Source organism: Hyperolius riggenbachi, chromosome 11 (assembly GCF_040937935.1).
Source record: "Hyperolius riggenbachi isolate aHypRig1 chromosome 11, aHypRig1.pri, whole genome shotgun sequence".
NCBI lineage: Eukaryota > Metazoa > Chordata > Amphibia > Anura > Hyperoliidae > Hyperolius > Hyperolius riggenbachi.
Window position 1 is genome coordinate 129,920,447 of NC_090656.1, and position 121,896 is coordinate 130,042,342.

Genomic DNA, 121,896 nt, shown 5'->3' on the forward strand with positions numbered 1-121,896 from the left:
TAAAACCCTGGCTTTTAACTTAGCTGTAGGGATAACAGTTGTGCCTGGATGAGTGAATCTGTGAATGCATTTGTTTGAACATTTGCATGCGAGAGTGCGAAGGGTTAATAAAATTTTAACTAAGTAAGGCACACTACACTGCAAGGAGCGAGCATAGCGTGCATAGCGGCAGCTAATTTTTTTTTTTAATGAGCACTGCTGCAGCGCTCATTAAAGAGAACCCGAGGTGGGTTTGAAGAATGTTATCTGCATACAGAGGCTGGATCTGCCTATACAGCCCAGCCTCTGTTGATATCCCAAACCCCCCTAAGGTCCCCCTGCACTCTGCAATCCCTCATGAGTCCCAGCCACGCTGCTGACACACAGCTTGTCAGAGTGGGCTGTGTTTATCTCTATAGTGTCAGTCTGCTGCTCTCCCCACCTCCTGCAGAACTCCGGTCCCCGCCTGCATCCCTTTCCTCCCCACTGATTGGAGGGAAGGGACAGGGGCTGGGACCGGAGCTCTGCAGGAGGCGGGGGAGCAGCTGAGACTGACACTACAGATGTAAACACAGTCTGCACAGCATGGCTGTGATTTATGTCTGATTGCAGAGTGCAGGGGGACCTTAGGGGGGTTTGGGACAGCAACAGAGGCTGGGCTGTATAGGCAGATCCAGCCTCTGTATGCAGATAACATTCTTCAAACACACCTCGGGTTCTCTTTAATAACACTGATGAATCAACCCCCAAAAGGGGTGAATTAACCCCCAACCAACCAAAAGGGAAATAAGAGCCTGTAAAATATGCACCACTCGCTGAATTAAATACAAAAAGTATTCAATCTTTATTGATACCTGTATTTTAATGTCCATTAAAAATCCTCTAAAAACAAGATGTAGTATATATATATATATATATATATATATATATATATATATATATATATATATATATATATATATAAAACAGCAGTAAACTGTAATAAATACATTTGTTATTAATAAACGTTTGCACGCATTAACTTTTCTGTTTATGTGCTAACATATGGGTTAGCGCGTGAACGGGGAAAGTTGATGCGTGCAAACCTTTACTATTACGCTCGCTAACCCGCACGCTAAGCTTATCACGGCCAGGATAGCATTTATCAGGGCCGGGATTGCATTTAACAGGGCTTTGTGAATCACGGCCCATGTGTGTCTGTATGTGTGAAAACATGCACGTTTTTCACAGAAGCTAATGTTATTGATAGAGAAAATGCCTGTAGTGCTTCACTGCTGTCTGTTTTTTATCTGCATGGGGAAAACACATTAAAGTGTGCACTAGCCAATTCAATAACATTGGTTCTCAGTTTACCTGTGCAGAAAGCAAGGGGGGGCCATCCAAAGTTTTGCAGGGGGGCCAGTGATTTCTAGTTCTGCCCCTGCCTGATTTTTTTATTATTATTACCGGTATTATTATTATTATAAATACTAAATAATAATAAAGAAAACAGGAAAGGAAACAGACTGTATGAAGAAACCACGTTGATGCATGGATGGATAAGGCTCCGTTCACACTTGCGTTTTGCCATGCAAACGGACCGGATCCTGATCGGATCCTGATTGGATCAGGACCTGATCTGGATCGGAACCGTACGGTTCCAATCCGGATCCAGTCCGTTTGCATCAGGCATGCATCAGGCTGCCATCCGGATCCGTGGCAAAAAATAGCGAAATTTAAATTAAAAAATGTTGGGGTCAGCAGAAGGTGCACCTGGTGCACCTGTAGAATCAGGTTCCTCCGCTGTAGGCCTCACCTCCACCTCCGACATTCTGCCAAACAGCTCCAGCATGTCTGTCACTGCTGCTCCACTCCAGACATGCTTGGCCCATGTGTCCCCATCCGAAATGGCCGCTTGGATACGCATAGGAAGTGGGGTAGAACGTCCGGTGTTTGTAGGCAGTGTGTTCTGTGCCTTCCGTTTCCCATTGGTTTCTGTGTTCCGGATGGTGCTGTCAGGCTCAGGTCCGGCTCCGGTCCGGGTGTGTGGGCCGGAGATCCGGACCCAAAAAATAGCGCATGTTGGAAAAGTGTCCGGAGTCTGGATCCGGTTTGGCTCCGTACTGTACGGAACGTACGTATGTGAACGTCCGCATAGCCTTTGCATTGCTATGCGGAACGTACGTTCCGTTTGTACAGTATACGGTCCGGATCCGATCAGGCAGATCCGGACAGGGAACGCTAATGTGAACTGGGCCTAAGAAAGGGGTGTGAAGATAGAAGTAGGAAGTGGAGAAGTGCTAGTACAGCGCTGTGTGGAACGGGGGCCAAGTCTGAGAGCCCAATGAGACAGGGTAAGGTGTGAAAAAAAGCTACCACGTTCGTTCCTTTACAATTACCACCTTGCCATTCTTAGCCATAGACTTGCATTGCTGCATAATCTGTGCTTATCATGAAGCAAGGTGGAACATTTGCATCAGGCACAGTGATTACAGGGGTGCAGGGCCGGGCCGAGGCATAGGCTGGAGAGGCTCCAGCCTCAGGGCGCAGTGTAGGAGGGGGCGCGGAATTCATTCAGCTGTCATTCCTAATTGTGTTTGAAGCAGAAAGAAATAATACAAGGGGATACATGGCAGTGACTGCAAGCCAGATAACTAGATATTAAGGTGTTGGGGAGGTTGTGGGCCCTGTGGCGCCTCTTAGTCAATAGCAATCAGTGTGTGATGGCTGGGGAGGCAGGGATGGAGGGGCGCACTTTGGTGTCTCAGCCTTGGGTGCTGGAGGACCTTGTCCCGGCTCTGCAGGGGTGGCATGTTTGTACCGTGTTTACACTAACAACATGCAGTCAGAGTAGGAGGAAAAGCGAGAGGAAAGGAAGATGAAGAGGTCATCAGTGGGGAAAGCAGTTTGTAGTGCTGTGTGAGGAGTCTGACAGTGAGGGGGGAGGCAGGAGAGCAGCGTTTCATTTGACTTGCACAGCAAAAGGGAGGAGGTGGCACTGCTGTCCTGACTGAGGAGGAATGGAGTGGCAGAGGGTGAGCAGTTTGTTTGCCACAGACTCACAGGCAGCCAGTGTGCTATTGTGTTGCGCTGCAGCATGTCATGCAAGAACATTAAAGGGGCACTACAGCGAAAAACTGTAAAATTTAAAGTATGTGCAAACATATATAAATAAGAAGTACATTTTTTCCAGAATAAAATGAGTAATAAATTACTTTTCTCCTATGTTGCTGTCACTTACAGTAGGTAGTAGAAATCTGACAGAAGTGACAGGTTTTGGACTAGTCCATCTCTTTATAGGGGATTCTCAGGGATATATTTATTTTCAAAAGCACTTAGTGAATGGCAGTTGCTCTGTCCAACTGCCAAAAAACTGTGTAGCGAGCAGGGAAGATGGCCAGCATCATTGTTTAAATCCTTTTTAGGGAATATCTTTATAAAGAATAAAAGCCTTGCTAAGAATCCCCTATGAAGAGATGGACTAGTCCAAAACCTGTCACTTCTGTCAGATTGCTACTACCTACTGTAAGTGACAGCAACATAGGAGAAAAGTAATTTACGGCTCATTTTACTCTGGAAAAAATGTACTTATTTATATATGTTTGCACATATTTTACAGTTTTTCGCTGTAGTGCCCCTTTAAATGAAGCAGAGTAAATTGTCGGGTGCTGTGCAATCATTTGATATCAGGAAGGAGGGGGGTATTCTCATAAGTTTGCCTCAGGCAGCAAAAAGTCTAGAACCGGCCCGGCATGGAACCAATGGAGTTTCACCAGTAACCAACATAAAGCCAGAGGAAAAAATCAATGGAGATGAGCATACAGCCAGTAGAGTCACACTTGAAACAATAATGCATCTGGTAGACTTAGGGCCCATTCACACTTGCGTTTGCAAAACAACGCCGGCGATTACTGCCGGCATTTTGCAGGAGTGATTTTTCTGTGGAAAAATCACTGAACACTGCGGCGATTTTTCCGCGATCGCGTTTAGCGCTTCTATAGCACTGAAACCAGTGCTATAGCACTGATCGCCGGGAAATTGCCTGAAAATGGTGCAGACGACGCATTTGCGTTTCACGTTTTTCCAAGTAAGAACAGGCCCATAGGGTTATATTACATTGCCACTTTTAAAAAGGGCTAGCGTTTGAGTGTTTTGCAGAAATTGTGGCAAAACACTCTAGTGTGACTGGGCCCTAACACTCAGAACATGTATGTGCAGCCAGTGGAGTCAGTCCTGGAATCACATGTGAAAGAACATGTAGCCAGTAAAGCATAGCTCCCAGCTTTCCCTCTTTTGGAGGGACAGTCCCTCTTTGGGAGCCCTGTCCCGCTGTCCCTCTTTCCTCCTCATTTGTCCCTCTTTCCATGTAAATATATATATTTCTCTACTAAAATGTGTTTGACTCTACTTTATTCACATCCTTTAAATTGATATATTACTAATTTTAAAATCTTAATATGAAGGAAAATGAACCAGGATAGAAAGGACCAGTGTGGTTTAAATTATAAAACAATACATTTTTCTTATGAAATCTTTATGGTACTTGTCACTAGGGTTGTGATGGGGCGTGGTTAGGGGTGTGACAGGGGCGTGGCTTAAATGTCCCTCTTTCTCATCTCAAAAAGTTGGGAGGTATGAGTAAAGGCAAATTAGGAACAAGCATGCAGCCACCAAGGTTATGTGAGGAACAAGCATGCAGCTACTGAGGTTATGTGAGGAACATGCACGCAGCCACTGAGGTTATGTGAGGAACATGCACGCAGCCACTGAGGTTATGTGAGGAACATGCACGCAGCCACTGAGGTTATGTGAGGAACATGCATGTAGCTACTGAGGTTATGTGAGGAACAAGCATGTAGCTACTGAGGTTATGTGAGGAACAAGCATGCAGCTACTGAGGTTAAGTGAGGAACAAGCATGCAGCTACTGAGGTTAAGTGAGGAACAAGCATGCAGCCACTGAGGTTATGTGAGGAACAAGCACGCAGCCACTGAGGTTATGTGAGGAACAAGCATGCAGCTACTGAGGTTATGCGAGGAACAAGCATGCAGCTACTGAGGTTATGTGAGGAACAAGCATGCAGCTACTGAGGTTAAGTGAGGAACAAGCATGCAGCTACTGAGGTTAAGTGAGGAACAAGCATGCAGCCCCTGAGGTTATGTGAGGAACATGCACACAGCCACTGAGGTTATGTGAGGAACAAGCACGCAGCCACTGAGGTTATGTGAGGAACAAGCATGCAGCTACTGATGTTATGCGAGGAACAAGCATACAGTTACTGAGGTTAAGTGAGGAACAAGCATGCAGCTACTGAGGTTAAGTGAGGAACAAGCATGCAGCTACTGAGGTTATGTGAGGAACATGCACGCAGCCACTGACATACCTCCCAACTTTTTGAGATGAGAAAGAGGGACACTTAAGCCACACCCCTGCCACACCCCTTATCACGCCCCCGTCACAGCCCTAGTCACTCATACCATAAAGATTTCATAATAAATATATGTTTTATAATTCAAACCACACTGGTCCTTTCTATCCTGATTAATTTTCCTTCACATTAACATTTTAAAATGAGTACTATATCAATTTAAAGGATGTGAATAAAGTTTAGAGTCAATCAAACTCATTTTTTAGTAGAGAAATATATATATTTGCATAGAAAGAGGGACAAAGTCCTGACTGAGGGACAAATGAGGTGGAAAGAGGGACAGACGGACAGGGCTCCCAAAGAGGGACAGTTGGGAGCTATGCACTTAGGTTATGTGAGGAACAAGCACACAGCTACCAAGGTTATGTGAGGAACAAGCACGCAGCCACCGAGGTTATGTGAGGAACAAGCACGCAGCCACTGAGGTTATGTGAGGAACAAGCACGCAGCTACTGAGGTTATGTGAGAAACAAGCACGCAGCCACTGAGGTTATGTGAGGAACAAGCACGCAGCCACTGAGGTTATGTGAGGAACAAGCACACAGCTACCAAGGTTATGTGAGGAACAAGCACGCAGCCACTGAGGTTATGTGAGGAACAAGCATGCAGCTACTGAGGTTATTATTATTATTTAGTATTTATATAGCGCCGACATATTACGCAGCGCTGTACAGTGTATATATATATATATATATATATATATATATATATATATATATATATATATATATATATATATATATATATATTGTCTTGTCACTAACTGTCCCTCAAAGGAGCTCACAATCTAATCCCTACCCTTGCCATATGTCTATATTTTGTAGTGTAAGTACTATAGTCTAGGGCCAATTTTAGAGGGAGCCAATTAACTTATCCGTATGTTTTTGGAATGTGGGAGGAAACCGGAGAGCCCGGGGGAAACCCACGCAGACACGGAGAGAACATACAAACTCTTTGCAGATAGTGCCCTGGCTGGGATTCGAACCAGGGACCCAGCGCTGCAAGGCGAGAGAGCTAACCACTACGCCACCGTGCTGCCCCTGTGAGGAACCAGCACGCATCTGCTAAGGTCGTGTGAGGAACAAGCATGCAGCCACCAGGTTGTGTCAAGAACAAGCATGCAGCTACTAAGGTTATGTCAGGAACAAGCACACAGCCACCAGGTTATGTCAGCCAGTGAGATCATACCTGCAACAAGAATGGAGCTAGTGATGTCAACCCAGGAAAAAGGATACATTCAGTGGAGTCACACTCGGAACATGCGTGAAGCTGTTGGAATCACAACTCTAATATGAATGTAGCTGGTAAGCCCATACCTATAACAAGTACACAACCAGTGTGATCAGTTGTGATCATATCTGCCACAAGCACCCAACCAGTGGAGTCACACCTGGCACAAGCACCCAACCAGTGGAGTCACACCTGGCACAAACACACAGCCAGTGGAGTCACACCTGGCACAAGCACACAGCCAGTGGAGTCACACCTGGCACAAGCACACAGCCAGTGGGATTACACCTGGCACAAGCACACAGCCAGTGGGATCACACCTGGCACAAGCACACAGCCAGTGGAGTCACACCTGGCACAAGCACACAGCCAGTGGAGTCACACCTGACACAAGCACACAGCCAGTGGGATTACACCTGGCACAAGCACACAGCCAGTGGGATCACACCTGGCACAAGCACACAGCCAGTGGGATCACACCTGGCACAAGCACACAGCCAGTGGAATCAGACTTGGCACAAGCACACAGCCAGTGGGATTACACCTGGCACAAGCACACAGCCAGTGGGATCACACCTGGCACAAGCACACAGCCAGTGGAATCACACCTGGCACAAGCACACAGCCAGTGGGATCACACCTGGCACAAGCACACAGCCAGTGGAATCAGACTTGGCACAAGCACACAGCCAGTGGAGTCACACCTGGCACAAGCACACAGCCAGTGGGATTACACCTGGCACAAGCACACAGCCAGTGGGATCACACCTGGCACAAGCACACAGCCAGTGGGATCACACCTGGCACAAGCACACAGCCAGTGGAATCAGACTTGGCACAAGCACACAGCCAGTGGGATCACACCTGGCACAAGCACACAGCCAGTGGAGTCACACCTGGCACAAGCACACAGCCAGTGGGATTACACCTAGCACAAGCAAACAGCCAGTGAAGTCACACCTGGCACAAGCACACAGCCAGTGGAATCAGACTTGGCACAAGCACACAGCCAGTGGAGTCACACCTGGCACAAGCACACAGCCAGTGGGATTACACCTGGCACAAGCACACAGCCAGTGGGATCACACCTGGCACAAGCACACAGCCAGTGGGATCACACCTGGCACAAGCACACAGCCAGTGGAATCAGACTTGGCACAAGCACACAGCCAGTGGGATCACACCTGGCACAAGCACACAGCCAGTGGAGTCACACCTGGCACAAGCACACAGCCAGTGGGATTACACCTGGCACAAGCAAACAGCCAGTGAAGTCACACCTGGCACAAGCACACAGCCAGTGGAACCTCACCTGGCACAAGCACACAGCCAGTGGGATTACACCTGGCACAAGAACACAGCCAGTGGAATCACACCTGGCACAAGCACACAGCCAGTGGGATCACACCTGGCACAAGCACACAGCCAGTGGAATCACACCTGGCACAAGCACACATCCAGTGGGATCACACCTGGCACAAGCACACAGCCAGTGGAATCACACTTGGCACAAGCACACAGCCAGTGGAGTCAAACCTGGCATAAGCACACAGCCAGTGGAATAACACCTGGCACAAGCACACAGCCAGTGGAACCACACCTGGCACAAGCACACAGCCAGTGGAACCACATCTGGCACAAGCACAAGGCCATTGGAACCACACCTTGCACAATCACAAGACCATTGACCACACCTGGCACCTGCCATTGGAACCACAACTGACACACACACAGCCAGTGGAACCACACCTGGCACAAGCACAAGGCCATTGGAACCACACCTGGCACAAGCACAAGGCCATTGACCACACCTGGCACCTGCCATTGGAACCACAACTGACACACACACAGCCAGTGGACTCACCTGACACAAGCACACAGTTAGTGGAACCACACCTGGCACAAGCACACAGCGAGTGGAGTCACATCTCGAAAAACCAAGCAGCTGGGGATGTGACACCTAGAACAAGTATGCAGCCAGTGGAATCACGCTAGGAACTAACAAACAGCCACTGGGATCAAAACTGGGTCAGCCATGGAGGTCACACCTGGTTCAAGTATGAAGCCAGTGGAGTCACATCTGGAACAAGCATGCAGCCATTGGGTTTCACCAAGGAAAACCATGCAGTTAACAAGGTCACCTTAGGAATACGTATGAAGTCAGTGGAATCATGCCAGGAACAAGCGTAGGATGGATACAGAGGCGCCAAAAGGATAAAAGTATCTAAAAAGTTTAAAACATGAGGAGGCAGTGGTGGACTTACCTCCTCCAAACAGACACAAAAATTACCAATGTGTTTGTCAAATACAACAAGTTTATTTACATACTACATATAAAATATACTACCATATACAATGCAACACATTTCGCAGGTTTGATCCCACTTTATCAGGCAATAACAACGGAGCAATAGCATATGTGGTCAGTAGAAGAGCCAGGCACCAGCGGTCCTCATATTTTAAACTTTTTAGATACTTTTATCCTCTGTATCCATATTACGCTATATCAAGTCCACCCCTGGTGGAGGGGTGTTACCCACTTTTTTCCTCATCTACGGAGAGCGACTTCTTAATCCTGAGTGTGGTCAGGTCTAATCTCCCCACCTGCCTATACAGTGGTTGCCTTGGAGGTAACCCTGCTTTGTGAGTATACCTTATTACTCAATCATACTTCATTTCAACTACCAGTACATACTACACTTTATTTGGCTCTTGGTGTCCCTACTCTGTGTTCATGCCAAGAACAAGCATGCAGCCATTGGGTCACTCCTGGAACAATTATGCAGGCAGTTGAGGGTCACGCTTGGATAAAACATGCAGCCAGTGGAATCACACATGGAACAAGCATGCAGCAACATGAAGTCAGTACAACAATCTTTCTGTACAAGCATTTTTATCAAATTGCTGTAAAATTGGATAATTAGATAATTTGATTGTATCGTGTGTGGTCATCTTTAGTCTTTTTGATTCGTTTAAAACATGTTTTTACTTTTTCTGGAATTTTAATACCTGCTTCTTCCAAGCACATATACATTGGTAGTTACCAGTTAGCACAGAAACCAGAATATGTCTACATTACAAATGCATTTTTTATGCAATCTCTTATGATATTTACTAGTATGGATACTGATATCTGTTCACACAAAAGAATTACATACTATATATGCATTGTTTCAGACAGAGCTAACCATTATGAAACTCTGTACTCCATACAGTGCTGCAGAAGATGCCAGTGCCACTGGCTTCTGCAATAGCAGACTGCCCTGCATTATTGATTAAATACTCTGATCAGGGTAAATAATCAATAGTCCAGGGCGCTCTGGTATTACAACAGCCAGTGCACATGGCTACTAATGACAGGCAAATTCTGAACCACTAAACACCTCCTGCCACCTCTCACTGCTAATGTCCCAGCTGCAGCACAGCAATCATTCTCTCTATTCACCCTGCTGCTCTGCGCATTCACTCAGTGCAGGCTGTGTTTAGAGAGTGAGGAGACACATTGCCCACAGGACAGGAAGGGGGAGGGGCCACATCTAGTGCAGGAAGTAATACAGTCCCCTGCAGTGCCTGCTGCTATTTCCCTGAATGTAGCCCAAACTATAAAAAAAAGTCCCAGGTGGAAGAATACAGTGACTGAGCACCACAGAGGCACACCTAGCCATGGCTACACCCGTTGCTGTGGGCACCTGCAGCCTTATGGTAGGTACGCCACTGTTACTATCTAGGTATTATGATAGCTTTATCCTATGCAATGACAACAACAACAACAAAAAACAAGAGCACCACACTACATCTAATGTCCATAGCCATGTATGAAACACTACATCATAAACAGAGAAAAGACATCCATGGCACAAAAATCAAAAAAGGCTGAATATCCATCAATAAGGAATAACAACAAATCTTTATTTAGGAATCAAAAATATAAAACCAATTGAAAACAGCGGTAGTCTATTTTTGTTATTCCTTATTGATGGATATTCAGCCTTTTTTGATTTTTGTGCCATGGATGTCTGTTTATGATCTTTATCCTACGCAACAACTTATGTACAGAGCTCTGAGTATCTTTATACTGATGATTTCTAGGAATGATTTTTACCTGAGGAAGTGGGCAAAGGCCGCGAAACACGATGCTAGTGTTACATTTTTTTCCTTTAACATAGTGTCATCTTTTAGGCTAATTTCACACCAGGACGTTGCGTTAGAGGGGGCGTTAATGTCGCATAACGTCCCCCTAACGGAACGCCTGGTGGTGCTGGATCTGGACGTCAGAGTGAGCCGCGTTGTGCAGCTCACTCTGGCGTCAGTGATGCCGTGATGCGCACTCTTGTGCGCATGCGGCATCACGTGGTCCCGCCGGCCAATCGCCGCACAGAGCGGCTGCTCCAGGAAGTAAACACTGCACGTCATAACGTGCAGTGCATATTAACCACTTGAGGACCACAGTCTTTCTACCCCTTAAGGACCGGCCACTTTTTTTCCATTCAGACCACTGCAGCTTTCACGGTTTATTGCTCGCTCATACAACCTACCACCTAAATGAATTTTGGCTCCTTTTCTTGTCACTAATAAAGCTTTCTTTTGGTGCTATTTGATTGCTCCTGCGATTTTTACTTTTTATTATATTCATCAAAAAAGACATGAATTTTGGCAAAAAAATGATTTTTTTAACTTTCTGTGCTGACAATTTTCAAATAAAGTAAAATTTCTGTATACATGCAGCGCGAAAAATGTGGACAAACATGTTTTTGATAAAAAAAAACCATTCAGTGTATATTTATTGGTTTGGGTAAAAGTTATAGCGTTTACAAACTATGGTGCAAAAAGTGAATTTTGCCATTTTCAAGCATCTATGACTTTTCTGACCCCCTGTCATGTTTCATGAGGGGCTAGAATTCCAGGATAGTATAAATACCCCCCAAATGACCCCATTTTGGAAAGAAGACATCCCAAAGTATTCACTGAGAGGCATAGTGAGTTCATAGAAGATATTATTTTTTGTCACAAGTAAGCGGAAAATGACACTTTGTGACAAAAAAAAAGAATCCATTTCTTCTAACTTGCGACAAAAAAAAATGAAATCTGCCACGGACTCACCATGCCCCTCTCTGAATACCTTGAAGTGTCTACTTTCCAAAATGGGGTCATTTGTGGGGTGTGTTTACTGTCCTCGCATTTTGGGGGGTGCTAATTTGTAAGCACCCCTATAAAGCCTAAAGGTGCTCATTGGACTTTGGGCCCCTTAGCGCAGTTAGGCTGCAAAAAAGTGCCACACATGTGGTATTGCCGTACTCAAGAGAAGTAGTAGAATGTGTTTTGGGGTGTATTTTTACACATACCCATGCTGGGTGGGAGAAATATCTCTGTAAATGACAATTTTTTCATTTTTTTTACACACAATTGTCCATTTACAGAGTTATTTCTCCCACCCAGCATGGGTATGTGTAAAAATACACCCCAAAACACATTGTACTACTTCTCCCGAGTACGGCGATACCACATGTGTGGCACTTTTTTGCACCCTAACTGCGCTAAAGGGCCCAAAGTCCAATGAGTACCTTTAGGATTTCACAAGTCATTTTGCGGAATTTGATTTCCAGACTACTCCTCACGGTTTAGGGCCCCTAAAATGCCAGGGCAGTATAGGAACCCCACAAATGACCCCATTTTAGAAAGAAGACACCCCAAGGTATTCCGTTAGGAGTATGGTGAGTTCATAGAAGATTTTATTTTTTGTCAAAAGTTAGCGGAAAATTGATTTTTATTGTTTTTTTCACAAAGTGTCATTTTCCACTAACTTGTGACAAAAAATAAAATCTTCTATAAACTCACCATACTACTAATGGAATACCTTGGGGTGTCTTCTTTCTAAAATGGGGTCATTTGTGGGGTTCCTATACTGCCCTGGCATTTTAGGGGCCCTAAACCGTGAGGAGTAGTCTGGAAATCAAATTCCGCAAAATGACCTGTGAAATCCTAAAGGTACTCATTGGACTTTGGGCCCTTTAGCGCAGTTAGGGTGCAAAAAAGTGCCACACATGTGGTATCGCCGTACTCGGGAGAAGTAGTACAATGTGTTTTGGGGTGTATTTTTACACATACCCATGCTGGGTGGGAGAAATAACTCGGTAAATGGACAATTGTGTGTAAAAAAATCAAAAGATTGTCATTTACAGAGGTATTTCTCCCACCCAGCATGGGTATGTGTAAAAATACACCCCAAAACACATTGTACTACTTCTCCCGAGTATGGCAATACCACATGTGTGGCACTTTTTTGCACCCTAACTGCGCTAAAGGGCCCAAAGTCCAATGAGTACCTTTAGGATTTCACAGGTCATTTTGCGGAATTTGATTTCCAGACTACTCCTCACGGTTTAGGGCCCCTAAAATGCCAGTTCAGTATAGGAACCCCACAAATGACCCCATTTTAGAAAGAAGACACCCCAAGGTATTCCGTTAGGAGTATGGTGAGTTCATAGAAGATTTTATTTTTTGTCAAAAGTTAGTGGAAAATGACACTTTGTGAAAAAAACAATAAAAATCAATTTTCCGCTAACTTTTGACAAAAAATAAAATCTTCTATGAACTCACCATACTCCTAACGGAATACCTTTGGGTGTCTTCTTTCTAGAATGGGGTCATTTGTGGGGTTACTATACTGCCCTGGCATTTTAGGGGCCCTAAACCGTGAGGAGTAGTCTTGAAACCAAATGTCGCAAAATGACCTGTGAAATCCTAAAGGTACTCATTGGACTTTGGGCCCCTTAGCGTACTTAGGGTGTAAAAAAGTGCCACACATGTGGTACCGCCGTACTCAGGAGAAGTAGTATAATGTGTTTTGGGGTGTATTTTTACACATACCCATGCTAAGTGGGAGAAATATCTCTGTAAATGACAATTGTTTGATTTGTTTTACACACAATTGACCATTTACATAGAAATTTCTCCCACCCAGCATGGGTATGTGTAAAAATACACCCCAAAACACATTATACTACTTTTCCTGAGTACGGCGGTACCACATGTGTGACACTTTTTTGCAGCCTAGGTGCGCTAAGGGGCCCAACGTCCTATTCACGGGTCATTTTGAGGCATTTGTTTTCTAGACTACTCCTCGCGGTTTAGGGCCCCTAAAATGCCAGGGCAGTATAGGAACCCCACAAGTGACCCCATTTTAGAAAGAAGACACCCCAAGGTATTCCGTTAGGTGTATGGCGAGTTCATAGAAGATTTTATTTTTTGTCACAAGTTAGTGAAAAATGACACTTTGTGAAAAAAACCCAATAAAAATCAATTTCCGCTAACTTTTGACAAAAAATAAAATCTTCTATGAACTCGTCATACACCTAACAGAATACCTTGGGGTGTCTTTTTTTCTAAAATGGTGTCACTTGTGGGGTTCCTATACCGCCCTGGCATTTTACGGGCCCAAAACCGTGAGTAGTCTGGAAACCAAATGTCTCAAAATGACTGTTCAGGGGTATAAGCATCTGCAAATTTTGATGACAGGTGGTCTATGAGGGGGCGAATTTTGTGGAACCGGTCATAAGCAGGGTGGCCTTTTAGATGACAGGTTGTATTGGGCCTGATCTGATGGATAGGAGTGCTAGGGGGTGACAGGAGGTGATTGATGGGTGTCTCAGGGGGTGGTTAGAGGGGAAAATAGATGCAATCAATGCACTGGGGAGGTGATCGGAAGGGGGTCTGAGGGGGATCTGAGGGTTTGGCCGAGTGATCAGGAGCCCACACGGGGCAAATTAGGGCCTGATCTGATGGGTAGGTGTGCTAGGGGGTGACAGGAGGTGATTGATGGGTGTCTCAAGGTGTGATTAGAGGGGGGAATAGATGCAAGCAATGCACTGGCGAGGTGATCAGGGCTGGGGTCTGAGGGCATTCTGAGGGTGTGGGCGGGTGATTGAGTGCCCTAGGGGCAGATAGGGGTCTAATCTGATAGGTAGCAGTGACAGGGGGTGATTGATAGGTAATTAGTGGGTGTTTAGGGTAGAGAACAGATGTGAACACTGCACTTGGGAGGTGATCGGACGTCGGATCTGCGGGCGATCTATTGGTGTGGGTGGGTGATCAGATTGCCCGCAAGGGGCAGGTTAGGGGCTGATTGATGGGTGGCAGTGACAGCGGGTGATTGATGGGTGGCAGTGACAGGGGGTGATTGATGGGTGATTGACAGGTGATTGACAGGTGATCAGTGGGTTATTACAGGGAAGGACAGATGTAAATAATGCCCTGGCGAATTGATAAGGGGGGGTCTGAGGGCAATCTGAGCGTGTAGGCGGGTGATTGGGTGCCCGCAAGGGGCAGATTAGGGTCTGATCTGATGGGTAACAGTGACAGGTGGTGATAGGGGGTGATTGATGGGTAATTAGTGGGTGTTTAGAGGAGAGAATAGATGGAAACACTGCGCTTGGGTGGTGATCTGATGTCGGATCTGCGGGCGATCTATTGGTGTGGGTGGGTGATCCGTTTGCCTGCAAGGGCGGGTTAGGGGCTGATTGTTGGGTGGTAGTGACAGGGGGTGATTGATGGGTGATAGGTGATTGGCAGGTGATTGACAGGTGATCAGTGGGTTATTACAGGGAAGGACAGATGTAATTAATGCACTGGTGAATTGATAAGGTGGGGGGGGGGTCTGAGGGCAATCTGAGCGTGTGGGCGGGTGATTGGGTGCCCGCAAGGGGCAGCTTAGGGTCTGATCTGATAGGTAACAGTGACAGGTGGTGATAGGGGGTGATTGATGGGTGATTGATGGGTAATTAGTGGGTGTTTAGAGAAGATAACAGATGTAAACAATACATTTGGGAGGTAATCTGACGGCGGGTTTGCGGGCGATCTAATGGTGTGGGTGGGTGATCAGATTGCCCGCAAGGGGCAGGTTAGGGGCTGATTGATGGGTGGCAGTGACAGGGGGTGACAGGGGGTGATTGATGGGTGATAGGTGATTGGCAGGTGATTGACAGGTGATCAGTGGGTTATTACAGGGAAGAACAGATGTAATTAATGCACTGGCGAATTGATAAGGGGGGGTCAGAGGGCAATCTGAGCGTGTTGGCGGGTGATTGGGTGCCCGCAAGGGGCAGATTAGGGTCTGATCTGATAGGTAAAAGTGACAGGTGGTGATAGGGGGTGATTGATGGGTGATTGATGGGTAATTAGTGGGTGTTTAGAGGAGAGAATAGATGTAAACAATGGATTTGGGAGGTGATCTGATGTCGGATCTGCGGGCGATCTATTGGTGTGGGTGGGTGATCAGATTGCCCGCAAGGGGCAGGTTAGGGGCTGATTGTTGGGTGGCAGTGACAGGGGGTGATTGATGGGTGATTGATGGGTGATTGACGGGTGATTGACGGGTGATTGACAGGTTATCAGGGAAGATAGATGCATACAGTACACAGGGGGGGGGTCTGGGGGGGGGTCTGGGGAGAATCTGAGGGGTGGGGGGGTGATCAGGAGGGGGCAGGGGGCAGGGGGGGGGATAAAAAAAAAATAGCGTTGACAGATAGTGACAGGGAGTGATTGATGGGTTATTAGGGGGGTGATTGGGTGCAAACAGGGGTCTGGGGGGTGGGCAGGGGGGGTCTGAGGGGTGCTGTGGGCGATCAGTGGGCGGGGGGGGGCAGATCAGTGTGTTTGGGTGCAGACTAGGGTGGCTGCAGCCTGCCCTGGTGGTCCCTCGGACACTGGGATCACCAGGGCAGGAGGCAGCCTGTATAATACACTTTGTATACATTACAAAGTGTATTATACACTTTGTAGCGGCGATCGCGGGGTTAACATCCCGCCGGCGCTTCCGTATGGCCGGCGGGATGTTACGGCAGGTGGGCGGAGCCAGTTGCCGGGGGAAGCGCGCGTCATCAATGAAGCGATCGCTCCCCCGGCATGCCTAAAGGACGCGCCGCCTGAAGGCGTATTGCGGTCCTTTAGGCGTCCACTTTGCCGCCGCCCATGGGCTGTGGGCGGTCGGCAAGTGGTTAATTAGCCATGTGCCTGGCCGCTCTCCGCTCCTCCCCAACCTGACTGAGCATGTGCAAGCAGTCTAACGCGGCTCAGCCGCGTCCAAAGTACTGCATGCAGTACGTTGTCTTGTGACGCAGCGTTACAATGTAACGCAACGTGGGCACTGTGAACAGCCCCATTGATTTTTCATTACTGTGCGGTGGGCTGCGTTACAGGCTGCTCTAACGTGCGCCTGTAACGTCCCACTGTGAAACCAGCCTTAAAGGGAAGGTCCAAGCAAAAAAAAATAATGAGTTTCACTTACCTGGGGCTTCTACCAGCCCCATGTAGCCATCCTGTGCCCTCGTAGTCACTCACTGCTGCTCCAGTCCCCCGCTGGCAGCTTTCTGACCTCGGAGGTCAGGGCCGAATTGCATACATTTTTACGCATTCCAGCTAGTGCAGGAACAAAAATGTATGCGTTGCACCACTAACGCGTAAAAATGTATATGTTAATGTTCCTGCACTAGCGGGAATGCGTAAAAATGTACGCAATGCGGCCCTGACCTCCGAGGTCAGAAAGCTGCCAGCGGGGGACTGGAGCAGCAGTGAGTGACTATGAGGGCACAGGATGGCTACATGGGGCTGGTAGAAGCCCCAGGTAAGTTAAACTCATTTTTTTTTTTTTGCTTGGACCTTCCCTTTAAGGTAAGCCAGTAAGCCATCTCCTGCTTTTACATTTTATTTCTTCTTAACAAAGTTTTATCTATTTTGGGTGCCTCTTATCTCCTTAGTGCTTCTTACCCTCCCATTCAAGGGCCCTGGTCACCAGTTGCACAGCTGGCGTGACATATACAGGATATGGTAACCATCTTAGCTTAGCTAGTAGAACCATCTTAGCTAGTAGAGCTAGAAAGACTGATGTTAAAGGGACCCTAAACTGAGAGGGATATGGATGTTTACTTTTAAACATACCAGTTGCCTGGTAATCTTGCTGATCTCTTTGACTGCAGTAGTGGCTGAATCACACACCTGAAACAACTGACTCTGACTTCAGTCAGAGCACCTGATCTGCATGCTTTTTCAGGGGCTGTGGCTAAAAGTATTAGAGACACAAGATCAGCAGGAGAATCAGGCAACTGGTATTATTTTAAAAGGAAAAATCCATATCCTTCTCAGTTTAGGTTCCCTTTAATGGTATCTTCAATGGACCTGTTTGCCCTGTATGCAAATTTGAGTGGATCCAGGCTCCAGACGGATGAGAGGCGGATGTGTTCTGTTTGTTTTGCCATAAACCAATTAAAGAAGCCCATTTAGGTAACTCACTATAATAGCCCAATTATGTGGGTCAATCAATAGCTAAATGCAAAAACATCAATCTGACTAATATGTATCCAGAAATAACATTAATTTATTGAGGGACGTATCCCATAAAAACAATTAAAAACAATGCAATTAAAATCCCCCAATAGGCTGCAGGCTAGCAGCACCCCTCATAGCAAGTCGACAATACTGTTATATATAAAGATAATAGTAAGGCAATATGATGGGGAGTTACAAAAGTGCTGAATCCTAAAAATATGTGCAATATGCAAATACGAAACTTGTAACATAAACCAATAAAAAAATGTATGAAAAAACCTTTGCAAAAACACTCACAAGAAAAGCTTGAATACCAACACTTTATGTATCTGTATTGTTGTGCACAAAACGTGACCAGTGCAAAATGTATTGAAGCAAATGCACAGTGATGTATGAGAAAAAGATTGACGATGGCCAAAGTGAGATTAAACCAATAAGGTGCTTAGTGCAAGCTGAGAATAGTGATGAGGAACTCACCCAATGGGCCCATTAAAAACTATCCGTCACCTGACGGGCAGCGGGTCACGTGAGTATCACATCACGGCGGTAATGGAAACAGACAATGTGGATGCGGTGGCTAGCCTAGTGAGAACGGACAGTGTCAGTTCTCATAGGCCTCCATTGGACACATTTTCCCATCCTGTGCGGTAAAATGTGCCAAGTTGGGATTCTTTTAACATAGGATCCGCTTAAGCGTGGGCCGGCCCTTATCCAAGCAGAAAAGCGTCAGTTTTCTGCCATGTGTGTCTCTCTGTGGTTTCCTGCATTTTTTTTCCGATGCGTTTTTTTTCCGGTGCTTTTTTTTGTGCATTTCTGTTATGCGTTTTTAATGACAATTCATATTTGGCAAGTGAAAAAAATCATTTTCTATTCCCTATTTTTCAAAAAATGCTTCAAAAACACATGTAAAATTCATGCGCGTTTGAATTCTCATAGGGAAGCATTGTATGAAAATGGCATGCTATTCTCATAACGCATGCAGAAAGAATTAACTTGCTGAGCATTATCATTGCATATCATTGCATTTTATGTTCAGCCCACAGAGTAACATTATGTGTGTTTTCCATTCTGAATGCAATTAAAATAAGCGTGACCCCTGCCTAATTCTGAACATTGTGGGCATTTTCTCTATCAATCACATTACATATGAAAGAGGAGGCTGAAAATGTGGAACAACACAATTAATATAAGAGAGTGGCTACAGTACATGGAATGGGAGGGGTGCTGCTGTACATGAAAGCAGAGCCGCAGCATACTTGGCCTAGGGGCACAAAAAGTATAAATCCGGCCTTGAGCACAGCTAATTTTGTTGTGTAGCGGTCCAGTGTGTACTTGTTTAGATCATGGCCCATCTAACCATTTCATACATGTTGTACCTTACTAGATATTTACATTTCCTATATTTAGTTATTCTTTTTTGACAGCTCTTGGAAATGAAAATAAAGTCTACATCATTTATCATGGGCAATATTGATGATGGAGGTCAGGTAGTTTACCTACAGATTAAGGAATAAAAATGGCTCGGTCGTCCGGATTAGGGATGGTTTACCGTGTGTGTTTTTAGAAGGGAAACACTTGCCGAAGTAATTAGTTGTAGAATTAGACAGGAGACATATGAACATTTCCTGGATGCTGAAGATATATAATGTTGCTGTAGTTGTGGTGGAAGAGGACAAAGCATTGGACATCACAGGCCACCTCTCATTTAAACAGGTTAGTGTTTTTTATGTTATTTCTACTTTGCATAGTCTTGTATTATTAGCAAACACTAACTACAGTAGATATCTAAGGAACATTTCTGGTTGAACTCGAGGGATGTATATTTTTTAAAAACCCAAATAACTATGTAACCGTGAAAAAGTGATCTTTATATGCAAAATATGGTTGCGCTTTATATAGATTCTGTGTTACTTTTTCCCATTTTCTGTCTGAATGCTTTCCTGAACCAACATGTGTTGAGTTAGGCATAGTGGCATAGCAATAATAGATGGAGTGGTAGCGACTGCATCAGGTCTTCTGGACTAGAAAGGCTAATCAGGGGGCCCTCCTATAACTGCTGTATTAGCTTTACTGTATATTGGTGCCTTGCTGGTAATGATCATCTCTATAAAGGCCCATACACACGGGGTACGGCCGTCGCCGCAACCACGTGGCACGTGCGTGTTGCGGCGACAGGTCGCCCGTGTGTAAGACGCGCGCACCCCGAACCATCGCCCGTCGGAGCTGTCGCCAGGCGATTGACATGTTCAATCGCCGGCTACAGCTGTCGCCGCGACTTCGCCAGAACTGTCGCTAGTCCTGCGTGAGTACGCGGGCTAGCGACAGGAGACCTACGCGAGTGAATGGAGCATCCGGCCGGGGGATGCTCCACTCACAAACAGCTTCCGCCGCGTCTCTGCCTTTCTGGCGAGACGTGTGGACAGCTGTCGCCGGCAGGGAGCTGTCGCTTGTGTCCCCCGTGAGTATGTAGCTTAAGTGCTTTGAATAGTCATTAACAAGCTGTTCCCCTCCCCTTCTTACCTCTCTGACACTTGGGCCCATATGCAATTCATTTTTTTTCGCCTCAGTTTTCTCCTAGGAGATAATGTTTCATCTTCTATTTCAAATAACTTTTTAGCACTCTGCAATTGAAAAAGGACCAAAAAGTTGGTGAAAAAGTACTGACAAAATATTCAGAGTATTTTCTTCCTTGCTGGTGGTTTAAAAGGCATTTATTTACAAGTTGTGAAATATCACCTGGGAGAAAACTCAAGAGAAAGTGGGCCCAATAAAATGCCTTCTAAGCCAACAGAAAGTAAGATAATTTTGATAGTACTTTTTAAACTACGTTTCGGTAATGTTTTTAGTTGAAAAGTGCTGGAAAGTTATTTTAAATAGAAGATGAAAACTCAGGAGAAAAAGTTAATTGCATATGGGCCTTGGTGTGTTTCCTATTCTCCATATCATCTACTTGGGCCCAAAGTACAATTCACACTGGGGCCCTAGCTCCTTAGCCAAGCCATTGGCTAGACAAACTTAGGTCAATTATGGCCCAATATACCAGAATGATCGATTCTGCTCCTATCAAAAATGAATTGGGTTGATCAGTTCCTGGTTATCTAGGACTTAAAGGAGAACTGTAGTGAGAGGGATATGGAGGCTGCCATATTTATTTCCTTTTAAGCAATACCAGTTGCCTGGCAGCCCTGATGGTCTATTTGCCTAAAGAAGTGTCTGAATCACACCAGAAACAAGCATGCAGCTAATCTGGTCATATCTGTCTAAATTTGTCAGAAACACCTGATCTGCTGCATGCTTGTTCGGGGCCTATGGCTGAAAGTATTAGAGGCAGAGGATTAGCTGAATAGCCAGGCAACTGGTATTGCTTAAAAGGAAATAAATATGGCAGCCTCCATATACCTCTCACTACAGTTCTCCTTTAACCTCCAATATAGCTTCTCTGGTGGTCTAGAGTGGGCCAAACATAATGTTACGTGGGGAAACCACCTGAGGGACAAATCTGATGGCTCAGAGGGCCAGATTTGGCCCATGGGCTGGAGTTTGACATGTATGGTCTACATCAGGCATGGGCAAACTTGGCCCTCCAGCTGTTGAGGAACTACAAATCCCACAATGCATTGCAGGAGTCTGACAGCCACAGTCATGACTCATAAAGGCAAATGCACAAGTTTGCCCATGCCTGGTCTAGTTAGATGTCAGCTGAAATCTATTGAGTATTGGTCAAACTACCAGCGTTATACCAACTGAGGTAGTGCAATGTTATTCAGCCATCGATCCCCTGCTGGCACTCCTCTGCCCAATTGCACAGAAATTTTCCAGCATATCAACCACCCTTCTGATCATGGATAAACTGCCCAGATCACATATGTTGTGGCAATAGACGGCCGGCAGATTCAATCAAAGTAATCTAATTGGCAGGGGGAAAAGTGTTTTCTTTTATGATTGTAAGATTGGTATTTGCATGGCTGATAGCCATCTACTGTATGTATCGTAATGACCGTTCAAACTTTGAAGCAGAGTGTCAAAGGGGCAGGGCTGAGTGGGGAGATCAATGTCCTCTGTCAGCGCTTAGCCAGATCAGTCCACCAGGCTGGCCACTGGCTGAGGCGGTGGCCTCTCAGGCTGCTGTACACATGCTGGATTCTCGGCAGAGGCTGTCGTTATTGGCTGCCTCTACCAAGTTTTATCTGTCATGTGTATAAGGCTTTCCACTTCGCATTGTTTTCAGTGCCAGCCACAGAGCTTTCTTATCATGCTGAACATTTGCTTTCTTGGTACATACATTGACAGCACAATACAAAGTCGCTGCTTGTTTTTCAGGGTGTAACATCATGACTGCCAGCTTTATCTGCCTGATGCTGGTAGGAATCCTCTTCCAGCTTTCTACTCCTCTTCCAGATGCAGCAAGGTGAGAGCTTTTCATTTATAATCAACATTCAAAAAAATGCCTCGGAGTTCATGGAACAACAATAACAACTTTAAATGAAAATGACGAAAATAATTGTAGATAAAAGTAAAAATACTGAGTGTTAGGCTTGGTTCACAGTGGGACGTTGTGTTGTGATGCAACGTTAAATTCGCAACGCAGCATTACAACGCAACGCTAAAATTAATGATGTGTGACCGTCGCATACAGTACGTACAGTAAAGCATACAGGCAATGAGAAAGTATGCTTTCCTGTACCTACCGTAGTAACATGTGCGTTTACAGGTAACGCACTGCAGCAGTAACTGACTAACTTCGCACTGTGAACATCGCATAGGCTTATCATTGCAGTGCAGTAAGCTGCGTTATAAGACTTTATAACGCAGTTCCACAATGTCCCACTGTGAACGTAGCCTGAAATGGCCATACATCAGGCGACTTGGCAGCCAATCGTCCATTATATTAAATTATTATAATCCGATGAAAATCTGTGCTGCCAAGAGCATGCCCGATCGATGATGCAACCACTGAAAATGAAACTTAGCGGCAGGGGGGGACCGGAGCATTTTTACAGGACGGCGAGGGTACAGGATGCTCCAAGGGGCTCATGGAAGCCCCAGGTAAGTGAGCTTTACATAGTGATCTTTATATAGGGGTGGAAGGTGCACATTACACAGCATTAGGAGACAAAAGGGAGTAAGAGCCCTGGCCAATTGGCCTTTGGCTGTAGACACACTGTGAGATCTTTCTGAGTGCTTTTCTAACCATCAGCACTGTCTGAACGTTTTTTGTTTTTTTTAAACTCTTTCTTTGACTTACATTAAAATAGTGGTAAAATTGCTGTGATCGCGATTTTCTGAATAATTGTGATTTTACCATGATTTTAATGCAAGTCAATGGGAGCGTTTTTTAAAAAAAAAAATGCTCAGAAAGCACTCATTGGGCCTGATTCACAAAGCAGTGCAAACTGTTTTGCACGGGTGTGCTAAACAGTTAGCACGTGAAGTGCTGTTCGCGGACTTTTGCGCACGCAATTTGCCGCGAATCGCGGACTTTTGCGCGCGCAATTTGCCGCGAATCGCGGCAAATTGCGAGTGCAAAAGTCCACGAACAGCACTTCACGTGCTAACTGTTTAGCACACCCGTGCTAAACAGTTTGCACCGCTTTGTGAATCAGGCCCATAGTGTGTCTACAGACTCACAATCCAAAGGGATAGGACAATAGGTGAAGGGAAACTGTGAATGAGATGGTAAGATGGTGGTCAGTTGCCCGGTTGTCCTAAGAGATTGAGCATGCTCGCCTGAAGAGGTACGTTTTTAGGATGGGTCTAAAAAGGATAAGTATGGGTAAGTGGTGGATGTGTTGAGGGTGGGAATTCCAGAGGAGGGAAAAGAATAGCGTTAAATCTTGTATGCGGGAGTAAGAAGAGAAGACAGGAGAATATTGTTAGTAGAGCGGAGATTACATGTAGCTTGGTATCTGGAGATAGTTTTATTTAAGTTTATTCACTTAAAGTGTACCTGAACTTGAAGCAAAGTTAGATACTAACCTCAGTAGAGGAGAGCCTCTGGTTAATTCACAGGCTTCCCCCATTCTCCTCAACCCCACCGATCCAGCCCTGTGACCCTCTGAATAAATTCGTATAACTTATTAGCACAATATGTAGGTATCTGTGTGGATTTCAATACTCTTTTTCTCTGTCCGGTGTAAAATTACTTTTTTTTAGTGTTACTGTCTCTTTTGAGGCTTGTTGTCTACCTTGCCCCCTCCGGCTACCTTGCTCCCTCCGCGTAGTTCTGCAGACTATTATACAAGTTTTGGACTTACAGATTCCTGCGGGTTGGCCCAGTGTCCTGCTGAGCTCTGGCTGGCAGCTCCCACTGCAACCCAGAAGTGGCTCTAATAAGCTAAACACTACAGAGCGAAAAGGTCAGTGGTTGGGGGAAGCAGCTGAGCAGCTGGCCGATGCTCAGCAGGACATCGGGCCACCACCCCCAGTGACACACAAAAAAAGGAATTTTACACTGGACAGAGACAAAGGGCCTGATTCACAAAGTGGTGATAACTCAGTTATCACGCCTAAAAGACTTTAGGCGTGATAAGCTTTGCACCGCTGAGTTAGCACCGATTTGTGCTCTTTATCGCGCGCAAAGTCCCGCGTGCAAAGTTTTACGCGCGCAATCGCGTAATTCCGCGCGCATCGCCCATAGGGTTTAATGGGCGCATCGCGCGCACTGCACCGTGCGCGGGAATTTTGCGCGAGTTTCATTTTATCACGCCTAAACTGAGTTTAGGCGTGATAAAGGGCTTTTCACAGGCGTGCAAACACTTTGCACCGCTTTGTGAATCAGGCCCAAAGTGTATTGACATCCCCTGAGATACCTACGTATTGTGCTAGGAAGTTATACATTAACCCAAAACCGTATGTAATGCTGGGAATACACGGTTCGTTTCTGCTGTGCGTTTCTGCTCTCGATCGTTTTTGCCGCTCGATTTCAGCTTTCGATTCTTATCTTCCTCTTGTTTTTCGTATCTTTTTCCATTCACTTCTATCAGAAATCGAGCGGCATCACGGCGGCCGGCGTGAAAGTACTGCGCATGTACGATTAAAGCGCGCATGCGCCGTACTGCCATGCCGGCCGCCGTGATGACGTGAGGCAGCCGGCGTGGTGACGTCAGCCGCGTCATACGCGGAAGAAGGAGCCCGACACTCGACCCGGTGTCGCAGGGCTGCCGCCGGGCAGCCATTCCAGAACGGGGCCTAGGAGAGGAGCCAGGACGCCGTCGTGGGACCTCCCGACCAGCACTGGGCTGCAGAAAGCCCCGGGTGAGTACTATTTTCCTTTTTAACTTGAGCTCGGAGTCCCTTTAATTGAATATAATATTTTACACCAATTTTTATTATTATTTAGTATTTATATAGTGCCTACATCTTTTGCAGCGCTGTACAGAGTACTGTATGTTGTCTTGTCTTAAAAGGTTATCCAGTGCTACTCTGTTATTAATATCTATTTTCTGTAACAATAATTTACAGGCTAAACAGCGTGTTTTTCAGTAAGAAATCTGGTTTCATAGTTGAATGTGCTATAAAAAACAACAAACTGGAGGGCGCTGCCCAAAATCTGTCGGGTAGATACTGTTATTATAAACCCTTCACAGTATGTACTTCCTCCTGCCGCAAGCACCCAAGGTGGGGTTTTCCCCTATCCCCACCCAAAGAAGAGCAAATTTTAATATAGTTTGGGGTGCGCTGGATATTAATTATTACACAAATACTGTTCTTAATATGAACATTTTATTATAAATGTATCTTAGAACCATATAAAGCATATGTACACTCACAAGCATTCATACACACTCACAAAGAGCAAGCTGGTTCCCCTTTAAAAATAGGTAAAAAACGGCAATTGTGGATAACAAGTGAAAGATTGTTTTCTTTTCCCACAATTGTCAGAAAAAAAGGGAGAAAACAAGGGAATAAAATATTAAAATATATAAATTACAAAATTGTATGAATGTCTAAGATTAGACTGCTACACCAGGCCAATACACTTCTGAACTAATAGACAGTTCCTATACCATTGGTGGTCCCTGGATAATGATTTAATACTCCTATTTTGTGCAGGATTCAACTTCTTAAATTACAGGAAAAAGCCGCTCAACATGGAGTTTCTTAATAGTTCTCACCACTCCTTAAGTTATCCGTCTTACGTGCACCAGATAGTTCTCTGTTGAAATGGTCCAAGAGCCTCCAGAGAATCCTCCTAAGCACGGAAAGCCGCTCTGATCATTCGGCGAGCAGCGTCACTGCAGTGGTAAGCCGCTGACAGAAGGAGTTGTGCCAGGTCGATTCACACATGCGACTTCCGGTCTTCTAATACACCAACCTTAAGGGAGAGACGTCACTTCCCAGTGCGTCTCAACCTGATAGCTGTGGCCGCTTCCTTGCGTTCCAACCTCCAAAGTTGCTTTGTATATCCAGTTGTTTACAATGTTGCAATATTGATGGAGGGGACGTGGAGGTAGACCAATCTGTAGTATAGCGGGGCGCCCCTGTAACAGTCCGCCCCCGTCCGCAGCTACTTGATTAACATGTTTCATCGGCACACATTGTAAACAACTGGATATACGGAGCAACTTTGGAGGTTGGAACGCAAGGAAGTCTCTTGGACCATTTCAACAGAGAACTATCTGGTGCACGTAAGACGGATAACTTAAGGAGTGGTGAGAACTATTAAGAAACTCCATGTTGAGCAGCTTTTTCTTGTAATTTAAGAAGTTGAATCCTGCACAAAATAGGAGTATTAAATCATTATCATTATTAGTTCAGAAGTGTATTGGTCTGGTGTAGCAGTCTAATCTTAGACATTCATACAATTTTGTAATTTATATATTTTAATATTTTATTCCCTTGTTTTCTCCCTTTTTTTCTGACAATTGTGGGAAAAGAAAACAATCTTTCACTTGTTATCCACAATTGCCGTTTTTTACCTATTTTTAAAGGGGAACCAGCTTGCTCTTTGTGTGTGTGTATGAATGCATGTGAGTGTACATATGCTTTATATGGCTCTAAGATACATTTATAATAAAATGTTCATATTAAAAAGGGAAGGTTCAAGCAAAATAAAAAAATGAGTTTGACTTACCTGGGGCTTCTACCAGCCTCATGCAGCCATCCTGTGCCCTCGTAGTCACTCACTGCTGCTCCAGTCCCCTGCTGGCAGCATGCCGACCTGGGAGGTCGGCGGGTCGCATTGCGTACATTTTTACGCATTCCCACTAATGCAGGAACATTAACACATACATTTTTACGCATTACTGGTTCAATGCGTAAGAACCAGTAATGCGTAAAAATGTATGTGTTAATGTTCCTGCACTAGCGGGAATGCGTAAAAATGTACGCAATGCGACCCGCCGACCTCCCAGGTCGGCATGCTGCCAGCAGGGGACTGGAGCAGCAGTGAGTGACTACGAGGGCACAGGATGGCTGCATGAGGCTGGTAGAAGCCCCAGGTAAGTGAAACTCATTTTTTTATTTTGCTTGGACCTTCCCTTTAAGAACAGTATTTGTGTAATAATTCATATCCAGCGCACCCCAAACTATATTATAATAGTTGAATGTGCTGCCTGAAAGGCTGGGTTCATATGGAGCTCAGATGTCGGTGTAGTTGGTTAAGGACCCAATGCTGTCAATACTCCTGAATAGTCATACTTTCATCACCCTCTTTCACTAGTTACAGTTTAATAGAGTATTTGTTGAGCAAAAACTTCCTTTCCTTTCTCGTACAGCAGATTCAGGAGACACGCTGATGGACTTTTCACCAGTGAACTTAGCAAGATAAAGAATGACGTTGCCATGAGAAGTTTTCTCAGATCTTTGCTCACTTCCAAGCGCAGGTACGCATGATCTGTCCTAGACCTCATCCAGTTTTATTATCGCCTTGTGAATGAGTAATAAAGTTCATAATGGAATACAACGGGGTATCTTCTGTACTTAGATGCAAATCTGTTTTTTATCATCTATTATCAGGATGAAAGTTCTGATTCTTTAGCTGAATTCAAGAAGGCGGAAATGCATAGTATCGGTTTTCATAAATTGTGTTGTTTATTTCTGAAATATACGCAACAGCCAGACAGAAAGCTAAAATAATCACTGGGTTCCACAGCAAGTATTCACGTATCACAATTATTTCAGATGTGAAAAAGAAATGAATACCAAATAATACTTCCTGATTTAGTCATCTATTACTGATTTAGTAATCAATGCCTGATTTTCCAGTTGTATTGATTTCCCAAGGGCAGATCACATCAGTTGTCCTGGAAACCTAGCTTGGATTTAATCAACGTTACCTGCTATTAGGTGGCAAAATTATTTAACTCTTACCTATTAGTCATATCAGACGTTTGTGAGGGTTCCTGAAAGGTTAACATAGGTGACAGATATGCAAAAGTAAAATAGTGCTTCTTTGCAATGGAAATCTCCTTTACTCATCAAGCATGAAGCAGCTGCTCTGAGTGTTGGAATGAACCATCTTTTACAGCAAACAAAAGGATGTCCTGTTGAAACTGCATTATTTTTATTTGGACATATGATGACCTGAACAAATGAGAATCTTCACAGAAAAAAAAATAGTAATGTAGGTGTCATTTGATTGAGTGCTTTTTCAACTTTACCCAACCCTCTCTACGATCTGATATGGCTAAGATGACCCAGGTCCCAGAGGGCATATCTTCTGCAAAGGCCTTAGGATAGTCGTGGTATGGGGTGAATTTCTGATGCAGGTTTGACTTTAAGCGATCATACTCCCAAAACTGAAAACATTTCTAAGTATTCCCTGTGCGTAAAATCATTTATTTTGCTTGCTTATCTTTCATTATTAGCAAAGGCTTCTCCCTGTGCCATTGTCTGCACTGTGCCACCCCCCCCCTCCTTTTCAGCTGAAGTGACTCAGCTGCTGTCAGGCTGATGTGTTTATTTAGCAGAGGGAGGGGGCAGAATGAAGATACAGGCACAGCAGGATTCTTGCCTTTGCCAATGACCAGAGATAAGCAAGCTTCTACTGCTTTCTGCAGTGAAAATACATGATTTTACATACAGGCAATACTTGGGAATGCTTTCAAATGTTCTTTTATGTAACTTAGAGTAGTTACTGAAATTTTAGTTCTGGTAGTATAATCCCACTTTATCTTTTACAACTGGCGTACATTCTCAGTTAATATACTGTATTGCACTGATGAGGGTGAGGTACACTTAGGGATGGGGTAGGAGGATAGCCTTTTCAGCACGTACTGGAAGGTTAGAGTTAGACATCAATAAGGTTGATCATGGTGACTATGGTTAGGCATAAATAACAAGATATAGAGAAAGAGTCAAAAAGGAACCCAAAGCCTGTGCCAAAAATGTATGTGTGGTTCAGGTGAGCTGGGCTAGGGAGGGAGCATTTTTACTATCAATGATCGCCTCACTGCAGTTCTCCTCTCCTCAACCCATTCCCAAGCACCTGCCACTTCCCATCCTGCTGCACTGCACCTTCACACCCACTACCTGCCTCAAACGTGGAGAGTTAACTGATCCATCATCTTTAGGTTCTGTGTCTTGGGTGCTCGATTACTTTTTCTCTGCTGGTCCATTTCTCCATGTTAAAATTCCCCAGGGCACTCCCAAAGGGACATTCAGAAACGTAACTGCCATACCGGGTACCAGATGTCATTGCTCTCTCATCCAAGTTTGTGTGGAATTGTGTCATTTATCAATATAATATACGCAGGGCCGGATTTACCATAAGGCACTGTAGGCATGTGCCTACAGACGCCTGATGATGGAAAGGCAGCCCACTCCCATCCTTGAGCACCTCTCTTCATCCTTCCATATGCGGAGTCCCAAGTGGATTGTTAATGAGAGATTACTCGCCCAGCTCTCGGTATTCCAATGGCCAGATCTCCCTACAGTTGGGGGCACCTCTAGCTACTTACTACTGAGGATAGCTATGGCTACCTAATACTTAAGGGCACCTGTAGTTACCTGAACCTGGCAAGGGAAGTAAGGAAAAATTGACAACTGGTTATAAACTGTAATATTGGTTATGCGACACTGATGGAGATCAGCTGATCACAGATAAGTGTGCTTTCTGGTTGCTAATGAGACTCAATGTTAAAAATAGGCCTAGCTAATAATATACTATATCCCACTCTATATACATACCACAAACTCTGTATTAAATGTTAAAATACAGTAAATGAAAGTATTTTAACCTTGGGGGAGCCATGAAACCCAGTCTTTAAGCACAGCAGAGCCCACAAACAACCTGAGAATTTGGCCCCTAGCACCGTGAGTACTGCCGGTGATCTGAGAGGGCTGGTTGAGACTTCTGGTTAGTTGAGTTTCGGACGACTGAGACTGAGTGATTCTAGTGTATTTGTATGGAGTTTGGGGGGTTTAACAATAAGAATACGAATAAGCATGCCATTATTCAGCTGTAGGTGAAATACAAATGTTAGCAAATTACAGAATAGTGGTGTGACTGTTGAAAGTGCTTAAATGTATCTTGTTCTCTAGTGTTTCAGAGCTGAATTTTCCAAGTAATTCAGAAGAAAATGAGGCAAAATCCGAAGAGCAGGCCTGCTTTAACTGGCTGTATCAAAGCTTTCTAAGTGAGAGGTAGGAGACATTTACCACAAACTCAATAATAGAGTCCTGATTCTCTACTTACACATTTCACATTCCTTGTGTTGTTTACAGCGCCAGCTCTAGGCACGATGTGGCCCTAGGTAAAAACTAGATGGGGCCCTAGATGGGACCCTCAACACCAACCCACCCATACCCCCTTCCTGTGAGTGGCATTAGGTGCCCCTTTTGTTCCTGACCCCGTCATTAGCCCCCACTCCCTTCCCCCCATGTGCAACTGCCTACTGGTGCTCTCTGTTCCCTGGGGCCTTATAAATGGCTGGCAGCCCCCCGCCCCCCTCACCTAGGTCTTCCTGCAAGTGAATAATGGTTTCTGGGGGCCCCTGCAGAGTAATTGCAGTGGGGAGAACTCACCTCTCCAGCTGGTGCACTCCTCCATCAGTCTGCGTGCTTCTGTCTTTATCTCCATTGGTGCCGCTTCTCCGTGTCCCGGCAGCATGTATCACATTTTTGTCACAAGATATGTGACAGGGTTCTGTGCGTGGCAGCAGAGGGGGTGAGGAGGACACAGGAAGCCTCTGGACTATCCAGAAGCCTCCCTTTACCTAGGTAAGTATCTTTTTTTTTTTTCAGCTTTCATCTCGGGTATACTTTAAGAAAAAAATACACTTTAGGCTTCAATTAAACAGCAATATAATTACAGCCTTGCTTCCTGCTTAAACTGATAGCTATATATCAGTTATACACTGACCTAAAGAATTATTAGGAACACCATACTAATACGGTGTTTGGCCCCCTTTCGCCTTCAGAACTGCCTTAACTCTATGTGGCATTGATTCAACAAGGTGCTGAAAGCATTCTTTATAAATGTTGGCCCATATTGATAGGATAGCATCTTGCAGTTGATGGAGATTTGTGGGATGCACATCCAGGGCACGTAGCTCCCGTACCATCACATCCCAAAGATGCTCTATTGGGTTGAAATCTGGTGACTGTGGGGGCCATTTTAGTACAGTGAACTCATTGTCATGTTCAAGAAAACAATTTGAAATGATTCGAGCTTTGTGACATGGTGCATTATCCTGCTGGAAATAGCCATCAGAGGATGGGTACATGGTGGTCATGAAGGGATGTACATGGTCAGAAATAATGCTCAGATAGCCCGTGGCATTTAAACGATGTTCAATTGGCACTAAGGGGCCTAAGGTGTGCCAAGAAAACATCCGCCACACCATTATACCACCACCACCAGCCTGCACAGTGGTAACAAGGAATGATGGATCCATGTTCTCATTCTGTTTATGCCAAATTCTGAATCTATCGAGACTCATCAGACCAGGCAACATTTTTCCAGTCTTCAACTGTCCAATTTTAGTGAGCTTGTGCAAATTGTAGCCTCTTTTTCCTATTTGTAGTGGAGATGAGTGGTACCCGGTGGGGTCTTCTGCTGTTGTAGCCCACCCACCTGGAGGTTGTGCATGTTGTGGCTTCACATATGCTTTGCTGCATACCTTGGTTGTAACGAGTGGTTATTTCAGTCAACGGTGGTCTTCTATCAGCTTGAATCAGTTGGCCCATTCTCCTCTGACCTCTAGCATCAACAAGGCATTTTCGCCCACAGGACTGCCGCACACTGGATGTTTTTCCCTTTTCACACCATTCTTTGTAAACTCTAGAAATGGTTGTGCGTGAAAATCCCAGTAACTGAGCAGATTGTGAAATACTCAGACCGCCCATCTGGCACCAAAAACCATGCCACGCTCAAATTTGATTAAATCAACTTTCTTTCCCATTCTGACATTCCGTTTGGAGTGCAGGAGATTGTCTTGACCAGGACCACACCCCTAAGTGCATTAAAGCAACTGCCATGTGATTGGTTGATTAGATAATTGCATTAATGAGAAATTGAACAGGTGTTCCTAATAATCCTTTAGGTGAGTGTATATATATATATATATATATATATATATATATATATATATATACATATATATATATATATATATATATATATATATATATATATATATATATATATATATATATATATATATGATTAGAAGACATTCAAAATTATAAGAACATGTCTATGTGCTTTCCTTTTGCAGTTTACCAAGTGGGGACGCTTTGAAGGCCACTCAGGAGAGCTACAAGCTGGTTTGTCAACCACTGGGCCATTTCATAGTCAGCCTGAAAGAGCACGCTGCATTGGCCAAACTACTGGAGATAAAAGAATAACGTCATTTGTTTCTGTCTTTAGTTGCTGATCATAATCAGTTATACAAATGCCCATCTTTTTTACTGGATATACACAATGTCTTAAGGTAGCCATACATTTATAGATGGCCACCCGATGTGGTAAACAGAGAGATCTGTAGATTCTCTGATCAGAATCTGACCACAGAGGGGTCTATTCCTTCTGCTCAATGCACATAGATTTTCACTCTCTGCCAATCTACCACCACTCCTGCCCCACCCCCGATTGAGAGAGATTTTCCATCTGCTACAATCGAGAATGTTGATCAATTTTCAGCGACAGAAGATCAAAATTACAATGAATCAGTCATGTTGGGGCAGAGATTTCTGGCAGATTCTATCAAAGTGATTGAATTTGTGTGGAATCGACAGGAAATATCTATAAATGTATGGCTACTTTTAGTGCTCTTTAGGATTAGTTGGTGATAAATGGAAAAAAAAGCCAAATGTTTTAATAGTACCAATTTCTTTATATGATTGTGATGTTTCCATTAAAAGAACTACAATTTCAAAAAGTGTTGTCTTAAATGCGTTAAAAAGACGACTGCTGCTGTGTTTGTGGAGTACAGAATGTGATAGTCTTTGTATTTGCAGTAACACAAATTATATTAGGGTCCTATAAGAAATAAAGACCAATAGATTCAGTTCTCTGCCTTTTTTGGTGTTGGAAAGTGTTATGCATTGCCATATGGCATATGTGGTCCAAAAGTGGCTGGATAGTGTACTGGTTAAGGGCTCTGCCTTTGACATGGGGGACCAGGGTTCGAATCCTGGCTAGGTCAAGTATTACCTATTCAGTAAGGAGTTCAAGGCAAGACTCCCTAACACTGCAGGGTGGCCTCTTGAGCGCGTCCCAGTGGCTGCAGCTCTTGAGCGCTTTGAGTCCGACAGGAGAAAAGCGCTATACAAATGTTTGGATTATCGGATTATAAAAAATTCAAGACTGGCAAATCTGGTCAGAAGTTCAGGAGTGGCAAATCTGGTGACTGGAGGGATGAAGCTTAAATTTCAGGTGGTTCAGTATGTGGATTCTACTGAGGAAAATTGCTAATGATGAATGGTATTGTCTGTATGCCAGCAGTGTGCAGGGCAAATATTTATAAGTACATAAATACAACTCCAGCATGTAAAATACAAAATTAACATGGGATTCCCGAACTTCCACCATCAACTGGTGCAAAGTATTGAGTTTTATGCTCTATTTATTATTATTAGTTAACTTATCTGTATGTTTTTGGGATGTGGGAGGAAAGTGGAATGCCTGGAGGAAACCCACAGACATGGGGAGAACATACAAACTCCTTGCAGATGTTGACCTGGCTGGGATTCAAACCGGGGACCCAGTGCTGCAAGGCAACAGCTCTAACCACTACACCACCATGCAGGACATGTTTTCAGAGTTGTTTGGAGAACCCTGTACTAGGCTGAGGTCCTCTATGATCTTTTTACCTTAGATTGGGTCTTAAGTTGCTTCCACTAGGAGTGTGGTGACAGAATAGCAATATTGTTCACAGCTCTTATCTCTGGTTTGCAATTGATCCTCACTTTCCTGTCTAATTTCCATGGAAACGTCCCCCCCCCCCCTGTAAATTTCTAGTATAATCAAAACCACCCACCCCTGGTAATTGCCCTGGAATACTGGTATAGTCACAGGGGCATAGCAATAGGGGGTGCCGAGGTTGGGACTGCATCGGGGCCCTTGGGCTAGAGGGGCCCTCCCTCAGCTGCAGTATTAGCTCTCTATTGGTCCTGTGCTCATAATAATCACTTCTATAGATACTTTGAACTGTGGTAATCATTAACAAACTGCTCCCCATTCCCTTCTTGCACCTCTGACACTGTAGTTGCCATTGGCAGGTTTTGGTGCGCCGTATCATTTGTTATGTATAGAGTGCTTAGGGGACCCCAATGTAAAACTTGCAACGGGCCCATAGCTCCTTAGCTACGCCACTGTGTAGCCATGCCTTTTCCTATACAGAATATGCCATCATCCTGTCAAATCTCAGCTACTCAGCAGCCTCCAGAACATGTACAAAGTCTCCTCTCTAAGTCCAACCATCAACTACTCTCTCCCCCATAAGAGACTCAGCTCTTATGCCAACCCCTTAATAACAACTTCCTCCCCCCACCTCCTTTGCCATAACAGGTGCAGCTATCATGTCAACCCCTCAATAACAAGTTCAGCCATTGACTACCCAAACCTCCCCATAACAGGTGCAGGTTGGTCTATAACAGGTGCAGCTGTCATGCCAACCACTCAATAACAAGCGCAGCAATGATTATGCAATGATGAGCAGCACAGTGGTGTAGTGGTTAGATCTCTTGCTTTGCATCACTGGGTCCCCAGTTTGAATCCCACCATACCTATAACAAGTACAGATATGTCTTTCTGCCTTAAAACAACTACAGCCATTATGTTACCATTAAAATAAATGCATTGAATATCCTTCATTTAACAAGTGCTGCTATAATGTCCCCCAATCATAAGTGCAGTCATTTCCACACATAACGAGAACACCTTTTTCTCTTCCAAATAAAAGTGTTTTGCTTTCTTTCTACATTTCAGGAAACCAGGTTGTATTCCACTTGCTCTATGATTGCCTCAGGCATAGACAATAGCTCTAGATTTTTAAACACTTGCAATGCAAGAAAACCAAAAGGGACATGTGTTAGCACGACTAGTAGTATTATGTGTACTTACCTATGTTTATCTCATAATGTCACATGTCACTTCAGGTACAGTCCTGGCCAAAAGTTTTGAGACTGTCAAAAATATTGGAAATTAGAAAAGTTGTTGCTTTGCACGCACAGTGAGGCGAAGACTTTTGGAAGATGGCCTGGTGTCAAGAAGGGCAGCAAAGAAGCCACTTCTCTCCCAAAAAAACATAACAGACAGATTGATCTTCTGCAAAAAGTATGGCGAATGGACTGCTGAGGACTGGGGCAAAGTCATATTCTCCGATGAAGCCCCTTTCCGATTGTTTGGGACATCTGGAAAAAGGCTTGTCAGGAAAAGAAAAGGTGAGCGCTACCATCAGTCCTGTGTCATGCCAACAGTAAAGCATCCTGAGACCATTCATGTGTGGGGTTACTTCTCATCCAAGGGAGTGGGCTCATTCACAATTTTGCCAAAAAATACAGCCATGAATAAAGAATAGTACAAAAACACCCCCCAACAGCAACTTCTTCCAACAACAGTTTGGTGAAGAACAATGCATTTTCCAGCACGATGGAGCGCGGTGTCATAAGGCAAAAGTGATAACTAAGTGGCTCGGGGGACCAAAATTTTGAAATTTTAGGTCCATGGCCTGGAAACTCCCCAGATCTTAATCCCATTGAGAACTTGTAGTTATTCCTCAAGAGGTGGGTGGACAAACAAAAAACAACTAATTCTGAGAAACTCAAAGAAGTGATTATGAAAGAATGGGTTGCTATCAGTCAGGATTTGGTCCAGAAGTTGATTGAGAGCATGCGTAGTCGAATTGCAGAGGTCCTGAAAAAGAAGGGCCAACACAGCAAATACTGACTCTTTGCATAATTCTCAAGTAATTGTCAATAAAAGCCTTTGAAACGTATTAAGTGCTTATAATTATATTTCAGTACATCAGATAAACAACTAAAACAAAGATCTAAAAGCAGTTTAGCAGCAAACTTTGTGAAAACTCGTATTTTTGACAGTCTCAAAACTTTTGGCCAGGACTGTACACTTTAAAATGATTGTTTAATTTTGAAATCACATCTAATTGTGCGTGGCCAGCTTTAACGTTTTCAAAATGTTTTTCTTTCAATTTGTATTGCAAGAAAGTGTTTGTCTTGTCTATGGAATTTGTTTATGATGTTGCCCATAGTTAAAGCTACAAATCTCCAGAGTAGATCAAACTGTGGTTATCTCTTGCCTCACACAAATGTAAAAAATAAAACTTTATTCATTTGATCGGACAATATTATTCAAGTTGACCATGCCAGTGAAATAACTTATATCAATGTCAAAATTACTTACAGGATATGAGAAACATTGTATATTTCATAACAAAATCAACGCTTTCATTTCCCAGGGCTGTTCATTTTCACTGGCTGGCGGCTGCCGTAGCATTTCTCCAGCTGTAATAAACTCATAAAGTTATATTGCTGGTTGGCATAATTATCTCTAACAGAGCAAAGTCCCAATAGACCTATGCTAGTTTACATAGCATTATTATTATTATTATTATTATTATTATTATTATTATTATTATTAATAATAATAATAATAATAATATTAATAATAGTTACCTTTTGTGGATGTAATCCAAGCATTCCATCACAGTAAAGGAACTAAAGTATTTATAAATTGCAGGTAAAGTAAAAAAAAATGATTTCAATTCCTCAACAACACTTAAATAGCTGCAAACTTACATTTGTAATTACACGTATTATATGGGCTTTAGCAGGAGTGTTGCTAGGCACCCCTGGTCCCCGGGATGGAGTTAAAGAAGGCTGTTTGAAAAGTGGGCATGGTCTTACATCAATAAGTGGACATGGTCATCAGTGGAGCCAAATATGCATTATCGTAGCAGCGGCATAATAGAGACAGTGGGCATGCCCAGCAAAAATTTGGATGACGCCTCCTCTCCTTTAATAATAAAAAAGACCCTAGGTATCATACAAACAGCCATATGAGATAAAATAAATATTTAAGCACTTCCTGAATGACTTTATATTAGCTCCAGGGGCATAGATATATGTACTCCCATTCTGTTGCCTGCCACGTGCGTTTGCGCATATGATCCTGCAAGTCCTCCTGTGTGTGTGTATGTGATCTCTTCCACATGCGTATGCCTGTGGGCGCTCTCTGGCACCCTAAAGGCAGCACTAGTTAGTTCAAGGGAACATGTGATCCCTGAGCCAATGTGTGTTTTTTTTTCAGTGATGATCACTTCTACCCATGCAAAGGCTTTGTAGTATTTCAGCTGCCAAATCCTGTATGTTTTTAAGTTGTTAGAACAGACAACTACCATATGTACATGCAACATCAAAAAGGGGTATATATAGTGGTTTGCAAAAGTATTCGGCCCCCATGAAGTTTGCCACATTTTGTCACATTAATGCCACAAACATGAATCAACTTTTTTGGAATTCCACGTGAAAGACCAATACAAAGTGGTGTACACGTGAGAAGTGGAACGAAAATCATACATGATTCCAAACATGTTTTACAAATAATTAACTGCAAAGTGGGGTGTGCGTACTTATTCAGCCCCCTTTGGTCTAAGTGCAGTCAGTTGCCCATAGACATTGCCTGATGAGTGCTAATGACTAAATAGAGTGCACCTGTATGTAATCTAATGTCATTACAAATACAGCTGCTCTGTGAGGGCCTTAGAGGTTGTCTAAGAGAATATTGGGAGCAACCACACCATGAAGTCCAAAGAACACACCAGACAGGTCAGGGATAAAGTTATTGAAAAATTTAATGCAGGCTTAGGCTACAAAAAGATTTCCAAAGCCTTGAATATCCCACAGAGCACTGTTCAAGCGATCATTCAGAAATGGAAAGAGTATGGCACAACTGTAAACCTACCAAGACAAGGTCATCCACCTAAACTCACAGGACGAACAAGGAGAGCGCTGATCAGAAATGCAGTCAAGAGGCCCATGGTGACTCTAGATGAGCTGCAAAGATCTACAGCTCAGGTGGGGGAATCTGTCCATAGGACAACTATTAGTCGTGCACTGCACAAAGTTGGCCTTTATGGAAGAGTGGCAAGAAGAAAGCCATTGTTAACAGAAAAGCAAAAGAAGTCCCATTTGCAGTTTGCCACAAGCCATGTGGGGGACACAGCAAACATGTGGAAGAAGGTGCTCTGGTCAGATGAGACCAAAATGGAACTTTTTGGCCAAAATGCAAAACGCTATGTGTGACGGAAAAGTAACACTGCGCATCACTCTGAACACACCATCCCCACTGTCAAATATGGTGGTGGCAGCATCATGCTCTGAGGGTGCTTCTCTTCAGCAGGGACAGGGAAGCTGGTCAGAGTTGATGGGAAGATGGATGGAGCCAAATACAGGGCAATCTTAGAAGTAAACCTCTTGGAGTCTGCAAAAGACTTGATACTGGGGCGGAGGTTCACCTTCCACCAGGACCACAACCCTAAACATGAAGCCAGGGCAAAAATGGAATAGTTTAAAACAAAACATATCCATGTGTTAGAATGGCCTAGTCAAAGTCCAGATCTAAATTCAATCAAGAATCTGTGGCAAGATCTGAAAACTGCTGTTCACAAACGCTGTCCATCTAATCTGACTGAGCTGGAGCTGTTTTGCAAAGAAGAATGGGCAAGGATTTCAGTCTCTAGATGTGCAAAGCTGGTAGAGACATACCCTAAAAGACTGGCAGCTGTAACTGCAGCAAAAGGTGGTTCTATAAAGTATTGACTCAAGGGGCTGAATAATTACGCACACCCCACTTTGCAGTTATTTATTTGTAAAAAATGTTTGGAATCATGTATGATTTTCGTTCCACTTCTTACGTGTACACCACTTTGTATTGGTCTTTCACATGGAATTCCAATAAAACTGATTCATGTTTGTGGCAGTAATGTGACAAAATGTGGAAAACTTCAAAGGAGCCGAATACTTTTGCAAACCACTGTAGATTTTTTTTGTGTGAACATAAGTACATGTCATTAATTGAAACAGAACATCCAAATAGGGTCTTGAGAGGACTTACCGTATATATGCGAGTATAAGCCAAACCGAATATAAGCCGACCCCCAACTTTTACCTTAAAAAAACTAGAATAAATTACAGACTCAAGTATTAGCCGAGGGTAGGGTACGCAGTGGTCTTATGGCGTAAAACCGAGCATTAGAGGTGGTAGAAGCATGACTTAGAGGTGGTAGAAGAAACAAATGCACATGATAGACAATCAGAGCTGACGAGGAGACAAGGGAAGTGTGTGCCACCTCTGGACCAGGCTGCTCCCCTGGACTTCTGCTCTGAATGGCTGGCTGTGTTTTGCCCTGGATTTGGCCCCTGGACACAGTAAAGAACACGTACAAAATTACACTAAACCTCTCTCTATGAGAATCACCAGCAGCAGCACCCTGAACTGTGTCACCCTGCAGACATGACACACTTACTGGAAGGGTTACATCAGCCTTGCCCCTTGTACCAAGAAAAATTTGACCTTGTTGCACAATAACTTGAGGAAGTTTTCTTTGCAGCACAGAGTGCCCTTCCCCCACTTGCATCCCCCCACCACTACATAAATGTAGGAGCTGCAATTTAAATGATCAATCAATGCCTTTGCCGGTGTTCCAACATTTTAGCATACCCGATCGTGTCCCGCCTCCCTCTGTGTGCAGGATGCGGCTTTTGAGTTGCGGTAGCCAGTCTCCCCGTTCATCAGAGCAGAATACCTCTCAGTGCCTGTGCCATGTCCCGCCGCCTGTGTGTAGAGTGTGGCTTTTCAGTTAGGGCGGACGGTGGCCATTCAAGTCCCCATTCGCCAGAGCGGAATACCTTTGTATTTTCTTCCGCCATCCCCCAAGTGTCCAATCATCCTCCCGGCAAATCTGGCGTGGTATTGTATCCTTTGCTGACTATGTATGTCCCATTCGCCAGAGCGGAATACCTCTGTATTTTCTTCCGCCTTCCCCCCGGCAAATCTGGCGTGGTATTGTATCCTTTGCTGACTAGTTCATCGTCCATGGCACGATTCCTCTACAACTTGCGAGTCCCTGTCTCTTTGCTATGATGTCATCTATTAGCGCACGGGTGCCACTGCAGGCATCATAGCATAGGGGAGATGCACGCAGGGGGGTCATGACTCGAGTATAATCCGAGACCCCCACTTTTTGGCCACTTTTTAGGTCTCAAAATCTCGGCTTATACTCAAGTATATACGGTAGCTGATTTGTGACAAATAGATAAGACCCTTTGTTTACTCAGTCCTCACATAACTGAGACTAGTTTGGAGGCATCGTAAATTCCAAGCTCAAATGTAAGCTACAAACAGAATGGATGCAATATTTGTCTAGGCTGAAAACAAATGATAACAATAAATACCATCAACTTTGTACCAATATAAAAAAAATTGGTGTCCTTGTACAATCCTTTAACTACAGATTTAAACCAACGTATACATTTTGTTTCTGCTATTAGTCTTTCTTTTTGTGATGTAAAGCCATCCTTCAGGGCAGTAACCCGAAGATTATTTAAAGTGAACCTCCGGACTAAAAATCGACTCAGCAGCCCAGAAAAGGCTTGGTGTTTCTTTGTTTCACAGCATCAAAACTTTGTTTTTCTTACTAAAGCATCATTTTTAGCTGCACAGAAGAAAACTGCCCGGGCTTTTTTCCCCTGATGCTGTGCAAAGCATGATGGGATTTCTGATGTTGTTGTTCTCGTTCTGCTGTTTTGGTGTTTTTTTTTTTTACATTTTGAATTTGACATTTGAAGCCTAGCGTGTGCAGCTGGGAAGGGTAATCAGGACACAGGACAGTTGGAACTGTGTCTCCTGCTCCTTGTCAACTCCTTACAACCAAAAAGATGGCTGCCCCCATGACAAAGATGGCAGCCCCATGAATCACAAACATTTGCCTGTTCTTTTAAAACAGGGTGGGTAAGATATTATATTACCTATCTATTCTAATTAACATAACTAATGTAACTTGATGACAGTATGTTTGTTTAGGCTGAAGTTCCCCTTTAAGCTGTGTCCAAGGGAATGAAAGTGTGTAGGGACCAGGAGATTAGATTCAGTATCGATAATAGTGTGCCTGTGTCTGTTCATATGTTTACGCAGAGTTTGTCAAGTTTCTCCCACATAAATTCCTTTGGGGCATTTTGCACACGTGATCAGATATACCAGATTAGTAGAATCATAGGAAAAGGTGCTTTGTACTCTTGTATTCCTGTTGTGAAGCTGGTATTGATATCCTGTCAGTGGAGTGGATGTGTCTGCAGGTCTCACACCTCTTTTGTCAGCAGGGCAATGTTCTGTTATGTTGTAGCCTATTCAAAGACCTCCTGACAATCATCTGTTTTAGATTGGGTGGTTGTTGATATGCCAAGAGGGGAGGTTCGGGGAATATCTTTCTCAGTCTGTAAAACGGTATGAAGCTCCTTTGCAATCCATGTTAAGATTTCCAGGTGTGGGTTTTAGGTAAACATTGGGACACTGGAATGGCTATGCAAACAAAGAATGGTCCTATAACAATTAGTGCAAAAAAGCCAGAGGTGCACCTAAAGAATAATGGATTACTGTGCATCCAGATTGTTATTACATTATTTATATGTGACCTCATTCTAATCTAAATTAGTTGTAGCATAAATGTTGATGTGTCTTACAGTTTGTAACCATGTCCATAAAAAGTAGTTTGAGGTAGCAGTTGCAAACTTTCTCACCTTGACAGAGTAATTCTTAGTGGTGCAGAAGTCTGTGTAAAGGTAGAACAGGATAGGCTACAGGATGCACCCTTGGGGAGCGCCTGTGTTGGTGGTTTGCCTTCGCAGGGTGATTGTGTTGCGCTTCACCACTTGGGTACTGTTTGTAAGGAAGTCCTTCAGCCACACGCAGAGAGTGGGATGCATTTTGAGGTGAGCCAGCTTGTGGAGGATATTGGGGCTAATAATACTGAGGGCAGAGCTGAAGTTAAGGAGAATCCTGGCATAGGTGTCCGATTTGTCTAGATGGGACAAGATGTACTCAAGGCCAATGTTTAGGGCATCGTCTACTGACCTATTTGTTCTATAGGCAAACTGGAGAAGGTCAGTCAGGTCCTTGGTAGTGAGTTTTAGGTGGCACTGGACCAGCTTTTCAAAGATCTTCATGACATTTAATGTAAGAACAATTGGTCTGTAGTCACTGAGATCTGCAAAATCTGGTTACTTTGGGCCCGGGATTATAGTGGACCTTTTCAGACAGGATAGGATCTTGAATACCATTAGGGCTTTTGTGAGCAGGGTAGAGAGAACAGGAGCCAGCTGAGCAGCACAGGTTCTTAGGCAAAGGGTTGATAATCCGTCTATGCCAAGAGCTTTCCTGGGGTCAAGTTTGCAAGGAAATTCCAGAATCTCACCTTTGTCTGTTGTTAATGGGGCTAGGGGGCCTAGGATGGTTTGGATAATGGGGGTGTTGGGGGTGCCGTAGTTTAGTACTGGACAAGGGTTTTGGTTGGTTCTCTTATAACCTACAGTACAAACTGTTTAGTTCATCAGCAAGCTCAATGCTGGGGAACGTGTGTCGAGGGGTGCACTTCTCATGCATTGTTGGAGCTGAGGCTCAGACACGGTTTGTTAGAGTAGGACCTTTTGGCAGATCTCAGTTCTGTGTTTAGGTAATTTCTGGTTTTCTTGAACTCCTTCTGGGCTTCCAGACATGTGGGCTACCTTTTTGGCTCTCCGAAGCAGATGAGTTTGTTGTTGAACCACGGCATGTTGTTGGGAAATACTCTGTATGTCTTCTAAGGGATGCAAGTCTCCTGGCAGAAGCTGTTGTAGGAGGTTACGTTGTCAGCCCATTCATCTAGGTTGCCATTTGGGGAGCAAGGACCGCCTAGTGGGTGCAATCAAAGCAGGCCTGATGTTGTTGCTGTGCCTTGTTTGTCCACTTCAGGGTTATTGGCCTGATAAATGCTCAGCTAGCTATAAACTGAGACATAAGTGGTATCATATTGTAATGCTGGGGAGGTATACTTTTTGAGTCAGCGAGTGTGCTCCAGACTATGTAGCTGGGTAATAGAAGAGGCTACACAGATAGACACAGGAGTAAAACAAGGGAGCAAGATTGCCCAGAGCAACTGCAGCTCCGGGTCGCCTATCATTCTAGATACTATGTGATTAAATACACAACAGACGTAGTCGGGAACAGGCTTGGGTCACACACGATAGATCAGATGGCAGTAATCCAGAAGGGCTAGGAAAATTTGTAGTGAAGAGGCAGGCAAGGGTCGAAACACAAAACAATATACATTATTACAATAATTACTGACTGACTAGAGTACATATATATCGTGCTGATGTGCAATATATGAAATGTAGCTCTCAAATAACTCACTAGCTAAAGCACAAGTAATGACAATTAACAATACAGACAACAGACAGACAGACGGAATGCTTAGCCAATCTAGTCGCTGCTTCAGCGACGGCAACATTTACACTGAGATAGACAAGACTAACAGGTAGGAGCGTAACTAATGGCAGCTGCTGCTTTAGTTCGTCCTCAAGAATAAGGCAAGAACAAGGCAAGAAGGAATACTACCAGTCATCAACTAACAGGATCAGAAGGACTTTACTGACCCCTGCAGGTCAGTAAACGTCCAGCAGGCATGGAAATACAGAGCAAGGCATTATACAATTTACAATAACAACTTTCACAGCATGGACCCAACGACAACTCAGGGAGCTGACCGCTATGTTGGGCGGGGTCTGAAATGGGAGGCAGACGTTTATGTTGGCATCAGCCAATGGATGCAGGCATGCAAATTCCCACACAGCTGAATGGTAATTACGCAATCCTGAGCCAGCTTGATCACAAGCTGCCAGCTGAAAGACTGTCATAACAAATACATGCAATACTATGCAATGACATGCATGTAGGAAATCCAGGGATATTTGGCTGCAGTTCAACTGCAGCAAACAAAAGGAAGAGGTATGACAGCATCCTAAACTACTCTGAACTGCAGAGTGATTGTAAATGACAATGAGACTTATTGCGAATGTGCAACTAAATGCAAGCAGATAAGTCAGAACTGCCCAGTTGCAGTTCCACTGCAACTGACAGAACATGCTACAGGAGAGATCATGACACATTTCAACCGTAATAAGTAGTAGATTTTAGGGTGCTTTAGGGTTAAGGCATATGTTTTTTTATATTTATTTTAGTGACAAACAATCAAAAACATCATTGTTATTTCATATACTCTACCAAAATAAAACACTTGTAAAAAAAAAAAAAGAACCAGAGTGAGGGAAAAAGAATACATAATTTCTTACCTTAGGAACTCAGCTTTTCAAATATGTATGTCATGGGGGTATATTACTATTATTTTTGAAAATAAGTAATTGTAATTGTTGATAGAGTACAATGAAAAAACAAACATCAAATAACATATTGTTGCCATACATTGTACTGGGAAGATAATTTAAATGTTGTGATATACAGGACAAATGGGCAAACACAATGCGTGAATTAGCAACAGAAGCGTTGCTAATTTTAAAACTATAGTAGATAGAAATGGAGAAATAGTGTAACATTTCAGACCACTACATGGTATACAGGTGTGGTTGGAATATTTTGTCTGGTTAGTGGAAAAAGCAACTGCTCATCCACATACGTCTGTAGAATGAATAAGAAACGGAGAGACATTCTTATCTACATAGTCATAAATAAGTGAACAAATAACAGGGATGGAAGCAAAGGTTGATTCTAGCAGAAAGCTGCAGTAACCTCTGTGTTCTGTCTCTTGGCTGGAAGTTCCCAGCTTAAACTTCACCATCACACACCAGGAAGTGCTTTACTTGGATACTGGGATACGGCTGAGCTAGGTGGACTTTTTGGACATGGGGCCCATTTTGGCCCTGTTCATTTTCATTTCCATTCCTCTAGGATGTTTATCTCAAGGTACGTTCTTTGTAATCTATGAAATATTAAGCAGGAAATACTGTTTAGGGCGGTGTAGATAGCATGAGTATCTAACTGTGTCTGAGCTTTGATGTTCTGTTTAAAGAGTGGTAAAAGGTTAAAAAATGACAAATTAAATAAGCAGAGGAAGGATAAAGTTACATATAATAATGAACTCATGGGCGAATATTCAGGGGAAAGGAAAGTACATCATTTTCATCTTTTAAGTTTTGAAAGACTCTTTATATTTTTATATATGATCATTTTCAAATACTTATAACAGTGAACATGTAATGCTTTACAAGCAGAGCTGGTTCATCCACAAGGCAATTCTAGGCAGCTGACAAGGTCCCGGAGAGAGAGTCTAGGGGCCTGGTGGATGCTAGTCCCCACCAAATCTAGACAATTGCTAGGGCCTGGAGATAGTCTAGGGGCCTGGTGTATGCTAGTCCCCACCAAATCTAGGAAGTTGCTAGGGCCTGGAGAGAGTCTAGGGGCCCAGTGTGGATGCTAGTACCCACTAAATTTAGGCAATTGTTAGGGCCTGGAGAGAGTGTAGGGGCCTGGTGGATGCTAGTCCCCACCAAATCGTACTAAAAAAATTCAGGTTACCATCAGCGCTGAGCAAAAAGTGCTATGTTGCCTAGGACTCCATTTCATCTTAATCCTTTTCTGATTAACAGTTAATATCCACATCATCATAATATTCAGTAGATACAGGAATAGCCCCCATCAGTTGACACTACATAACACGCTCTGACCACAGATCAAACATCATAAACCCAAGAAAATAAATAAATGGCATACTAAAAGAACAGAAAGAGAAAGAAGCCGCTGAGAAAATACAGTATATCATTTCCAGAGTCTATACGTTTATTTCAGCTTTACGTTCATAGTCCACGGAACCCAAACAGTTGCAAAGGTATTGATAACTCCTACAAAAGCTATCTCCATTTATTAAATGGAAAATTAGGAAACATTTTATGTTCTAATAGGCCAGGTGGCAGGTGCTTCCATGAAGCAGAATGAAAGCTGTATTATTCCGTATCTGTCTTTATAGATCACTCCAAACAAAGCTTAGGACATTTAAAAAATATGCACGAATAACTTTTACCCCTATTTTACCAGGGAGATATGTACTATTTAGTTGCGGGTGAACAGTTACATTTTTTAGACTGCTTGTGATGTGATTAGAAGACTGTATGCATGTTAAAGCACTCACATACTTTAAAACTTTGTTACCTGAATGATAGCTGTACAAATATGCTGTTTGGCTCCCAGGCAAGCAGACCGTTCTGATCTATAAAGAGAAGATGGAAGAAGAGTAAAGGTGGCCATACATCATACAATTTTTTAAAAATGTGTTCAATTCAAGAATCGTAATCAATTTTTCTGACTGATTGTAACATTTAAAAGATATGACCAATGTACCACACACCTATGTTACATTTTTCCCCAATTATGATAAAAATGATTGAAAACTCTGAGAAAATTGTTAGTGTAACACACACCATACAATCTTTAGTAAAATTAAAGAAAAAATTCCAGCATTCCGGATCGATAAAAATCAGAGAAAACAGGAAATCTGATCAGATTTTGTAGTCGAATGAAAAAAAAGCTTTTAATTTTTTCAGGACATTCGATCATATTTATCGAATTTCCATAAAATCTGATAATTTTATTGTATCATGTCGTGTGTGGCCAGCTTAAGAGGGAGCTACTGTCATTTGGGCCACTAGTCACTAGTTACTAATGACTTTTCAGCAGACATTGGAGGACATCTATACACACCAGGAAATTGCAATTGCACAGTTCACATGTGTTTTAAGCGGACCTTTACCATCAATATGAATTTAGTGTTTTTCTCAACAGTAATAATTACTAATAATAAAAAAAAACTACATTTTGGGAGTATAACTTCCTTTCATTATGATATATATATATATATATATATATATATATATATATATATATATATATATATATATATATATACATTTTATCAGTAAGGGGGCTTTCAGATATCCAATGCTTCTTCTTAGGATTTGAAGTGGGTAAGGGGGTACGTCAATTTCCCTTACCCACTCCAGGACAGTAAAGAAAAACACTAACACAGATTTAAGAAATACCATGTTTTCATGTTTTTATGAATTTTTATTTTTGCAATAAACAATTGCCTTTTGTTAATGATCCTACACCAATATCCTCCTTGATTACAGACACTCCTGCCACAGAACCACACATTGCTTAAGTATATTTATTAAAGCACCATAGACAATGCGTTTTAGGGGTCTTGGCCTGCCTCTTCAAGAGAGTCCTAGGTGGACTCATAAAATAAAATTTTAAATTATGCTACCTGATCCGGGGCACTGTACGGATACCAAAACCACCGCTCTCCACTGCTCCTGTGGGCCGCACTGGCCCACTTTAACTTTCATGACCTCTGGATCATAACGCTGAAAGGAGAGATTGGTTCTCTCTCACAGCGTGCAGGGAGGCGGGGGGAGCGGCAGGAGACGCAGTCGGGGAGAGAGAGAGCTTCCCAATGGCAGCTCTGGAAAGCCTGCAGGAACAGGCATAGTGGTCATTTTCAGCAGTGAATCCCTCTTCTCTATTTACCCTCCCAGATAGCGACAAATATTGTCGCTAATTTCGGGGGGCTATAGCATGGCGGTGGTAGGGGCAGAGAGCGGCGATGTGGAGATACAGAAGCATGTCATGAGGCAGAGAACATGCTTCTGTGTTCCATCTGCCCCCCAAGGAAGCGCCTCAGGTTCCCTTTCAGATCAATATAAGTGCCTGAGAAGTTTTTGCTTATGTTCATGACTGAAAACTTCTCAGGCACTTACAGTGACACACTTTGCACTTTTCTCACCTTGATTCACATTCTTCAGTTTATCACAGGTAGTAACATCTTTACTGCTGGCCAGGTGCATTACTCCAAAATGTTAATTTTTTGTTGGCTTCAAAATTAGCAGAAACAACACTGGTCTCCCAGAGTGCACTGGAGCAGAAGCTCTGTGACTTCATAGCTTAGGCTAAGCATTAGGCCTCTTGCACACTGCACGCGATTCCGATTCAGATTCCGCTTTTTAATCAGTTTTTACATCCGATTCAGATTTTGATTTGCAGTTTGCTCCCTGCACACTGCAAATCGGAATCTGAATCGGATGTAAAAACTGATTAAAAAGCGGAATCTGAATCGGAATCGCGTGCAGTGTGCAAGAGGCCTTAAAGGGAATCTGAAGTGAAAATAAGCTTATGATATAATGATCTGTATGTGTAGTACAGCTAAGAAATAAAACACTATTAGCACAGATATGAGTCTCATACTGTTTCCAGTACAGGAAGAGTTAAGAAACGCCAGTTGTTATCCATGCAACAGAGCTTCATTGAGCTCTGTGACTTTGTAAATGAGCTCTGTGTCTTTTGAAGCTCTTATCTCAGCTGTCTCTCGTTGTTTCTTCTTTGTTTATTGTTTTTCTGCAGAGAAAGGTTCAAAGAGTCAATCACCTGCTCTGTGAAATCATTTAAAATGCTAAATGAATTGTGGAAACTGCAATTATTAGAGAATGAATACAAACAATCTAGATTTATTAAAATAAAAATATGACACTATTTTATTTGTTACTAATGTTCTATTAATTATCCATATTACACAACCATTTCATTATATTATGATTTTTTTTTTTTTATGCTTCAGTATCACTTTAATGAGATGATGGGGTTATATTGCAATAAACAGCAATTTATAGACATAGGAAGTGTTTCTGATGCTGAAACCAGGATAATTAACGTAATTACGTTCTACTATATGTTGTTATGGTTCGTCTTTAAAAAAACGTCTGAAATGAGAGGAACATGGAAAGTATACTTTAACAAACAAAGTTTTATGTTGGCTGTTGTGCAAATCCCTTCTATCTAAAGTAATTTGAGTCCTTGAACCACAACAAGAACGTAGGTTGTCTAACTCTGTTCTGATGCCACTGGCTGCACTCATTTTTGCAACTGTTTGACTTAGAGTGCACCTGTAGTCAGAACAAAAACAAAAAAATATTTACCTCCTTTCTGTGTACAAGTGTGTACACACTGCATAGGCGCAAAGCATGTCCAGCACCTGCGCTGTAGTATGGAGCCACTCGTGCACAGTTTTCTTCTCCATGTGTGAGCAGCACCATGCTACTACGTTGATGCAAACCCACTGGCGCCTGCAAAGTGAGACCACACTTGTGCATGAAGGGAAGCTCGCACGTAAATGTGAAGAGGGCTCTTTCCAGCAGTGGAGTGTTTGCGGAGGATCGGGGAAGACTTTAGTGCTCTAGGCTTCCCCTACTGATGTAGGTCTGTAACTTTTTTTTTTTAAGTTACAGGTACTGTATACTTTAAAGAGGACCTGAACTCAGAACTTCCTTTCTGTTGTAAAAGATTTCACACGGGTGCATTGCATTATCCTGTTTTTACCGCAGGGTAACGCTACATCAATGAAAGCCTATGGGCATTTCATACCTGTGAGATGCAATGGAAGTGACATTTTTGCTGCAAGGCCGACACTAGCACAACAGCACGTTGGTGGGTAACTTGTGATGCGATGTGTGGCGAACTGGAAGTGGTGTAAATCTATGGCGACGCAGCCTTTTTTTTTTACATTTTCCTCATTGCGGCACACCTGCGCGGAAGCGTATTTTGACAATACACTTCTGCGCAATTCGATTTACAGCCAAAGGAAGTGAGCTCTATAAAGCCTCACTTCCTGCTTGGCCTGCAGCCAGAATGGAGCTCACAGTGCACTGCTGCAGTAATCTTCATCTGCTTTTTATGGCATTGCGGTGCAGTGCAATTAGCCAGTCGCAACGCTACCGCAGGTTGGCAGTGTGAAGCTGGTCTCAATGAAAAACATTTCTTTGTTACAGCTAATACAAATCCTGCAATACATCTTCAGTGTGTCTACTTCCTGCTTTCATGGAAGCAGACATAGGGTTAACACCCTATATTTACAAGTTAGCTGCTCTGCCGAGGTAGCCAGCTGACACAGCTGAGACTTCAAATCACAGTTGTGATTAGTCACAGATAAGTTTAGACAGGCTAAACTCTATAATTACATACAGGGTGCATTTCTCTATGTTTTCCTTCTGTCCTTTGCAAGAGTTCAGGTCCACTTTAAGCTACATACATATTTTAGATTTTTTTCCAGCCAAAAAGATTGCTACTTATGCTTCAGGTTGGAAATCTAAAGTGTGTACGGATGTCCTCCGATGTTGCTGGCCTGCCTCACCAGTAATGCTTCACCCCCTGGTTGGATAACTGTCCCCCAATTCATTTTTGTACCTGTGGGAATTTCATCAGACGTTCCTGCAGTGATGCTGCCACTAGAAACGACCTGTAGATTGCATCAAGCAACAAGGACTGAAAATTAGCATGTACCAGTTAAAGGGAATGTCAGAGGAAGACATAAAAAAATGACTTACCCAGGGCTTCCTCCAGCCCATGTCAGCCACTCTGTGCCCTCACCGCAGCAATGCTTTCTGCCGGTGGCCTGGGGTCCCCTCCGGTGCAAGATGCCAACTTCAGCAGGTCAGCATTCACTGCGCCTGCGCGAGAGCTGCTCATGATGGAGCTGACATCATCTGTAGTGTACAGCGCAGGCGCAGTAGTTCTGCGGGAAGCGGAGCTGTGGCGAGGGCACAGGGTGGCTGACGAGGGCTGAAGGTAGCCCCGGGTATGTCGATTTTTCTTTTATTTCTTTTTCCTCCATTCCCCTTAAGTGAAAGATTAATTATGCAATTAGGCATTTCAAAAAAAAAAGCTCATGTTTCTTTCACTTCAGGTTTCCTGGTGGTAACCCCGACCTACACTCGGGGTAGCCGCCACAGAGGATTTCTCTGCCCCGGGAGGGATTTTTTCCATAAAACTTTTGTAAAGCTTGTAACTAGCACATCGCTAGCTACCATTGCCCCCTAAGTCCCTCCGCTCTGCTCCGATCGCCACCATTATAGGTACCCCCAGGGATCCTGCAATGGCGCAGCCTCTCCAATCAGCTCCAGGCTTCACTATAGGGAGGATCGGGATTGCACATGACGTCAATGACTTCAGACATCATGTCATTGCAACTACTGAAGCTCATTGGGGAGGCTGCGGCTCTCGCGGGATCGTGGCTAGGTAATGTATAGTGGTGGCGATCGGGGGGGGGGGGATCAGAAGGGTGCGGGGGACTTGGGTCACAATGGTGGCTAGCCTAGTGCTAGCTACAAGCTTTACAAAAAGTTTAATTCAAAAAATCCCTCCCGCGGACGCAGCCTCAGAATCTGCATACTGCCAGGGAGGTTAAATGGATTTAGTAATAATTGCTGTGTGCATTTAATTATACCCAAAACTTACATTAATCTTTCTGTAGATAAAGTGATTTTGGGGGAAGATATGGCATAAATAATTATACATTTTGAGACCTTTTTATCCTCTGATGCTGATGTCTGAAAATATACTTATGTACAAATTCTTTTTCTCTAGAATGTGTAGTTGATAAAGAGACTGTGCAGATCCCAGAAAACAATGTTGAAAAAGTTGTGGTAACCAATATAAGTCTTGGTGAAGGTTACACAGTGGAAGTGGAAACACATATGGATAAGTTTATAATAGAAGGATCATCTTTGGTTTTAAATGTCTCTGTGGACTATGAGGTAAGTTCCTTCCTTATTTTTTTCTGATGTGTGGTCTGGTGTTAGTCATGGAGAGAATCTGAAGACAGAACTACAAAAGTTGTTTAGGTGATGCCTTTAATGACTAGCTGTACAAGATTTCTTTGCAAGCTTTCAAAACTTTAAGTTTCTTCCTCAGGCATGTTTCAGAACTGGATCAGAGCCATCTAGTTCTGAAACATGCCTGAAGAAGAAACTAAAAGAGGAACTCCAGTGAAAATAATGTAATAAAAAAGTGCTTCATTTTTACAATAATTATGTATAAATGATTTAATTGGTGTTTGCCCATTGTAAAATCTTTCCTCTCCCTGATTTACAGTCTGACATTTATCACATGGTGACATTTTTACTGCTGACAGGTGATGTCAGTGGAAGGAGATGCTGCTTGCTTTATTGGCAGTTGTAAACACCTATTTCCCACAATGCAATTAGGTTCACAGACAGGAAACTGTCAGGACCATGGTCCTGACATCACACTGTGGGAGGGGTTTTACCACAATATTAGCCATACAGAGCCCCCTGATGATCCGTTTGAGAAAAGGAAAAGATTTCTCATGGGAATGGGGGTATCAGCTACTGATCGTGATGAACTTAAATTATTGGTTATGGTTTCTCTTTAAAGTTTCAAAAGCTTGCAAAGAAATCTTGTACAGTTAGTCATTAAAGGTATCACCTAAACAACTTTTGATGTTCTGCCTTCGGGTTGTGGGCACCAGGTCGGGGGGTATATGCGGCGCGCCGTGGCAAAAATGGGCGTGGTCATGAGGTGAGTGGGCGTGGCCATGGGTGGGGCCAAATGTACATGAACTTAGCAGCAGTGTAAGCTACAGATAACGGGCCTGCCCATCGAAATATTGGATAGAGCCCCCTGTCCTTTATTTGGATCATTTACAATCAGTATAGGCATAGATCAAAGATGTATACGCACATACAATGTTGATTGGTCAGTCACTGACCCCCAATTTTACCACCCCTGTGCAGTAAGTGGGCCAACAGACAATAAATTTTATGAACAGAGCTAAAATTGGCTAATCAAAATTGTATGTGTGTACCAGGCTTTACAGCTAATACTGTACATACTGAAAGTAGCAGGGATCAGCATACAATATAGCTGGCTTACAATCAGTAAAGGCACAGAGTAACACCTTACACTGTACACACTGGAGGTAAATCAGCACACAGTGCAGGCACTAGAGAACAGCGTATACTGTACATACTGTAGGCAGCAGAATTCAGCACACTGCAGTTAGCGTGCCAAAAATATGAGGATCACGTTGTGCGGCGTGCTTATCGCGCCGCACCGAAAAATGGGTGGGCCATGGACCAGAATATAGGTGTGGTAACGGGTGGAGACAAATTTACATGAACCTAGCAATGGTGGGACATTAGATTATGACAGTGGTGGCGAACCTTTTGGAGGCCGAGTGCCCAAACTGCAACCCAAAAGTCACTTATCTATCGCAAAGTGGCAACAGCAATTTAAACTAAATACTGTACAAACGTTTTAACTCATACATGAACATTATGGAAAATCCAAGTTGAAAATAAACTGTGAAGATAAACAATTTCATCCATCCTACTCCTGAAAAATTTATTCAATTTTTTAGAACCTCACAGTTTTATTTTCTGTTTTAAAAAGCTAAAAAAGTAGATTTAATGCTATTGTCTCATATGATAAGGATTCAGCTTTTCCCATAGTCTCGCAGTTAGCAATCATGTGACCCCCAACAAGACAAATTCAGCAATCATGAGGCCCCCAACAAATCATGAGGCCCCCAACAAGACAAATTCAGCAATCATGAGGCCTCCAACAAATCATGAGGCCCCCAACAAGACAAATTCAGCAATCTTGAGGCCCCCAACAAATCATAAGGCTCCCAACAAGACAAATTCAGCAGTCATGAGGCACATAAATAGACAGCATTTCACATAAATAGGCAGAATGCCCCCTTACTATGGTAGCCCCCCAAGTTAGGTAGTGAGTGACAGGGACCCCCAGGTTAGCTAGTGAGTGACAGGCGCCTCCAGTTAGGTAGTGAGTGACAGGGACCCCGATAGTGAGTGACAGGGAGCCCCTTTAGGTAGTGAGTGAGTGCCAGGGAGCCCCTTTAGGTAGTGAGTGAGTGCCAGGGAGCCCCTTTAGGCAGTGAGTGAGTGCCAGGGAGCCCCTTTAGGCAGTGAGTGAGTGCCAGGGAGCCCCTTCAGGCAGTGAGTGAGTGCCAGGGAGCCCCTTTAGGCAGTGAGTGAGTGCCAGGGAGCCCCTTTAGGCAGTGAATGAGTGACAGGGAGGCCCTTTAGGTAGTGAGTGCCAGGGAGCCCCTTTAGGTAGTGAGTGCCAGGGAGCCCCTTTAGGCAGTGAGTGAGTGCCAGGGAGCCCCTTTAGGCAGTGAGTGAGTGACAGGGAGGCCCTTTAGGTAGTGAATGAGTGACAGGGAGGCCCTTTAGGCAGTGAGTGAGTGACAGGGAGCCCCTTTAGGCAGTGAGTGAGTGACAGGGAGCCCCTTTAGGTAGTGAGTGAGTGACAGGGAGGCCCTTTAGGCAGTGAGTGAGTGACAGGGAGGCCCTTTAGGTAGTGAGTGAGTGCCAGGGAGCCCCATTAGGGAGTGAGTGAGTGAAGGGGAGCCCATTAGGTAGTGAGTGAGTGACAGGGAGCCCCTTTAGGCAGTGAGTGAGTGCCAGGGAGCCCCTTTAGGAAGTGAGTGAGTGACAGGGAGCCCCTTTAGGTAGTGAGTGAGTGACAGGGAGCCCCTTTAGGCAGTGAGTGAGTGACAGGGAGCCCCTTTAGGAAGTGAGTGAGTGACAGGGAGCCCCTTTAGGTAGTGAGTGAGTGACAGGGAGCCCCTTTAGGCAGTGAGTGAGTGACAGGGAGCCCCTTTAGGAAGTGAGTGAGTGACAGGGAGCCCCTTTAGGTAGTGAGTGAGTGACAGGGAGGCTCTTTAGGCAGTGAGTGAGTGACAGGGAGCCCCTTTAGGTAGTGAGTGAGTGCCAGGGAGCCCCATTAGGGAGAGATTGAGTGAGTGACAGAGAGCCCATTAGGTAGTGAGTGAGTGACAGGGAGCCCCTTTAGGCAGTGAGTGAGTGCCAGGGAGCCCCTTTAGGTAGTGAGTGAGTGCCAGGGAGCTCCTTTAGGCAGTGAGTGAGTGCCAGGGAGCCCCTTTAGGCAGTGAGTGAGTGCCAGGGAGCCACTTTAGGTAGTGAGTGAGTGCCAGGGAGCCCCTTTAGGCAGTGAGTGAGTGACAGGGAGCCCCTTTATCAAGTGAGTGAGTGACAGGGAGCCCCTTTAGGCAGTGAGTGAGTGACAGGGAGCCCCTTTAGGTAGTGAGTGAGTGCCAGGGAGCCCCATTAGGGAGTGAGTGAGTGACAGGGAGCCCATAAGGTAGTGAGTGAGTGACAGGGAGCCCCTTTAGGCACTGAGTGAGTGCCAGGGAGCCCCTTTAGGTAGTGAGTTAGTGCCAGGGAGCCCCATTAGGGAGTGAGTGAGTGACAGGGAGCCCATTAGGTAGTGAGTGAGTGACAGGGAGCCGCCGCCGCTCCCCCCCTTACCTCGCAGTCAGCAGACCTCAGGATCAGCGGCGACCCGACCAGTAGTACGAGCGGGCGCCGGACGCACACGCTCTATATGCGGAAGTAATGTCACTTCCGCATATCAGTGCGGGCGCTGGGTCCTAGCGCCCGCACGATTGGTCGCCGCCTGATTGAGGTCTGAGTGCCGCGGCGGCGGCGGCGGCTGGAGGGAGCCACTGACAGAGGGGGCAGCCGGGCGGAGATCCGTGGCACCCCAGGACAGATTGGGGGCACATGCCCCCCCCCAAAATAGGGCTAGCGACGCCCCTGGGCTTAGGTCAACTAGTATTTTATAATTTGTATCTCTTCCACTTTGGATGGTTCCAGGTGGTGACTAGAGGTCGGTTGCATCATCTGTCACCGGGGCATGCTTCCTTAAGAGTCTTATCCAAAAACAGCAAAAAGTTAGCGTTGCCCTGCACTCGCTACTGGATCGACCTGAAGGGGGAGTGCTTCAGCTGAAAAAGGGGGATGATGTCCTCTATAAATTTTCAAATAAAACAGGAAGTTTGCACATCCAATATGTAACTGTTTTCGTTTTGGGTATAAAAACAACAACTGCAGCTGCTCCCTGTCTGAACCACATCACCCCCTGCAAGTGCTGAGAGCAGCTCTGACTCCCATTCTTCAATTATTACAGGTTGATTGACACATTGCGGCAGACAGATGATTGCCTACGAGCAAATGTTGCCTCGATAAAGGGGTCCTAGGTGACTCCAAAACATTGGCGTTTTTATACACAAAAAGAATAAAGATACATATACACATACTAGCTTCATCCTAAGTGATCACTCTGGCACACTGAGTTATATCAATGTTGTAACTAAAAATAGACAAGACCACTCCACTTACGAGGCAAGGTTAACCTTTAACCACTTAAAGACCACGGGTTAACCTTTAACCACTTAAAGACCATCCCCCCCCCCGACCAGGATATTTTTTAAAAAAATTAGGGCTTTGCAGCTTTAATGGCTCTCCGCAAAGCCACACAACCGAGCACACAAATTAATCCCCCCCCCTTTATGCCCACCAACAGAGAAATCTGTTGGTGGGCTCTGATCACTGCTGCAGCTTTTGTGATTTTTTATATTAATTTAATTGTGTTTTTTTTAAATAAAAATGTATAATTTATTATTATTTTTGTATTCCCGATCCCTCCCTCCCCCCACCAGCCAATCACAGTGATCAACTCTCTGAGCCTCTCCAGGGGACAGCCGAGCGACATGGCTGTCCCCTGTACAGCACTGCCGTAGATCGCAGCGCTGTACAATTTAAATACACGCGGTTTCACCATCTAACAGTCTCCTAGCGGCTGGTTCAAGTGGGGATGCGCGCACATCGGAGCGCACAATCCTTGCAAAACCCCACCCAGGACTTGATACTTGGGGCTGCCACCTTCCTGATTCCTATCAGCGTTAGGCGGTTAGGAAGGAGATCACATTTATGTGCACTTACATAGATAGTTATTTTTCCAGCATATAAAAACACCCCACTGGGGTGTCCTCCATTTCTCTGGCTCACTGTGGCTACTGACGCTCTGCTCATCTAGTTGTCTTAGCGAGCCAGAGGAACCAAGGAGACCCCAGTGAGGTGTTTTTATATGCAAGGGTAACCTTGCAGTAGGAGTGCTCGTGTCTTTGATTTTAGTTGTCTTTTGGTATCCTGATCTTCTTGGAGCTGCACCGTGTGGAGACCCCCTTGTCTTTCTAAAGTAGGACACATCCTTTTGAGCATTTGTGCACAAGTGACTGTCAGTTGTCTTTTCTTAATATAGATTTTGTATAATGCATACTTGAGCTTATTTGGTTTTGGCAAAATCTAAAAATAAATTTAAAGTGAACCTTAACCTAGATTTTAAAAAAGTTTCACTTACCTGGGGCTTCTCCAAGCCCCCTGCAGCTGCCCTGTGCCCTCGACTATCCTCCAGTGCCGCACTGCAGGCTAATTTCATTTTCGTCCGACTGAAAGTTGGCCCCTGGCTGCACGCATCCTTGTTTGCGTTCCCGTAGTCAAGCGCATCCTGCACGAGTTTTCTCTTACTGCGCCTGTGCAGGACAGGAATGCGAACAAGGATGTGTGTGCCCAGGGGCCGACTCTCAGTCGTCCAAAATCTAACCCACGGTGGGGTAACTGCCTGAAGATAGTCAAGGACCGGCAAGAGCACAGGAGAGCTGCAGGGGGCTTGAGGAAGCCCCAGGTAAGTGCAACTTTTTTTTTTAATCTCAGCTAAGGTTCACTTTAAGATGAGTTCACTTGAATAGGAATATTTGACATATAAAAAATATTGATGAAATATATTAATTGCATTAAGAATGTTGAAATCAATTGTCTTTTTAATGGAAAACTGTGCTCTTTTAAAATAGGTAGACCGATATTTCCAAGTCAATTTGGTATGCAAACTACATGGTAATTATGTAAGTATAGAAATAATTTTTCTCTAAAGATATAAAAGAACATTTTATAACATAAGATTATGGGGTAATTTGCAGACACAAGACATGGTTTTTATTGTACTCTTGAGCACGCCCCTAAGTATCAAAGAGAAATGAGGTGCCACAACACCTTAAAAGAAAGCACAGAGACAACAGGAGCCCAAATAGTGCAATATGTTAATGATATATGGTAAAAGGGTGAAGGAGAGTGCTACTCACAAAGATGGGTTGTGAAGAGGGCAACCAACCACATAGGCAGGTACAGATTCACAAACCCATCTCCACTCTGATGTTTCCAAATGGTCAGGGACTGGTCGCTCTCTATTAAAAGGGTCTAGCACTCTCTGTGGTGGAGCCACAGTGGACAATAGTCCATCCACAGTGAGGGCAACTGCACAATGGGGGGGGGGGGGGGAGGCACCTAGGGAGGTGTAAAACTTAAAATGTAATGAAGAGGTGGCTTAGCTCTAGACGTCACTTGATTACGCAATGAAAGAAATGTTATTGAGCACTGGACAGTTGTCTAGAGGTAAGCTACCTCTTTGTTTCATTTTAGCTGATTTTAACAAAGTTTTATTCCTCCTTGCGTGACTCTTCCCCCCGTTGTGCACTCCCCTATTTAGTTTCAATCAAAATTTCCTGATCACTGTTACCCCATTTTGTTTTACTAATTGGGGCTGAGAAGATGCACCCAGAAAAATGAAGCAGTTATTGAGAGCAACTAATTACAATCTTAATTTTGTTGCTAAAGTATTATTGCTTTGGGATGCCAGTTTTATTTTCTCCACTTTTCTATGTACATAAGGCATTCCCTGCACTACATCACATTCTATCTACAACCCCTGACTCATTGTCCTTATGAGCCCAATCTCAGTGTACTCACTTGAACCTCTATTTACTTTACTTATATGCCCTCATACTTATAGTATTCAGTGCTTTCAAACACACCATGCCAAGATAACTGACTTTTCGTAAATACAAACAAATTTCTTGCGCTCCTGGTCTCAGGCAATCACATACAGATGCTTCCTCCTCAATGCATGTACTGCGACGCTCCGTTATAGGGTTGCTTGGCAAAATGGTCTCTAGGTAAAAGAGGAGCGCGCCATAGTGCATTACATCAAGAGAGGGAAATTTATTGTATTACAAGTTATACTCACAAAGGTACAGATAAAAAGCGCGTGTCAGCGGACAGCCAACCGCTTCAACTCAGTGGAGGATGACGCGCTGTGGCCGGCAGCGCGGGTCCCGATCGTCTGGGTACCGTCTCACTGGAGGTGGGCGTGGCTTGACGCTTAGCACGCGTATGACGTCATTACGCGTTTCGGCGCTCTGAGCCTTCGTCAGATGACGTCTAACGTTGCAGCACACAAGGATATAGGCTCCTGTCATAGCCGTTGTCCTAGCAACGGATGGAAGCCATAGTAAAAAAACTTTATTTAAACAATACATGCGGCCAAGCTATACTGGGTATGTACTGGGTATATATTGCCGTGTATAGCTAAAACAGCGCATCATCCTCCAAAATCATAGAGGGATTTTCACATAACTCATTTTTAACATTAAAACATTTTCAAAACAACAAATTTCCATATCAAAATTACAATAAATAACAAGGCAGCATAATATTCATTAGCTAGAACACAAAATATACACATTCAATAAAATGGGGCACAATTGGTACACCATAAATATATATCTTACACTTCAGCAGTTACAGACAGCCTGAAATGTAATCACATGTTCTCAGGGCAGTGGGAGACGGCTGTATGCAGATGTTGGACATCAGGAGCAGGCACTAAAAAGCGTTAAAAACCGCTAAAACTCACTAAAAAAACGTTGAAAAACGTTAAAGGACATTACAAACCGTTGCTAAATGTTAAAAACCGCTAGTACGCGTCAAAAGCATAAAAATCACGTAGAGAAACGGCTAAAAAACGCCTAGGTCACTGGCGTAATAAAACCGTTAAGGCGTGGGGGACCGTTGAAGTGGTGATAGGGGAATGTAGCAACACATATATACATACATATGTATGTGCACATGGAAACCTGTGGAGGACACACATACATATGCATGAAAACCACGCCTATGCAAAAAGGGAAAACATCAACACATACATGGATGGAAACACTACCACATTACCCAGGTAGACTTATTAGTTAGGTGGGGTTGTTAATCAAAGGGGCTTCATAATAATCAATAGGGATGGATATATTCAGGCCCTGCTCCTGTATAGCACTAGTCAGGGCTATCTGTGGGGGCCAAAATCCTAAACTTCATGACACGGCCACCTGTGTAAGTTTATTTAACTGGAAACATGGGGGGGGGGGGAAGAAGCGGAAGGATGGGAAACCTGGGAGGGGAGGGGGGGGGGGAAAGGGGGGGAAAAAGAGGGATGGAGAGGGCTGGGAGAGTGGTGGGGATAGGGGAAAGGGGAAGGGAAGGATGGAGGGAAGGGACTGGCAATGTGGATCAACACCAACAACCCAATGGGACCCTCCCGAACGTGGGGGCTGGACTCGGGTGGCCCCAGTGGGCCGGGACTAAACAGGGTGAATGGATGGAAGGATGTGTGTAGGAAGGGATATATGTAAATGAATAATTGGTTAAATGTGTGGGGACATGCACAGATCAATACAATGTAATTCATTGGCCATAAATTCAAAGGCAGAATTGGAGCCTATAGATAGGGTCAACCTACTATGGACACAACCTACTATATACATACATACTCACCACCCTCATCTAGTGTTAGGGTCTGCTACTAGTGGGAAGGCTAGAAGGAGGGAAATAGGAAGAAGAAAAAAACCCATTATAAATCAAACAGTGATCAAATCACTATATATTGCCATACATATAACAATAACTTCAATTTAGCAATAATCGCAGGTTAATGGATCACAAATAAGTAGAGATCTCGAGTCCCTCATTTAGTCCCCTGGGACTCAGTGCATCTAATTTAAAAATCCAAAAAGTCTCTCTTTCGCATAATCTCCTGAACCTCTGTCCTTGAAGAAGTGTTTTTGGAATCACCTCTAGGCCAGCTATTTTGAGGGTCTCGACACTACTGTTGTGGTGCTCTTTAAAATGGCGGGGAACACTGTGTTTCTCTACCCCATCAAGAATGTTCCTCTTGTGTTCGCCTAGCCTCTGTCTCAGTGGTCTAGTGGTTTTACTATGGCTTCCATCCGTTGCTAGGACAACGGCTATGACGGGAGCCTATATCCTTGTGTGCTGCAACGTTAGACGTCGTCTGACGAAGGCGCAGAGCACCGAAACGCGTAATGACGTAATACGCGTGCTAAGCGTCAAGCCACGCCCACCTCCAGTGAGACGGTACCCAGACGATCGGGACCCGCGCTGCCGGCCACAGCGCGTCATCCTCCACTGAGTTGAAGCGGTTGGCTGTCCGCTGACACGCGCTTTTTATCTGTACCTTTGTGAGTATAACTTGTAATACAATAAATTTCCCTCTCTTGATGTAATGCACTATGGCGCGCTCCTCTTTTACCTAGAGACCAAGATAACTGACTGCCTGACTGACTAGAATTGTATGCGTCTAAGCTTGCAAACACTGTCATGTCAGCTATTTGACTCAACTGTACCTCAGCAATATTTTCCTAATTGGAAGATCCTCCATCCTTGCTCTCATCTCACCCCATCCTCAATTGAGGGCATACCTATGTTCGGGCAGAGGCTGTTCTTCCTGCGCCCACGGAAAAAATTTGGCATGCCACGGGAGCTGCTGACCAGCTTCTACACTGCTACCATTGACTCCATAATTTGCTCCTCAGTCATTGTCTGGTACGCTAGTGCGTCGGCCAGCGACAGGTATAAACTGCAGAGAGTCATTACTGATGTGAAGAAGATCATCGGATCTCCGCTGCCACCCTCGATCGCCTCTACTCTGCTAGGATGAAGTCCAGGGCAACCAAGATCTCTCGTTTCCCCTCCCACCCTGGCAGCCGCTACTGTGAGCACATACCGTCAGGTCGCCGCTATAGAACTATCCAATCCAAAACCACCAGGCGCAGTAACTCCTTCTTCCCCCAAGAAATTCTGCTGCTAAACTAGTTTAGTACTGTCATGAGGTCAGCATACCCTCTCTATTGCTCCCCTCAGCCTCACAGCACCCGGTCGGTAAGGCACCACAGCCTGGCTGGAACTGAACTAACTTTGGACTTTATGTGGACTTTATGTAGCCTTTATGTGGACTTTATGTAAGCCCCACAGGACTACTCTGCTGATCTCCCTGAAATGTTACATGTTAGATGTTATAGCACCAATGACCACCTTTAATATGTCTGTCTTGTTTGATGTACTTTGCCTATGCCATGTGAACCACAAATAATTCCGAGTATGACTCCTGTCGTACTTGGCGAATAAAAGTGATTCTGATTCTAATTTGGGCGCAGAAAGAAGCCAAAGGATGGATCTTCATGTGCAAGGTAATCTCAGGGAATATATTAAATATATTCCACTACTGATTACTTTAGTTCTTCCTCTGGCTGCGTAATTTGAGGCTCTGGCTATTGCCAGCACTCAAATTAGTAATCTTAATGGAATCCACGCTGTGTCGCTATAGCCATAATTAACATTATGGTCAATGGCGGCACTCAAATCAGGCACTGTGTGGCACCAAGCAGGCACCGCAATGACCTGACTCACAGTTGTGATGCTGATACATAGACTGTTTCAGGATTCTGGAGGTTTCTCCCCTAAAATAACCTAGCTCTTCATTTAATCTTATGAGACCCTTTCGATTAACAATTTATTGGTTTTTTTTGTAAAAAACAAGTTAGTGAGACTGTTTAGTTACAAGAACCACAAGCTACATTCATCAAAACTATAAAAACTCCTACCTATGCAACTAATTTGGCACAATCTGAAAATGATATCTTGAGTAAGCCCAGACACTATTCTTCACATTTTTTTTTATTGTTTTGGTCATGATATAGCACTGCCATATTCCACAGTGCTTTACAGAATGTATAGTCTCGTCGCTAACTTTCGAATGTATGCACCTAATATACATGTCTGATTTTATTTTAATTTTAGGTGGCTACAAGGTTCGTTATTGTTCAAATAATTGATGTAAATGACAACCCCCCTGTATTTAAGGATGTTCTATATAGTCACAGCGTTTCAGAGGTGAGTACAGAATATTTATTTCTGTGTTAATAGTTTGAACGTTAAAAAAGCCAAATGTGAATAAATAACCATCAATAGGAAGGTCAATAAATCCTGGAGATACACCATTATTTTTGTTGTGAATCTTACTTACAACTACCTCAGTGGGGTTTCCACTCCGCAATCTTTGTGGCATGAGTCTATTTTAAGGAGCAGCGACCTACATCATTCACTAAAAGGCTGAGTGGGGACAGTACTTCCCCACATGCCTAGACGAGTGGTTGCTTCTTCTAGTCACCCACACTTGTGAGTATATTGGTCTTTATATAGACCCTTGCGCCCATCATCAGGGATATTACACCAAAAAGGACTCCCAGTGTCCATATTTTCTTTACGTTTTTACCAGTTCAGATTACTTGGAATTGACTCTCTGTTTTTGGCAGTTCAGAAAACATGATTACTTTCATTCTCTGATGAGAGTTTACCTTGTATTAGTTGTATCAGTATATGTATTTTGGTCCCATTTTCTGTTGCTAGCACCTTCAGTATTGCCTTATTTTCCAGTCAGGGGCGTAACTAGAAATCACTGGGCCCCCCTGCAAAACTTTAGATGGGCCCCCTTCCCCTGCACACTTAATAGGTACTGTCTACAAGTCTTTGTCTACAAAACTTTGTATGGTTCGTTATCAGTGGCTGAGCAGATGCAGTCATTAAAACAATTGTACAGAGAGCAGAAAGTTTTTTTCTCTCCTTGCCATGAGTTGTCAGCCTCTCAGGACAGGCCCCCCTGTGGCTTCTGGGCTCCCCTGCAGCTTCATCCCTTGCAGGGTCTATTGTTACGCCCCTGTTTCCAGTATCAGGACTCTTAAAGAAGTGACACTAGTTCACAAAGTGTGCTTAGTCTTCTAACAGTGAAATTTTAAGACTCTTTAACTATTCATATGCTTATTTAAAGATATATTTGCACATTTATTCTGGTCCCAGGAGTTTCCTCTAGTATTTACTGTGTGGACCATGTCGCTTATGCCGTGTACGGACCAATACTGTGACCAGTTGACTATTCTCTATCTACTATAAAGGCTAAAAGTTCTGCCTGATCAGCTTTTTATCAGCCTGTATTGACTTTTTAGAATTTGTTTTTAAATGTAGATTATTGATTTTGTTTTTCATTTAAAAAGGTACTATGATGAAAATTATGCTGCTTTATTATCCCCACCATCAGTTATTTAATAGGGAAAGCATACATTTCTCCATAGAGCTTCAGATGATTTGCATATTCAGCAGTGCTGCTCCGGGGGACACCTTACAGCTCACTCCAATCTAAATAATCGCAAATACCTTCTGTTTTAAGAAGGCAAACGTCTGATTTCCATATAGCTTGTGTTAAAAAAAAATAGCTTCTAACACCAATTCATCCCTTCTACACAGCTGATCTGCATCATGAAATCAGCTGTTCCTGATGAAAGTTGTTCCTGACTGTAACGACAGGCTTGCTGTTCCCTGCTTTCCCCTAACTACTGTCAGCCTTCCATCTCTCTCTGCAACAGCTGATTTATAACTTGGATCAAACCCTTCAGAGTCATGTTGTTGCAGGCTTCTCACATGTACTGATAGCTAAAGTAACTAAATAAACAAGCTGCTAATTCGTTACTTACTTAGCTAGCTACTTTATAGCTACATATGAGAAGCCACAACAATACAACTCTGTAGTGTGTCAGCCTGTTTAGTCAAAGACTATAAAAAAGAAAAAAAAAGTTTTATAGACTCCCCAAGGACAATAAATCTTAAGTTGGCCATTATCAGTACAATCTCCTGATTGGTGGACCGTACAATCGATATTGGGTACTGTTAATAGTTTGACAACAAACAATCATTCTATCAATCATTCTGTTGATCATTCTGTCGATTTTAATTTTGGATTGATTATTTTAATCTGTGTTATACTCACCGGTCTCGGGGTCCAGTGAAGGCCTTTTCAGACGCTGTCCCGGCAAACTTCTGGGAACAGCGTAAACACCGTCCCGTCCAGCTAATTGAAGCTGTGGTGGAGGGTGGGGCAACAGCACTGGCGCGAAGGCCAGTGTATTTAAACTCTGGCAACTCAGCGCTCAGTGCTGTTTAATGTTGTGGTCAGCGACGGCGTGGTCCCGCACCATTCGTGAATTACTGACTATTGGGTGCGTAGGCTTGAACTGTGGCCTCAGCTCTCACAATTTGCCATGGAACTACTCTCTTGCCCCGCCTCAAGCATCCTGTCAGAAAGGACCTTCAGCACAGCATGAGGGGTTGTCACTGAGAAGAGAAGTCGCCTAAGTCAAAAAAGTGTTGATTAGTTACCTCACCTTCATCAAAATTAATGAGTCATTGATCCCGGGGGCTACTGCCTGCTCGAAGACTTGTAAGTCAGTCCCCACCCAGCATCCCTGCACACTGCATGACTGACTGACTTCTCTGCTACCACCAACAGGGTCCAAGCCTCCAGGGGGATCCTGGATTTTTAAGGCAGCTGCTATAGCAGCGGGCGCTACAAAAAAATATTTTTTTTCTGGCATGTGTACTGTACATTGCCTAATTTTTCTGGCCTGTGGTGCTGAACTGTGGCTGTAAAAAAAAAAGTGATCTTTACCTTGTCATGAGGGGGCTTGCATATCACAATCAAGCAATGACCAATATGAGTGTGTTGGGGGCACACCCAAGAGGATAAGGTCGTTGCTTCAGTGTGGACAGACCAAATTCAATCAATCAGCTGGATAAGTTTTGGCAAGACCTTTGGTCACCTCAGGTGATCATTCAATAAAGACTACTAGGCCAACACTGGGCCCACACTGCAGAACCAGTGTTTCCTGGGTCACTTTACTGTCATTAAGCTACCTCAGCCCGACCATAGGGGCTAGAAAACTGCCATGGCCTGCACTCTCACCAACGTGCACACATAAGCACGGCCACCACCACACAAAGATTGCGGCTGAGAGGACTAACATTTAAGTCCTGAGAGTGTCAACTATAAAAATTCTTTGTGGTAGTTTGCTGTGCGTTGAACGCCGAGTTGTCAGAGTTTGGTCTGTCAGTGTGAAGCGGGCATAACCCTTACATTACCACTCTGGACATTTAAAAGCAGCACGCTCAGGGCAGGTATATCACCCTCAGCTCCCCAAGGCCTATTCCACACTCCAGTGCACTAATAACATTTTTTTCCTACATAACATTTTTTTCTCCAATTACATTTGTATGTGTAAACCTAAACATAACTTTGACAAATAGGCTAAAAAAAAAATGGCAAGGGTGGCAGTTCAAACATACCACCACCTCTCACTTCTCATTCCTGTAATGCTAGGAACACACCATGGGCTTGATTCACAAAGCGGTGCTAACTGTTAGCACGCCTGTGAAAACCCCCTTAGCACGTCTAAACAAGCTTTTCGCGCATAAAACTTTACGCGCGCAAAACTTTATGCGCGTAAAACTTTATGCGCGTACTGCACAGAGCGCAGGGCGCACAGCGCGAAGTGCCCATTAAAGCCTATGGGACTTAGCACGCGTAAAACTTTGCGCGCGTAAAACGTTACGCGCGCAAAGTTAGCGCACGATCTGATTGAGAAATCCGGTGCTAACCTACTTAGCACCCTGGTTAGTGCGTCTAAAGACTTTAGACGTGCTAAGTAGATTAGCACCGCTTTGTGAATCAAGCCCCATATGATTTTGTGTTAGATAGATGGTTCAATAGATTATTTCTGCCACATCCGACATTATTTTCGATCATTATTCTGGTCGATTTTTCACAGAAGTGAATGGAAATTGATAAGAAAAGATAAGAGGATCAAGCAGGAAATCGAGCGGAAAAACGAATCGAAAATTGATTGAATGGAAAATCAATGGAAAAAAGGCAGTGTGTGTACCTAGCATAAGAGTGGCAGTTCGAACATAGGCTCTAGATCTCCTCCAAGGACACCATGATGGGGTATCCGGTAGTCTGCATTCTATTGCCTGCCAGGCTGCCAACGTGCTATCGTAATTTAAAAATATATATATATTTTTTTATATAAATAACATTGATTTTTTTTTTCCATAAATAACTTTGTATTTTTTTTTTTTTTTATAAATACATTTTTAATAAATAAATTTATAAAAAATAATTTATAAATAAATTTGACAAATATGCTTTAAAAAACAAAATAGGTTGTAGACTGAGCCTGTCTGCTTCAGTTGAGCGCGCATGCAGCACCCGCACATGTAAGGGCCTTATAGACCGGTTACACTCAATGTTGCGTAGCTGCTTGGTCGCAAAACTAGTTGGCATGGAGGAGTTCACAAATAGGCTTAAACATTTTTTAAAAAATAGGCTGTACACTGAGCCTGTCAGTTTTTTTTTCATCACATAGATCCATTATTAACTTCCCATCCTGGCCTCTGCTACACGCCATGCTGGTCCATTTAGTTGAGCGCGCATGTAGCACCCGCAAATCTAAGGGCCCCACAGACTTGTTAGCGCTCAATCTCTGTAAACGCGGCATTTGGTCTGTCAGTGTGAAGTGGGCATAACCCTTAAAGTAATACTCTGCACATTTAAAAGCAGCCCTTTATTCCTCAAATGTAGGAATGTACTGTGATTTCTTTCTTTTTTTTTAATATATATAGGAATGTATTGTGATTTCTGCACTTTAGCGATTAAAACCCGACTCTGCGCCAACTCATTAATTTTTGGTGGGATTTTTGGCATGGATCCCCCTCTGGCATGCCACAGTCCAGGTGTTAGACCCTTTGAAACAAGTTATCCATCACTTTTGTGGTCAGAAAGAATCCCTGTATGTTTTAAATTCACCATTGAAGTCTATGGCGGTTCGCGCAAACTCAAACTGTTACGAAAGTTCGAGTGCGAACCAAAAATTTGATGATCGCGACATCTCTACATTCAACATGAACTGAAGACAGTTGTTCTTTTTTGATAATTGTGGAAGTTGGTTTCTCTCTCCTCTGTTTATGGCTAGGTCACTACCATTGTTTTGCTATTGTGACTCCTTATTTGACCCATATTTATGTCTCTACAGACTGAGAGAACTTTCATTTTTTTTAGATAATTCTTTTAAATTAACTTTTTCTAAATGTGAGTAAACTGTACAATAAGCAGCCTAGTACAATTGTACAGTTTACTCACATAGTCATGGGATCCATGTTTTACTGATGTTCATGTTCCTTAGCATTGTTTAATAAATGTTATTTTTTATAATCTACTTGTTAGATTGTTACACTGGCCTATAAACCCTAACGATTATAAGTTTTTTTCTTATTGTATTTGCTCCACATTAGAGGGGTGGCCAATTTAGAGATTTATCTTGCCATATACAGTATCATGAATGTTATATTATCAGGTTCACTACTGTGCCCTTGGCTTTGCTTTCTCTATAACTTCCATGTTGGTTGGTTGGTTGGTATTTGTAACACATATTTTTTTCCCTAAGGATCAGAAAGTGAACACTGCAATTGGCCTTTTCATTGAAGCTACAGACCTTGATGCTAGTGACATCATCTACTATGAATTGTTGGGCAGTGATATGGTAAGTGATATTGACATTGTATATATATTTTTTATTATTCATTATATAGCACCAACCCATTTTTTTGCAGTTCTTTTACAAAGATCAGAAAGTCCATCAGAGGGATTCACAATCTGAATTAAATATTATACAGTATATACATTGTTATTAAAGTATAATTTTAATCGGAGTCCTTGATAACTATCTAAAGGTCGGCTCACATGGATGTTTTCATAGTGGTTAACGCCGGCTGAGAGTCATTTAAGCGATGTCCATTCAATTAAAGGGACAGCTGCCGGCACGATAACTTACCATCATCCAAATACCACAACTGATTCTGTAGTTTCGATTCGTCTTGTATTGCCCTGGGGCGGTACATGTAGCATCCAGGATCGGCTAACCATGCAGCTTCCATGTCCCCCAGCGGGGGTCAAAATGCATTGCAAAAATCAAGCAATGGAAAACGTTGCTGGAAGTTGCCAAATGCTTTTCTCTTCACTTGCAGAAAAGCATTTGAAGCAAGACACCGGGCACCTGGTTCAGACGCCTCTCTGATCCACCCCTTATAGTGTTATTATGTATGAATATATGAACATGCGCTTGATAGCTTCTACAAATATGTAGTCAGACTATAGTAAGACCATGTGATCTGCAAAATCATTCTAGGTCAGGGGTTTGAAGTATCAAGGGCAGGAGATCATTAGGACAGCCAGTCCAATAGCATTATTTAAAAGGAATTAAATATGGTGCTTTGCAGCCACCTTACTAGAGGGTCTTTTTAAAAAAAAAAAAGTGGCACTTCCCAAAAGTAAACAAGAAAAAAATCAAGAAAAAGATAGATGGCATTTGTGTGCGAATCTGAGATTTGATGAATCCACTAATTACTAATACAGATGACCGTGCTAATGCCACAGCTAATGGCCCCGACTGGAGGAAGAGTGGTTAGTCAAGCTGTGAATGCTTTTTCTGCACACCATGGGGTTGATTCACTAAAGCATGATAACTGCTATCACAGCAGTTGTCACGCAATCTCCAAAGGTTTGCACGCGCACATCGTTACGTCGCGTGATAAGCAAAGGTTTGCGTGCGATCACGTGAAAGTTTCACGTGAAAATTGCACGTAATCGCATGCAAACTTCCGCTTATCACGCGAAGTAACGGTGTGCGCGTGCAAGCCTTTGCGTGGATAGCAGTTATCATGCTTTAGTGAATCAACCCCATGGTGTGCAGAAAACGCATTGTGCGTGGCAGATCGCGTGATAACTGCTGTGATCACGCTTTAGTGAATCGAACCCCATGTGCGTTTCTATGTGTGAAAACATGCACGCTATTTCATAGCAGTTAATGTAATTGACAGTAAAAATGCACACAGTGTGCAAAATTATGCTGCAGGAATTACCGTACATTTTATTCTGCATTTAAGTGTGAACTAGCCCATTGATTAACATGGGTTCTCAGTTCAAATGTGTTTTCCTATGTGGCTGGGTTCACATATGACATAGGGTGAAATGCTGTGTTTTATGTCATGTTTTATGTTAATGTTGTGTGCTTTTTTGTGCGTTTTTGGTGCATTTGTGATGTGTTTTAATGCGTTTGTGGTTTGCATATACAAAACACATATGCGTTTTCTATGTGTTTTTATTCTTCCATTCAAATCACTTGGAAGACTACAGGAAGCAAAAAAAAAATATTTTTGTGGAAAAACGCATATAAAAACGCATGAAAAATGCATACCATTGCGTTCCCATTGACTTTCATTATGTGCGTTTGGCAGCTTTTCTGCATAATATGCAACAAAACCAGCATTTTTAAAAACACAGGTTTGAAAACGCATAGAAAACACATATGCATTTTTTCCTGCGGCCGAAAGACTTCCATTAGCACTAAAAATGCAGCGCCTTACGCAACGCTGGCGTTTCGGCTATGCCTGTAGAAAACATGTACAACAACAGACAAGTGTGAACCCTGACTTAAAGAGAACCCGAGGTGTGTTTAAAGAATATTATCTGCATACAGAGGCTGGATCTGCCTATACAGCCCAGCCTCTGTTGCTATCTTAAACCCCACTAAGGTCCCCCTGCACTCTGCAATCCCTCATAAATCACAGCCGTGCTGTGAGGCTGTGTTTACATCTGTAGTGTCAGTCTCGGCTGCTCCCCCGCCTCCTGCATAGCTCCGGTCCCTGCCCCTGTCCCTTCCCTCCAATCAGCAGGGAGGGAAGGGATGCAGGCGGGGACTGGAGTTCTGCAGGAGGCGGGGAGAGCAGCAGACTGACACTATAGAGATAAACACAGCCAGCTCTGACAAGCTGTTTGTCAGCAGCGTGGCTTTGATTTATGAGGAATTGCAGAGTGCAGGGGGACCTTAGGGGGGTTTCGGATAGCAACAGAGGCTGGGCTGTATAGGCAAATCCAGCCTCTGTATGCAGATAATATTCTTCAAACCCACCTCGGGTTCTCTTTAAAGGATACCTGTGCTAAAAGGGATATGGAATGCAGACAACAAAGATGGGAAATCTAGCGCTAGTGGCAAAGGGGTACCATCAAAGAAGTTAATGCTGGTATACACTGGCAGCTCCTTGATGCCCGGCTGAGTGGCAGACTTGAAAGAGATACACATAAAGGAGAAGGAGCGTTCCATAGTGAAAAACCACTTTAATCATAGAATCAAGCAAATTAAATTGCACTTACAAAGTGGCAGAAAGTTGAACGCCTGTATTGTGCATGAGCCCTGAACTTGTCCGTGGGGGGCAGCCTCCCTGCTGCTGTGGCCTGCACCCCCTAAGTCTTGCCTCACCACGCTAAAGCATGCATTGGGACGTCAACCACGTCCCTCCCCGCTGCCATGGAACCGGATTTCCTTCCACTCCAGGCAGCCACACACATCGTAGCTCTCCAGGGCGCACGATCAGACAGCACCCCTGTGTCACCCTGGCAACAATGATTCTCCATTTCCTTTATCTACATGTGCGTGCCAATGACGGTCACCTGATGAAGGCGTGGATATGCTGAAACTCTTAGTGATGTCACTGGCACACTGAAGTGCACTTAGTGACGTCATTGGCACACGGAAGTTCGGCGGGAGTTCCAACTCACGTCCCACCTCCATCTGACGGACCACGACCCCTGCAGGACACAGCAGCAGGGAGGCTGCCCCCCACAGACAAGTTCAGGACTCATGCTCAATACAAGCGTTCAACTTTCTGCTACTTTGTAAGTGCATTTTAATTTGCGTAATTTTATGATTAAAGCGGTATTTCACTATGGACCGCTCCTCCTCCTTTATGTTTTACTCTTTTAAGAGTGATATGGAGACTGCTGTTTTTATTTATTTTTAAACAATACCAGTTGCCTGGCATCCTGCTGATCTCTTTGGCTGTAGCAGTGTCTGAATCAAACACCTAAAACAAGCATGCAGCTAATCCAGTCAGACTTCAGTCAAAGCACCTGATCTGCATGCTTGTTCAGGGTTTATGGCTAAAAGAATTAGAGGCTCAGCAGGACAGCCAGGCAATTGCTATAGTTTTGAAAGGAAATACAGTGGGATGCAAAAGTTTGGCCAACCTTGTTAATCGTCATGATTTTCCTCTATAAATCGTTGGTTGTTACAATAAAAAATGTCAGTTAAATATATCATACAGGAGACACACACAGTGATATTTGAGAAGTGAAATGGAGTTTATTGGATTTACAGAAAGTGTGAAATAATTGTTTTAAAAAAAATAGGTAGGTGCATAAATGTGGGCACCACAAAATAGAAATGAAATCAATATTTAGTAGATCCTACTTTTGCAGAAATGACAGCCTCTAAACGTTTCCTGTAGGTTTCCATGAGAGTCTAGGTTCTGGTTGAAGGTATTTTGGACCATTAGGAAACATCTCAAGTTCATTCAGGTTTGAAGGCTTCCGAGCACGGACAGCACTCTTTAACTCGCACCACAGATTTTCAATTATATTCAGATCTGAGGACTGAGATGGCCATTCCAGAACGTTGTACTTGTTCCTCTGCATGAATGACTTAGTGGATTTTGAGCAGTATTTAGTGTCGTTGTCTTGTTGAAAGATCTAGCCCCGGCGCAGCTTCAGCTTTGTCACTGTTTCCTGGACATTGATCTCCAGAATCTGCTGATACTGGGTGGAATCCGTGCTTCCCTCAAGTTTGACAAGATTCCCAGTCCCTGCACTGGCCACACAGCCCCACAGCATGATGGAACCACCACATTTTACTGTAGGTAGCAGGTGTTTTTCTTGGAATGCTGTGTTCTATTTCCTCCATGCATAACACCCCTTGTTATGCCCAAATAACTCAATTTTAGTTTCATCAGTCCACAGCACCTTATTTCAAAATGAAGCTGGCTTGTCCAAATGTGCCTTAGCATACCTCAAGTGGCTCTGTTTGTGCTGTGGGCAGAGAAAAGGCTACCTCTGCATCACTCTCGCATACAGCATCTCCTTGTGTAAAGTGCGCCGAATGGTTGCACAGTGACTCCATCTGCAGCAAGATGATGTTGTAGGTCTTTGGTGCTGGTCTGTGGGTTGACCCTGACTGTTCTCACCATTCGTCACTTCTGTCTATCCGAAAATTTTTCTTGGTCTGCCACTTTGAGTCTTAACTTGAACTGAGCCTATGGTCTTCTTTTTCCTCAATATGTTCCTAACTGTGGAAACAGACAGCTGAAATCTCTGAGACAGCTTTCTGTATCCTTCCCCTAATCTATGATGGTGAACAATCTTTGTCTTCAGGTCATTTGAGAGTTGTTTTGAGACCCCATGTTGCTACTCTTCAGAGAAAATTTAAAGAGGAGGGAAACTTACAATTGACCCCCTTAAATACTCTTTCTCATAATTGGATTCACCTGTGTGTGTAGGTCAGAGGTCACTGAGCTTACCAAGCCAATTTGAGATCCAATAATTAGTTCTAAAGGTTTTGGAATGAGTAAAATTGCAATCGTGCCCAAATTTATGCACCTGCCTAATATTATTTAAACATTTATTGCGCCCTTTCTGTAAATCCAATAAACTTAATTTCACTTCTCGCTGTATGTGTCTCCTAAGTGGTATATTTAGCTGACATTTTTTATTGTAACAACCAATGATTTAAACAGGAAAATCATGATGATTAACAAGGTTGCCCAAACTTTTGCATCCCAGTGTAATAAAGGCAGCCTCTATAGCACTTTCCATTCAGGTGTCCTTTAAACACTATTAGCTGTGTGACTGTGTCTGCCAAGGACTGACGAATTTCAGTGCTGACACAGCTGCGAGATTAAATTACACTTGTCATTACTTACAGATGAGGAGGAATTATAGCTGATAACCCCTTTCTCTAAAAGCACACAGAGTGCATTTCTCTCTGTTCTCTTTGTGTCTTGTGTAAGAGTTCAGGTCCAGCGCTCACTGCTTTGCTTAGCTTAGTAGTCTCTGTGTAGGTACAGCATAAACTGGCCTAAGATGGTTAAACTTTTAGACTTCTTATTTCCATCCCAATGAAGAGCTCTTGTTGTTAGAAATGCCTGGATATCATAAATGTACAAGAACATTTCTATTGTCATGATCAGTCAGGATCTGAATTGTTTTTTCCCTCATTTTCAGGAAGCTGTGGAATATTTTAAACTCTCCTCTGCTACTAACCCGGATATCCTTGTGAATAAGACATTGGATTATGATTTATGTCCTAGGGTACATATGAATATCACTGCAAGGGTAAGTACTATTAAAGAAAATGTCATGATGAGATTCCAGTGGTAGGTACTGATGTAATGAATTAGTTAACTGCCAACACTGGCCAACTGGGCTGCAGCAATACCCTCCTATACTTTAAAAATTGCTTAACCACTTAACGACCTCCTAACGCCAATAGGCGGCGGAAGGTCATAAGTGGTTTTACATGGAAACGGCCGCTTCTTCAAGCGGCCGTTCTATGTCAGTTCACGGAGGGTGTCTCTTTGAACAGCCTGCGAGCCTCTGATCGCAGCTCGCAGGCTAAATGTAAACACGCGGGGAAGAAGCAGCAGCGCTGTAAAGGAGATCGGCGATCCCCGGCCTCTGATTGGCTGGGAATCGCCGGCATCTGATAGGTTGAAGTCTATCAGAGGCGGTACAGGACGGATTTCCGTCCTGTACCGACCATGGGAAGGAGGGGAGGGAGGGAAAGAGAGGGAGGCTGGAAATCATTGCGGAGGGGGGCTTTGAGGAGGCCCCCCCCCCCGCTAAAGCAAAATAGCAGGCGGCATCAGACCCCCCAGCAGGACAAAAAATGGTGGAAGTCTGGTCGCCCTGGCTGCAATGTGATCTGTGCTGTGGGCTGGTGAGCCCACCCAGCACAGATCACTGAAAACTAGCCTGGTCCTTTAGTGGTTAAAGTGAACCCGAGGTGAAAATAAACTGATGAGATAAACAATTATACTTATCCTTCTTCTCCTAAAATTATTTTTTTTAAGTATCCCAGGGTTTTCTTTTACACTTACGTTTACAATGTAGGTTGAATGTTTTACTGTCTCTAATCAGTGGCAGCCTATTAAGTGTCCCAGAGTTAGAAAAAAGGTCAATGGTTCATGCATTTTATCTCGTCCTACCCTCAGAAGTTATATTCTGCCTGGAAAACATTTATGGCTGTAATTTGCTTATCTGCAATGTTTACTATATTCCTGACAAGGTAGACAAGGCAGAAGCTGTCACTTCTATGCCTAGATATTAACTCTTTCAGGCAGCAAAATAAACAAGTAAAAAAGCCTGGTTATTTATATGTTTTGTACATACACATATTTATCTCATCATGTCACATGTCGTCTCAGGTACACTTTAACCAAGAAAAAAATTCACGCAAGACAGGAAATAAAAGAATTTGAGAAAAAAAATGAAACTCCTGCCAGTTCCTTAACTGCGGACACATAAGAATAAACCTCCCTAACCAACAAATATGTAAAAGCCTAAACCAGTTCCTTCAAATATGAAAAAAACAATCCCCATACAAGTTGCATTCAAAATTAGAATGCCTGCTTCATGCAACAGAATATGAGGCTCAAATAGAAGGAGCTATGGACAAACTAATGTCAAAAGGTGGCCACACACAATACAATGAAATGAACACATTTTAGGGCAATTCGATTAAAACGATTGGTTGTACAGAAAAAAATGAAAGCTTTTTTTTTATTTATTTTAGAAATCTTCGAAATTTTTTGAGAAACACACGTGATTTATTGGGCAGATTTTTGAAATGTTGCAATCACTGAGAAAATGTATTGTTTGGTAATTCTTAATTTGAAAATACATTATTATTATTAAAATTGTATGGTATGTGGTCACCTTATTAAAGATTAAATCAATCAGTTTTCAAAAGTGAGGTGGGCACAGCTCTCTCTTCAAACACGGCACCTGAAACGGAAGCCCTGAAAGTATGAAACTGAGACGAGTCAGCTACCTTATTTAATCGTCATGGAAGATAACTGACCGTACATCAAACACTGAAGCACAAGCAAATGTAAACAATACGTCTGAAAGCTTTGAAAACCCCAGATTTGCAGAACAGACCTGACTGAATTAACACCGTTATTATTTGACTGCATAATAATTTACCATTAAATGCTCAGACCATAAAACTAAACTGAAAACAACTGGAAACAACTGGAAACAAATCCAACAAAATTTAACAAAAGAGTTACTCACAGCCCCTTACTGAACCAGCTATGAGGCTACCTCTCTGTACGCCATCTACATGTCCAAAATCCATTACAACCCCAACTACACCCTGCATCATTAAACAACAACAACAAAAAAGCATTATCCAAATTGAAATATGACTGCCACACAGAACAACCATTATATCCAAGTAAAAGTCCACACAAACCTTAGATCCTTCTTTAACCACTTCTATACCATCACATTTTGTGCTGATCTGTGTTGCGTGGGCTCTCCAGCCCACAGCACAGATCAGATAGCAGCCAGGCCGATCAGACTTTCCCCCTTTTTTCCCCACTAGGGGGATGTCCTGCTGGGGGGGTCTGATCGCCGCCGGCTGCTTGCGCTTGCGGGGGGCTCTTCAAAGCCCCCCTCCGCAGCGCTTCCTGGCCTCCTTCCCCTTCCCTCCCTCTCCCTGCCCCTGTGAGCGGCGCAGGACGTATTCCCGTCCTGCGCCTGATGGGATAGGCTTTAGCCTATCAGATGCCGGTGATCCCCGGCCAATCAGAGGCCGGGGATCACCGATCTCCTCTACGGCGCTGCTGCGCAGCAGCGCCGTATACATGTAAACACCGGGGAAGGTCTTCCCCGTGTGTTTACATTTACCCTGCAAGCCGCCGATCGGCTCGCAGGGTGTTCACGGAGACACCCTCCGTGAACTGACATCCATGGAATAAACTTCAGGATTCAGGGGCGTATATATATGCACCGAGAATCCGGAAGTGGTTAAATCCCTTGTCAAGAGAACATGTGAAAAAGAGGACTTAAGACCAAATATCGCCAAAGATACACAATGAAAATAAGATGACATATTGGCATTACTCTTGTTTTCAAATTAAGGAAGCCCCACAGGCTCTGCATCTGCTGTAGGAACATTTTTTTCTTCACAAAATTATACTGCAACCAATTTTTAACACGGGCAAAGTATGATTTTCTCACCCCCAGGGTCCGTATTCCACATAAGGTCTTGAAATCCCAGCCCCAGTGTGAAATTGGGCCCTGGGCCTCTTTTTTTCTTTTCAAACCATAGGTGCAAAGGATGCTGGGGGGTTGATGTCATAATTCCACCCCTCATGTCCATGTGATCTAATCTAGGCAGACAGACAGACATCTGAAATAAGAATTATAGCAAACAGACATGATGAGATGGCTGTTTCCCTGTGTCTTCTCTCTCCTACACACTGTGAATAGAGAAGTAATTTGATCCAGGCAGGCATACTGCAGGGGAGAGAGGGGCAGGGGAGTTAACCTGGCTGAAGAGGTGGGCACAATGCTTTCAGCTTCAGGAGGAATAAGGAAGTGCTTACAGATAGAAATGTGAGTCTGTTTTATCGAATATGATGTACCAGATGTAAACTTTATATGTTCATCTAACTATACACAGTGGCTAAACTACATATATGTATTGCCATTCAGACCTTTCTGTGGCTGAAGGTGGTTTTTAAAGAAAAACGGTAACCAAGGATTGAACTTTATCCCAATCAATAGCTGATAACCCCTTTCCCATGAGGAATGTATACTTTTTCTCGAATAGATTAGTGGTAACTGTGTGGCTGATATTGTGGTGAAACCCCACCCACAGTGTAATGTCATGACCATGATCATGACAGTTACCTTTCTGTGAACCTTGTTGCATTGTGGGAAATAACGGCAGTTTCCATCTGCCAAGCAACCAGTATCTCCTTTTGTGTATATGTAATGCTATGAAAAAAACCTTTTAGCCTATCGCATTGTTAGTGAGTGTGATTATAGATAACTAGTCTACCTAAGCCCGTTTAAAAACTGGCTCTAGGTAGTGATACCGCCACTACATGTTAGTGCGCATGCACACACCCACCCACCGGGCACACGCCCGCCCTGCTCCCTGGCTCGTCCTCCTGGTCCAACGGTTGACAGTACAAATAACCATGGACACACAGACATAGAAAGAGGATGACGCAGGGACAGTTCGGTTTTATTATAGAGGATGGCAGTTGGTGCTGTCTAGTTTTTTTCTTGTCTGCCAGTAGTAAAGATGATTATGTGCAGGCTAAATGTGGATCAAACATGAACAAATGACATGGTGAATATCAATCATTTCTTGATCTCTCTTCTATTTTTTAACTTCTCACTTTTGCAATATTTTGATGTATTTTTTTTCCTCACTGCTGTTTTTCGGTAAAGTTCCTTTTTAACCACTTGAGTACCAGCACCCTCTGCCCCCTTAAGGACCTGAGGGTGGTGGTACAGTAAACAGTCTCTTCCCGTCGAATCGCCGCTAAAATCTGCCGCTCCCATCGCTCTGTCCCCTCTGCAGGCTGCTCTCTCTGCCGTCGCTATGACGGCAGAGCGCTGTGCGCCGTTGGCTCCTGACCCTGTCACTCCATGTAAGCCAATGGGAACAGCTTACATGAATGACAGGGCCAGGAGCCAATGAAAACGGCTCCTGTCCGGCTCACAGTGCTCCGTCATAGAGGCGGCAGGGCATCTGATTGCGGCGGAGACAGAGCGGACAGCGCGGCGGGGACGGGCGGGGGTGCGCGGTGAATGGGACGTAGAGTTAAGTTTGGTCAGAACCGCAGCACCCCATGCCCGCCATAGATTTCAACTACGCCAGGTAGTTAAGTTATGAGCCAGCCTAGACAACTAATATCTTTATCTAATATCTAATAACAGTTGAGCAAACCAAAATGTAAACCCTTCTCTCAGTAACTGTGATTCCTCCATGTTTAGGATGTATGCTAACCATTAGAGAATGTTTTTAACTTTTACTGCGATGCACACTTCTAAGATAAAGCTCCTTCAGAGCCATTTTCTGCTCCTCAAGAGAGGCCTTTGCTCATGGGATAGGCCACTATTTGCCAATATTTGCATAAGTTATGCCATCTGCACTGCCTGTCATTAGATGCAAAGAATAAGCCTTTGCAATATGCTGAAGTCCGACCAATAGCAAGAAACCAAATTAAAAGCATGCAGTCTACTGAAGAATCAAGAGATTCAACCATAGGCTGACATTTTTCACCCCCCCCCCCAGTTGAAAGCTTATGATGAAAAAAGTAATGATAGCATATGTAGCCATCCAAACTATAGTAAGCCTAATTCACAGTGTTAAGATATTAAAATAATCTGGTCCCTTCTTCTGAAAATTGTGCATACCTGACAAAAAGCTTGAATCTAATTAGAAAAACTATGAGCTGCAAAAGTGCAGATTGCCTCTTGTCTTCCTCAAACATTATTCTGTCTATTATTCTGTCTTTTTGCACATTCATTATTTTAAAAATAGGCAAAAGAGCCAGGGGCCCATATGCAATTTACTTTTTCTCCTACGTTTTCTCCCTGGTGATATTTTCACACTTTATCATTAGAGTGCCTTTTAAGCCACCAGCCACTTGACAGTACTACTATCTTCCCCTACTTTTGGCATTTTTTTTTCAATTACAGAGTGCTAAAAAAATATTTTAAGCAGAAGATTAAAAATTATCTCCTGGGAGGAAACGTGGGTGAAAAAGTGAATATGGGCCCGGATGTCAAAAAGGCTTGGTGGGTTGTACTGGAGCTCCCAGGATATAGGAAAAAGACAAAAGGGAAAAGACCAGGAGCCAATAGTACAAACTGCCAAAAACACCTATAGGATGGAGATTAGGTGTTATACTCACGTTTGGCGGCCTTGGCTCAGGTTGGGGTATACACCCCTGGTGTTTGCTATCTAGATGATTTGGATCCTCGATGTTGGGAGTACTTATAGACAGACTCCCAAACTGGGGGAGACACTAAAACACAACCTTAGGGCTAAGGTGTAAATTAAAACAGGTATTAAAATATTAAAATTGATCTATGGCACCAGTAGTTGTTGTACGACTGGCTCATTCTTCTGGAGAGATAGGCCAACCTATCATACTCGATTGTAATGCATTTTAGGGTGTCAACAAATGATTTATGCTACATGGGTTACATTTTAGGGAAACTTCTACTTAATTTTCCCTTATTTGGGAGACATGTCCTGTAATAATTACAACTAGAAGAGTGTGCTTCTAATGGCTCAATGGCGTCCCTTTCTCCAGGTGGTGCCCTGAGAAACTGACCAGTTGGTCTACATCTTTTTCAGTAATCATTTTGGCTGAAAGTCCCCAGGCCAAGACACACCCTTATTTGTTTCCTGTGCAGCTGTTTGTGTTTTGGGCAGTAACAACATTCTACAATATGAGCTAGTAGGCAATCTACTGACACAGAAGCAAGAGTGTTGTGAGTAACACTTGACTTGTACAACAAAGCAGCTGTCTGCACTGGAAATGTTGATGTGTGATGTACTGATGGATATGAATCAGAGGTTTACATGGTGATCAACCAGAGTTTTCATTGTTTCTGTTCACAGGTATTAAATGAGTTTTACGCTTTGTGTTTCAGGATACGCAGCTTCCTGGAGTCACTCCCAGTCACACAGCTACAGCAAGCATAATAATAGACATCATTGATGCTGATGATAAACCACCATTCTTCCTACCCTGTACACCAATAGGAACTAAAGTCTGTTTCAACACTGGCTACACAGGCACAGTGAACCGGTCTCAGCAAGCAGTAAGTGCTAAATGTGATGACATGACTTTATAGTTTATAGGATTCAGGGCAGATATGATGGGACGCTTTATTACAGGCTAAGCAGTACAGAGAGACAGCTCAAGAGCTTTCTAATTTTTCCGTTTAACAAATTGGTTTGTGTGGTTAATCGGTTCTGCCACGGCTTTCATTGCAAGACATACCGGTAAGCTGGAAAATACCATTGTGTTGTGCTGTGTCCAGTCAGCAATGCCCAACTTTAAGTTCTAAACCCACGACAAGATTTTTTGAACGATTTTTACTGATGATTGTTTGTTTCGCGCGGCATCATCTCATAACCATTGTTTAATGAAAATTTGTTAAACGTTGGTTAAAGCAGAACTAAAAAGCCTAAAAAACCCAGTTTCACTAGCCTCACTAATTCGCGCCGATCCTCCGTTCTCCCGCTGCCACTTAGTTTTGTTATCATCAACTTGTAAGTCGTTGGCAAATGCGCCTGCGCTCCCCGGGCTATGAGTAGCTTTCTTTGCGTTCCCGCCCACTATGCACAGGGCAGGACGCTATAGTGGGCAGGAACACGAGAAAGCTTCACATAGCCTGGGAGGCAAAGATTTCTGTCAGATGCCTGTCAAGTCGAATCTGACAGGAATCTATCTGATGTGTGCCACACACTAGGAACAGATTTCCAATAGATTTCAGAATGAAATCTATTGGAAATCTACCTAAATGCATTATTGGACCATTATATCCAATGCAACTCTATGGGCCATGGATCTGCTACCAGCAGCAGATCGACCTAGATCTTCCATTTTGTCAGATAGATCAAATCCATCGAAATCAGCCACAAATCGATCAATAGATTTGAAAGTATCGATTGATCGATGTCTAAAATCAACCAGTGTATGGGCCCCTTAATCCAGCATGTATAGAGACATGTTTCTGATTGGTTGATACTCATCAGTGATCCTCACTGGTGGATCCTCATCAGTGTATGACATGGAATATTATGGCTCTATGGGTGGGGACTTGCAACATCCAGAGTTGCAGATTACCCAGCAAGCTCATGCTGAACCAGAACTCCTGTAACAGAGGTAACTACCGCAGCTGATAATAATAATCATCATCCACATAGTTCTCATGTTACACTGTCTCTCTTGAGTAACATTTATCTTTGCTGTAAATATGTTACCTTAACATTTCAATGTATTACCATGGCTCTTAGTTTCATGGATAACAAAGAGGAAATGACTTTAATTGTCAGTGCACTTTAGACTCCTTTGAATGTTATAGTTAAGCAGCCGTCACAGATGTGTTAGTCATTGTGCAATAAAACTTTTATATATCATAATGTTGAAGTCAGACATGATGATCAGAAGGTTTGGATACATTCTATCGACATAGCCCCCAATTGTCTCTTTTTTTGTAGGGACAGTACTTCTTTGGGAGCCAAATCCCTCCGTCCCTCTTTCATCCTCATTTGTCCCTTTTTCAGGACTTATGTACAGACCAACAAAGATATACATATTTTTCTACTGTAAAATGTGTTTGCTTGACTAAACTATATTCCTAACCTTAAAGAGACACTGAAGCGAAAAAAAATTATGATATTATGATTTGTATGTGTAGTACAGCTAAGAAATAAAACATTAAGATCAGATACATCAGTGTAATTGTTTCCAGTACAGGAAGAGTTGAGAAACTCCAGTTGTTATCTCTATACAAACAAGTCATTAAGCTCTCCGACTAAGTTAGTCGTGGAGAGGGCTGTTATCTGACTTTTATTATCTCAACTGTAAGTGAACTGTTTACTTTTCCTCTGCTAGAGGAGAGGTCATTACTTCACAGACTGCTCTGAAAGAATCATTTTGAATGCTGAGTGTTGTGTAATCTGCACATATTATATAATAATGCAATGTTAGAAAACACACTATATACCTGAAAATAAAAGTATGAGAATATTTTCTTTGCTGCTAATCTTCTAGTAATTATTCATGGTACACACGCTTCAGTGTCTCTTTAAATAGATATATTTTCTTATTTTCAAATGTTAATATGAAGGAAAACTAATATAGAAATGGCCAGTGTGGTTGGACTTATAAAGCTACGTCTTTTACTTATGAATTAATTGTAGTATGTGTGACTTGGGTATGGCGGGGGCGTGATTAGAGGTGAGGCAGAGGTGTGGTTAAAGGAGTCCCCCTTTTTTACCTCAAAAAGTTGGTAGGTAGGTATCTATTCATAACATCTTGTAGATAATCATAGCATAAACTTTTTACGAAAATGTACAAGTCTTCAGCAGAAAGATATGGCTTTTCGGGACACATACAGTAACAGTAAAAAGTATGTGAACCCTTTGGAATTATATGGATTTCTGCACAAAAGTGGTCATAAATGTGATCTGACACAGGGCACGGCAGTTGTAACCATCACCTCCAATCTCATCTCAATGATTGGACTCCAGCTGGCTGAGACCTCACTTTCATTAGCTCTTGGAGATGTCATTAGGGGTTCACATACCTTTTCCACCTGCACTGTGAATGTTTACATGGTGTGTTGAATAAAAACATGGAAACATTTAATTATTTGTGTGGTATCAGTTTAAAGAGAACCTGAACCAAAAATAAAAAGTCAAAATATTCATACACAGGTCATACGTACCTCCTGTGTAGTCTACTCCTCAATCGCTTTCTTCTCTCCTGCGTCCCATTTGTCCACTGTGATCAGTGGAATTTTCCATCCCCCATTTTAAAAAAATGGCAATTACCCCATAACAGCTTCCTGGTCAGCACACAGCAAACTGTAATATCAATCACTTGAGCCATAGGGAAACATGGGCATTACCTTGCTCAGTTGTAACTGACAGCTGCTGATATATAACTGACAGCAACTGGTATATTTCAGCTCTAACAAAATATTGTCAGAACCGGAAGGGATCACTGTAAGAAGAAAATGGCGAGCCTCTGAGAAGAACTGACGGTGAAGTTAGTATGTACCGTATTTTTCGGCATATAAGACGCTCCGGCATATAAGACGCACCTTGGTTTAGAGGGCAAAAATAAGGGGAAAAAAATAAACTAAACCTAGGTGCGTGTCTACACTGCCGGGGCGTCTTATGGACCTTTTACTCCCTAAAACTGCCTCTAAGCTACTCTATCTACACTACACTTATCCCTGATGCCCTAACAAGTAAACTACACAGCAATACAATACACTACACTACCACAACACATTAATACACTTCACTACACTATGCTACACTACACTACACTACCACAACATTAACACAACACACTACTGCAATACCCTTCACTACACTATACTACACTACAATGCACTGACACAACACACAGCTTCACTACACTACACTGTACTATACAAACACTAAGCTGCACTACAATGACATGAATACTACACCTGTTCCTGCCGCCGTGCTCCTCTTCCCCTCACTTCAGCCGCGATCCTCTTCACCACCTCAGGCGCAGTTCTCGGATGCCACCTCCGCCGCCAGGTCCTCCGCTCCTGTGAAGGGGAAAAGAAAACATTAGTGGCATTGTCCCCCTCTCCTGCCGCGATCCGCTCGGCGCCGCCACTCACGGAAAGCCCCCTCCGCCGCTACACGCCGAGCGTCCATCCTCTTGCCCTCCTACTTCCTGTTTACATCACGTGCATCCGCGTCATGCATATCTCGAGCAAGCAGCGGCAAGATGGGTAAGCGCTTCCCTGCGCACTCTGCAACATTTTTTTGGGTGCATTTGGCATATAAGACGCACCCAATTTTTCCCCCCTGTTTTGGGGAAGAAAAAGTGCGTCTTATATGCCGAAAAATACGGTAATATTCGTTTGCAGCTACGTCATGTGTTTATTTTAAATAATTTTCCTCGCTTCAGGTTCCCTTTAAGCAGACTGTGATTGTCTATTGTTGTGACTTAGATGTAGATCAGATCACATTTTATGACCAATTTATGCAGAAATCCATATAATTCCAAAGGGTTCACATACTTTTTATTGCTTGCTACTGTATACCTTCCATGATTGGCCCTTGTTCTACAATAACATATTGTCCAGTAGCCCAGCGTTCCCACTTCCTAGAGCAAGGCATGCTGAAATGAGGCAAATAAACTGACTAGCCAAACTATCTACCTTTACTGTGTACTGTACTAATGTAGGTCTCCATTATCCCACGAAAACCTAACCTTAATACTAGCACATTTTTCAAATGAATGAAAAACAAGCAGAAAAGGAATTTACAGTTATTTGCAATACTAATTGCTACTTCAAAATATTTAATGTTTCATGCAGTTCTCTTAACTGTTTCTGGACCACTGAAAGTTGAAACGCCCAGGTGTCTTCACTGTGTACAGGTAACAAGCTAATATTAGAAGCACCTTCTGTAAGGGAGTGCTTATAATCCCAGCTTGTTACAGGACCTGTATAAAAGACACCTGTGTACAGAAGAAAGCAATCGGGTTGCAAACTAGCCACCATGGCCAAGACCAAAGAGTTGTCCAAGGAAAAGATTGTAGACCTGCACTGGGCTATAAGACTATTGCCAAGCAGCTTGGTAAGAAGGTGACAACAGATAGTACAATCATTTTTAAATGGAAGAAATACAAAGTAACTGTCAATCTCCCTCAGTCTGGGGCTCCATGCAAGATCTCACCTCATGGAGTTGCAATGATTATGAGAATGGTGACAAATCAGCCCACAACTATATGGTGGGAATGCATCAATGATCTCAGGGCAGCTGGGACCATGGCCATCCGCACATAGGGGCAAAATGGGGCGGACGCTCCCCCCTGGCCATCCACGCTGCCTATGGTGTAATAAGCAGAGTGCCAGCAGCCAGCGTCAGACCTCCGATCAGCCGGCGACCAGTGAGTGCGGGCACTAGAACCTTGCGAACACCGCAATGACATGTGGAAGTGATGTCAGTCACTTCCGCACATGCAGCGCTGTGTCCACGGGGGTACCATGCACCCGCTTCACACTGGTTGCTGGCTGATCGGTGGTCTGATGCTGGCTGCTGGCACTCTGCCACAGGGACGGCCAGGGGGGTGACTGATGGTAAGTGTGAGACTGTCACTGGGGGTCACCTGTCACTAGGGGGGTGAGTGGCCCCTGTCACTACCCAAAAACTGGGGGGCCCCTGTCACTACGGGTGTGAGTGGTCTCTGTCACTACCTAAAACTGAGGGGCACCTGTCACTAAGGGGTCCCTGTCACTATCTAAAACTGGGGGGTACCTGTGTCGGAGGCACTCACAATCTAATCCCTACCATAGTCCTAGTCTAATGTCCCACCATTGCTAAGTGCATGTAAATTTCTCTCCACCCGTGACCACACTCACATCCTGGTCCATGGGCACACCCATTTTCAGCGTGGCACGCTACGCAATACTTGCCCCACCCCCTTTTTTGCCCCTCCCCCTGGAATTTTTTTTGCATACGCCCATAGCTGGGACCATATTTACCAAGAAAACAATTGTTAACACACTATGCCATGAAGCACTCTTTTGCCAGGTCCCCCTGCGCAAGACAGCACATGCTTTCCAATGCATATGAATTATTCAAAGGAGAACTGCGTGAAAGTGTTATTGAACGTTGTGGTTAGATGAGACCAAAATTTTTCTTTTTGGCATCAACTCGCTGTGTTTGCAGGAGGAGGAATATTGCCAATGACCTCCAAGAACATCAACCCCACTGTCCAACAAGGAGGTGGACACATTATGCTTTAGGGGCGTTTTTCTCCTAAGGGGACAGGACCTTCACTGCTTGGAAGGGGCAATGGACAGGGCCATGTACCATCAAATCTTGGGTGGGCACCTCCTTCCCTCAGCTAGGGTATTAAAAATGGATTGTGGGATGGTATTCCATTATGGCAATGACCCAAACCACATAGCCAAAGCAATAAAGTAGTGGCTCAAGAATTTGCACAAGAAGGTCCTTGAGTGGCCTAGCCAGTCTCCAGATATTAATTGATTAGAAAATGTATGGAGGGAGCTGAAGAGGGTTTGACGTGCCAAACATCAGCCTCGAAACTCGCAAACCTCACTGACTTGGGGAGGCTATGCAAAGAGGATTGGGACAGAATTTCTCCTGAGGTGTGTGCAAAGGTGGTGGCCAACTATAAGAAACCACTGAACTTTTTGATTGTCAACAAGGGTTTTACCAACAAGTTATCTTTTGATAGATGATCCAATACTTCTTTCACTCATTACAATGCACATAAAGCTCTCACTGTGGGGTTCTTTTGCTGTTATTATGTCTCTCACAGCTACAAAAAAACCTTTCATTACTAATATAGACTGATGTTTTTTTTTTTTTTTTGGGGGGGGGGGGGGGGGTCAGAGGGAAAATGAGCAAAGTTAGGAGTGGACTAAATACTTATTTCCCTCACATGCACTGGGGCTTTGAACATAGTCCTCATCTCAAGCCTTATTATTTCCTTTTAAGTACATTGTATGCCCACAAAAGCAGAGCCAGGCTAGCAAGTTTGAGGCTTTACCTCCTGACCAATACTAACCCACATGGCTTTTACCACTAGGGGATACCTTGCAAGGATGACACCAAAACCTCTGTTGCAAAACCCCCTTGTCTTGCTTACCTTTTGCACCTCACATGTTGACATTGCATCTGCTGTTTTTAAACGTTGATTTTGATTTGAGGGTAGAAACTAGGAACTTGTAACTTCTATACTGCCAGTATATTGGATCATAGAAAAGTCAAACATTACCACTAGACCAAATCAAGATATTGTAATTTTTGGAACCATGGGCAGAAAATTATTGCTGTAACCCACAGATATGCCTATTTTGATGTATTATTAGTAATATTGTGGTATATTTCTTTTAGACAGAGCCTCTGAACTTGGAACCTGGGCCTTTATATGCTGTGGATGGAGATTACGGAATTAATGATGTCATTGTCTATGATATCCTTAGTGGTAAGCATACAAATTATGGTATTTAATCTTCCATTACTGCATTTTAGACACATTTTAAAGACTTTACTAAAATAAATAAAATGTGGAGCCCTGTTGTTTTCTGATGCATGTAAATGTAAAAAGGTGGGAAAAAAGTACCCCATCTTACTTTCTGTTTTTATACTAAATGGTTTTCAAACTTTTATCAGAATGAGATATGGGTAGCACGGTGGCGTAGTGGTTAGCGCTCTTGCCTTGCAAGCGCTGGGTCCCCGGTTCAAATCCCAGCCTGGTCAACATTTGCAAGGAGTTTGTATGTTTTCCCCGTGTCTGTGTGGTTTTCCTCTGGGCACTCCGGTTTCCTCCCACATCCCAAAAACATACAGATAAGTTAATTGGCTTCCCCCCAAAAAATTGGCCCTAGACCATACATGCACTACACGATACATACATATGACTATGGTAGGGACTAGATTGTGAGCCCCTCTGAGGGACAGTTAGTGACAAGACAATATACTCTGTACAGCGCTGCGTAATATGTCGGCGCTATATAAACAAAATAACAATCAGAACAAGGTACATAAACACACAATGCAGTTTTTAGTTTTTCTGTTTTATGATAAGCAAAGTTATCAACCACAAAGTTATTATGCAGGGTGAGAGCATCTGAACGAGCTGGCACTGAATGTGTTGCCACACGACAGATGCACAGCACAGGTGAAGGAAACTTCCATTTTACCCTATGGGTCAGTTTATGTGTTTTAGCTTAAAACAAACCTGAAGCGGAAAAAAAACCTATGATATAATGCAGTGGTGCTCAACCTTTTTTGGCCCGAGGGCCGAACTTCAAATCAAGAAAAATCTCGAGGGCCGGAACACATGCATACAAAATTTCGATGTAAAACTTTTAACGTTTTTCTAGTAACAGTTAACATGGTGTTGGAAATGGAAAGAAAACGACAATATAAGAATTGTTGTACTCACCATTTGATGCACATTTTCTTAATGAGAAGTTTGTGTCTGTGTGGGGCTGAGGGGGCTGTCAGCTCTGTGTGGGGCTGAGGGGGCTGTCGGCTCTGTGTGGGCCTGAGGGGGCTGTCGGCTCTGTGTGGGCCTGAGGGGGCTGTCGGCTCTGTGTGGGGCTGAGGGGGTTGTCAGCTTTGTGTGGGGCTGAGGAGGCTGTCCGCTCTGTGTGGGGCTGAGGAGGCTGTCAGCTCTGTGTGGGGCTGAGGGGGCTGTCGGCTCTGTGTGGGGCTGAGGGGGCTGTCGGCTCTGTGTGGGCCTGAGGGGGCTGTCGGCTCTGTGTGGGGCTGAGGAGGCTGCCTGCGGTGTCCTGCGGAGGAGGAGAGGATAGGGTGGTATTGCGCCGTAGTAATTATAGGCTGAGGACGGAGGCTGCCCGCGGAGGGAGAGGATCGGGTGGTATTGTTACAGACCGTTATACTAGTATCGGCACTCGGCAAGTAAGTAGTCCCGCGCATACACCCGCGTGTGCTGCGTATTCAGCCCCGGGTAGCGCTGGGATAGTTAGAAAGCCTTGCTCATTGGTTACTGCAGGAACCTTCCTCCAATAGGAATCAGCCTGATTCCTATTGGAGGAAGGTTCCTGCAGTAACCAATGAGCAAGGCTTTCTAACTATCCCAGCGCTACCCGGGGCTGAATACGCAGCACACGCGGGTGTATGCGCTGGACTACTTACTTGCCGAGTGCCGATACTAGTATAACGGTCTGTAACAATACCACCCGATCCTCTCCCTCTGCAGGACACCGTCGCGCGGGCCACATAAACTGGCCTCGCGGGCCACAAATGGCCCGCGGGCCTTAGGTTGGGCACAGCTGATATAATGCATTGTATGTGTAGTACGGATAATGAATAGACTATTATTAGCAAAGAAAAGAGTCTTTTATTTGTACTTTCAATTACAGTATATAGCTTTGTTTATAACATTGCACCATACTGTCATAGTTGCAGTTTACAAACCACACTCTGTATTTTGAACTATAAAACATAATAGAGCTAATGACCCTTTGAATTTTCCTTCAGTAAAACCTTATCTCAATCTTTCTCTCACTGTTTCTGCTTTAGGAAACAGGACTGTATTCAACCCAAGTAGGGATGAATAACTCAGGGAAGCTCTTTTGCATAGATAACAAATTAAGTTTCTTACCTCTTTCTGTACTGGAAACAATATGAGAATCTTTTCTTTGTTACTAATGTTCTATTTCTTAGCTGGACTAATGTTCTATTTTTTAGTTGGACTACACATACAATTCATTATCTCATACGTTTATATTCGGTTCAGGTTTGCTTTAAAGGACACCTGAAGTGAGAGGGACTTGAGGCTGCTCTATTTATTTCCTTTTACACAATGCAAATTTCCTGGCTGTCCTGCTGATCCTCTGCCTCTAATACACAATGGGGGAAGAGACACCCAGAAAAAAATAAAATACATAAAAATCTATAAACTCCAAATCTGAGGTGGCTTACCTCAAAGATGACACTTATTTGCACTAGGGCAACTCGTTTCGTGAGCATATATAACTGACTTTATTAGGACAAATATCAGTGCAGAGAAACAAAATAGCCTGACATTGATCGCCTCAGCAACAAGTAATTTATATGGGTAATTCCATGGCCGTTCAACATAGTTCTGTACTTGACCTCTCCGATTTTGACCAAATTTTTTCCCCGTGATCAGTGACCCCTAAAACACTCCAAACCAAATTTTATCAAAAAATTCCAACATTTGGCCGAGCGCTGGCTCAAAATCAAAATGGGCAATTTTGACATAGACCAATTTTCAACTGTCTATGCACAAGATTTTGAATATCACTAAATGCCACCAGAGAATCTATTACTATGTCTTTTACTCATTGGTTCTTTGTGGTATGCGTAACTGGAGGTGAGGCGGGGCCATAATTAGAGGTGTGTTGGGGTGTAATTAGGAGTGTGGTGGGGCGTAACTGGAGCTGTGGTGGGGTTGTAACTGGAGGTGTGGGGGGCATAACTGGAGGTGTGTTGGAGGTATAATTGGAAGTGTGGAGGGGGGTAACAGGAGATGTGGTGGTAGCGTAACTGAGGTGTGGCGGGACGTAACCAGAGGGGTGGTGGGGCGTAACCAGAGGTGTGGCGGGGCGTAACTAGAGGTGTGGCGGGGGTGTTTCTAAAGGTGCCCTTCTTTCTCATCTCAGAAAGTTGAGAGATATGGACAAGGGGTGAGGATAACTCAATCTTATTAGGCTAAGTCTAGAGTTCAGAGCTGTACGTTTGTACTAATCATCATCACATCACTAAACCTTCCTTCTCCTTTTGTCCATTAGGGAATGAGGATGCAGTATTTGCAGTGGACCGCTCGTCTGGAAACATAACAATGAGTAAATCAATAGATACTGTGAGAACTATTAATCTGCTAGTTATGGTGAGTGTTGAACCTAAACAGGGAAAAAAATCATGCATGACCATATTGTACAAATGTACAGTCTTCCGAAGGCTACAAAGAAGTACATTAAACTGCCAATAGGTGAGTAATTTTACCAAATGCCATGTGTCATGAAGATAGAAATGGAGAGAAAGTAAATACACTGTTTAGTTAAACAGTGCACAGGTGTAGATAAGAGAGCACAGTATTTAGTCATTCAGATTGTTATATGTGTAGCAACGCAAACCCCGAAAACAAATTATTTCACAGCACCTAATGTCTTAGCCAGTGTTGTGATTTAAAGCTCAGCTAAAAGCTAACAAAACAAGCTATCTAAGCACTGTTCTGCATGTCTAATCACACAGCACTCAGATTGGAAGGAGACACCCCAAAGGTTCTATACAATCAATTCTGAGTGGATAATGAAACAGTCTTACCTTAGGCTGAAGGCATAGACATTCATTTTAGTTTGATCAACACCAGAAATGACAACGCACTTCATGGCTCCTGCCCACTTCTTCAGGTCTATAGAACAGTGTATTTGTCAGGTACAGCAATGTTACCTCAGCGGCGGAGAAGACTTTGTCTGCCGCTCCTTCCTCTGACGTCACCGCGGCAGCCACCGCGTCCTCTCAGACATCTTGCGCAGCTCCGGGCTTTGGAAGGACAGGCCTCTCCTCTGCACATCAGATTATGTCAGCACGCTCGCGGGCAGGGCGGCAGGACCTTTATAACTTGAGTAGGTGGGTCAGCTGATCCTGCGGTCAGCTGACACCGACCTGCCAATCACACGCTGCTGATTGGTTAAGCCCTCTGGGCGGGCAGTTGGAATTTGCTTTCTGTATTTAAGCTTGGAGATGTCATTTGCTCATTGTCTGTTGTTGCGAATACTTCACCGTGCTAGCGCTCAGACCTTAGTCAGATCCTTGTGTGCTTGTGTAGGATTATTATTATTATTATTGTAATTATCGTAAATTAATTATTACTGTGTATGATCTTTTGCCTGTACTTCTGATTACTCTCTGCCTTACGATTCTGTACCTTGCCTATCTGATCTGCTACCGACTTCTGCCTGAAATACTGACTACGAGTTTGCCTTACGATTCTGTACCTCTGCCTATCTGATCTGCTGCCGACTTCTGCCTGTATACTCACCACGTTTTTCCTAACGATTTTGTACCCCTATACGACCGATCTGTTACTGACTCTGACTGAACGACCACTCTCTCTGCTAAGTGATAGCCCCTGCCATTTAGGGCTATCACTTCCTTCAGCACTGAAGAATACTGTGCACTAATACACGTGTGACCACACTCTGAATAAAATACTGACTATCGTGTTGTAAGAGCTAGTACTGATTATTAGATCCATTACGGATCATTACAGTATTAATGTAGCTGTACACATGGACTTAGGTTATGGAAAATAGCATCACTGCCCAGTAAGACATGCAGGTCTGTGATGAACTAGTAGGCACTAGTCCTGATGTCTGTTTTTTTTTGGCTTTTAGTTGGTTTTTAATTGATAGGCATTTTGCATTGACATGTGATGTCATAATATGTATTGTTATAACTGTAATTAGGTATACCAATACTAGTACTGTAAAATCATATCACGTGTTAAGTGACACATATTGCTGTTTATTATTTTAACAAGCATGGTGCTGTAATGTCTTAACAGAAATTGTGATAGCATCGTGCATCTGATGGTACAGTATGTCAGTAGGTATTGCGATGTCAAACTAGGTAGTGTGATGTATTATAAATATTGTGATATCAAAGTATTGGTGACAAGCTATTTTGATGTCATACCAAGTCTTACAGGACTTGATGCATAACACTTGATGCATTGATGCATAACACTTCCTTAGTGCTTCTAACACCTGTTTCACTCATATATATTTTTTTCTGATGTCACTTTATCTTATGATCAATTAACATTAAAGCGGAATATAACCCTGCATTTCAACTTTGCTCTAAAACATTATTTACAGCGTATTATATGCAACCAGCATTTTTTTTTTACTAGACCAGCATTGGAAGGGTTACACACAGAGCTTTAAAGTTCCTGGGGAGAACTGCTCCCAGCATCGGAAGTTTAGATAGATACATTTAAGTAAACAAAATGTATCTAATTGTGGAATGTGACTCACTCTCTCTGACAGTGCAGGAGCTGGAGGACAGCCAAAGAGTGTGTAACATTCCTCACTTGTTACATTCTGTTTAGTTAAATGTATCCATCTAAACTTCGGATGCGTCTGCATTTCTAGCCAAGGAACTTTAAAGCTCTGTGTGTAACCCTTCCAATGCTGGTCTAGTAAAAAAAAAATGCTGGTTGCATATAATATGCTGTAAATAATGTTTTAGAGCAAAGTTGAAATGCAGGGTTATATTCCGCTTTAAACATATGTGCCTTAACCCATTAGCATCTTAAAACAAAATATTTAGAAGATGCTGTGACGCTCACACGGTTCCCGAGAAAACTGTGTGTACGCCATTTACGTCACAAACGCAAGTTCCATTGCAAAATAGTAAAAATGTATTTTTTTTAATCAACTTTTTTTTCCCCTACTCCCTGGCTGCCAGCAATCACTGATACTTTCCAATTACAGAACCTCTCACCTAAGTGTGAAATCTGTTCCCAAGCATTCCTGGAAAGTATATGGCTCATCCATCAGATGAAGTCAGATATGAGCTTGACAGAACCAATTTAAAGGAGAAAGAGCTGGGACTACTCGGCACCGATCTCAGCAGGGAAGCTGACACTAAGGGCCGGTTCACACTTGCGGTTCCCTGCCAAACGGACCGGATGACCTGACCGGATCCGGACCGGATCCGGATCGGAACCGTACGGTTCTGATCCGGATCCGATCCGGATCCGGTCAAGTTGCATCAGGTGTTCATCAGGATGAGATCCGGATCAGTTTGGCAAAAGCTAGTAGAAACCGAATAAAAATGGTGGGGTCTGGGAGGTCAGCAGAAGGTGGACCTGTGGAATCAGGCTCTTCGCTGTTTAGCACTCACCTCCACCTCCGACATACTGCCAACATCTCCAGCACGTTTAAAGTCACTGCTGCTCCACTCCAAAATGCTTGCCCATGTGTCCGCATCCAAAATCGCCGCTACAATACGCATAGGAAGTGGGGTAGAACATCCGGATTTTTAGCCAGTGTGTTGTGCGCTCTCCGGTTCTCATTGGTTTGTATTGGCCGGATGGTGCAGTCCGGCTCCGCTCCGGATACGGCTGCCGGAGGAGCCGGACCAAAAAATAGCGCATGTTGGGTCTTATGCCGGAGTCCGGATCCGGTCCCGACGAAACGGACGCATGTGAACGGACGCATAGGCTTCCATTGCTATGCCGTGCGTCCGTTCTGCATGCGCTCCGGCACGGCGATTCTGGACGGCGACCGCTAATGTGAACCGGGCCTTAGCTCTGCTTTCCCAGCTTCAAAGACCCCCAGCTGAGTTCTTCAACTAGAACTGACCTGCTGTAAACTTCAAATGTCTATGATAATGCATAGACTTCTGTATTTTTTCTGTATTTCTGGTGTTACAAAGATACCAGGTCCTTCAAATTCGCAGTGTGTTGGACTTCATGTGACACTGGTTCTGAGAGATTTTCAACCATCTGGATCTTCCAGAACCAATACTACAAAGGGTGGAAGTAACGAACGGTGTTATTTGTCTCCCCTAGCCCTCATGTATAGTATCAAATGAATTGTAAAATTATGCTGAATGCGAATATGCATTCTGTTTCCTGGTGTGGCCTACGGGCACGGAGAAAGCGGGCAAAACATGTATTGGGTCAAAATCTCTCCTTGTCTAACGGGGCACTGCCCTATTCAAATTTTACAAGGCCGGACTTGTACGTGTCATGACCCCTCCCATCTACAGCAAGGATTAAAACCCCAATGACACAGCTGTCCGAGGTCCAAAGTCCATCATCTGAAAGCTTTGTCAAATAACATCTGACAGCCAGCTGGACACTAGCAAAAAACCCTTGGATTATTTCACACAAAAGGGTCACAGTAATTCTACCGCATTGTTTTATTATTTTCTCATAAATTGTTGATTTGCTAGCTAGGTTGTAAATAACCGTTTCTTCCTCCTAGGATTAGCTAGTACCCGATTTCCTGTGCGAAATCGATAACTTTAGTTTATCGATTGGACATACAATAGAGATTGCATCATATATGGACCCAGTAACCTTTCTTTAAATGTCACACTGCTCACAGTCTTTAAGCCTTCGGAAGTGACTATTCCCCGAACGGCGACTGGAGCATGTCGAAAGTGATTGGGCTGGCTGCCATAGTATGAAAGTGGGAGTCTCTTTCCTTCCCAAACACGAGAGAGTGGTGGCAGTGAAATTACCTGATTTCCAGCGCGAAATCAATATTTTAAGTTTACCGATTGTGCATACAATCGTGATTCTACATGTATGGGCACCTCCAATCAATCTTAACCATTTACTACGCACACAGTGAACCTGCCTCCAGAAGTCTCTAGTGCACGAGACCTGCATGGCAACAGTGGCCTAGTAATACGGGATTGGTGAGTGATTGTCACGTTACATATTGGCGACAGCGTTGCTACCAATCTTTATTGTCAGTCTGCTCACCGTACTTCCTGCTAATGCTAACAGGAGCAGATTAGACGGGATTGGTACGCTCTGTCACATTAACCTTCTTCTTCTGACGATCCAGCAAACGGTCTTTTAACATCTTGTAGACGGGATCGCGGGGCTGGATTGTCACAGATGCCCACTTGTTTTAACCTCAGCTGGTAGAACTCGTTGTTCTGCCTAATGAGGTAATGCAGAGAGGTAGAGGGAGCGTTTTTATAGTTACCTTTGCCAGACATTGGACCAGCTTCTCCTCTTCATCCACTCGCGGCGCTGCACTCCCGGCATCCTCTGATCGGTGGCCCTTAACCAGTACACTATTTAGCCAATGAGATCAGATTAAACAAGAGGAATCAAAGTGGCTGTGAACATCAACGGTAAACTGTTACCATATGTCAAATCAGCGATATGAACTGTTAACGACTACACTATATCCTGCAAAGGAATAGTAATACAAAAACAACCTAGTTTCTATGCAAAACTACAAGGTCTAGACAGTAACGTCTTCAGAAGCGGGTTTTGGTTTTCTGTGTATACTCAGGAACAGGCAGATTAACATTAAATGATTTTAAATTATTTATTTCCAAAAGTAAAAAGAGTGCATTACAAGATTATTATAAAAAAGTTACACCTAACAATTGAACTTAATTGTACTCAACAGTTAGAAATAAAACAGGATAAAAAATAAAAATCCTTTATGTTCAATTGTGTCTGCTCAGTATTTTGGAATTAAAGAGTCTAGCATAGCATGATCTTCCAATAGACTTCTCAAATGTTCTTTATCGGTAGTAAAATGGAAGACGAGGACTATGTGCTTGGTGACCTTTTTTTAAGCATCTTCCCTCGGATGAGAGGGCTTGGACCAGGAGGGATGTTCCTTCCTAGCCCCTGCCATCTGGGGTGGAAGCCCCAGCGTTTAGAGTGAGATGACACAGCTATGGTTATTGCAGTCATTTTGCCTCTGGCTTGCAAAGTATGAATGTTATAATAGCAGATTTATAATCTGCCAGTATTTTCCTGTAAAAAGTAACATTACTTTAACTTGTGTGGTTATAGACAACAAATGTGCTAGCATCAATTAAAACATACGCAAACATTTCTCATTTCCTTAGCATCCAACTATCACAATTTCCTGGTGATGTGACTTTTCTTTCACCTTAAAAACAGGGGTGCAGCTTGGCCCAGGCGAACCAAGCGTCTGCTTGTGGCCTCACCTACAGCGGGGGCCACCCATGCTGCCAGGGTTACCTTGTATGTGATTTGTATTGCCAAAGCTGGCTCCCCATCACTCACACACAAACCTTAGATCAGCGGCAACGTGAACAGAGGGGAGAGCGGTGCAGTGACCACAAACTACACTTCAGATGTGGAAGTTAAATCATTGCTCATTCCCTGCATTTGAAGTGTGCTGAGCAGCTACTGTGCGCTGCTCTCTTCTCTTCCAGTAACCGCTGATCTGTAGGTTCTGGAGTGATGGGGATAGGGAGGCAGCATGAAGCTGCATATCCCCACTGACACCAATACTCTATATCAGGTGTTCCCAAACTTTCCCGGAACATACATAAAATGATGTTGAAAAACATTACATTGAATCTAGGTATTGATTCCCCCCAATAATGTCCAGAAGAGAATTCCCAGCAGCAGCCATTCAGTAATGCAGCACCCAAAGAAATTATTTGTGCACCAGACAGTGAAGCATACCCAGGTGACAACCTGCCATCCAGTTGGACAGCAGAGTCACCTGATGCAGAATTGGATGCCAGCAAATTACTGCTCGCTGGCTTCTACAGTATGTTGATAGGTGGTGGCAGCACGGCTATTCTATATGCAGGCCACCGATATTTAACAGTGCAGTGGGCCACATCTATAAGTTATACATTTTGTGTTTGGGGGCCAGTGAAAAAGTCTCAGGGGGACGCATTCGGCCCGCGGGCTGTAGTTTGAGGACCACTGCTTTATATGGTGGAGGAGGGGGACACCTTTGGCAACCTATACTGGAGGTGGCTACCTATACTAGAGGGACACACACCATGACTGCCTATATTGAGTAGGTGCACCTTTGGCTACCTATTATTACAGGAGAAGGGGCCTATGATCGAGGGGAGAGGGCCACTAATTATGTGCCGCTTGGGGCCACAAAAACCTTTTAGCAGCACCCCTAAATGACAAAATATGAATTGCATAACTCTATGTTTCTACAGGGCTAAGAATGAATGCATGTAGCCAAATGTTCACTGGCTCCGACTTCTTTGAGGCTAGTGTCACTGATGTGTGAACTGTTCATTTACAACAGACATATTCTCTGTGTGGGGTGAAGCCAGCTCATGGCTGTACACACTCAATTTGATTGTTTCAGGAAAACTTTACTCAAGGTTGGGGGGGGGGGGGGGGGGCAACACTGTGCTACTGTGCCTTACTTTATGTTTCAGCCATGTGAATCGTCCCTTGCTTTAACCGGGTGGTAGGGTGCAGCTTGGGAGAGTGATGCCTCAGGTGGGCATAATATTGGGCACTGCTGCTGGCCTTAGACACTTAGTGGCCATTTCGGCACCTTTTTCTACACCAGCCACTTCTGTCAAACATTTTGGTGAGCACATTATGTGCAGGACTGTTATTTTTGGGGAAGAATGTTGTCACCTTGCTAAGCTTTGTTCTATTTCTTCTTCAAACTTTTTTTGTGGTTATTTTCTTCTCATCTTGATCAAATTGTGTCTTCTCTCCAGGCTTCTCAAATAAGCGATGCCTCAAAACAGACCACAACCACAGTTAGGATTGATGTCAAAGAAAAGAACTTATATCCACCCATATTTGAAAACGATAACTACCATGGAGTGGTGTCTACACATTCTGAAATTGAAACTTTTGTTATGAATTCTAACAATGAAAAACTGAAGGTGTTTGCAGCTGATGGAGACTTTCCAGATGTAGGTATTTTTTAGATTAAAAGGAGAAATGAGTGCATGAAAAAAGGGCGCCAGGAAAAAAGGGCCCGGCCGGATAACGAAATGGTGCGGTTGAAATCTCAATAATGATAAACGTAGTTAACGAAATTGGTTAACGATAAATACCATTTTAAAACAGAAAGGAGATAATAATGAGAATATATTAACATTAAAAATCGGTACGTAATTCAACAATACAGCTTAACCCAACTCTACTCTCACACAGAACCCTCCCATGGTGGTGCCTAAACCTATAATCAACAATAGTGCCATACAGGACTCGACCCCAAAAGCAGATGTATATCCAAAATGTATTTATTCCATAATGCGGAGATACAACATGAAAGTAGCACAACGTTTCAGGCAGAGGCCCTTTCTCAAGCACAATATTTCGGGCAGAGGCCCTTTCTCAAACACTTGAGAAAGGGTCTCTGCCCGAAACGTTGTGTGCTACTTTCATGTTGTATCTCTGCATTATGGAAAAAATACATTTGAATATACATCCACTTTTGGGGTCGAGTCCTGTTGTTGATTATGGATTGTTCTTTGAGGAGTGATGGACCTCTCGCTTAACCACCCTGGCGTTCTGATTATATCGCCAGGGTGGCTGCGGGAGGGTTTTTTTTGAATAAAAAAAAAACTATTTCATGCAGCCAACTGAAAGTTGGCTGCATGAAAGCCCACTAGAGGGCGCTCCGGAGGCGATCTTCCGATCGCCTCCGGCGCCCAGAATAAACAAGGAAGGCCGCAATAAGCGGCCTTCCTTGTTTTGCTTATATCGTCGCCATAGCGACGAGCGGAGTGACGTCATCGACGTCAGCCGACGTCCTGACGTCAGCCGCCTCCGATCCAGCCCTTAGCGCTGGCCGGAACTTTTTGTTCCGGCTACGCTGGGCTCAGGCGGCTGGGGGGACCCTCTTTCGCCGCTGCTCGCGGCGAATCGCCGCAGAGCGGCGGCGATCAGGCAGCACACGCGGCTGGCAAAGTGCCGGCTGCGTGTGCTGCTTTTTATTTGATTAAAATCGGCCCAGCAGGGCCTGAGCGGCGACCTCCGGCGGTGTTGGACGAGCTCAGCTCGTCCAGACCGCTCAGGTGGTTAATTAGGACTCTCCACATCATATCACTATATCCCTGAAGCTGGTGGACTGTGTCTGTTCGGTGCCTAAACCTAACCACTCACCTGGTGGTGCCTAACCACCCCCTCTGGTGGTGCCTAACCCTAGCCAGCCCCCTGGTAGTGCCTAACCCTAACCCCCCAGGTGGTGCCTAACGCTAACCATCTTCTCCCGGTGTTGCCTAACCCTAACCGCCTTCCCCCAGTGGTGCCTAACCTTAACCACTCCCCCCGTAGAAACACCTTTGCACACATTGAAGCGATAATATATTTGATAACATAAAATCTGTATATACAAACGAAATAATATGACAAAAACTATAACGTTGCAAGCTTCTAAAACGATAACATATTTTAAAAATGTTAATGTTCTAATGTCGTTAACGATATTTATTGAGCACCCTTTTTTCTGCTTTGGACGCCGTATTAACAATAAATGCATTAGAGTCTATGGCGGCTCTAGCCGTGGGCGCCCTTTTTTCCTGCTTCCAAACAAATCATAAGCAAATATAATGGAATTGGGTATTATTGAACCACTTCAGCCTAACTGGAAGAAATTTTTCGTCCAGTTAGGCTGTGCGCACTCCCGCGGGTCGCGCGTGCTCCCGCGCCCCCCCCCCCCGTGTGCACTCCCGCTACCGGCCGTTAGCCCAGCGAACAGTGAAAGGGATTATAGACACAAGGTCTAGATAACTATGAGTGCAGGTTTATGAGGGTGAGCATATGGTGTGAGTGGAGTATATGTTTGCATCCTTGTGAGATTTATATTGATGGACTATCTTACCTCACATGAGGGGTTTTATGATAGGGGCTCTTAGTCTTTAACCACTTTACGACCGCCCCCAGCCGATGGGCGGCGGCAAAGTCCGGGCCCAAACTACTGCAATACGCCCATCGGCGGGGGCGGCTGCAGGAGTGGCTATGCGGCGATCGCGTCATTCGTGACGCGATCAGCCGCCGGGGACTGGCTCCGCCCCCCGTTCGCTGTAACCCGCCGGCCGTTTGGAAGCGCCGGCGGGTTACTAGCACCCGGATCGCCGCGTGTACTGTGTATAATAGGCTTTGTAATGTATACAAAGTCTATTATACTGGCTGCCTCCTGCCCTGGTGGTCCCAGTGTCCGAGGGACCACCAGGGCAGGCTGCAGCCACCCTAGTCTGCACCCAAGCACACTGATTTCCCCCCCCCCTGCCCTCTGATCGCCCACAGCACCCCACAGACCCCCCCCTGCCCACCCCCCAGACCACTGTTTGCACCCAGTCACCCCCCTAATCACCCATCAATCACTCCCTGTCACTATCTGTCAACGCTATTTTTTTTTTTAGTCCCTAACCTGCCCCCTACTCCCTCCTGATCACCCCCCCACCCCTCAGATTCTCCCCAGACCCCCCCCCCCGTGTACTGTATGCATCTATCCCCCCTGATCACCTGTCAATCACCTGTCAATCACCTGTCAATCACCCGTCAATCACCCCCTGTCACTGCCACCCATCAATCAGCCCCTAACCTGCCCCTTGCGGGCAATCTGATCACCCACCCACTCCAATAGATCGCCCGCAGATCCGACATCAGATCACCTCCCAAATCCATTGTTTACATCTATTCTCTCCTCTAAACACCCACTAATTACCCATCAATCACCCCCTATCACCACCTGTCACTGTTACCCATCAGATTAGACCCTAATCTGCCCCTTGCGGGCACCCAATCACCAGCCCACACGCTCAGATTGCCCTCAGACCCCCCCTTATCAATTCGCCAGTGCAATATTTACATCTGTTATTCCCTGTAATAAGCCACTGATCACCTGTCAATCACCCATCAATCACCCCCTGTCACTGCCACCCACCAATCACCCCCTGTTACTGCCACCCATCAATCAGCCCCTAACCTGACCCTTGCGGGCAATCTGATCACCCACCCACACCAATAGATCGCCCGCAGATCCGACATTAGATCACCCCCCAAGTGCAGTGTTTAAATCTCTCCTCTCTTTTAAACACCCACTAATTACCCATCAATCACCCCCTATCACCACCTGTCACTGTTACCCATCAGATTAGACCCTAATCTGGCCCTTGCGGGCACCCAATCACCCGCCCACACGCTCAGATTGCCCTCAGACCCCCCCTTATCAATTCGCCAGTGCAATATTTACATCTGTTATTCCCTGTAATAAGCCACTGATCACCTGTCAATCACCCATCAATCACCCCCTGTCACTGCCACCCACCAATCACCCCCTGTCACTGCCACCCATCAAACAGCCCCTAACCTGCCCCTTGCGGGCAGTCTGATCACCCACCCACACCAATAGATCGCCCGCAGATCCGACATCAGATCACCTCCCAAGTGCAGTGTTTACATCTCTTCTCTCCTCTAAACACCCACTAATTACCCATCAATCACCCATCAATCACCCCCTACCACCACCTGTCACTGTTACCCATCAGATTAGACCCTACTCTGCCCCTTGCGGGCACCCAATCACCCGCCCACACCTCAGAACGCCCTCAGACCCCAGCCCTGATCACCTCGCCAGTGCATTGCTTGCATCTATTTCCCCCCTCTAATCACACCTTGAGACACCCATCAATCACCTCCTGTCACCCCCTAGCACACTTACCCATCAGATCAGGCCCTAATTTGCCCCGTGTGGGCTCCTGATCACTCGGCCAAACCCTCAGATCCCCCTCAGACCCCCTTCCGATCACCTCCCCAGTGCATTGATTGCATCTATTTTCCCCTCTAACCGCCCCCTGAGACACCCATCAATCACCTCCTGTCACCCCCCCCCTAGCACTCCTATCCATCAGATCAGGCCCAATACATCCTGTCATCTAAGAGGCCACCCTGCTTATGACCGATTCCACAAAATTTGCCCCCTCATAGACCACCTGTCATCAAAATTTGCAGATGCTTATACCCCTGAACAGTCATTTTGAGAAATTTGGTTTCCAGACTACTCACAGTTTTGGGCCCGTAAAATGCCAGGGCAGTATAGGAACCCCACAAGTGACCCCATTTTAGAAAGAAGACACCCCAAGGTATTCTGTTAGGTGTCTGATGAGTTCATATAATATTTTATTTTTTGTCAAAAGTTAGCGGAAATTGGATTTTTATTGTTTTTTTCACAAAGTGTCATTTTTCACTAACTTGTGACAAAAAATAAAATCTTCTATGAACTCACCATACCCCTAACAGAATACCTTGGGGTGTCTTCTTTCTAAAATGGGGTCACTTGTTCCTATACTGCCCTGGCATTTTAGGGGCCCTAAACCGTGAGGAGTAGTCTAGAAAACAAATGCCTCAAAATGACCTGTGAATAGGACGTTGGGCCCCTTAGCGCACCTAGGCTGCAAAAAAGTGTCACACATGTGGTATCGCCATACTCAGGAGAAGTAGTATAATGTGTTTTGTGGTGTATTTTTACACATACCCATGCTGGGTGGGAGAAATCTCTCTGTAAATGGACAATTGTGTGTAAAAAAAAATCAAATAATTGTCATTTACAGAGATATTTCTCCCACCCAGCATGGGTATGTGTAAAAATACACCCCAAAACACATTATACTACTTCTCCTGAGTACGGCGGTACCACATGTGTGGCACTTTTTTGCACCCTAAGTGCGCTAAGGGGCCCAAAGTCCAATGAGTACCTTTAGGATTTCACAGGTCATTTTGCGACATTTGGTTTCAAGACTACTCCTCACAGTTTAGGGCCCCTAAAATGCCAGGGCAGTATAGGAACCCCACAAATGACCCCATTTTAGAAAGAAGACACCCCAAGGTATTCCGTTAGGAGTATGGTGAGTTCATAGAAGATTTTATTTTTTGTCACAAGTTAGCGGAAAATGACACTTTGTGAAAAAAAACAATTAAAATCAATTTCCGCTAACTTGTGACAAAAAAAAAAAAATCTTCTATGAACTCACCATACATCTCACGGAATACCTTGGGGTGTCTTCTTTCTAAAATGGGGTAATTTGTGGGGTTCCTATACTGTCCTGGCATTTTAGGGGCCCTAAACCGTGAGGAGTAGTCTTGAAACGAAATTTCTCAAAATGACCTGTGAAATCCTAAAGGTACTCATTGGACTTTGGGCCCCTTAGCGCAGTTAGGGTGCAAAAAAGTGCCACACATGTGGTATCGCCGTACTCAGGAGAAGTAGTATAATGTGTTTTGGGGTGTATTTTTCCACATACCCATGCTGAGTGGGAGAAATATCTCTATAAATAGACAATTGTGTGTAAACAAAATAAAAAAATTGTCATTTACGGAGATATTTCTCCCACCCAGCATGGGTATGTGTAAAAATACACCCCAAAACACATTATACTACTTTTCCTGAGTACGGCAATACCACATGTGTGGCACTTTTTTGCAGCCTAACTGCGCTAAGGGGCCCAAAGTCCAATGAGCATCTTTAGGTTTACAGGGGTGCTTACAATTAGGCACCCCCCAAAATGCCAGGACAGTGAACACACCCCACAAATGACCCCATTTTGGAAAGTAGACACTTCAAGGTATTCAGAGAGGAGCATAGTGAGTCCGTGGCAGATTTCATTTTTTTTTGTCGCAAGTTAGAAGAAATGGAAACTTTTTTTTTTTTTTTCACAAAGTGTCATTTTCCGCTAACTTGTGACAAAAAATAAAATCTTCTATGAACTCACCATGCCTCTCACTGAATACTTTGGGATGTCTTCTTTCCAAAATGGGGTCATTTGGCGGGTATTTGTACTATCCTGGAATTTTAGCCCCTCATGAAACCTGACAGGTGCGCAGAAAAGTCAGAGATGCTTGAAAATGGAAAATTCACTTTTGGCACCATAGTTTGTAAACGCTATAACTTTTACCCAATCCAATAAATATACACTGAATGGTTTTTTTTTTTATCAAAGACATGTAGCAGAATAACTTTTGCGCTCAAGTGTATAGGAAATTTTACTTTATTTGAAAAATGTCAGCACAGAAAGTTAAAAAAGTCATTTTTTTGACAAAATTCATGTCTTTTGTGATGAATATAATAAAAAGTAAAACTCGCAGCAGCAATCAAATAGCATCAAAAGAAAGCTGTATTAGTGACAAGAAAAGGAGGTAAAATTCATTTAGGTGGTAGGTTGTATGACCGAGCAATAAACCGTGAAAGCTGCAGTGGTCTGAATGGAGAAAAAGGCTCTGGTCCTTAAGGGGCGAAAAGACTGTGGTCCTCAAGTGGTTAAATAGGTTGACGCATATTACGTATTACTTGGCTTGTGGTAGTTTCTGTATCCACGAGAGCCTCTACACTGGCATATTTGACTACACGAAATCATATCATGCATGTTAATTGCCTCTAGCATGTAATAAGCTGTAGATACAGTAGCTGTTTCTTTAAAGTTCCCCTAGCCTGTTTTTTTCCCCTATATACTTTTAATACGGTTTTATTATTGGTGCAGTGACACATCCTTCCCCCTCCAGCGCCCCCTGTGGCTCCCATTCTGCTCAGTTGTAATCTTTAACGGAGCAGGATATTGAACATGGGTGGGGAGTAAGTGGCAGTACTTCCAGTCCAATCCAATCCAAAAAAAGCTTTATTGGCAGGACCAAATACATTTAGCATTGCCAAAGCAAAACAGTATTCACATGGAGGGGTGTGGGAATAAGGGAGGGGTATAGGGAGTTGGGGTATGTAGTCCTTAGGGTGTGGGGGATGTAAGGGGCAATATGGGGAGCTGGGATATACAGTCCATGGGGGGTATTGGGGGTACACAGTCCTTGTGGTATCATGTCCCTCTCGGTTGGTGGCTGGATGTGGGCGGAGAGTCTCTGGAAGTGGGCGGTCCTCACAGGTGCGTATTTGCTGCAGTGTAGCAGGAAGTGGGCCTCATCCTCCAAGACCTCCTGGTCGCATTGTTTGCACAGTCTCTCCTCCCGGGGCTTCCATATCTGTCTGTGCCGCCCTGTCTCTATCACCAGGCTGTGGGCACTCAGACGGTACAAACTCAAGACCTGTCTGTCTTTGTGGTGATGTAGCCTCTCCAGATATGGAGCCATTGTGTACTCCCTCTGTAGAGATTGGTAGACAGTGTGTTTCTTGGAATTCGTTATGTCAGTTCTCCATTCCTCTATGTATCGTTCCTTGCAGCTTTCTATAGTCCCTTTTATTTGGGCTTTTGACAGCCTGTGTTGGTGGTCTTGGCTGGGCTGGCTGGCTGCTGATGCTTTGCTTGAGAGCGTGTGGTATGGCCTTGGACCCCTGGCTCAGTGAGGCTTTGTAAGTGCTGGGGTTGCTGCTCTCTATATGTGCCCAGTATGAGAGAATCACTAATGATCAAATTCTATACTAAAATAAACTGAGGTTTTTGTTTTCTTTCAGAAAGTGAATCCAAGCATTGAATATAAAATTGAAAACAGCACTGATTTTGCTATTTTTTCAAATGGGTACATTTGGACCAAGACAGTGTTCACTTCACCGGGCACAGCTGTTATTCTAGTAAGTTCTTACAGAGTTCAGTTTTTCTAGACATGCTTAAAATTGTTATTCCAATCAAATGTATACCAGTTAAAGTGTGCCTGAGACAAAGCTAACACTTGGATTTATACTTACCTGGGGCTTCCTCCAGCTCTCTGTAGTCTGTGGGCTCCCTCAGTTTGTGTCAGTACCTTCTTTATGCTGACATTTTATACTTGTATATTGCCTTGTAAATAATTAGTTAGGGTATTTGGTTATATGTGTGTACACTCCATGTGCTTGTTTGTTGGTGATTCTCTGTCTATAGCGTGCAGTGCATATGGTTGCATTTAATTTGCATTGTTATTTTTGTATGCACAATTTGGTTGCAATAAACACTTTCTTGTACCTGTATCAGTATTCCTGAAAACTGTGGTCAACCCTTGTTCCTCTGTTCAGGTTCATCACACCCTGTCTGCAAGGGACAAAACCAAAGGCCAGTACTGCATGGCTCTAAGCTTTCAGCCCTCAGTGACACTGCAATAAAAAAAGAACATGTCCAAAGAACAATGGGCCCGATCCAGTTCACTATTTCTCCTAACATGTCACCTGGGAGATATTTTCACATCACAAAATGCCTTTTAAGCCACCAGCAAGAAGAAAATACTCAGTATTTTTTCAATTGCAGAGTGCAAATGTTATTTTAAACAGGAGATGAAAAATGACCTCCTAGAAGAAAACTTAGGAGAAAAAGTAAATTGGATCAGGCCCATTGAGATTGAACACATTTCATTGTTGCATCCATAAGTGCAAAGTTTACATTCTACCATGCCAAGAAAAAACATTTAGAATTAAAATCTAAAACACATTTTGCCACCTTTTCTGGGCCCAAAGTTATTCATGACGGACTGAGAATATGTGAAAAAACATTTTGTCCCGTGGACTGAAAAATCTACATCAATTTAAATTATTTTTTGGAAATTATGTTTGTCACATCTTCCGGTCTACAGAAAAGAAGGAATGCCTGTCTTGTTGGTTGCTGTTTTTGCAAGCATGTCTGGCAAAATCCAAGTTTAGCAAACAGCATTTCCAGCTATTTGTGAGTGATCAATGCTTTGTTATTTTCTCAGTTGCCATTGCAATCCACGCACATCACTTTTCTTTTAAACTGAATCAGCAGTTATGATTTTTTCCTGATCACAAGGCATCCCCACCTACCACAGCACTTGTAACTCACCATAAAGCTGTTGCAATATAATATAGTTTCTGTTACAATGCTAGATATACTGTTACAGTACTAATTTTAAGTGGCAATGTTAAACATCAAAGCATATTACTGCAGATTCAGGATATTTTTGCAATAACAGTCCAATTGTTATTTACAACACAAAATATCAGCTTTCAGTGATTTGACATTAAAAAGTGTGTTGATTACTCATATTTAACCTCCTCATTAAAACGTGCCAGCCCTGCAATGCTTATGTGAGTACATGGTATTAAACAGTTTTCACCTTGGATGCTGTTCTTTTGTTATGACACTGTTCTATGCACACAGGTTTCAGCAACTGACAGAATAACCTTGGAGACAACGTCAACCCTAGTTACAGTGGAAATTATTGCGGGTAAGATCATCAAGCTATTTCTCTGTCTAGTAGCAATATCAGGTCAGACAGTGAAAAGGGTAGGGCAAACACACAGGGAATTTTAACATTCTTGGATAAAGTAAGCATAGGTCTTCCAAAACCTAATCTATTTTTTACTCACCTGGGGCTTCTTCCAGCCCCACGCAGCCATCTAAGTCCCTCGCTGCTACCCCGGTCCTCTGCGTTGTCCTGTTGCCCGCCCGTAATTATTGCGACCCCACTGGCGGGTAGGGTCTTCTGCCCCTGCACGGGCATTTGTGCTCACACATCCACGTCATCTGCCACGTGTGCAGGCGCAGTACGCAGCAGATGACGTGGACGCGCAGTGTTGGTGTTTGGAGGGGTGGAGACTCGGTCTGAGGAGTTCACTCTTACAACTGTAACGTGTCACACTTTTCCTCTGCCCATCATGTTTGTTGGATTGTCCAAACATCAGTCCGCAATCTGTACCAGCCAGTTTTGTCAGTCCGTCAGTCTACTGCCAATCGTCCAGTCTGTGGTCTGTACTTGCCAGGTTTGTCTGTCAGTCAGTCCACAGTCTGATGTCCAATTCTCTATCTGTCTTTACCAGTCCTGCCAGTCAGTCTACAGACTGCAGTCAGTCCTTGTCAGTTATGTTTGTCAGTAGGTCCACAGTCCGCAATCCAGTCCACAGTTTGTCCTTGCTGATCCTGTTTGTCAGTCAGATCACTGTCTGCAGTCCAGTCAACACTCCATCCTTCCCAGTCCTGTCTGTAGTTAGTCCCGTATTACCTGCCATTGTGTTCTTTTCTGTTTTTCCTGTCACCTGGTGGCTCCTAGGCAGCACAGCAGTCTGCCATCCACTAGGGATAGTTGGTTCATCATACCTTGTGAGGTGCTCTGGCCACTTAGACCCCACACCCTAGGACAGCCCACACCCACGCCCAGTGCCGGCATCAACAGGTTTTCAGACACCAAGGATCTTATTCAAAGTACTTTTCTTCTAGGAAATAATTTTTCATCTTCTCTTTAAAATAACTTTTCAGCACTCTGCAAAGGGGAGTGTTTTTTTACTCCTCCCCCTTCTTTTGCAGAGTGGTTCCCAATGTTGAACAAAATTGACATTGCCTTTCAACACAGTGACCGTTTGCCACACATTTATTTAATAAATGTGTGAGTGGTCCACCATCTGGCTGGTGCAATGGCTGACAATATATATGTACATGCACAGGTACTATTTCCCTATTCATTTCAATGGAGCCTTGTGCTCTGTTGTGCAGCCAGTAACCTAATGTTTAGGCAAGCATGACTGCACTAAAGCAATGGTTTACAATGTGGAATCTTAGTAAATATGGGCATTAACGTTCCTGTACTAAGAGGGGAACTTTACTGAATTTAGCTTTATTTTTTTTAAATATATTAATTTCTAAATTCTATAATCAAAATGTGCCCTTTGTAGAATCTCACCTTGCCCATTATTTACATTGTGAAATATATAAAAGACGCCAACATCTTTACTGCTGCCTAGTTGAATCAATGGATTGAATGTATTTTTTTCCTCTGTGAAGTGAGCAAGGACATTACCTGATCTCCCAGACTGCACTGGGGCAGGACGCTACATGATAGGTTAAACATCACTGGGTAAGTGGGGTTACATATAGACCCTGAAACAAAGATAATTGGGTAATGTGAATAATTTACTACGTTCTGCTATATGTCATTATGGTTCATTGTTAAGTGCACTCAAACTGAGGCCTAGATTATTCTGTAATACTGTATATTTGCATATTTATTTCACTCCCCTTTTAAGATACAGACATTTCAGCCCCAGTATGCACAATGCAAGCTGTTACATTGGGCTTTTACTAATAGTAAACAAGCTACAGTGTGTGCTGATTTCTGCTTAAAGGACCACCTTAACCCTAAAATTCAAAATGCATGATTATGCACACCAGTAAAATGTGCATTTATTCCAAAGTATAATGCAGTATAAATGATTTTACCTATGTAGCTGTCACTTAAAGTAGGTAGTACAAATCTGATGGATCTGACAGGTTTTGGACTAGTCCATCGCCTCATAGGGGATTGTCAGGGTTTTATTTAAAAAAAAAAAACAAAAAAAACACTAACTGACTGGCAGCTGTTTAATCCAATGCCCGCAATAGTGTACAAAGGACTATGGAGGCTGGCTGGGATATTTGTATAGACCCTGCACAGGGAATGCTTTTGCAAAGCAAAATAGGAAAAACTGAGTATCCCCAGAAGGAGATGGATTAGTTCAAAACCTGTCAGATTTTTACAGCCTACTATAAGTGACAGCAACATAGGAGAAAAGTAATTTATAGTGCATTTTACTCTTGGAGAATTTTTTTTTTAAATCTTACTATTTTTTTTAGATAGTGTACCGTATTTTTCAGGGCTGTGGAGTTGGAGTCGAGGAGTCAGAGTAGGAACAATTTTGGGTACCTGGAGTCGGAGTCGGTAAATTCATAAACTGAGGAGTCGGAGTCGGATGATTTTTGTACCAAATCCACAACCCTGGTAAGTATTAGACTAAGCAGTCGGAGTCGAGGAGTCGGAGCTATTTTGGGGACCTGGAGTCGGAGTTGGAGGTTTCATAAACTGAGGAGTCGGATGATTTTTGTACCAACTTCACAGACCTTGTATTTTTAAACAACTGTCTCTACAGTTTCTAGGTGAATCTGTACATTCATTATGAAACATCTACTGTTAAGATTTGTGAACATGAGAACAGGAGAATGGGCTGTTCAAAACTAATTTTGGTACAGTGAACAGTAGAAGTGACAAGCTGTTATTTTAGAACAGAAGCAAATTCAGTAATAAAAATAAACTTAATTACAGATCAGAACCACATTTAAAATGATTTTAAGCAAATGTAATTAAAAGTTCACTTACACTTTAAAAATCTAAACACCACTGTACTAGTACCTAAGTTCTGAAATTCAACTCCATTTCTTTTTAAACAATGTCAGACTGTAGAAATAGTATAGCTATTAGTAATAGATGTTATGACACGAGCACCTAATTATATTAGTATATAAATATTTGAAACTAATTTTTTATTTAGCGCCCACCACTGTTGCTACTACAACAAGAACATCAACATTCACAACAAGCCACACCCCATGGACTGGCTCTACTACAAGTAATACTGGGCCTACAGGCAATGTCAACCCATCAACAACAACAAAGGCAACCATTACTGGCACAGGTACCTCTACAACTAGAACCCCAGGTACAGGCACAACTACAACTACAACTCCAGGTACTGGCACAACAACAACTACAACTCCAGGTACTGGCACAACAACAACTACAACTCCAGGTACTGGCACAACAACAACCACAACCCCAGGTACTGGCACAACAACAACTACAACTCCAGGTACTGGCACAACAACAACTACAACTCCAGGTACTGGCACAACAACAACCACAACCCCAGGTACTGGCACAACAACAACTACAACTCCAGGTACTAGCACAACAACAACTACAACCCCAGGTACAGGCACAACAACAACTACAACTCCAGTTACAGGCACAACAACAACTACAACTCCAGGCACAGGCACAACAACAACTACACCTCCAGGTACAGGTACAACGACAACTACAACTATTGGAACTGGCACAACAACAACTACCACTCCGGGTACTGGCTCTGTAACAACTATAAGACCTACTACTGGTACAACAACAACTACAACCACTGGCACTGGTACAACAACTACAACCACTAATGCTGGCCCAACAACAACTCCCAGTACAGGGTCAACAACAACTACAACTCCTAGTACTGGCACAACAACAACTACGACCAAGGGTACAGACACCACTTCTTCTAAGACTCTAAGTACTGGCACAATAACAACTACCAGTAAGGGTACAGGCACCACTGCAATATTTGGTACTGGCACAACAATTACCACAAAGAATACAGGCACAGAAACAGGCATTACTTCACCTAGAACAACCATCATTATTGGTACAGACATCACGAGTACAGCTCCCAATACTCAGGCAACTAGTACAACCACTGGAAATAACACTCCTACAGGTATCATTTCCAAAATATTTATCTCAGGGTTCTGCTACCTCTGCGGTACACAGGCAATGTTGCAACAAGCATCTCTGTGGCAGCTACACTAATGACTGTATTTTGAAATCTTTCCTCAGAGAAGGCTTTCAAAGTAGCTGGGGATCTATAATGCAGATGTATTGCAGAACTGATCCTGCTCCTTCAAGGAAATGTGTGAGAATAGTACAGCCCCATGTTCTGCACACAGACACAGCACAAAGTCTTGTATGCACATTGCACTTTCAGAGCAGAGTCTTGTCTGCATTCCCAGCAGAGAGTCTTGTCTGCAGCCCTTGTCTGCAGACCCATTATGTGCACCTCTGCTTGAACTTCCTAACAGGAACTGCTAAACCTGAATGTCAGTCTTGAAAAAAGACCGGACCAGACCCGGGTTTACAGCCCAAGAAAAACACATTCCTTCATCCGGGCTTCAGTAAACAAAATATGTCGCCTGGAGATGCTGATAGGTTACTGCCATGCCTCTGCAGTATATTGTCCACATGAGGAGAGGGGAATCAAGGGGTATTCTATGCAGTTCCAGCTACAATAGGGCCCTGGGACAAAATTAACCTGGGGGCCCCCCTAATACCCCCGGCTGCAAATCCCCCACCCAGGGCCCCTGAACTGGCTGCTGCAACTACCCTCCCTCCGAAAACTTTATTGTGATCCCAGGGCCCCTGCAAGGGTTTTGTCAACATAGCAATCGACTTGTCCCAGCCAGCGCGCTCCTCCATTAGTTTAAACCCTCTCATCTTCATCTTCGCCCGGCCGCATCTTCTCAGTGACCGAGAGCATGTCATTATGTTATTAGATGCACCAGGTCTCTGAGAAGATGCAGCCAGACGAGGATGAAGATGAGAGATTAATGGAGGAGCGGGGCACCTGGGACAGGTGAATTGCTATGCTGCCAAAAACTTTGCACGGGCCGCTGGGAGCACAATTCAGGGGGAGATTTGGGGTGGCCCAGCAGCGCTCAGGGCCCTGGGATAATTGCCCATATGGTAGCACCGTCCTGTTTCTATGGAACAAATTATATACTCTTGTCATGGTGGCAAAGAAATAAAATCCAAACTTTATAGCAATTTCAGAAAATCATGCCTGGCTACAATGGATGGGTCATGTTTTAACCTCCTGAGCGTTATGCCGCTCAGGAGGTTATGCTAGCCTGAGTCCCCCAGTGTAAATCTAATAGGTTTAGTGGCTTTATTACAAGTTAGCTAGCACTAGGCTAGCTTGTTTGGGTGCCCCCACCCCCCGATCACCCCCTCATCGCCCACTAGAGCCGCTATATATATTACCCAGCCTGGATCCAGCGATCAGTGCAGCCTCCCCGCACAGCTCCACTCTTCTCTATGAGGAGGATCGTACATGACGTCATCGACATCATGCGCAGTCCCGATCCTCACCATAGAGAAGACCGGAGCTGTGCGGGAGGCTGCACGATCGCTAGAACCAGGCTGGGTAATATATATAGCGGTTCTATCAGGGTGATCGGGGGCACCTAAACAAGCTAGCCTAGTGCTAGCTAACTTGTAATAAAGCCACTAAACCTATTAGATTTACACTGGGGAACACTTCACGCCAGCAAAACCTCTTGAGCGCGGCATGCCCAACACAGTGTCGGGCATACCGATCAGGAAGTTAATAACATTAAGTTTCAGAATGGCGCATTAAACATTAATATAGCTTATATATTTTTTGTGAAAAGTAAAGTCACATTTCAAAATGTATGAACAGTTTTCTTTAGTTTTTCTTCTTTTGCTCTCTCAGCCCCATAAATGAAACAAAAAACCCCACACAAACAGAACCATTTTCTGTGGCCTAAAGTCTAAGTTACAAGATTTCAGTACAGCTCAGTAAAGCCTATATCTGGGAGGGTCCTCAATCCTGTCCGTTGTTGTAGGTCCCCCACTTCCCCATTGACTGTTGCCTTGCTACAAATCCCTATTCACATGTTAACTATCAGAGCACACACAGACTGTCATGAAATACAGAGATTTTGCTTGGACCAGTATTGTCACACTCAGAGGTAAAACTAGAAGAGCTTTCCTCTAACATGTTCCATTCAGAGGCTATGTAAGGAAGAATCAGGGCCAGACAAACAGAGAGGACATAAATCACTAAACCCTACATTACCACTACAGTCACAAAATGCCTTCAGATTCCTGGAATTTGTAATACCTTTTCCTGCAAAATATAGCAAGTTTAAACCCTGTGATTGGTAGAAAAGAAAGCACATCATTGACCAAATTGATTTCACTGGATATGAAAACTGAAGATGGCAAACAAATCTAAAAAACAAAGTCTAAAAATGAATTATTTGGTCCAAACTGTGTGGTGACTGTCCCATTGGTAATAGTATAGCTGTTTGCTACTTATAGATGCCTTCAGAATGATACAGGGGAACAAAACCTTTCTAATACATTTTAACGTATCAGCCCTGATGAACTTAACTTTTCTCATGAGTTATCTCACCCTGGGCCTGATACACCACACTATTCTCATGAGTTATCTCACCCTGGGCCTGATGCACCACACTATTCTCATGAGTTATCTCACCCTGGGCCTGATGCACCACACGATTCTCATGAGTTATCTCACCCTGGGCCTGATGCACCACACTATGCTCATGAGTTATCTCACCCTGGGCCTGATGCACCACACGATTCTCATGAGTTATCTCACCCTGGGCCTGATGCACCACACTATTCTCATGAGTTATCTCACCCTGGGCCTGATGCACCACACGATTCTCATGAGTTATCTCACCCTGGGCCTGATGCACCACACTATGCTCATGAGTTATCTCACCCTGGGCCTGATGCACCACACGATTCTCATGAGTTATCTCACCCTGGGCCTGATACACCACACTATTCTCATGAGTTATCTCACCCTGGGCCTGATGCACCACACGATTCTCATGAGTTATCTCACCCTGGGCCTGATGCACCACACTATGCTCATGAGTTATCTCACCCTGGGCTGATGCACCACACGATTCTCATGAGTTATCTCACCCTGGGCCTGATGCACCACACTATTCTCATGAGTTATCTCACCCTGGGCCTGATGCACCACACTATTCTCATGAGTTATCTCACCCTGGGCCTGATGCACCACACTATTCTCATGACTTATCTAGCCCTGGGCCTGATGCACTACACTATTCTCATAAGTTATCTCACCCTGGACCTGATGCACTACACTATCCTCATGAGTTATCTCGTCTTGGGCCTGATGCACTAAGCTTTTCTCATGAGTTATCTCACCCCTGGGCCTGATGCAATTAGCTTTTCTCATGCGTTATCTTGCCCTGGGCCTGATGCACTAAGTATTTCTCATTAGCTATCTCACCCTGGACCTGATGCATTAACTTTTCTCATGAGTTATCTCACCCCTCTGGGTGAATGTTATAGCACTTGTGTACACACATTTAGATGTATGCTGAATAAAATTAGAAAAGGGTATATGGAGATAATTTATGAGAAAACTTTAAATCAAACGTGAGATTTGCAAAGGCCACAATGAGATGCTTACCTCAGGAGAGAGAAGCTTCTGGATCCTAAAGAGGCTTCCCTGATCCTCGTATATCAGCATGTTCCAGCGTTGGGACTCCTGAAATGCAGCCTCCCTGCACAGTTGCATTAGTACCATCCTGTTTGGACTCCGGGCGGGAATAGCCAAGCCCGATCGGGTCCGTACCACTGTGCAGGTTTAGATGGCTCGTGCATGCACAGTACCTTGGACCCAATCCAGCCTGTCTTTTTCCAAAAACAAGCAGAGCAGGTCTAAGGTAGTGAGCCTGGGCACGCATTGACGGGCTCTTTTTTAGGGGTGCCAGAGTTGGAATGGGCCTGCGGAGGAGAACGAGTGAAGCCTCTTTAGTATCCAAAGGCATCTTACTCATGAGGTAAGTACCCCCCAGGGGCACTTTTTGTCACTTCAGTTTCCCTTTAATCCATCTTGAACAATTAGTCTGTAAAACATTATTTGACAGTCTTCTTACTTTCAAGTGTATCTGAACCCTGACAGCACACTTCCATTCTCTGTTTCTTCCTTTCTATGGTAGGAAAGCATTATCTTCATGTAGTTTGTACTTTCTCTCGCATGAACACTAGAGGGATCTACATAGAATTTCAAAAATTCTCTGCTTGCTTGGAGATCTTCAAACCCAACCACGTCGTTTTAAATTAGGCCGTCCAGTGTCTTTCCCAACACTCATGTACCTGTTCTCTGCTCAAACTACACATTTATTAACTTCATGACTGATTTTTTTTTACCCTAAAATGTATAATCCTAAAGAAAGTTCCCTGCTCTTTAAAATAATGCTCCTTAGAATAGGCACCACAAGGATTAAGGTTGGGCACCAGGTAAGGAGGGGGTTATGGTTAGGCACCACCAGGGAGGGGTTAAAGGACACCTGAAGTGAGAGAGATATGAATACAGTCATATTTATTTCCAGTTGAACAATACAGATTTCCTGGCTGACCAGGTGATCTGCTATACTTTTAGCCATAGACCCTGAATACGCACGCAGATTAGGTATTTTTGACAAATATCTGACAAGATTAGCTGCATGTTTGTTTCAGGTAGGTAAACATATACTTTGCTTCAGGTTCCCTTTAAAGGGAGTCTGAAGTGAAAAAACAACAAACAGATACTCACCTAAGGAGAGGGAAGGCTTTGGGTCCTATAGAGCCTTCCCGTTCCTCCTACAATCCCCGCATTCCACTGCTGGCTCCTCTGTTAGCAGTCAGAGACTGCTGACAGGGGAGCCAGTGGTGTGACATGGGGACCATAGGAGGAATGGGAAGGCTCTATAGGACCCAGAGCCTTCCCTCTCCTTAGGTGAGTATCTGTTTTTTTACTTCAGATTCACTTTAAATCAAACTGTATACATTAGGCATGTGATGCATGAGGCTCTCCAGCACTTTCCAGCCACAACTCAAGCAGTTCAAAGTTTAAATGAAACGGGGCTGGACTGATCTCTTAATGAAAAGAAAAATAAGAACAAAGTGTGTTTATTACATTTAGGTATTGTCAGTTTTTGTTTTTGTTTTATTGTTAGGGCCTGTTTCCAATACACGCAGATTGGATGCAGAATGGATGCAGAAAAATTGACTCCAGTGAATGCCTATGGGAAAGTCTGCATCAGAAAAATCCCGCTTAATGGAAACAGGCCCATAGGCATTCATTGGAGTCAGTTTTTCTGAATCCATTCGGCATCCAATCTGCGTGTATTGAAAACAGGTCCTTAATCCTTTGTGGTATGTAGGTCAGGTGTCAGATGTCCCCTTTTACCTATTTATTTGAGGATGGCTATTTTATCAACCTCATTTTAAGTGGTTTATTTTGTCATTGAGCAAATGACTTTAATATTTTTCTGCAGACTACTTTATTCCGCTTTCATGGTGCTGCTTTGTAATTTTTACCTTTGTTATTAACATCATTTGTTTTCACTAGACGATGGAGGTTCTGTGGGGGCACTAAACCACTTCTCTTCCGGTGACATGGCGGCCCTTGGCGCCTCCCTGGGAGCTGTTCTTATTGTGGCTCTAGCTGGCCTAGGCTTCCTTATTCACAAGCAGTACGGAGATTTGATAAGAAGCAAATTTGGGAGGAGTTCAGGAGATGTAAGTAGCACACAGATCTTCAATGTAAAAACTGACCAGGAAGGTACCAAGTAAAGGGAAAACATTATGAAATCTTAATTCAGATGTGTTCTAACAACAAACCTTGTCTTGACCTTTCAAACTGTCTGCAACTAGGTAGCAGAAATTGGCAACCATCATCAGGTCATATCAGATCATAGCAAGGATTCAGAAAGGTTTATGAAGCTGCAGTTGTGTGATTGTAGCCAGCACAAACTGAATTTATAATAAAAATGTGCTAGGACAGGTGCATGCACAAAAAAAACAATTGTATGAGGGCTATTTCACACACCCTTCAGCAAGCCTTGCTATTACACAGGTGATGACTGCAAACTATAATCCTTCCACACACTGCAATGTGTCCCCCTTCCCCCACATAGTTATACTTCCAAAGTACTGTCTCCATACATATTGCAGCCACACAATTCCAAGGACTGTTCCTTTCCCTTGTACTGCCACCTTCCTATCACAGCACTGTTGCACTACACGCCCACCTTCCTCCCTACAATTACTGCATCTCTGATTCCGTCTTCCCCCCAACCCTGTTGTTGGTGGTTTGGTTAGTGATTCCCATAATCATGCATGCTTCTCATGATGACACTCGTTAATAGCAGTGCCTCTTACTGCCCCTCAGATGTGTGTATCAGACACACCTCTCTACCCTGCCATGAATTGAGGACAGGCCTAATGGCTAGTGCGCACCATGAATATGAAAACTCGTATTTATTTCCAGTTTCAGCCAAACAACCTATAATGTGTAAGGTAGAGGATTCACATCTTAATTATCCTTTTATTCGGGTAAAGTAGTTAAAATTGTGCATTAGCAATCTATGACATTATCAAGTATTTATATTGCATTAAGCGACGTGACGCTTTTGGATAAATGATTATGTCTCTTCTGATTTCAGGGTTTTGGAGATTCTGAAGACAGAACTGCCCAACTTATAGATGATAACACTAACTCAGATCAAGGAAATGACAATCCTGACCTTGATGGTGTTATCACAGAGGAGCCATCTTCTTCTAATGTGAACCTGGTTACCGCAGTAGCTTTAGGCAGTGCCCTCTTGAAGAGCTCCCCAGTTGATACAGAGCCATCAGGAACAGAAGAGAAGCTTGATGATGCCGATGATGATTCCGATGACAACAAGGTGAAATCTATTCTAACTAAGGAGTTTAAGGAAGATGCTGGTTACAAGGCAGTGTGGTTCAGGGAGGATGCTGCTCCTGAAGTAGTGGTGATTGAAGGTGTAGAAGAAGCCGAGGCAGATGATGATGATGATGATGATGATGAGGCAGAAGAAGATATCAACAATCAAGAAGAAAATGATGATGATGATGATGATGAAGAAGAACTGGATCTGGCATTTAACTTTCTTGAAACGGGGTCTAACAACGTTAGTGTATTGTAATTAGCAATCAGTAGACATTGTAAAGTCCATTTGGCAGCAGGTTTGTACGCCCTTTAGTCCTAAAACACTGTCACAAAAAGGCCGAATAAAAATGTTGGATACAAAGTGTCTTCTGGAAATGGGGCATTGATTGCATTTTTGTAGCTTGCCTTTGATAAATGGCAGTGTATAGTATAATTGGTGATGTACGGTATATGCCACCCATCACCAGTTACATTTATTTTCTCTTATTTTAAACATATTTTTCTAATAATAACAACAAATCTGACAGTTAATAATTTCAAGAACTGAACATGTATGGTGATGACATGGAGTAGACAAATAAACTGAATTTATGGCACCAAAAGACTGCAAATGATTTGAACATAGGATAAGAGAGAATTTGACAAGAAGGAAACAGAAAATATTCCATCCACTACGCTGATGCTTACTCAAACCAGGAACATCCCAAGCAAGTCCAGACCACTGGTCAAGTGATGTGTGTAATGTTCAGTCATCACTGACTCACCGGTTGTGTATCCTGAAGTAACCTCCATTGGCTATGATCATCTATTATAGTCCTATACAATAAAGTTCATTATGCACCTTGTTCGGTATAGTAATGCCCTTTGTGCTGATGTAGCTTAGATTAGAGGAAAGGTAGAATTCAGTACAATGGACTTCCTCTTCAGTAATAAAAGGATTTGTGCACATAAAGGTTGAAACCATTACCAAAGGTAAAATACTTCAGGTCAACCAAAGACATACATTTAAAGGGGACGTCTAGTAAAGTGGGCACAAGATGCTCCCGATAGTAGAATATTGGTAATTTTACAGATATTCTATTTTCCTCCTCTGTAACCTAAACCTCCCACTAACCCTCCCCTACCTATGCCTAACACTAACCTCCCTTCTACCTACACCTAACACTAAGTACTAACACCTCCCAGCACTCAGCTATAGTATAGCTAATTGGCCACCGCTCTAACGCTTGCTGCTGGGTGTATCCAATACCCAAATTAACCCCTCTATGCTTGGCTAGCTGAGTGCCCAATTCTAATTACCACAGCAACTGAACAATCCCCACCATTGAGCTGAGCACTTATTACTGATCCACTGCCAAGTTCCAGAGCCACACCCCCGCTGAACAGCTGTATTAAAGCCGAGCGTCTATTACCGCTCCCTGCTGCTCCATCACTAGCCGGAGTTTGCCTATACTATAGGTGAACTCAGGTACCCAAACTACACAGACAAGAGGGGAGGGAGAGAGTGCTCCGATGGTGCATTAACTTTTATAAAATCAAACACGCAATAAGAATTGCACTTACAATTTAGTAGTGTAAAATGCGCATCTCAGCGGCCGTGAGCGAGTCTCCTCAGTCTGTCACAGCTGGCAGTGTGGATGGAGCGATGGGGAGGACATCTGCCTGGCGGCGGGTGGTGCTCAGAATGCCGTCTGACGTCACTACGCGCTTCCAGAAGAAGGCGTGGTTATGCGCCGAAACGCATGAAATTCCAACACTAGACGCCACCTCTATTCAGTATTAGCTTATAACAACTCCATAGATAGGGTAGGAGAGGTCTCCTCTTCTCTGCCAACCTTTCCTTACTTTATTTTACATTTGCTTGAATATAGCCTGTAGCCTGTCCATCTATACTGCAACCAATACTGCCAGACATCAAACACTTGGGTGTTTGGCTATTGTATAATGCTCACATGGGGATACCATCATGCCCAACTGTTTGCATAATACCAGCCTGATACTCCCTATAATAAGCAAAATAGTAAGGCCACTTTCCCATGAATGCTTGAACTGTAGGTTTGTCAGAGACTTCAGTCGCCTGACTGCTGGCCCTGTGCGCCTTTCGGTTGCAATTTCATGCAACCAAATAACGCAGTTTGTAACACTAGTCATCGTTTGGCATTCGGAGGTGATACCCAGAAGCAAAACAACACAGCTGTGCTCAGGTATAGCTCCAGAGAGGGACCACTTTTCCAATACTGTGGCGAGCGCTGGCAAGTACCTAGCCTGTGCACAGAACAGCTGACAGGTGGTGACTTCACCGCTTTCATACTCCCATGGAAAAGGGAACTAATTCTGTTGACAAGATCTTTAACTCCAGTATAATATGCCAAAAAGAGGCTAAATAGTATACAGCATCAAGAAGTACCCTTATCTAAAAGATACTCAATCATTTGCAGCACTGTGTCTATTTCAGACCTTTTATTTCTTATCATTATTGTTTTTAAGCTTTATGTTTACATTGGTGCCTTAGCATTTATTAATATTATACTTTGGCTTCAGAATAGTATGTCCAAATATGGCGGAGTATGTATGCTCTAATATCATGCATCACCTGTGTTCCTGTCTGATTATGTACTGCACTGGATATTTATTTCACACCGTTGTACATACAATATGAATATTAATTGTATCTTGTATAATTCCATTTCTATAAACTATAGAATTTGCATATTTCTAATTTTGAGTTATGCTTATTTATTTCTTTATACAGTGGATATTTAAATATGTTGATTGTAGTAGGCTGGCTCAGTCAAGCTTCCAGGTTGCTGTGATTAATTGGAACAGCCCATTCCTCATGCACTCTCTGACTTTTAGTATCTCAATGATTGTCGCTCTGTTGTTTCTTCCATGCGCGAGCATGGCCGTGGACGACTGTGTCCATACTGTGCATGCGCAACTACAGTTCACACAGGCAGCACTACTACCCATAGTAGCAAATTGTAAAGTAAAAAAATAAATAAAAACCTTGTTTTTAATT

At 43.7% G+C, this 121,896-nt stretch overlaps 1 protein-coding gene across 1 annotated transcript; it reads left to right on the forward strand.

Moving 5' to 3' along the window:
• Positions 1 to 45,265: 45,265 nt before the first annotated feature.
• Positions 45,266 to 119,225, forward strand: CDHR5 (cadherin related family member 5). Its single transcript, XM_068259825.1, has 15 exons — positions 45,266 to 45,353; positions 51,858 to 52,027; positions 57,973 to 58,023; positions 63,101 to 63,193; positions 68,629 to 68,724; positions 74,295 to 74,405; positions 80,763 to 80,933; positions 87,763 to 87,853; positions 91,155 to 91,252; positions 98,596 to 98,796; positions 106,287 to 106,403; positions 107,917 to 107,983; positions 111,054 to 112,046; positions 117,534 to 117,703; positions 118,630 to 119,225. The coding sequence occupies exons 1-15, from the start codon at positions 45,293 to 45,295 to the stop codon at positions 119,131 to 119,133; spliced, it is 2,994 nt and encodes a 997-aa protein (XP_068115926.1). The 5' UTR covers positions 45,266 to 45,292; the 3' UTR covers positions 119,134 to 119,225.
• Positions 119,226 to 121,896: the final 2,671 nt, after the last annotated feature.

What these genes read in the sequence shown, in the direction of transcription:
- CDHR5 (XM_068259825.1), top strand. Translation starts at nt 45,293, where the DNA reads ATGGGGCCCATTTTGGCCCTGTTCATTTTCATTTCCATTCCTCTAGGA. An exon ending in ATATGAATATCACTGCAAGG is followed by an intron (nt 74,406 to 80,762) that starts GTAAGTACTATT and finishes TTTGTGTTTCAG; the next exon opens with GATACGCAGCTTCCTGGAGT. An exon ending in CTGATGGAGACTTTCCAGAT is followed by an intron (nt 98,797 to 106,286) that starts GTAGGTATTTTT and finishes GTTTTCTTTCAG; the next exon opens with AAAGTGAATCCAAGCATTGA.